This window comes from Bos javanicus, chromosome 12 (genome assembly GCF_032452875.1).
Source record: "Bos javanicus breed banteng chromosome 12, ARS-OSU_banteng_1.0, whole genome shotgun sequence".
In the NCBI taxonomy this organism is placed as follows: Eukaryota; Metazoa; Chordata; class Mammalia; order Artiodactyla; family Bovidae; genus Bos; species Bos javanicus.
Window position 1 is genome coordinate 47,070,568 of NC_083879.1, and position 144,179 is coordinate 47,214,746.

The following is a 144,179-nucleotide window of genomic DNA, read 5'->3' on the forward strand; positions in this document are numbered from 1 at the left end:
TTTTTTTTTTTTTTTCCTTCTTCCATGATTTGGCAAGTATTCTAGGCAAGGTTGTAATATGATCTGCAGGGCCCACAGCAGAATAAAAATGCAGAGCCTTTTTTCAAATAGCAGGAAAAACTACTGTTAAAGGTACTAAAATTGAAAGTTTCCCCTTTTTCTGTAGTTTCTCAATTTGTCATAGTATGTTTTATTTGCTATTTAATTTCATTCTAAGTAACAAAAGAATCAAATTTAGCATTCTTAGCATGAATTATTACCGTTCTCCCTTGTACTGTACAATGTCATTTTAAAATGCAAATATAAGAATTTATAAAAAAGGCTGAGCACTGAAGAATTGAGGCCTTTAAACTATGGTGCTGGAGAAGACTCTTGAGAGTCCTTTGGACAGCAAGGAAATCAAACCAGTCAATCCTGAAGGAAATCAACTTTGAATATTCATTGGAAGGACTGATGCTGAAACTGAAGTTCCAATACTTTGCACACCTGATCCAAAGAGCCGACTCATTAGAAAAGACCTTGATGCTGGGAAAGATTGAAGGCAGGAGGGGAAGGGAATGACAGAAGATGAGATGGTTGGATGGCATCATCAACTCAATGGACATGAGTTTGAGCAATCTCTGGGAGATGATGAAGGATGGGGAAGTCTGGTGTACTGCAGTCCATGGGGTCACAAAGAGTCAGACACTACTGAGCGACTGAACACAACCATTGCGCAAAAGCACTATGAAGTCAGCAGAAACTCTATTTTGAATTTTTATCTTTTCCTGGCTAGTAATATGCAGTCTGATACTCTCTTATGATGCCAGGCAGGTCAATCAGCCACTGTTCCTGGCCAGCTGGGTAAGGCTGAGGATAAATAAGTAATACACTTTTAACTATTCTGTACTCATACAGCCATTCTGTTCTTCACTTTCAATACAGTAATTAATAAACCACATCAGATATTCAACATTTTATTATAAATAAGGCTGTATGTTATATCATTTTGCTCAACTGTAGGTGAATGTGAGAGTTTGAGCACATTTAAGGTAAGCTATGCTAAGTCACACTGTTTGGTAGCTTAGGGGAATTAAATGCATTTTCAATATAGGATATTCTCAATTTACCATGGGTTTTTTAGGACACAATCTTGTCATAAGTAGAGGAAGATCTTACTGATACATGCATCAACAAGCCTGAATCTCAAAAATATTATGTTGAGCAAATGAAGATAGAAACAAAAGAACAGGTACTATATGATTCCATTTTAATGAGATTTCTAGAACAGACAAAGCTAGTCTATGATAATAGATATTGCAATACTCCTTCCTCAGGAGAAGTTGAGGAATGTCTGGAAAATGTCTTGAGAATACTTTCTGGGGGTGCTGGAAATTTCTATGTGTTGATTGGAGTGTGGGTTATATATGTACATCCTTTTGTCAAAACTGGTCGAACTCTAAATCTCTGAATTTCACTCTATATAAATAATACCTCAGTAAAAATTAAATTACTTTCTGTTTCCTTCCTCCAAATTTGGTTTTCTTTGCAGGTTTTTCTTCTAAGAAAATTTTAAGATCAGATTTGTCAAATGCCACAAGGGTTATGTTGGGATTGAAGTGGAAAAGCATTCACCTCGTGCCTTCATAAAGGGGAAGAGTCATTCTTATTATATTAAGTGATTCCAATGATTATTTTCTAACCATTAAGATTTTTCTTAGCTTAAATTCTTTAAAGTTATCTCTAAGAGAATTTTCACATTGCTATTACATTTATTTGTAAGTTATTTAGATCGGCTTCAGTTCAGTTCAGTTCAGTCGCTCAGTCGTGTCCGACTTTTTGTGACCCCATGAATTGCAGCACACCAGGCCTCCCTGTCCATCCCCAACTCCCAGAGTTCACTCAAACTCACGTCCATAGAGTTGGTGGTGCCATCCAGCCATCTCATCCTCTGTTGTCTCCTTCTCCTCCTGCCCCCAATCTCTCCCGGCATCAGGGTCTTTCCCAATGAGTCAACTCTTATCTTAATGTATAAATTGATTCCCACCATCTGATTTTCTTATTATTACTAGAAAGCAAAAAAAATAAAAATATTTTAAAATATCTGAGCACCTTATTGAATTCTAGTATTAGTTTTGATAGCTTTTTAACTGGTTCTGTACATAGTAAATTTTGATATCCACAAATAATTTTTCTAGTATAGTATTTTCTTTTTCATTTTATTGTATTTACTAGACTATAACATTAAATAGTCCAATATTATTTAATAAATAGCAGTGGTATGAGATGACACTCCTGTTTATGAGAATATTTTTATTATTTCACTATTAAGACATTTGATCTGAGAACATAATAAACATATGTTGGGTTTAAGAAATTTACTTCAATATCTGGGAAGATTTGGAGGGTTTTTCATCAGTTTAATTTAAAAGGATGATAAATTTTATCAAGACTTTTGGGTAACTATTAGGATGCTCATATTTTTGTTTGCTTCTTTAAATATTAGTGAAGTTATCTACATTCGCAAATATATCAATATTTAAACATTTTGAATACTAAATCTGTACTTGGTAATATATTAGTCTTTTCATATGTCAGCAACTTCTCTTTGTTAATATTTTATTTAGGAATTTTCCATTGATTTTCATAGTTTAGATTGCTGTTTGATTTCCAAATTTTATCTCAAACCATGTCTGGCTTTGACATCAGGGCTATGTATGTCCTCAACTGATTATGGGATGCTGCCAATTTTTATCTATTTTTGAAAGAGTCAAAATATTGGAAGAAGATCTGGCATATCTTGTCTGTAAAATTATCTGAATATTATATTTTTCTTAGAATTTACCTCCTTCATCAATTCCCCCATGATCATTAATCTGTATAGTTTATTTTACTCTTCTTATCTATATATTTCTAGGGAATACTTCATTTCATCTACTTTTTCAAATCTGTTGGAATATAGCTGCAAGTATGACTGTGCCTTTTTTTTTTTTAATTTATAATAGTACTATTATTTTTCCCTTTTGTTCCAGAAAATCTTACAAAGATTAACACAATTTATTTGTCTTTCTGCAGAGCTTTTCAGTTTTATTGATCAGACCTATGTTTATTTTGTTCTTATCTTATAAAATTCTATTTTTAACCCAATTACATGTTTCCTTCTAACTTTTCTTTTTACTTTCATTTGTTTTAAATGAAAGGCTCAGTCATACATTTTCAGTCTATTTTAATCGAAAAAATAATTATTTAAAGATTACAAATATCATCTTAAATACTGCTTTGGTTATATTCCATGGGTTTTATTAAAAATCACCCTTTTTTAACTTGATATCTTGACTTCTTGATATCAAGAGTTCTTGAGAAGATTATTTTTAAGAGACTGGATGAAGAAGTCTTTAATCACTTTATTATTAAAATATATTTTTATTATACTATGGTCACAAAATGTGAATTTTATGATTCAGAACTGCAGGATTTAGATTGTCTTTTTGATGTAGAGTATGTGAAGAGTTTCTCTGACTGTCTCACCATGTTTGAAAAGATGTATATTACCTATTTTTGAGAACTATATAAATCTATATGTTTGCTACTTAAGTTATTCAAATACTTTATATTTTATATCATTTCTTTTTTTTGTTTTTTTTTTAAATCCTAAAAATTAATGCTGTCAGAGTGCTGCACTCGATAGGTCAGCAAATATAGAGAACTCAGGAGTGGCCACAAGACTGGAAAAGGTGAGACTTCATTCCAATCCCAAAGAAGGGCAATGCCAAAGAATGTTGAAACTGCTATACAATTGTGCTCATTTTGCAAGCTAATATTAAAAATCATTCAAGCTAGGCTTCAGCAGTACGTGAACCAAGAACCTCCAGATGTACAAGTTGGGTTTAGAAAATGCAGAGGAACCAGAGATCGAATTGCCAACATTAGTTGAAGTATAGAGGAAGCAAAGGAATCCTAGAAAATCATCTACTTCTGCTCCATTGACTACTGTGGATCACAACAAACTGTGGAAAATTCCTAAAGAGAAGAGACTACCAGACCACCTTACCTATCTTCTCAGGAACCTGTATGCAGGTGAAAAAGCAACAGTTAGAATTGGATATGGAACAATGGACTAGTTGAAAACTGGAAAAAGAATACATACAGACTGTGTATTGTCACCCTGCTTATTTAACTTATATGCAGAGTACATCATGCAGAATTCTGGGCTGGATTAATCACAAGATGAAATCAAGATTACTGGGAGAAACAGTAACAACCTCAGATATGTGATGATATCACTTTAATGGCCAAAAGCAAAGAGGAACTAAAGAGTCTCTTGATGAAGGTGAAAAAGGAGAGTAAAAAAGCTGGCTTGAAACTCAAAATTTAAAAAAAAAAAAAAAGTAAGACCATGTCATCTGGTCCCATTACCTCATGGCAAATATATGGAGAAAAAGTGGAAACAGTGATAGATTTTATTTTCTTGGGTTCCAAAATCACTGCAGATGGTGACTGCAGCCACAAAATGAAAAGATTCTTGTTCTTTGGAAAAAAATGTTATGACAAACCTAAACAGGATATTAAAAAGCAGAGACATCACTTTGCCAACAAAGACACACACAGGCAAAGCCATGGTTTTTCCAGTAGCCACGGACTGATGTAAGCGTTGGGCCATAAAGAAGGCTGAGCACGGAAAAATTAATGCTTTTGAAGTGTCATGCTAGAAAATACTCTGGAGAGTCACTTGGGCAGAAGGAAGATCAAACTAGTCAATCCTCAAGGAAATCAACCCTGAATATTTTTTGGAAGGACTGATGCTGAAGCTGAAGCTCCAATACTTGGGCCATCTAATGAGCCAATTCATTGGAAAAGACCCTGATGCTGGGAAAAATTGAGGCAGGAGGAGAAGGGGATAACAGGATAAGACGGTTGGATGGCATCATTGGCTGAATGGACACGAGTTTGAGCAAACTCCAGGAGATAGTGAAGGACAGAGAAGCCTGGCATGCTGCAGTCTATGGGGTCTCAAGAGTTGGACACAACTTTGCAACTGAACAACAAACAACAGCAAGTTAAGAGATAAGTGCTAAAGTCTCTTGCAATGATTTTGAATTTAGGAAGTTCTTCTTAAGTTTCTAGTAGTTTTGAATTCTTATATTTCAAAGCTGTTAACAAAGCTTTGGCTATGTATTCTTGATTGATTTTTAACTCCTATTAATACAAAATATGGTTTTCATTTGAATTTTTCTGGTGTTCCAGTTCTTCTTTCTTCATTTTGTATTTCCCTAACACAATTTTTGCAACTGTTTTCAAATATTCCACATTATTGGATTTTAGAAATATCTCTTTAAATTATCACATATTGTATTTATTCTGTTACCTAATTACTGTAAAAAGAGCAATCAACATGAGAAGGGCAGGCTGGGTCTTTTCTCCATGTAGAAATGAGGCAGATAAGAGCTGAAGAACAGAAATATAAGTTAAATTTAAGTGAGACAAAAGGCAAGGCCAAAATTATCAGTGAACAGTCAGCCCCACAACTATCTATGTGGCACAGACCAAGGGCTCCTAAGAAGACATCTCCTGGGCCAGAAAAGCCCAGTCTCACTTCCTTTCCCCAAGAATAGGGGGTCCATCGTGCTAACAGTAGGGCCAAGCCTGAGGATCTACAACAGAGGCAAAGTATTGGGGAGTCGCCTGGCAGCTGTTTCCTGCTGATGCTATGGAAGGCCCTCTTTGCTTGGAGCTCCTGAGAAAGCAATGCCAAGAAAGGGCTCCTTCCAGCACTGAATGGGCTGACCACTGTACCAGTCAGAGTCACTGCAGGTCTCCATAGTGATGGGTCCTGAGGCTCTGAAACATACATCCTGCCCAGTGTGATCCTCTCCATCCAATCCCTTTTGTGTTTCCCCCATGCTTATACTACTACCTGTGCAAGAACCAAATACCACTTTGGGTTTTCAAGCCTTTTTGCAGGAAAAAAACCCCTGAGGGATAACAAGGGTTGTAGCAATTGACCAGATTGCTGGCCCAAATTACTAGGAATGAGATGAAACTCTGTCTTGCTACCTCTGGAGGCAAACATCTGAAGCTCTCTTCGCTGCACTTGCCATTGGCACTGAGATGTGTGAACACAAGTAACTGAAATCTTTGGCTTTGCAACAGTTGTTTCTGGCCACTTTAGGCTTTACACTAAGTGCCAGACAAAGTGCTGAATGCTAATTGTGGAAACGACAGTCGTGCAAATGAAGAAACAGATTAGGACAGTATATACGCTGTAATTACCATTTCTTCTCTTCATTTCTATAGCCCTCACTGTTGGATCTGTAGGGCTGGACCCCATTGCCCAATGGTAGACATTCGACAGGATGCAATAACATCCCCAAATTTTGAAGTTATCTTTCCACAAGGTTTAAAGAAACCTCTCTTATTTTAGTCTTGCTACAATAGAGGTCAAAGCAGAAATGATAAGATGGAGGTGACGATTGGTCCAAATTTTGGTGGCCAGGAGAAGGCACTTGTAATGCCAACCTTATTAATATTATGTCAGGAGTCTCCTAGCACTGTTCAAAATTACCATTACTTGCATTCTTGTATCTATAAACAATTTTTAAGTTTGGATTTATTTCACCATATAAAGGAGACATTTATCAAAAGGAGCTTGTAATTATGACCAGAAATGAACTCCCAAAAATTGGTTAAGAAATTAATCACAAATCACAGGTACAAACTTCTTCATTTTTTTTTTCCTAGTTGTGTTTAGTTGTTTGGGTTTGATTTGCAGGAGAATGGGATTGCTTCTGCTTCAAATTGAGTTATTTTCCATATTTTTCTCATTTGATATGATCTTGGGAAAAAACATAGATATCCCTTAAGAGAGACAAACAATTCACGTCATGAAAATGGGCTGCATAAAACTGTAATAAATACATATTCAAGGGCATAAATATGTAGTAACACATTGCAACTCAAAATCAAATATGTGGTAGGATTTCCCCTAGGCAGAGAATCAGGCTGCATCAAAAGCAATTTACCCTTTTCCTGAAAGCCCCAAACGTCCCACATTCTCAATTCACACATCCTGCCGTCTGGACCACTTTTGACATTAAGAATTGGTAATATTTTCATGTGTTCTTGCTTTCTGATCATGGTGTCGCTCTTAGGCAGATGAGGTACAAATCTGTATCTCTTAGAGTAACAGCTATTGCCTCGCTTTCTCTAAATGCCCAAGAGAGTAATTTTCATTTTCCTTCTCAATATGTACAGAATAGATTTTCATCTCCCATGCCAAATGAAGTTTTATCTTTCTGTCCACAGTGACAATTGCAAGAAAGCTAACTTGTTTTTTTTGTGCTTTCCTCAAATATAAATCTTGTCACCACCTGTACTATAGTACACCACCTATACTATAACTCACACAACAACACAATTCTTTTGCCATAACTTCATGTTAAAAGCTCCAATCTTTCCATTAAACACCAACATCTAACCCATGGCAGTTTTTAGCTGAGAGCGGGTGAAGAGCTCAAGAGGCTTCCCAGGTGGCTCAAGTGGTAAAGAACCCACTTGCCTATGCAGGAGACATAAGAGAGGCAGGTCTGATCCCTAGATTGGGAAGATCCCCTGAAGGAGGGCATGGCAACCCACTCCAGTATTCTTGCCTGGAGAATCCCGTGGACAGAGGAGCCTGGCAGGCTACAGCCTATAGAGTCGCAAAGAGTTGGACACGATTGAAATGACTTAGCACGCATGAAGAGAGCAAAGCACAGAAACGAGGCAGAGAGTTGTGGTCTCCATCCCAGGAGCATCTTGCTGAGTGTGCAGTCTTAAGTTGAACCTGCATTGTTTGGTATTCCAGCTTCTACCATAATCACAACTTCCCGGATTCCAACTAAGTTAAGTGAGATGTGTTTTCTTTTCCCACCTGGCAAGTGAAGGTAAAGTGAATGGCTGATTCAAAAGCCCCATCTCTCTTGCTGAGTCATAGAGTTGTTCTGATGATGGAAAAGGAAATGTAAGCTAGACTCTTAACACCTTATTAACAAGGGAATTTTTGCAGAAACTAATGCCTGTGGCTGGCAATTTATGTAAAGGAATATTGAAGTGTCTCTGGTCAATAATGTTTGGGTAACAAAATATATATTAATAGGTATTAGATATATTAATATGTCTCTGATACAGTGAACAGAGTACCATATAACCATTAGCACTGTTATTATTACCATTATTGCTATTGTTATTGTTGTTATTATTATTCCATAGCTGTCTTGAGTTAATAGATTTTATTCAATTATTTAACTCCTTTTTGTTTCATTCTGTTGCATTCTAACCTTTAAAAGTTTGGGCTAATTTTCCTTTTCCTTTAAACTTCTGAGGGGAGTGGGGAGAAGGATCCTTTAAAAAGTTAGCTGGATGTCCTGTTTCATCAGATCCAACAAAATCATGTCATAATTTCAGTTTCTCTACATCTCATCATTCCTTATGAAATCAGCCTTATCTCTTCACTTGGAAAGTATTCATCAGTGTGTTCAAATAATGACAGATGGATGGATGCTGCAAATAGCTTTAATTTGATCTTAAATATTTTCTCAAGGAAATGAAGCAGAGAAAAAAGCAGTAAAACTAATCAGTAAGTGGAATAATACCCCCTAAAAATTTTCTGTTGTTTAAGTAACAAAAAGAGCTAACCTTCCAATTTGTTGAGAAGAGATGGTTGTTGAAGAAATGGTTAACAAACTGATAGAAGAGTAATCTGGTGGTGGCCAGAATAAAGTTTACTACTCAAAGATAGGATTCATCACACTTTTACCTTTTTGAACAAAGTAATAACCATGCAGCAAACTGAAGTACAGTCTATCTGATCTTTGTATTATTTAACATAGACACTGAATAGTTATGGTAGTCAATTACCAGTCTTGTACAGCTTAATAGCATCATCTTTGAATTCAGAAAGCTTTAGATTCTATAACTTCATCTAACTATTGTCTTCATCATTTACTAGCAAATCTTGTACAAGATACTTAACCTCTCTATGCCTTAGTTTCCTTATCTGTAAAACAAAGATAATACAATTTATCTTATAAGGCTGACTTGAGAATAAAATAGAATAATGAATATAAATTAGTCCACTGTAAAAAATAAATATTATCCATTATTCGACTAAGGTTCTTTTTCAGTTTTATGAAAATAGTTATATATATTATGGTATAAAATCACTAGTTCTCAGGCTAAAATTTTCTTCTGTTCAGTTCAGTGCAGTCACTGAGTCATGTCCGACTCTTTGCAACCCCATGCACTGCAGCACGCCAGGCTTCCCTCTCCTTCACCAACTTCTGGAGCTTATTCAAACTCATGTCCATCGAGTAGGTGATGCCATCCAACCATCTCATCCTCTGTCGTCCCCTTCTCCTCCTGCCTTCAATCTTTCTGAGCATGAGGATCTTTTCAAATGAGTCAGTTCTTCACATCAAGTGGCCAAAGTATTGGAGTTTCAGCTTCAGCATCATGGACTGGTTGGATCTCCTTGCTGGCCAAGGAACTCTCAAGAGTCTCTCTAAAATTTTCTTAAATCTACAAAAATAAAGAACTGTGTGAACATAAAATGATATAAACCTGTAAGAAAAAGTCCATCAAAGAGATTTGAACATGGTCTTCTCTATTTTTTAAATTAGATTTCATTTGGTGATGAGTTCATCATGCTCCTCAAATCATGATCCCCTGAGACCTTAGAAGATCCTCTCTTGTCTCATTTCATTATTTCTCCACCCGTGTCTCCAACTGATTTCCAAGACCCTCCATTAATTTCTTGGGTACATCAACGTACATCAAGCTGCTTTCTATTTTTCTTAATCTTCGTAATAAAATAGATTGGTCATTTAAATTTTTTTAAGGTTAACTTTAACTTAGTAATTTATGAAAACCTCTGCTCCAATGTCAATCTGAAGAGATTTTAAAAAGGAAAGAAAAAAGAAAAGAAAATAGTTTGCACTGTTATTGATTCAGAACAAATGCAGGGCAACTATAATATAACATGAAAATTACAACAATGAGAGGCAAGTGTTCTTTCACATCTCTGTCCATTCTTTTACTTTTTTTTTCATAGTTCCTCCTTTTATCCCTTTTTAAATGTCAAGTTTCACTCTTTTTACTTTATATTCTATCCCAAAATGGATTCAGTCATCACTTACTTATACTTACTTTCAAGAATCTTTTGACTTCTGTGGTTTTTTTTTTTTTTTCTTTTTTTGGCTCACAGCAGTCATCTAAACTCATATATAAAACCACCTACTTAATTAAGATCTTGTTTGAAGATCTCAGGACCCGTTTTTCAGGCATTACTTAGAACAGGCATTACCTGTAACCTGTGCAGTCACAATGATCTTATGCTTGTTTGATTCTGCTGTCTTTGTCTTGAAATTTAAACAAGAGCCCCACAGATGATATAGCCAGTCCTGTTCTTAATGTTAAATATGACATGCGCACATCAACTTTATCCCCCAAACTTCTCCATTTCCAGTGTTCCTTGGATCAGTAAAAAGTAGCTTTTCACACAGCTGTTCTTGCCAGAGACAAATACTTCAAGAACCCTGTCTGTCCCTCATACCCTCAAAGACTATGTTCAAGGATTATGAATTTCACTTCCTAGGCATCCTCAGACATCTATTTCTTTCTAATCTATTTCCGACCACCTACATCAAATGACCATTTTCTCCCATCTGCCCTACTGCAGAACTCCAGTTTTCCTCCTTTATTTCCTCTGCCCTGTGCCTCTCCACAGGTGTAGTGGTAACTGGTCCTCTACTACCAAGAGACTTATAATCTACATGGAATGTAGAAGGGAAAAGAACCTAAAATGAGTTAGACTGAAAAAGCACTTTAGAACCACAATTAAATAATATTTTCTAGGGTTTTTCCAGTGGTCATGTGTGGATGTGAGTGAGAGTTGGACTGTGAAGAAAGCTGAGCACAAAAGAATTAATGCTTTTGAACTGTGGTGTTGGAGAAGACTCTTGCAAGTCCCTTGGACTGCAAGGAGATCCAACCAGTCCATCCTAAAGGAGATCAGTCCTGGGTGTTCTTTGGAAGGAATGATGCTAAAGCTGAAACTCCAGTACTTCGGCTACCTCATGTGAAGAGTTGACTCATTGGAAAAGACTGATGCTGGGAGGGATTGGGGGCAGGAGGAAAAGGGGACGACAGAGGATGAGATGGCTGGATGGCATCACTGACTCGATGGACGTGAGTTTGAGTGAACTCTGGGAGATGGTGATAGACAGGGAGGCCTGGCGTACTGCGATTCATGGGGTCACAAAGAGTTGGACATGACTGAGCAACTGACTGAGGACCTGAAAGAAAGACATCTCTAATAATGAGAGGTTAGGTTAGGGAGGATATTCATTTTGACATAATTATGTTGGAGACATAGGATCGATCCCTGAATGGGGAAGATCCCCTGGATAAGGGAATGGCTACCCACTCTAGTACTCTTTCCTAGAGAATTCCAAGGACAGAGGAGCCTGGCAGGCTATAGTCTGGGGTCGCAAAGAGTCAGATATGACCGAGCAACTCACTCACACACACACAGACACACACACGTATTAATTATGAGAGATATCGTAGGGACTTCCCTGGTGATCCAGTGGTTAAGACTTCACCTTTCAATTCAGAGGTTCAGGTTCAATCCCTTTTTAGGGAACTAAGATCCTACATGACTCACAGCCAAAAAAACAAAAAGATAAAACAGAAGCAATATTGTAACAAATTTAATAAAGACTTTGAAAATGGTCCACATTAAAAAATATTTTTTTCCTCAAGGAAAAAAAGCTACGTCTAAAATTTTCTTTTGGTAATTAATTTTGCAGACCCAATACCATTTGGTAATATTGCTCCTTTCTCTAGTTTTTTCCCTATAATGCACCCTTAGGTCATTGTAAGACTTTTCTAAAACATAGATTATGCCTCTCTCCTGCTTAAATGCTCCCCAGTGAATACATATCTTAAGTCCATTCCGTTTAGAGCATTGTTTGTGGCTTTTGACCAACTAATTCTAGCCTCCTTTCTAGCCTCATTCCTAACTCCTTGTCTGTCCCTCCTTGCATACTCCTGACTATCCACTACAATGACCGAAGAATGTCCTGGCCCTTTTCATGGGCCCACACTTCGGGGGCTATTCTTCAGCCTGGAATGTCCTTCATACTTTTCACCATCTGGCAAGCACCTATTGTCATTTAAATTCTTATTCTTATGCCCTATTATCCCTGTGCTTTACTCCTAGCCACCCCTCAACTGTTCAATTTCCTACCCCAGGAAATAAATTTCTCCATTAATTATTTAACTAAGGCTATTACAGTATTTACTATACTATATATACAAAGGTCTGTCTAGTCAAGGCTATGGTTTTTCCAGTGGTCATGTATGGATGTGAGAGTTGGACTGTGAAGAAAGCTGAGTGCTGAAGAATTGATGCTTTTGAACTGTGGTGTTGGAGAAGACTCTTGAGGGTCCCTTGGACTGCAAGGAGATCCAACCAGTCCATTCTGAAGGAGATCAGCCCTGGGATTTCTTTGGAGGGAATGATGCTGAATCTGAAACTCCAGTACTTTGGCCACCTCATGCGAAGAGTTTACTCATTGGAAAAGACTCTGATGCTGGGAGGGATTGGGGGCAGGAGGAGAAGGGGACAACAGAGGATGAGATGGCTGGATGGCATCACTGACTCGATGGACGTGAGTCTGGGTGAACTCCGGGAGTTGGTGATGGACAGGGAGGCCTGGCGTGCTGCGATTCATGGGGTCGCAGAATCGGACACGACTGAGCAACTGAACTGAACTGAACTGAACTGATATTGTCAATTTCAAAATGCACTTTTTCTACATTTACTCTCTCTGAAATCAGTATTATTTTATAATGACAAAAATGTTATTATTTGACATAATTTACTTCTCTCTTTTTGGTGGGGGTGGGGGAGCAGTGAGGGCTACTCTGTACAGTCTGTGGGATCTTAGTTCCTGAACCAGGAATTGAATCTTCGCCCTCAGCTGGAATCCTAACCATTGGACCACTAGGGGATTCTCCATGATTTATTTCTTAGCATCATATAAAATAATGGTATATCTTACAACTGATGAAATCTTAAATTAGATGAAATAGGATAGTTCTTTATGAATATGACTGTCCTTCCCTTGTAGCTCAGTCGGTAAAGAATCTGCCTGCAATGCAGGAGACCCGGGTTTGATTTCTGGGTCAAAAAGATCCCCTGGAGAAGGAAATGGCAACCCACTCCAGTATACTTGCCTGGAGAATCCCATGGACAGAGGAGCCTGACAGGCTACATACAGTCCATGGGCTCACAAGAGTCAGACACGACTTAGGGACTAAACCACCACCACCACCTCCTTCTAGACTGTGAATGGCCTTTGTACTCTAATTTCAAAAAGCTACAGTAGATATGCAGCCCATAAATTAAAAAAGTGTTTACTTGAGTAGATGGTGTATATACCAAAGCACAGAAGATATGAGAAACATTAAAAGACAAATAAGTTTGACAAATTCTAAGTAAGTTCTATAGATTGTACCAACGTCACTTGCCCAGCTTTGATATTATTGTTTAGTCACTAAGTCGTGTCTGACTCTTTTTAACCCCATGGACTGTAGCCCATGAGGCTTTTCTGTCCATGGGATTTCCCAGGCAAGAATATTGCAGTGGGTTGCCAGCTCCTTCTTCAGGGAATCTTTCTGACCCAGGGATCAAACCTATGTCTCCTGCATCGTCAGGCAGATTCTTTACCACTGAGCCACGAGGGAAGTCCCAGCTTTGATATTACACTATAGTTTTGTAAGATGTTATCATTAGGAGAAATATGAATAACGGTACATGGGATCTAGCCATACTACATTTTATAACTTCCTATGAATCCAGAATTATTTATAATCTAAAGCCTTTTGTTAAGAATTAATTCACAGAAATCCATTGAAAGACAATATAGATTTGACATCATTGTAGACTGAAATCAGAATGGCACGTAAGTGCGCAATAATTAGCTGCTATTGCAATTTTACTTATTTTGACTTGCTCTTGGTCTGTCAAAATTACCTTATTCGTATAACTATTGAATATCCAATATGCACAGTCTGTGTAACCATTAAAACACCAAACCTCACCTAAAGTCCAAACCTCCCCCGGTCTTAAGCCTGCAGCAAAGACGGTGGATGACTTCTTTTTTATTTACTAAGCTTCTACTCACATCCCTTGTGTTCCTTTCTCCCCACAATGCGTCTAGATTTTCTAGGCTGGTGAAAAGCAGAAAAGGGAAAGGCAAAGCACAAAAGGCAGGAGCAAAGCTTTTACTTGACTGGGGACCTGGTAAACAGACAACGGATCCTTCTGGGATTGGAGACTGTTAAAGCCAATGCTCACTAGACTCTACAAATGGACTGCTGCTGCTGCTGCTGCTGCTGCTAAGTCACTTCAGTCGTGTCCGACTCTGTGCGACCCCATAGACGGCAGCCCACCAGGCTCCCCAGTCCCTGGGATTCTCCAGGCAAGAACACTGGAGTGGGCTGCCATTTCCTTCTCCAATGCATGAAAGTGAAAAGTGAAAGTGAAGTCGCTGAGTCGTGTCCGACTCTTAGCGACCCCATGGACTGCAGCCTTCCAGGCTCCTCCGTCCATGGGATTTTCCAGGCTAGAGTACTGGAGTGGGGTGCCATTGCCTTCTCCAACAAATGGACTAACTCTTTTCTTGATGGGAATCTTTGTGTATTTCCCATGTGTGGAAGCTTCCTGGTGGCTCTCTTGGCAAAATGTCTGCTGAAATTAGCCCTCAGTCCAGCCCAGTCTCTCTCTCTACTTAGCAGCCTCAGCTTTCCACGACAGCCTCTTGCCTTTGAGGTTTTAGTAGGGTCAACACCAGCATCCAACATCAGCATCATTATCAACCTCTCTGAATATCTTCTCAAAGCCCTGCTTACCACAAGACTGGGGATAAGGGAGAAGAGACCCTTCCTTGTTCATAATGGAGATAAGAAAATGGAGAAAATGCCACACCAGTTCAACATTTTCAAAAGTTAGCAAACTCTCTACTTTCCAGCCTTGAGGCTTTCATATGTTTGAAGTGGCTGCTGGCTGAAAGAAAAAAGAAAAAGAAAGAAAATGAAAGTTGCTCAGTCCTGTCCAACTCTTTGAGACCCCGTGAACTAAAAGACCATGGAATTCTCCAGGCCAGAATACTGGAGTGGGTAGCCTTTCCCTTCTCCAGGGGATATTCCCAACCCAGGTCTCCCACATTGTGGGCGGATTCTTTACCAGTGAGCCATCAGGGAAGTCCAAGAATATTGGAGTGGGTAGCCTATCCCCTCTCCAGGATATCTTCCTGACCCTGAGATCTAACTGGGGTCTCCTGCATTGCAGGCAGACTCTTTCCCAGGGCTTTGGCTGCTGGCTGAGGCTTATGAAACTAGTGATCCCCCTGCTCCTTTGCAAGTTCTGTGCTCTTCCACTCTACCTGACAACCATGGTATTGGGGCTTTTGCCAAATGGAGGTAGAAACACTGCCACATTTAACAAACATCTCATCAGTCCATCCAATGAAAAATTCATCCAATGAGAAAAGAGGTTAAAGCTTTGGATATAAAGAAATCCTACTGCTAATAGCAATATCTTTTCCAAACAAGTGATTTTTTTCTAAGTAATCAGGAACTTTTAAAAATCAAAATCTTTAAGTTTGTCTCCAAACCATGTCATGTATTTAGGACACAATTATTTTAATATGTATTCAACAACATCTATATCCTATGTTCAAACAGAATATAAGGAGTGAGGAAATTTCTTTTGAAAATTAAATAAAATTGCATCAAATAGTATTAACAATAAATATGCACATGCTAATATAACTGATTTCTATGCTTTAGCTGATATTCCACCTTTTAAACATTTTTATTAAAGACAATATGGCCTCAATTATAATACTTCTATCAGTATTTTAAAGCTTGAGATATAAACATTAAACCTACTTTGAAAACATGTAAAACAAAATCTATGCGTTATTTGTGGACAAATTTCATATCTAATTCTGCAAAGCTACTAGAGAGTATGTGTATGAGTGTGTGTGTATATAACCATATTTATATACATATACACATTCATATACACCTATACATGTGTGAGTAGACCCTGCTCCCAATGTATATTGAATTTTAAGATGTCTTTCTGAAGTGGCTTTGTGTACTTTTGATGGTCTTGCTTAATAAGGCATTTAAAAACAAAACAACAAATCTGAATAAAATATCCACACTTTAAAGTCTAAGTCAAAGGCTATACACATGGAAGGCTGAAAAATAACCAGCTTTTAAATTCTGTCCTTTCAACAATACAACTGCACTTTCAAATGTGCTTTGTTGTTTTCTTTTAATTCACTAAAATTAATCTTATAGATGTGGATGCCAGATTTGCATTAATTAAAACTCTACTGTAGAAGCCAGGCTTAATTGCAATCAAATTTGCTTAATTATGCATGGAGAGAGATTCCCAAACGAGAAAGGTTTTAGTAAGGATTTTGGTTTTTTGCATTGACAAAATAAATTGAAATTGTCATTTTTTGTGTTTTATGTAACACTTGTAAATAATTTGTGGAGCACCTTAAGTCTTCTATGTAAAGCAATGTTATTGCTTAAGTAATTATAACAATCTGCATTTTTCATTGTTAATTGTGGGTGTCAGACTCATTAATTTTAATTTACAGACTGTAATGAAATTAAGAAAATTTTATGCTGATCTGCTGAAACTTGTCTTACAGGAAGTTGTTTAATACAACTAAACTTTGAAAAAGTCAAGGCTCATTTTTGTAATACAAATACAACAAATACAATAATCCCACAACAATTTTTCAGTAAAATCTGGCTGAGGACAAAAACAGGTCAACTTTATGAATAATTTTGGCTTTTAAAAAATCACTTGATCTTTGAAGCACAGCAATAATTAAAGAAATTTAACTTTAACCTATATTTTTGGTTTAAAAAAATCTGAAAAAAACTAAGAATATAGTTTCAATTGTATTTCATTTTTTTCTCCCCCATGGGGGATTACATTATTGAGGAGAATAAGGGATAAGCATAACCAAAAATAAATTTAATCATTCTTAGATCAAAGGATTATTAGCATACTATTTAACTCACATTCAATGTGGATCATCCATGGTTATTTTATCTCAAATATCCATAGCCATATATCCATAATTTTAAACATTACACTTGTAATCTCATTTGATTTTTAAATGTGAATTCAAAACAAAGTAATTCATTTAGAGATTAGTAAGGCACACATTTAAAATAAAGTTAATGACAAGGAAAAATGCTCTTTTTGACTTTCATGTTAAGATGTTATGTTTAGCTCTTGAAGCCTATTTAAACTTTAAGTGCTATAATTATTCATATAAAAATATAATGGAAACAGAAAGTATCTTTCATGCTTATTTAGTAGCAAGTGAACTCTTAGGGAAATTAGCTAAAGAGCCTTCACCTCTATTATTATTCATTCAATTAAAAATTCCCAAACAATTACTATAATTCTGCCTAAAACCAAGCATGAAAGTTTAGTAGTCAAACACACTTAGAAATGTTGAATGTCTCAAGAAGAAAATGACAAAGCAAGATTATTAGATTATTCCATAATTAAGGCTAAACTTTAATTATAGCTCTTTTAAAATCAAGTTATTCTTAAGAGATAAAATAAACCATCATAGAGCTCTTGGCAGTGTATCACTGCATAGCATGCGCTACAACAAGATATTGGTCGGAGGGGTGGGCGATCAAAATCTTTTCTCATTATTAACTCAATAGGAGACATACTAGAGATAAGGAATGCTTAGGGAGGATACCAAATACACAGAGAAGTGGGTACCACATACGTAAAATTTTCCCATCTCTTACAAATAGTGAGAAAAGAAGACAGTATGGTCCAACGTTTAACAAATTGGTAGTGAAAATTCAGAAAAGCTCTTTTTTATCCAAGACTTCATTTTGAGACCTGCATTTTATTTGTCCCAATTAAAGCTTCAAAATCTGTTCAATTTTGTATTTCTTCACCAGGACATTTGATCACTATTTTATTTACTACATTTTTAATTCTAACCAATTTTTACCAGCTCCTGGGGAACTAAAAGACTCTGCTGCTAAGTCACTTCAGTCGTGTCCGACTCTGTGCGACCCCATAGACGGCAGCCCACCAGGCTCCCCCGTCCCTGGGATTCTCCAGGCATGAATACTGGGGTGGGTTGCCATTTCCTTCTCCAATGCATCCATGGGATTTTCCAGGCAAGAGTACTGGAGTGGGGTGCCATTGCTGGCTCCTTTAAAAGACTCTGCTGCTACTGCTGCTAAGTCGCTTCAGTCATGTCTGACTCTGTGCGACCCCATAGATGGCAGCCCATGAGGCTCCCCCGTCCCTGGGATTTTCCAGGCAAGAACACTGGAGTGGGTTGCCATTTCCTTCTCCAATGCATGAAAGTGAAAAGTGAAAGTGAAGTCGCTCAGTCGTGTCCAACTCTTAGCGACCCCATAGACGGCAGCCCACTAGGCTCCCCTGTCCCTGGGATTTTCCAGGCAAGAGTACTGGAGTGGGGTGCCATTGCCTCAAATAAAGTTTTCTATGATTGTTGGTGCCTGTCTTTAGGATAACAATAAAGAATTTGTTTATTGAGATGCATTTCTATTATCCTGTGGATAAGCAAGATTTAATATTCTATTATTATCTTGAAGCCCAGGTACAGTTATTTACCAATGCACTTACTGAGTTTATTTTCTGAATCTCCTTTGCTCTTTAGGATAATTTGCTCTCTTAATTTTGCTTTTGTCTCTGCCGCTGCTGCTAAGTCGCTTCAGTCCTGTCCGACTCTGTGCGACCCCATAGACAGCAGCCCACCAGGCTCCCCCGTCCCTGGGATTCTCCAGGCAAGAACACTGGAGTGGGTTGCCATTTCCTCCTCCAATGCGTGAAAGTGAAAAGTGAAAGTGCCTTCTCCATCTTTTGTCTCTAGTCATGCTTAAATCTTCATCTTTAGTTGGCTCTCTCATTTCTTCACTCTCTTGTCTCCCTTAACACTCACTGTTCCTAATTCCTAAGTACTTTTTCCAGCCATATTCCTCCCTCCCCCTTTCCTGTCACTCTTTGCTGCCCACTTCCTCTATTCCATTCTCTGTCCCATTTCTTCGTGTCCTCTCTGCCCCTAGTTTTACCCAGAGATGCTATTACGGTGATTGATTTATACAGTGCGGAACATTCCATAAGTATCATGTTGCTATACAACATACACATCCCATACAACAATAAATCTAAAAATAACTAGCAAAAGGAGACGTTTAAGTTGAGAGGTAAAAGCGTTAACAGGGTCAAACGGGTACAGTTATTGTGAGGATGGTGGTTTCACTACCTTGGAGACAAATGGGCAAGAGCCAATGGAGCTGGGCACTCATGATGAAATTGGTAATAAATCAGACCCAGAGTATAAGCACGAATCAGATGACTGTTCTCAAATAAGAGCAAGGCACAGACTTGAAAGAAAAATATGTCATTTCCTTCCCTTTCCCACCATCTCACTTCCATCCGTCTTTTGTCTTTCTTGCTTGATGCCTGTCTTTCTCATTCCTACCCTTATTAAGTTTCCTTTATTATGTAATTTTCTAAGGAAGTAAGATGCATACCCTAACCTTGAAATACTTACGCTTCTTATTAAATGCAGTTTGATGTGTGAAGTACGGATTTCAGTTCTCTAAAGAGTCAGGTGGGTAATGATGAATAACATCTGTATATCTTAAGAAGTGAAAGGCCATTCACAATTCTGAAGTGAACAGACATAACATCCAAAGATAATTTGTAATCTTCATATAGCCTCTAATAAGAGCACTCTATCACTTGCAGGGAGATGTCGCTTTTTTGTTCTCTTCTGTTCCTTGACTCACGTTTATTTCAATTGTTCTTTCAATCATTCAGTAACCACCCTCCACTCGGGTTGCCGCAAGTGCCTCTGTGTTAAACCACTTGTGAGACATATTAAGCCTCACAATGGAGGAGAAATATTGATCCGTGAGAAACAATAGCACCAGACAGAATAAACTAGCTGTTCTCTTTAATGGGCTTCTCAACTAAGCCCAAAATTCAGGTAAGTTTCTGAGAAGAAGAGGCACAACAGTAAGTAGAGTTTGCCAACATCTGAGCTTTTCTGTAAGTGCTTAAGATGTTTCTTTTTATCATGGAAAAATTCAAGTAAATGAAAAAGATAATAGTAAAAATGAATTCTATGGACCTATCACACAACTTTACCAATACCAATGTTTCCTCTGTTCCCCAATCTTTCCCATCGTTAGATCTCAGACATCGAATGTAATAAACCCCAGTGAACCTTTAACCAAATGTCATTTTGTCTTTGGTTAAAAAAAGGGTTCTTCCAAATGTTTGTGAAAATTAACTAAAATGCTGTGTCATTTCAATTAATGAACAATATTTGTCCACTCTACTTTGTACAAAAATCGCAGCTAACCACTCTAGTGAGGAGAGTTTAACTACTCCTTAAAGACTTGAACCAACATTCTTTCTCAGTGTTATCCATGCCCTCCAGCTCCAGACTTATCTGGCGCCTCTCATTTAAAATCTATTCAGAGTTCTTTAGTGGAAATTAATTTGCATTTGTTGGTTTTCTCTGATTTAAAAACAGTTATTATCTAGAACTCTCATCTACTTTTCTCATTTGCAATTTCTTTGTTCTTATAGACTTATATCTCTTTTTTCTTTATTTTTATTTTAGTCAATTTTAGGAATAAATAGGTAATCTTGTATGCCCCTACTTTAATGTCTAAACCATTTTTACTTGAGAATCAGTACTTAAAGTTGATAGCACATTCCTTGTGATAACAGAATTCCGATTAGCAAAGAGAAAAAGACAAAATTATATTAGAAAACAGGGATAAGAAAACACTGCTTATATTAGTTTCTCTGTTCTATATCTGGTTTTTTTCTTTATATTAACAAAGCCATATTCACAGTACTATCTCTGTATTTTGATTAATAACACAGCTGCAGTTGGTGGAGAGATGGGACAGAGAGGAGTGGTGACTATTATAGGTCCCCTCTGTAGATTTTTTCCTTTCCCAGGAAAATGTCATTGACAAAACATACTGCCCTTTTACTCTATTTATAATGAACAAATGTCTGTCTCAGGAAGATATTAAGTAGAAATCATGTGTTGGTAATATGAAACTATCAGCAGCATGATGTTGGAGGAAAAGATTTCAACAGAACAAGCTGAGGGTGACCTGTGACTGTATTCATTTGGGACAGTTGAGTGATCTGTAGAAATAATCTCTTGTCAACGCTCTGATCTGGTTGTATCATGGTTGAATTGTTTGCATGTAACTTCAGATTTTAAAAGAGGAGAATTTAATGGAAGCCTATTGGGCAGCTCATAAAAACAGGGTAAGAATGGAGAACTAGTCTTAGAAGCTACAGGAGCAAGAAATTCTTCTCTGGGAGTCTGGGATGCAGGATCCACTCACCTTCTCTGGTACAGGTCTTGGGAACAGGGGAACCCCAGACGTGTCTTCTTGCTGGCATCCCTCTCGGCAAGGTTCTAGGCCTAAGAGTCCCGGTTCCGTTTTCATCAGGTGCCTGCCTGTGCCCATACCAGCCTGAAAAGAAGAAGCATTTGGGTAAAGGCACCTGCATCTCAGAACCTGCCCATCCTACTTGCTTGCCCTGTGGGTTGTCATGGTACTCTGATTACAATGCCACCAAGACTTCACCCCAGAGAGTGGCAGTAATTCCCAAAAGGAAACCTGATTGCTGTAAATAAGGAAAAATGGCTGCTGAAAAGGTAAAATTTACTCCACACAATTATCTTCTTTTTCCATACAAATCTATTCATAATCTCTACAAAGATGAGAAAATAGCAGACTTTTATGTATAGAGTAAGCCATCAGTAGGGTTATTTTCTGTTTTCTTTAAGCCTCTTGAACAACTCAATTCTTAATATCTTGCTAAAATATTACTGTCTTGCTCTCCACAATAGTGAACCCTCCTTTGGGTCATCTTTCTCAAAGTTTCTGATCCTCCTCAGTCCTCCTTGAAGCACCCTTCACCCTAGATTGTTCTTCACATTTACCATCAAAAATATGTGATTGTGAACACATGATGCTGTCGAAGCAGTCTATACAAAGTTATATCCTTCTTCACTGTGTTCACTTTTGTAACAAAAAGCACAGCATTCAAAATTCCACAGAAAAAAATCCAGCTTAGGATATGTGCTCAAAACTAAGCATTCTCAAGGGTGAATTGAGATTCCTAGTAGCAATAGTACCCCATATTATTCGGGACTTCCCTGGTGACTCAGACGTCTGCTTTACCCTGCAACGCAGGAGACCCAGGTTCGATGCCTGGGTCAGGAAGACCTCCCTGGAGAAGGAAATGGCAACCCACTCCAGTACTCTTGCCAGGAAAATTCTATGGATGGAGGAACCTGGTAGGCTACAGTCCATGGGGTCACAAAGAGTCGAACACGACTGAGCGACTTCAATTTCTTTCTTTTCTTATTTGCTTGTCAAAACAGCCCAGTCAACTTGGCATTATATTCTCTAATAAATGAATGAAGTAAAATAGGCAGGAAGATGAAACAACTTGCTTAAGAATATGCTAAGAATAAATAAAAGGGCAGGATTCAACTCATTTTTTGAAAATGGGGTTAGCGTATTTTCATCACAAGAGTGAGGAGATGGGTGGGGGCGGAAGAAGTTGGACAAGGTGTGTGGTTTATTCCAGAATCACCACTTGAAGTCTTTATTCCAAACTATGTATTATATTCATTCAGTCAGTCAATACTTACTGAGCCCTAACTATGTTCCAGGTACCATTCTAAGTAGCAGTGGTGTATCAGTAAAAAAAAAAAAAAAAAATTAACAAAAATCTTCCCTGGTGGGACCTACCATTCAGTGAGAGAAGATGAATTGAAAAATATGTTTTGGTAGATGGTGATGAGGGTTACTTAAAAAAAAGAGAGAGAGGCACAAGGAATTGTTCAGCTGGTGGTTTGTGTCAGGGCAGCGTTTTAAATAAAGCAGCCCACAGTTACAAAGAGGCAGAACTTGAATCCAGGCCTTTTACCCTGACTATTGCATTTCCTCTGCTCTACCGTGAATCCTGAATTTCTCACACTGCAGCTCTGTTACCTCCAGCGAATTACTCAACCTAACCTGCGTCTCAGTGCTCTGATTTGTAAAATGGAGATAATAATGATATTGATTCACAGGGTTAGTGTGATGATTAGATGAGTTAGTATATGTAATGTGCTTTGGGACAGTTCCTGCTAGCACATAGTAAAAGCCATACAGGTATTAGCCATATGATTGTAAGTAAATAAATAAGGAAAGCAGTCCAAGAAGGCCCCACAGAGAAAGTTGTTATTGTTCAGTCGGTAAGTCGTGTCCAACTTTTTACAGAGAAAATAGCATTGGCTTAATGGCCTGAGATAGTGACATGAGCACTATCTGGGAAGCAGTGCTCTAGACAGTGAAAACAGCAGGTGCAAAGCCCTGAGCAGGTATGTGGTGACATGTTTGAGTAACAGCAAAATGCTTGTGTGGCAGAATCAAAGTGAGTAATGTGGATGAAACATGTCACCTGCCATATCAGTAAACAAAGGATGCTGCAACCATCAAACCATCAGCCACTACAGCCCTGAAGGAACTCAGGATGGAGACAAACAGGCTGTCCACCTCCAAGCCAACAGCCACTGCAGCTGTCCCTAGCCATGTACCCTGAAGGGACTCAGGATGGGGAAAAGCAGGATACTGGCCCTAGAAAGACAAGGTGCAGATCAAAGGAGTGATTTCAATGAGCCCAGACTCTTGCATCTTCCCATACTTAGAAAAATGTTAAATTTATTAACTTGAGCTGTCTGGTTTTCCTTCATTAAAAGTAACCTTTTGATGTTCTGACTACTTGGTTTTGTTGCAAAAACTCATATGTGTCCTGGCCTCTCCCTTACCTCTTCAGAGCAGTCCCTCGGAGATATATGAGAGGCTCTCTTCGAGGCTCAAGTCCTCAGCAAGTCTGCCAAATAGAACATAACTCTCAACTTTTAAGCTGTGCATTTTTTTTTTTCCGTCAACAGTAAGTAGAGAGAAAGTATGTGGAGATGGGGTTTGAAATGCAATTCAAACCCCTGGAGGCCCAGTGCGGAAGACTCCACAGTCCCAATGCAGGGGGCCTGGGTTCAATCCCTGATCAAGGAACTAGATCCCACATGCAACAACTAAGATTTCAAACACCTCAACCAGACATCCTACATGCCACAGCTAAGACCTGGTGAAATGTAACTAGGAACTAGAATATGAAGACTTAGATGCAACATTATAACCATTTTGGCCTTGACACTGGGCAAAATGGAAAATCTTGGAGGAACTTCTCCAACAGTAATGTGACTTGACTTTTTTTAAGGGGTCACTGGTTGGAGCAATGGGGCAAGGACAGAGTCAGTGATAAAGGTAAGAGCCTACTGAAATCATCCAGCAGGAAGACGATGGCAGCTCAGGTCAGGACAAGAACATAGAAGATGCTGAGAATTGGTCAGATCTGAAAACATACTTTGAAAGCAATGTGGTAGGATTTGCCATTACATGGAATGTGGGATGGAAGAAGAAAGGAGAGGTCAAGCATGACTTCATTGAGATGTCGGTGGAGGAGGCTGCAGGGAAAAGAGAAATTTAATCATGAAAAATTAACTCTGAGAATCTTATTACATGTTCCAAAGTCCGTTGGACTTCAGTGACAAAACTACATTAAAATGTATTTAGAAGTTGTTTACATATTGATGGTACTTGAAGCCATGTGCTTAAATGAAATATTAAGAGAAAAGATGGAGTCCAGAGTCTAGTTCTTGGGCAAACTCAGAGCTAAAAGACTAATGTCAGGGAGAAGAGAGGAAACCAGGACCATGTGAAGTCTTGGAAGCCCAGTGAAGAAGTATCCCAATGAAGAAAAGTAATAGTCTTTTTCAGATGCTCCTGATAAGTCAAAGAAGAGTAGAACTAAAAAACTGTCTGTTCAGATTGAGCAGCATTGGCTTCCAGAAGTAAAGTTGGTGTCTGTGTGTTTGGGGTGGGATGTGGCCAGCTCCATTGTTCAAGGGAGGATAAGAAAAGAGAGGCTGGAGAGAGACAATATAGACCATACTTTGGTAAAGGTATTCAGAGAAGTATCTTCAAAGGAAATGGGCTCAAAAGAATGTATATTCTTTTTCAGATTCATTTCCCTTATAGGTTATTACAAAATTTTAGGTATAATTGTGCTATACAGTATGTCCTTGTTGCTTATGTATTTTATATAGTAATGTACACATATTAATTCCAAACTCCTAATTTATCCCTTCTCCCCTTTCCTCTCTGGTAACTGTAAATTTGTTTTCTGTATCTGTGGAATTGAGTTCATTTGTATCATATATTCAAACGATAATCTCTGGGTCCATCCATTTTACTGCAAATGGCATTTTTCCACTTTTTATGGCTGAGTAGTATTCCATTGTGTATGTGGTACCACATCTTCTTTATCCATTCATCTGTCAATGGACATTTAGGTTGCTTCCATGTCTTAACTACTGTAAATAATGCTACCATGAACCTTGGGGCTCATGTGTCTTTCCAAATTATAGGTACAAGAAACTATTTTAATATAGGAGAAATCACAGCACTTTTTGATGCTGAAGGAAGCAGACAGGAGCAAAGCAAGAGCACTTGCTACAGAAGAGAGATAGGGGAGAATTACTGTGTCAGTGTTTGGGGTGGAAGAGAGCAAACAAGTGGAGGGGGAGGTGTTTTTTAAGAGAAAAGGGAGTCCATCCATGGTAACAAGAAAGAGGGCAGAGTACAGAGACCCAGATCCAGAGGCAGCTTTGGTGGTGGGCTTTACAGAACTCTCATTAGGATGGATTCTATTAACTCAAGTGGAACAGGAAGTAGTGTCATTACTACTGATGGACAGATTAGTGGACAGATAGGAGTGCTTCATGGGAGGGATACATTTCAGTGTGAGATCTCCAGGCTGTTTTTTTTGCTGTGATAGGGGAATCTAGGGTATCTGGGGGGTGGCCAAGGGCGGGTAGAAAGGAAACTCAGGAGGAGAGTCCAAGCAGTGAGGGTGAAGCTGGCCTCCTCTGCCTTCACTGCCAATTCCCCCTGGATGATTTGTCCCCCGACCCCAGTGCAGCCCCATACCTGCACCTCAGGAAGACCCTCACAATACAAATGCCCCTCTTTGCTTTGCAAGGGTCTGAGTAATTAGCATCAGGTTCGGTCCCTTTTCAAGGTATTAAATGTGTTTCTCTTGTCAGTGGTGCTCTCCTTTAAGATGTTTGTGTGGATTGTTCGTAACTCAGATTTCTCTCCTCAGAGACCATCCCAGATCACCTGCTCAGGTCTGAATGTTTCTGTCCCCACAAAATTTGGTTGTTGAAATCCAAACTTCCAAAGTTGAGGCTTTTGGAAGGTGCTTAGGTCATGAGGGTGGAACCTTCATGAATGAATTAGCACTTTTATCAAAGACCCCCCTACCCACCAGAGAGCTTTTGAGCCCCTTTACCCTCTGTGAGGAAAAGCAAGAAAGCACTCACTGTGAGCCAGAAAGATGGTCCTCATCCGATCATGCTAGCTTGGAACAGGATGATCTTGGACTTCCAGCCTTCAAAACTGTAAGATAGATTTCTGTAGTGCATAAGCCACCCAGCCTATGGAATTTTTTAGTTGGAGGAAAATTGTTTTACAATATTGTGTTAGTTTCTGCTATACAACACGAATTAGCTATAAGTATACATATATCCCCACCCTCTTGAGCCTCCCTTCCACCCCAACCCCACCTCTCTAGAACACTGAGCTGAGCTCCCTGCATTATTCAGCAGCTTCCCACTAGCTAGCTATTTTACACGTGGTAGTGTGTACACGTCAATGCTTCTCTCTCAATTCAACTCACCCTGTCCTTCCCTCCCGTGCCCACAAGTCCATTCTCTACGTCTGTGCCTTTATTCCTGCCCTCCAAATAGGTTCATCGGTACCATTTTTCTAGATTCTACACACATGAATTAATATAGGATAATTGTTTTTCTCTTTCTCACTTACTTCACTCTGTTGGACAGCTTCTAGGCTCATCCACATCACTACAAATGACCCAATTCCTTTCCTTTTTATCAACCTGGGTATTTTGTGATAGCAGATCAAGTGGACTAAGATATCACTTTGGCTGAAGAGCTCATTCCCCTTATCCACTTGCCACTAACATGCACATCTTTATTTTCTTCATAAAACTTACTGTCAGAAATTACAATGTGCATTTCCTTATCAAGTGTCCCTTGTCTGTCTCCTTCCATTATAATATAAACTCCGTCTCAGCAGGAACTGAGTCTTTCTTATTGACTGCTACTCATCCAGCACCTAAAGCAGTCCCTGGCCAACGTGGATGTTCAATAAATCCTTGCTGAAAAAGACTAATGTACAAATCAGCATTTTTTGTGAAATATTTTTGACAGATGATAGTGTCCAAAAATGGATATTTATCAAGTGATCACAACTTTAGAAGTTCTCTTGCTCCGTTTTAAACAGATACAAGTGGCAGAACATCCCTGATTATATTAAACTTAGGTGTTCTTCCCCAGCACATCTTCTCACTGGTCTGAGTTCTATCCTTTGACGACATGAAGAATGCATTTAATACCTTGCCCACATCCTTCAGAGACATCACAGCTCCTGTTCACTGGGAGGCAGACTCTGCAGTGGAAACTAGGCTACAGAGAGTCTGTGAGGCAGTTCTCTCAAGAACCAACCACCTGCAGAGGAGTGAAGAAAGCAGGGAGGGAACAGGAAGGAAATATGGACTCTGATATGGTCACAAGAAAGCCTGGGGGAATCTCACGGAGTGCCCTGAAGCTGGGATGGTCCAGACTTGTCCTACCTTGAGGCAAGGGAAGGAGGACTTTGTATATCACACAGCCAGTCAGATACACAGAAGGCATATGGGCCTGTGAGGTGCCTGTTGCCAATACTCAGTCCCCAAGGAGTGAATACTTCAATTCAGAAGGAGAGAACGTGATGTCTCATCTTAGTAACCAATGCACACACACATACACACAGACATACATACACATACCTAGCCTTGTTTTTTGCAGTTTTAATACCCTTGAGGATTGGGAGATAGGAAAAATTATGTTCTAGGACTAATTCCATGATTAAGCTGTTTTATTGGGAACAAGTCTCATAATATCTCCAGATCTCAAGTTACTTTTTATGTGCAGACTTAGGACTCCAGTGTTCTTGCCTGGAGAATCCCAGGGATGGGGGAGCCTGGTGGACTGCCGTCTGTGGGGTCGCACAGAGTCGGACACGACTGAAGTGACTTAGCAATAGCAGCAGGATGCTAGAGCTTTTCCACAAGGTAATTGCTGATCTTTATTCTTGTTCTCAAACTTCAGGATGGTTTACAATGTTATGAATTCAGTTTATCAACTGCGTGACTTCTGAGTCATTAAAGTTTTGTACCCACCACCTCCCTGATTGCTCTTCTTTGGACGCACCTTTGTTGAAGCTGAGCACTGGCACTTGATTTCTGTCATTTCTTAATCTTGGTGCTCGTATCAGTTTCCAGTGGTTGTTACAACATATTACCCCAAATGTGGCAGTTTACAACAGTAGAAACTTATTCTCACATTTCTGGAAGCCAGGAGTCCTAAGTCAGCATCACTGAGCTGGAGTCAAGGTATTTGCAGAGCTGTGTTCCTTCCAGAAGCTTGGGGAAAAACCCATAGCTTGTCTCTTCCAGCTTCTAGTGAGGCTGGCACGCCATGGCTTGTGGCCACACCCCTCCAATCTATGCCTCTGTCTTCATAGCACCTTCTCCTCTTCTGTCTGTGTTCATATCTCCCTCTTCTTATGAGGATATGCATGATTGCACTTAGGGCTCACTCTAATAACAAGGATAATCACTCTATAGCAACATCCTTAACTTAATCACCTCTGCATTGACACCATTTCTTCCTCTTTCTTTAGGTCCTATTCTACATAGGATGAAGAACTATGGACAGAGGTTCATGACATTGTACAGGAGGTAGAGATCAAGACCATCCCCAAGGGAAAAAAAATGCAAAAAGGCAAAATGATTGTCTGCGGAGACCTTACAAATAACTGTGAAAAGAAAAGAAGTGAAAGGCAAAGGAGAAAAGGAAAGGTATATCTATTTGGGAGCAGGCAATGGCACCCCACTCCAGTACTCTTGCCTGGAAAATCCCATGGACGGAGGAGCCTGGTAGGCTGCAGTCCATGGGATCGCTAAGAGTCGGACACGACTGAGCGACTTCACTTTCACTTTTCACTTTCATGCATTGGAGGAGGAAATGGCAACCCACTCCAGTGTTCTTGCCTAGAGAATTCCAGGGACGGCGGGGTCTAGTGGGCTGCCGTCTATGGGGTGGCACAGGGTTGGACACAACTGAAGCGATTTAGCAGCAGTAGCAGCATACCTATTTGAATGCAGAATTCCAAAGAATAGCAAGGAGAGATAGGAAAGCCTTCTTCAGTGACCAATGCAAAGAAATAGAGGAAAACAATAGAATGGGAGAGACTAGAGGTCTCTTTGGAGAAGGCAACGGCACCCCACTCCAGTACTCTTGCCTGGAAAATCCCATGGACGGAGGAGCCTGGTAGGCTGCAGTCCATGGGATCACTAAGAGTCTGAGCGACTTCCCTTTCAATTTCACTTTCATGCATTGGAGAAGGAAATGGCAACCCACTCCAATGTTCTTGCCTGGAGAATCCCAGGGACGGGGGAGCCTAGTGGGCTTCCGTCTATGGGGTTGCACAGAGTCGGACATGACTGGAGCGACTTAGCAGCAGCAGCAGTAGCAGAGGTCTCTTCAATAAAATTAGAGATACCAAGGGAATATTTCATGCAAAGATGGGCACAATAAAGGACAGAAATGGTATGGACCTAACAGAACCAGAAGATATTAAGAAGAGGTGGCAAGAATATACAGAAGAACTATACAAAAAAGATCTTCACGATCCAGATAATCGTGATGATATGATCACTCACCTAGAGTCAGACATCCTGGAATGTGAAGTCAAGTGGGCCTTAGGAAGCATCACTACGAACAAAGACAGTGGAGGTGATGAAATTCCAGTTGAGCTACTTCAAATCCTGAAAGATGATGCTGTGAAAGTGCTGCACTCAATATGCCAGCAAACTTGGAAAACTCAGCAGTGGCCAAAGGACTGGAAGAGGTCAGTTTTTATTCCAATCCCAAAGAAAGGCAATGCCAAATAATGTTCAAACTATCACACAAGTACACTCATCTCACACGCTAGCAAACTAATGCTCAAAATTCTCCAAGCCAGGCTTCAACAGTATGTGAACCGTGAACTTCCAGATGTTCAAACTGGATTTAGAAAAGGCAGAGGAACCAGAGATCAAATTGCTAATACCTGTTGGATAATCAAAAAAGCAAGAGAGTTCCAGAAAAACATCTATTTCGGCTTTATTGACTATGCTAAAGCCTTTGACTGTGTAGATCACAATAAACTGTGGAAAATTCTGAAAGAGATGAGAATACCAGAGTACCTAACATGCTTCTTGAGAAATCTGTATGTAGGTCAGGAAGCAACAGTTAGAACTGGACATGGAACAACAGACTGGTTGCAAATAGGAAAAGGAGTACGTCAAGGCTGTATGTTGTCACCCTGCTTATTTAACTTATATGCAGACTACATCATGAGAAATGCTGGGCTGGATGAAGCACAAGCTGGAATCAAGATTGCCAGGAGAAATATCAATAACCTCAGATAGGCAGATGACACCATCCTTATGGTGGAAAGCGAAGAAGAATTAAAGAGCCTCTTGATGAAAGTGAAAGTGGAGAGTGAAAAAGTTGGCTTAAAACTCAACATTCAGAAAACTAAGATCATGGCATCTGGTCTCATCACTTCATGGCAAATAGATGGGGAAACAGTGGAAACAGTGACAAACTTTATTTTTAGAGGCTCCAAAATCACTGCAGATGGTGACTGCAGCCATGAAATTAAAAGACACTTGCTCCTTGGAAGCAAAGTTATGACAACCTAGACAGCATATTAAAAAGCAGAGACATTACTTTGCCAACATAGGTCCATCTAGTCAAAGGTATGGTTTTTCCAGTAGTCACATATGGATATGAGAGTTGGACTGTGAAGAAAGCTGAGTGCCAAAGAATTGATGCTTTTGAACTGTGGTGTTGGAGAAGACTCTTGAGAGTCCTGTGGACTGCAAGGAGATCCAACCAGTCCATCCTAAAGGAGATCAGTCCTGAATATTCATTGGAAGGACTGATCCTGAAGCTGAAGCTCCAATATTTTGGCCACCTGATGCAAAGAACTGACTCATTTGAAAAGAGCCTGATGCTGGGAAAGATTGAAGGTGGGAGGAGAAGGAGATGACAGAGGATGAGATAGTTGGATGGCTTCACCAACTCAGTGGACATGAGTTTGGGTAAACTCTGGGAGTTGGTGATGGACAGGGAGGCCTGGCGTCCTGCAGTCCATGGGGTCACAAAGAGTAGGACACGACTGAATGACTGAACTGAATATTCACTGACTTCAGAAACTAGGACATATATGTCTAGGGCAGCATAATTTTCATCCTACCACAGTGCTCAAAATATTTTTTCTATGGACTGACATCATATATATTAACTTATGATATCTAGTGTTAGTCACTCAGTCATGTTCATCTTTTTGCAACCCCATGGACTATATAGCCTGCCAGGCTCCTCTATCCATGGAATTCTCCAAGCAAGAATATTGGATTGGGTACACATTCCCTTCTCCAGTGAATGTTTGGGATCCAGGGATTGAACATGGGTCTCCTGCATTGCAGGCAGATTCTTTACTGTCTCAGCCATGGTAACCTGTGTTTATCAAGATAAATTAGGTTATTCTGTAGCAATAATGACAAAACCACCTGACACTTTGGTGGCTTCAAATATAAGAGTTTATCCCCATTCATGTCTCAGCTCAGTGTGGAGGGGAGGACCTGTTCCACTCCATCCTTCAAGGTCTCAGGTACTTCTATCTTGGGGATTTACTCTACTTGATCCTTGGCAGTCTTTCCAGTTAGTTGGCATATGAGAAAGAGAGAGGGGATCACTAACACACCAGCAGCCCCTGCCACCGAGTCTTTTAGCACTTTTTTCATTTTTCACGTGGTAGACTGTAGTATTATCCAAAACATTCATTGCCCTACCCTGGGATGCTCCACCCTTTGGCATTCCTCCTTAGAAAACTATTCTGTATTTTCACCCTGTTGAACTCAAGCATGGTCATGGACTTGATCTGACTCATAAAAGTAAGCGGTAGTGACAACACTGGTTAAACAACTCTGGCTTTGGAAAGACTGTCAAGTGTCCACTCTACTTCTAAGGGAGGCCAAAAAATGTCTAGCTGTACTATCCAGAAAACAAGAGAACTCGATGGTGAACCCGTCATTCTCTGCTACAACAGTTAGCTACCCTTTTGATCCTCTCTCTCTAAGTGGGGGATCATACTGTGTTCAAAGTATTTGCTGTTCCTCCCTGAAACTCTCTTCCTTTGGCCTTTCTCCTTGAGGGAAGATTTTGTGATCTTGCCCTGTTGACTCAGGCATGGCTGGGTACATTGCTTTGGACAATGAAATATAAGCAGTTGTTACAAGTGTCATTATAGGAACTAGCGTATGTTCTGCCATCTCTCTTCCCTCCACCATGAGACAATGTCCCAGATAGAGGTTTCTCCACCTGCCTAGATCCTGGAATACAGGGGGACTACAGTAGAGCTACAGCCAGTCCACCATGGACATGCTGTATGAGTTAAAAATTAACCTTTGAAGCTGTAAGCCACTCAAACTGGGGGACCTTCTGTTCACACAACATCAACTGAGAAATACATCCAGCACTTCTCAGAGTTTATTAATAAACAGCCCATGAGGTAGAGATGAGCTAAAGGGGAAAAAAGTTAGCTAGAGATTCTCTTACAATCTTCTCACCTCATTCACACATTTTAGATTTCTGGTGTGCCTTACCTTCCCAGATGTCTTCCATTTTTCTTAATTTAAATTGTTGCCTTAATCTATTTCTTCTCTTTCTTCATCCACGTCACTGAAAGTGTACACTGAGCATTTAAACAGAACTAGAAACTGAAATTTACAAATCTGTCCTTTCTATATCTGGAGTCATTCAAATATGTTAACACCTTGATTCAATGGTATGCTGAAGCAGGCTTACATCAGCTCACAGAATTGTTCATTTTCCAGGATTTTTGTGAACAGTTGTTAAACATAGCCATTATGAAAAATTAAAGTACATACATTCACAATTAGATAAATTCTATTTAAAACAAGGGTAATAAGTGATCAACACTTATCATTCTAATAATTTCACTGGAGTTTACTATTATTAATTCTCTGGATGTTATTTCTCTCTTTTATCTGTATGATTGAAATAGTTTATAATGATGTACTACCTTGAATTCCTTTCAAATTCTCCATTTAGTGATTTCACATTGGTAGCTTGAAATCAGGTAAGATTGGAGTACTTATGTCACAGAAATAAGCATTCTTTACAAATCAGAGCTTGGGATATTTTTTTAATTTTTACCAGCACCCCACTGTATACATTCCATCTAAAATCACCATAGAAGTTATATAAATTTTAAATCTAAAATGAAGTAAGGCTTGAAGGGATTCTTTTTAGAGAAATACATTGAGTTGACACTTTCTACATCTTCAGTAAAGACGTTTGTGGAATATCATTTTCTCCTTTAAAAACATGTCTGACTTTATGGGAATACTCTGATGTGTGAATTAGACCACGTGAACTAAATGCAAGTCTGTTAGAACTCATTCACTACTCAAGAATAGAGATCAGCAGAAAATAAGAGGTAAAATTTAGTAGGCTAATGAGATATGATGGAATTTTCTGAGAGTTAATTCATTTGTAATAAGGAGGAAGGTCTGGACTACTGAATGGGGAAACAAGCTTTTACTATATAGGAAGGTGTTTACATTACATATATCTATTGCTACAATTTTGATCTTTGTCTGAAAAAAAAACTAAACCTTTCACAAGCTAATCATCTTCCTTATCTTCTTATTCTGACTAATTAGTAATTATAAATCCCCTATTTTAAAATAGGATCTAGGACACAAGAATTGTTAAAAGGTTAAATCAGGCTGGGCTGAATGCCTAAAAAAACTAAAAATTTAGTTTAACACTCCTGGGATTTTTATGTATGTCTCTGTATCTATGATTGAGTTTATTAGACATAACTAATTGAAAAGAAAAGATAAAATATCTGGAAATTAAACCTCACATAATGTTAGTCAGAGATAAGGAAATATTTTTTTAAATGAAAGTCCAATGTACAGAAAAAAAGTCTATCAAGGTAAGTTAATTAGAGGGTTTTTTTGTTTTGTTTTGTTTTTTGAAACAAATTTAAGGGGTTCAAACTTACCTGCACTTAAAATTAATACATAGAGACAGAAAACTTACTCCCTGAACCCAAAACTCAAGTACTTTGGCCACCTCATGTGAAGAGTTGACTCATTGGAAAAGACCCTCATGCTGCGAGGGATTGGGGGCAGGAGGAAAAGGGGACGACAGAGGATGAGATGGCTGGATGGCATCAATCGATGGACTTGAGTTTGAGTGAACTCCAGGAGTTGGTGATGGACAGGGAGGCCTGGCGTGCTGCAATTCACAGGGTCGCAAAGAGTCGGACACAACTGAGCAACTGAACTGAACTGAACTGAATGGAGTTCAGTTCGTTGCTCAGTCATGTCTGACTCTTTGTGACCCCATGAACTACAGTACACCAGGCTTCCTGGTCCTTCACTATCTCTCAGATTTTACTCAAATTTATGTCCATTGAGTCAGTGATGCTATCAAACCATCTTATCCTTTGTTGCCCCCTTCTCCTCCTGCCCTCAATCCTTCCCATCATCGGGGTCTTTTCCAATGAGTTGGCTCTCAGCATCAGGTGCCCAAGTATTGGACCTTCAGCTTCAGCATCAGTTCTTCCATTGCATATTTAGGGTTGATTTCCTTCAGGATTGACTGGTTTGATCTCCTTGCTGTCCAAGGAACTCTCAAGGTCTTCTCCAGCACCATAGTTCGAAAGTATCAATTCTTCAGGGCTCAGCCTTCTTTATGATCCAACTCTCATACCCCTAACGTGACCACTGGAAAAACCATAGTTTTGAATATATGGACCTTTGTCAGCAAAGTGTTGTCTCTGCTTTTTAATACACTGTCTAGATTTGTCATAGCTGTTCTTCCAAGGAGGAAACATCTTTTAATTTCATGGCTACAGTCACCATCTGCAGTTATTTTGGAATCCAAGAAAATAAAGTCTGTCACTGTTTCCATTTTTTCCCCATTGATTTGCTATAAAGTGATGGGACCAGATGCCATGATCTTAGTTTTTTGAATGTTGAGTTTTAAGACAGCTTTTTCACTCTTTTTTCTCACCTTTATCACGAGGCTCTTTAGCTCCTATTCGCTTTCTGCCATTAGGATGGTATCATCTACATATCTGAGATTACTGATACTTCTCCCAGTAATCTTGATTTCAGCCTGTAATTCAGCCAGCCCTGCATTTTGCATGATATACTCTGTGTATAAGTTAAATAAGCAGGGTGACAATATATAGCCTTGATGTACTTCTTTCCCAAATTGGAACCAATCCATTGTTCCAAGCCCAGTTATAACTGTTGCTTCTTGACCTGCATACAGATTTTTCATGAGGCAGGTAAGGTGGTCTGGTATTTCCATCTCTTTAAGAATTTGCCACAATTTGTTGTGATCCACTCAGCCAAAGGCTTTTAGCCAAGTAATGGAGTTAGGGGTAGAAAAAAATGGTGAGGGAGAGAAAATGAGAGTTAAATAACAAAAGTGAGGAGACAGATGGGGACAGACATCAAACAGGAAGAAGACATTTGCTGTGGACATTTGCCAAAAGAAATTCTACCCAAAAGAGAATCAGTTGAAAGGCAGGAGAGTTCTCACCTTTGCCTGGGGGTGAAAAGGGTTATAAAATGTCATGATACCTACACTGTATAGTGGGATAGTTATAACATTGCCTTGTTTTAATGCCAGCTTGACCCAGTCTTGAGGCGTTGGCTGGAGGCTGGTCAGTCTCCCTTTTGAGCAGCTGATTTGAATCCACACCCCAATCACTTCCAGCATGGGACTCATATTCCTGGATGATCAATTGCTTGACTCATCAGGTACCAAACAACTGGGCAGAGCTCCTCTGCTCCGGGGCCTGCAAAATTATTCAAATTAGCCAGTCCACACAGGCTGTGCTCTGCAGTCCCTGCTCACTCTTGCCCTGTTTCCCCTCCCCAAAGAAGCCCCTGGGTGCCCCTCCCAGCCTTCTCTTACTTGGAGCTGCAAGCAACAAAAAGTTCTGTCTTCATCTAGCCAAGTGTCAAGGTATTGTATTTTGCCATCAAAAGAATCTTTAAATCTTATAAAACAGTTGTTACATTTAGATAGAGAAAGATTAAGATAAAGGAGGCAACCTAACCCATGGCAGCTATGTAAGATATGTTTATATTAATATTTTTACCGATATGAAATAATTTAAACCTGGACAACAAAAGTAATTAAGAAAAGGCTCAACAAGCCATATCCATTGACATGACTTGCCAGTGGTGTTCTCTCCTCATGGTCAGCAGTCAGAGGAGAAGAGCTCCAGAAGGAAAAACTGACCAGTCACCAGAGGGAGGAGGGTATCATGAAACTGCCCAGCCCTCCTAGGGCTGTGGCTGTGACCTCTGCATCCTATGTTTAATCTCCCCAATTCCACCTGAATCTTCTAAGATTTTGAGGGTCAAAGAAGCACTTTGGTCTATTCTAAGAGCTAGTGATAGGTAGCCATTTGCAATGAAGAAGAAATTCCACTATTATAAAAAGCCCAAAAGACTGTTCTATACATCTGTGTCTCTTTTGCTGTCTTGCATACAGGGTTATCGTTACCATCTTTATAAATTCCATATATATGCATTAGTATACTGTATTGGTGTTTTTCTTTCTGGCTTACTCAACTCTGTATAATCAGCTCCAGTTTCATCCACCTCATTAGAACTGATTCAAATGCATTCTTTTTAATGGCTGAGTAATATTCCATTGTGTATATGGAGGGGGGATGATTTGGGAGGATGGCATTGAAACATGTATAATATCATATAAGAAATGAATCACAAGTCCAGGTTCGATGCAGGATACAGGAAGCTTGGAGCTGGTGCACTGGGATGACCCAGAGGGATAGTATGGGGAGGGAAGTGGGAGGGGGATTCAGGATTGGGAACACGTGTACACATGTGGCGGATTCATGTTAATGCATGGCAAAACCAATACAATATTGTAAAGTAATTAGCCTCTAATTAAAATAAATAAATTTAAATTTAAAAAAAAAAAGCCCCAAATTCCTTCCTAATCTTAAATTCCTCATCTGTAAAACCCAAATAATGGTCTCTAGGTCATTAGATGAGTAGTGATGACAAATGTATAGCAGTTAGTCTAGTTCTGGAAACAATAACTTGTAATTCACGATAGCTGTGTGTCAAAATAAAAATCTTGCTCCTTAAGGTTACTTAATCCTTAAAGTTATGTTCCCATTTTAGACCCATGGCTCTTATCTTACCATATCCTTTACCTCATAAACAGTATACAGTGTACTTGAACACCTTTTTCCTTCTAATTTCTCTACCTCTGACAACCTCACTTTCAAGGTTTCAGCTTACTAACTCCTTTCACCATCAAGTCCCTTAGCTACATGTTCCCATTCATGACAGCACACTTCTACTAGTCAAAACAACCTAGCTCCTGCTCCCATAGTGCCCTGAACGGGCCACTGTTAGTCTCATGCTGTGCTTTCTCCTGTTCTGCAGTGCCTTCCTGGAAGGTCCTGTAGAGAAAAACTCTTACTCAACTTTTAAGACCAGTTCTTTTAAGACCAGACATATCTTCCACAATGTCGTGTTGTGTGTTAGTTGCTCAGTCGTGGCCAACTCTTTGGAACCCCATGAACTGCAGCCTCTGTCCGTAGAATTCTCCAGGCAAGAGAATGGATTGCCATTTCCTTCTCTAGAGGGTCTTCCCGACCCAGGAATTGAACCCAGGTCTCCTGCATTGCAGGCAGATTCTTTCCCATCTGAGCCACCAGGGAAGCCCCATCTGCGTAATAGTGGTCTCCAATTAGTTCCCTCCATATCATCCTTTTAAATCTTCTTCATAACACTAAATGAAAACTCCAAATTATCTGTTATTGCTTATTAGTTCCAAATAAAACAAAATCCTTGCCATCACAGAGTTCCATATGTTACACTTAAACTACCCAGACAAAGGTCTGCTCTCTGTCTTCAAGGCATGTTTCTTAAAATTATGAGCCTAAATCATAGAAGTAGTTAATATCTATTTTTAATTGAAAAAAATCTGCTCCTAACTGTTTTTATTCTATTTGCCTTCTAATAATATTTTTCTAATTTCAGTCAAAATAATTAAATTCTTTTATAGTATAAAAATTATCATGAGCCATATGAATTCACTGCCTCTTTATGTTCAGCCAAATAGACTAATTTTAGTAAGCAGTAATCTCTAGATCCAAGTTGCCATTTTCTAGATCCTAGATTGCTGTCCCTGAGTCATCAGACTTGGGAAAAAATTGTCCTCTACAATAATTTACTTTCTGAACAGACTAAAGGTGCTTTCTGCATTACTCAAAATAAAAGCTATGTGGTAAGGAGAAATTTGGCTTACCTTTGCTGCTTTTTATGAAAGCCTATGTTGTGAAACAGTTAAACATTAGCTTGATTGTGTAGATAAAAAGGGGAAAACACTTTGAAATAGGCATGGTTAATGGTTCCTTTTTAAAAGCAAAATCTAACTATAGGCACATGCACACTGAGACAGTGCATCCATCAACCTTAGAGAAAGGTTTCAGGGCTGAGTATTGACATGCAAGACAGTGGCAGAGCTCAAGATAATGGAGCAGCTTTATACCTAGAGTGATGTTTTCAACTGAGACTTCATTGATGTTTTCGAGGTTTCCTGAGAGAAAATAATAGATCAAAAATGGTTGGATTTCTGGAGTTCACAGGACATTTTTTTTCCCAGACAAATCATATGGAATTTTCCTATAGGTCTCTAGATTTCATTAACTGTAAGTTCAGACAACTCTAAATTATTTATACAGATTATTCAATTTGTGGGTTATTTGCGGCAGTCTTCTTAAATCTTGCCTAATACTTACCTAACAACTGATCCACTTCCTAACCAACCAGATTTTCTGGCTGTCTACCAGCATGAACTCAGAGACTAGCAGTTTAAGGGAAATCCAAATTAAGAAGACAAATCTTCCCGATGTGAAATTTATACAACATACTCCAAAGCATTTTGAAATTTTATATTGTATTAGATCATTTGTGACTCTATATTCCTTGACTAGAGTGTAATTTATCATCTTTATTCTGAAATTTTGGATTCAACACTCGAAATGTTCATCACCTTCAAAGACCAGTGGACTTGAGATACAGTTTGGAAAAGTAGGTATCATAGGATAAGTTTTATATTGACTGGTTTAAATTATAATTGTGATTTGCTGTAATAGAATAATAAACTTCTCAACTCATCATTTTTCTAAAATTCAGAACTAAAGTCCTTAATAAATAAATCCAGCTGAACATGAATAACATTGCCAAGAACTATATTTAAAAAGTAAAATAAAATCTAAAGAAATAAAAAAGAAACTTAATACTGATTAAACCATAGTTCATTGAAATCTATTGATTACACTGCAGTTCCTAACAAGTGAGAAGGATTCCTTCCAATTCACAGACTACTTTCAGATTTAGGCATTTCTTGAACTTGTCCTCAATCTATGTTTCCATATATTTGAATTTTAAAAGTCTGGCACTGGCTGGCAGATTTTTCTTCTTCAGTTTAGTTCAGTTCAGTTGCTCAGTCGTGTCCGACTCTTCGCGACCCCATGAATCGCAGCACGCCAGGCCTCCCTGTCCATCACCAACTCCCGGAGTTCACTCAGACTCACGTCCATCGAGTCAGTGATGCCATCCAGCCATCTCATCCTTTGTCGTCTCCTTCTCCTCCTGCCCCCAATCCCTCCCAACATCAGAGTCTTTTCCAATGAGTCAACTCTTCGCATGAGGTGGCCAAAGTACTGGAGTTTTAGCTAATATGAAAATCTTCACAAAGGAGATCATTATTAGGTAATATCTTGAAACCCCAATTAGACACAGGGCCTAGCACCTGGGAATCAGGGCACAAGAAGAGAAATGCATTTGTAATGGACCTTGGTTTTCATGGGAAGGAATGTGGCAAGGCTAGAAAGACCTGGGGGAAATACATAAGCTTTGTGAAGCTATGTGCTGTGAAACATGCTGTTATGGATTGAATTATGCCTCCCCCTCTGCTCCCCCCAAAATTCATTTGTTGAAGTCCTAAAGCCCAGTACATTAAAAGGTGACCTTGTTTGGAGATAAGATCTTGATAGGAGGAATCAAGTTAAAATGAGGTCATTAGCCTGGGCCCTAATCCAATATTACTAAAAAAGGAGAAATTTGGACACAAATGTATACAGGGAGAATATCAATTGTACATGAAGGTGACCATCTACAGATTCTCCCCTCACAACTTTCAGGAGGAACCAACCCACCAATACCTTGATCTTAGACTTCTAGCCTCCAGACTGTGAGACAAAATATTTCTCTGATTAAAGACATCCAGATAGTAGTACTTTGTCATGGCAAACCTAGCAAGGCTTTTGAACTGTGGTGTTGGAGACTCTTGAGAGTCCCTTGGACTGCAAGGAGATCCAACCAGTCCATCCTAAAGGAAATCAGTCCTGAATATTCATTGGAAGGACTGATGCTGAAGCTGAAACTCCAATACTTTGGCCACCTGATTCAAAGAACTGACTCATTAGAAAAGACCCTGATGCTGAGAAAAATTGAAGGCAGGAGGAGAAGGGGATGACAGAGGATTAGATGATTGGATGGCATCACTGACTTAATGGACATGAGTTTGAGTGGGCTCCGGGAGCTGATTATGGACAGGAAGGCCTGGCGTGCAGCAGTCCATGGGGTCCCAAAGAGTCGGACATGACTGAGTGACTGAACTGAACTGAACTGAGCGTAACATGGGGATGTTAAACATTTTTCCATCTTCATGTTTATTTAGTAAAATTTGCATTGAAAATCAATCCTTTTGTGTAAAGCAATTACTTCCAGGGAAGGTAAAGAGCTTCTGAAATCTGAATATTTGTATGTGAATTTAAAAAAAAAAAAAAAAAAAAAACAAGCTGATAGCTAACACCTGAGGCATTCTACTTTCTCTTTAGCTCAAATTGTACCAAGACAGAAAAAAAATTTCCCAATGGAAAGTAAAAAGGGCAGCTTCTCCTCACTTCTTCCTCCTTTTCACATCTTTGAACCCTCTTACACTGTTGGTGGGAATGTAAACTAGTACAGCCACTATGGAGAACAGTGTGGAGATTCCTTAAAACTGGAAATAGAACTGCCATACGACCCAGCAATCCTACTTCTGGGCATACACACTGAGGAAACCAGAATTGAAAGACACATGTACCCCAGTGTTCATCGAAGCACTGTTTATAACAGCCAGGATATGGAAGCAACCTAGATGTCCATCAGCAGATGAATGGATAAGAAAGCTGTGGTACGTATACACAATGGAGTATTCAGTTCAGTTCAGTTCAGTCGCTCAATCGTGTCTGACTCTTTGCAATCCCATGAATCGCAGCACGCCAGGCCTCCCTATCCATCACCAACTCCTGGAGTTCACTCAGACTCACGTCCATCGAGTCAGTGATGCCATCCAGCCATCTCATCCTCTGTCGTCCCCTTCTTCTCCTGCCCCCAATCCCTCCCAGCATCAGAGTCTTTTCCAATGAGTCAACTCTTCGCATGAGGTGGCCAAAGTACTGGAGTTTCAGATTCAGCATCATTCCCTCCAAAGAAATCCCAGGGCTGATCTCCTTCAGAATGGACTGGTTGGATCTCCTTGCAGTCCAAGGGACTCTCAAGAGTCTTCTCCAACACCACAGTTCAAAAGCATCAATTCTTTGGCGCTCAGCTTTCTTCACAGTCCAACTCTCGCATCCATACATGACCACAGGAAAAACCATAGCCTTGACTAGACGAACCTTTATTGGCAAAGTAATGTTTCTGCTCTTGAATATGCTGTCTAGGTTGGTCATAACTTTCCTTCCAAGTAGTAAGCATCTTTTTATTTCATGGCTTCAGTCAACATCTGCAGTGATTTTGGAGCCAAAAAAATAAAGTCTGACACCGTTTCCACTGTTTCCCCATCTATTTCCCATGAAGTGATGGGACCAGAGGCCATGATCTTCATTTTCTGAATGTTGAGTTTTAAGCCGACTTTTTCACTCTCCTCTTTCACCTTCATCAAGAGGCTTTTTAGTTCCTCTTCGCTTTCTCCCATAAGGGTGATGTCATCTGCATATCTGAGGTTATTGATATTTCTCCCGACAATCTTAATTCCAGCTTGTGCTTCTTCCAGCCCAGCGTTTATCATGATGTACTCTGCATATAAGCTAAATAAGCAGGGCGACAATATACAGCCTTGACGTACTCCTTTTCCTATTTGGAACCAGTCTGTTGTTCCATGTCCAGTTCTAACTGTTGCTTCCTGACCTGCATACAGATTTCTCAAGAGGAAGGTCAGGTGGTCTGGTATTCCCATCTCTTTCAGAATTTTCCACAGTTTATTGTGATCCACACAGTCAAAGGCTTTGGCATAGTCAATAAAGCAGGAATACATTTGAATCAGTTCTAATGAGGTGGATGAAACTGGAGCCTATTATACAGAGTGAAGTAAGCCAGAAAGAAAAACACCAATACAGTATACTAACGTATATATATATGGAATTTAGAAAGATGGTAACGATAACCCTGTATGCGAGGCAGCAAAAGAGACACAGATGTATAGAACTCTGTGGGACTCTGTGGGAGAGGGAGGTGGGTGATGATTTGGGAGAATGGCATTGAAACATGTATAATATCATATAAGAAACGAATCGCCAGTCCAGGTTTGATGCAGGATACAGGAAGCTTGGAGCTGGTGCACTGGGATGACCCAGAGGGATGGTATGGGGAGGGAGGTGGGACAGGGGTTCAGAATGGGGTACACATGTACACCCATGGTGAATTCATGTTGATGTATGACAAAACCAATACAATATTGTAAAGTAAAAAAAAAATAATAAAATAAATAATAATAATAAATAAAAAAAATTATGGCCCTTTCTAAATCTATTTGCAGAGCACTGTGGAGTAGCAAGAGTCTGAACTTTAAAATTAATCAAATGAGTATTTAAACTGCAATTCTGTCACTTATAAGTGAATTACTCTGAGTAATTTACGTCTCAGTAATTCTCTGAGTCACAGTCTTACAACATGTGACATGGTGGTAAAATTTGCTTTAAAAGTTTCTTTCACTAATTAATGGGAATAGGAAAACTGGCTAAACAAAACTACAAAGAAACCAACCAAATATAGACTGTAGAATACAAAGTAAATGGCCAGGTTTTCTTAACAAATAAATGGCATAAGAAAGGGCAGAGTGACACTTAAAGAAAAACCTGAGGGACATATAACCAGATGCTGTGTGTACTAGATAGTTGGGAGACAATGAATACAAATGGATATTAAGTAATATTAGCAACCTATTATTTGGGAAGCTTGGTATGTAATTGCTATGGTCTGAATGTGTCTTCAAAAATTCATACACTGAAATTCCAATTCCCAGTGTGATAGTATTAGGAGGTAGGACCTTTGGAGGTGATTAGGTCATGGGGGTAGAACCTTCATAAGTACGATTAGTGCTCTTAAAAAAAATGGCTCCAGAAAGATCTCTCACCCTCCTTCCACCATGTGAGGACAGAATAAGAAGTTTATGGTAATTAAGAAACATATTTTAAAGAATTCTCAGAGAAAAAGCAAAGTTAAAAATAATTAGAAATTAATTGCAATAATAATATGACATATAAAAACATGGATATGACTAACATAGTACTCATCAAAGAGAAATTCATAATCTTAAACGTTTCTATTATTAGGAAATAATGAAAATAGATAAACTGAGCAATATACTCAGAAAACTAGAAACTAAAAGCAAAGGATGAAAAACGAAGGACATGTGACTTCAAAAATAAAAGCATGAGGACTTCCCTGGCAGTCTGTGGTTTAGACTCCACACTTCTACTGCAGGGGGCATGGGTTCAATCCCTGGTCAGGGAACTAGGATTCTGCAACCTGTGTGGCAGAGCTGAAAAAGAAAGAAAGGATGGATATAAAATCAGAAGAACAGAACAAATGAAAATTTTCTTTTAAAAAAAAAGCATAAAATTTTAATTAATTTGAAACTTTTGACTAATTTGAAAATAGAAAACCATTTAAATTTAAATAAACTTAAATTTATTTAAATTTATTTTAAATACATTTTAAATAAAATCAAGAATTTTAAATGAAATCAAGATTTGGTTCTTTGAAAAGATAAACTAATTAGACAAACCTCTGCTAGGGCTGATAATAATGACATATATGGAATATGAAGCATAACACTGGAAATACAGTCACTTATACAAATATTTCAAAGATCATAAAATTTTCAGGTAATTCTTCACTAAGATATGAAAACTTTGATGAAAATGAACGATTAAGACTGACTCAAAATGTTATCTGCTCCATGGGATACAAAAAATTAGAATAACTATCAAAAAACTACTCATCAAAATGGCATTAGTCCCTTAAATTTTCAACAAATCAATTCTATTGGATTATCCATTCAAGGGACAAATCATTTCAATCTGTGTGTTTAAAAGTACTTTTAAAAAACATACAAAAGCATGAAAAATATCACAATCCTTTTCGCATCAGTTTACCCAATGAAGAAAATCTCAGGGAAAGAAAACTGTAGAGCAAGCTCATTTAGGAATAAAAACATAAAGCAACATTAAAAAAAAATTAACAAATTGAATCCAGGAATATTTTCAAAGCTTAGCATATTGTGACCAAGTAAAGATTATTAGAGTCCCTTGGACTGCAAGGAGATCCAACCAATCCATCCTAAAAGAGATCAGTCCTGGGTGTTCTTTGGAAGGAATGTCGCTAAAGCTGAAACTCCAGTACTTTGGCCACCTCATGCAAAGAGCTGACTCATTGGAAAAGACTCTGATGCTGGGAGGGATTGGGGGCAAGAGGAGAAGGGGACGACAGAGGATGAGATGGCTGGATGGCATCACCGACTTGATGGATGTGAGTTTGAGTGAACTCTGGGAGTTGGTAATGGACAGGGAGGCCTGGTGTGCTGCGATTTATGGGGTCGCAGAGTCGGACACGACCGAGCAACTGAACTGAACTGAACTGAAAGATTATTTCTAGAATGCAAAGATTCTAGAAATGAAAATGAAAGTCACTCAGCCATCCAAGTCTTTGCAACCCCACAGACTATACAGTCGATGGAGTTCTCCAAGTCCAGAATAATGGAGTGAGTAGCCTTTCCATTTTCCAGGAGATCTTCCCAACCCATGGATCAAACCCAGGTCTCCTGCATTGCAGGCGGATTCTTTACCAGCTGAGCCACAAGGGAAGCCCAAGAATACTAGAGTGGGTAGCCTATTCCTTCTCCAGCAGATCTTCCCACTCAGGAATTGAACCAGGGTCTCCTGCATTGCAGGTGGATTCTTTACCAACTGAGCTATCATAAAATGCAAAGATTCTAGAAATATAATTCATCATATTAAGATGTCAATGAATACAAATAATATGGTCATCCCCAATAGATACACGTAGAGATTTAATAAAATTCTATAAAAATTCAGAATTAAAGTCGTCATAAAATAAGACTAGGACAACAGTTTGTTACTATGCTTTGAGAAACTATCATAAACCAATACCTAGGATCCTGTTAAATAATAGGAAGTAGAATCTCCCTATTAGAACCAGAATAACGGAAGGATGCCTATTAACATCATTAGAGAAGCACAAAGTGATGAAATCATTAAGCAGGGGGGAAATTATAAATATTGGAGATGAGGTAGAAAAATTAACATCATAATTGTCTTAAACAATTATTATTATCATTATGTTGACATAAACAACATTAAAAAAAAAAAACAAGTGAAATTTGACTACAGCTATTAGGGAAGTTCAAAAATATGACTAGTTATAGGATTAACACACAACACAGTTTCTTTCCTAGATCATCACTTTTGAGAAAATGAAAATTGAAAATGATTTCATTCACAATACAACCAAAGTACAAAGTACCGTGGGAACACCTTTAAGATATATCTTTCTGGAAAAACAGAGAAGGCAATGGCACCCCACTCCAGTACTCTTGCCTGGAAAATCCCATGGATGGAGGAGCCTGGTGGGCTACAGTCCATGGGGTCGCTAAGAGTCGGACACAACTGAGCGACTTCACTTCACTTCACTTTCTGGAAAAAAACTATAAAGTTTACTGAGGAAATGAAAGAGATGTAAATAAATTGAGACATCATGTATCTCATATGAAACTCCACTACTGCAGAGTTTCTCAAAATTAATTTAATTATTAATTATTAATTATTTCAGGTTTCTCAAAATTAATGTGTAAGCTTAATAAACACGTGCAAATTAGCATAATAGTTGAATGCACAGACTTTGGAGACAGGTAAATTAGAATCCCAGATCTATCTCTTACTGTGAGAGATTGGATGTTACTTAACTTTCCCTAATGAACTTGTTCATTTAGCTTTAAAATAGTCATAAAGAGATATCTACCTCATAGGACCACTATGGAGATTAAATAAAATAGTACATGTAAAGATCTTTAACACCGTTCAGACTCTACTTAGACATTAATAATGTTGGATATTTTAATTATTATTATCATTATTGCATTCTGAGCCAGGGATCTTAACCATTATCTGTAAAGGCCTAAGTAGTAAATATTTCATGCTTTGTTACAATCTTTGTTGTTTGTTTGTTCACAACCCTTTAAAATGTAAAAACTCATTCTCAACAAAGTGATAGTCACTCAGTCATGTCCAACTCTGCAGCCCCAGGGACTACACAAAGTGAAGTGAAAGTCACGCAGTCATGTCTGACTCTTTTCAACCCCATGGACTAAATAGTCCAGGGAATTCTCCAGTCCAGAATAATGGAATGGGTAACCTTTCCCTTTTCCAGGGAATCTTCCCAACCCGGAGATCAAACCCAGGTCTCTCGCATTGCAGGCAGATTCTTTACCATCTGAGCCACAAGGGAAGCCCAAGAATACTAGAGTGGGTAGCCTCTCCCTTCTCCAGTGAATCTTCCCCACCCAGGAATTGAACTGGGGTCTACCGCATTGCAGGCAGATTCTTTATCAACTGAGCTATCAGGGAAGCATTCTCAACAAAGGCCTGTGCCAGAAAAAAAAAAAAAAAAAAGGCCATGGGCTGGATATGAGCTGTGGGCTTTTGTTTGTCCTAAACAAGTAAGACAAATTTAACCCCAGTAATACTAAGAGAAATACAAATTAAATCCAAGTTAAGTAGACAAAGGATTGTGCTTTCTTAATGCTTAGTATTCACACGGATATGAGGAAATGGGTACTCACGCTGCTGGTGAATTTATCACTGGTGGCAAATCAAATGCAGTAAAAGGCTAAAGGTATGCATTTTCATTCACCAAGAAATTCTCTATCTAGATATAGTTCCTAAAGAAGTAATTGGAGACACTCTCATATGTTTAAATAAAAATGTTTTATCACAGGGATAGTTAAAAATGTTACAAAAAATCAGTATCTAGTTAATGGTCTAACTATAGAAGATTGGTTAAATAAATGACAATGCCTCTATACAATGGAATACTATGCAAGTATTAAAAGTAATGATGGATTGTATGCTGTCTTTTTCAATTGAAAAACAGAAAACTAAAATAGAGTCATTAATAACTCATACAAGAGAGCTGGTGGAAAAGCCAAATAACTGAATTTAGAAAACATCATCATGGAATGACTCTGTCTCTCAGTAAAAGGCTAGGCATTATCTTCATTGGATACAAACACAAAGAAACAAAAAGCACACAAAGCAGAAAAGGGACAGTCTGCCAGGAAGAAATCCCTCCAGTTATAGACAGGCTTTTTCAAAATCTTTTTTAAATGTTGAGATCCAATGTAGTTTTTTTTTCAAGGCGTCTTAAAGACTTAGCAGCTTATTTAAGGTTAGTGAAGAAACCACATGAAATTCATAGAATAGCATTACCATTTTCTAAGAAGTTCTTTTAGTTGTCCAATTTAATACACAGTGTATGCTCAGAACTTTGAGTTAGGTGAGATTTCAAGCCTAGAAAAATTGTGAAGTAAGCAAAATTTATCACCACTTCTAATAATAACCTCATTGACTTTTGGCTCTGTTTCCTTGGACTACATCCATGTTCTAACCCCAAAATGCCCTAAAATCTTTATTTTGCAGTCTGTACTCAACTACTCTGAAGACCTCTCTTTACAACTAGCCTATATATTTTATTGTCTAACGAGCTCATGGCCCTGGAGACAAGTAGCATGTTGCCTGCAGTCCGTGCGAAATCGCTTCAATCGTGTCCTACTCTTTGCAGCCCTGTGGACTGTAGCCCGCCAGACTCCTCTGTCCGTGGGCTTCTCCAAGCAAGAACACTGGAGTGGGTTGCCATGCCCTTCTCCAGGGCATCTTCCCCACCCAGGGATCGAACCTATGTCTCTTACATCTCCTACATTAGCAGGTAGGTTCTTTACCACTGTTGCCACACTTCTCCAAATTAACTGATAAGGTTTTTAACAGTTGGCCTCAGGGGAAAAGCCCTTATCTGAAGTAATGTCTTTGTTCGCTAGTTGGATCTGAGACATCTTGGCAGATCGGTTGAGTAGGACAACTAAAAAGTCTTTAATATGAATGCCTCTGTGGAAGTGTTCATGAGAAATCTACATTCAGTTATTACTAGTGAAGTTAATAGCAGTACAAGATCTTATAAAAGTTTATGTCTTAATAGTCCCCTTTGCTACCTATGCTTTGCCCTGAATATCTCAGTGAAATTGTGGCTGAAGTTTCCGATCTAGACTGCCTTGGAAAACATACAGCTGTTCCATCATGTCCTTCATTAAGATCCTAGCATTTGCTGATTTTGTTTGTAGTTTTCTTTTTTGAGAGTTTCACACATCCTCGTTCCTCTTCCCTCAATTCCTGCTCCACACAGTGTAGCCAAGGAGGAAACAGAGATATGCAGGCACTTTGGAATATTTTTTTTTTAATACATCGCTCTAAAATAGCGAATGCACTAGAGATTAATTAGATGAACAAGTTTTATGATTCAAACGAGTACAAATTCCAAAGTAGCACAAGAAGGAGAGTAGAAAAAAAAAAAAAACAACAACAACAGGCAGGATGATGGTAAGAAGAAAAAGAATGCAAAATGAGCAAACAGAAGTGGTAAAGCTCCAAGACCTTTGGTATAATTCTTTGATGAGCAATTGTATGCATGACCTTCAGAGAAAACTTACCTATTTCATGATTTGTTGACAGGCTGGTGTGTGACATTTTGACTAAAGGACCTAGTTACATTGTGAAGAGAAGAAGGTACCCTTTAGGTGAGGAATATAAACAAATGTCTCCAACTCAGACATTTTTGAAAGAGCTCAAGAGACTCCCGCTAAAGTGCATGAGGATGACATCCTGTAGCAGCTTTTGAAAAAGAAGATATTTTAGAGCCCATGAGTTTGCTACTACATCATTCTTTTTCAGATTTAAGTAGAAAAAATATAGTGGACACAATTTGATCACTTAACACAAAAATCAGAAAAATGCAGCTACTCCGAGAGAAACTGGGAAATAAAAAGGTGAGAGGAGTATAGATGAAATGTTTAAAGTTCAACCTGCTTATCAAATATATAGACATAGCTTTGAAATTTCTAATCCAGAGTAAAGATAACAAAGGAAAATTGATATTTCTCCTCCTCTTTTCCAAAAAGGACATTTGGAATGCTCCTGCTTCAGAGGTACTGTTTAAGAAAATTAGAATATTTGATAGAGATGGAAATCTCTAAGAAGAAAGTTATGAAACATTTTGAGAAAATTCAGCCTTACTAGAACAGCAGAAGTGGATGACATTTAGCAATTAACTCCAAGGAAATAAAGAAATGTGCAATAGCTAAAATGTTGATAGGTTTTGCATAAAACAGAGTAATCTATTTTGGCCTTGAACAGCTGTTAAAAGTTCCTTCAAAGTCACTAACTAGCAATCAGCTGAAAAATCCTATCATCTGCATGCTTTCTCCAGAAAAAAAGGAAGAAAAAGGGGTGCAGTGTACACTCTACAGAGATTTGTTAGGGGAGGGAAATAGAGATATTTTTCTTAGTCCAATTTTAATAAAGGAGTCTAGAAAAGGCTTTGTACCCAAGAATTTGGGTCTTTCTTTTTCAAAAGTAAATGCACTGGCTGGATAATTCTATCCAGCACATAAACCTTTCCTTGAATCATCATGAACATCCTGAACATTTATGAATGAGATGCTCTAATGGGGCATCTCAAAATCTCTTGCTAAATATTTTATATAAAAGGAAATTCATTAAAAGTATGTTAGGCATTCTTTTATTAGAATAATGTTGGATAGTTGATATCAAAGGAGAGCTCTACTTTAAATGATTTAAATTCTTTTATTGCTCTTTACAAGCCAAAAGTCATTATCAACTAGCTGAGGGCTCCATTTAATCACAAGTAAATATAGTATGGCAATCACAAGCATCAAAGAAAGCTTCAAACAGAGGCCCACAGAAAGTTTCTGCTTGTGAAAACTTAATACACTCTAAAGAAGGTTTTTAAATTATTTTGGCGAAAACCATTCCAAATCTGAAATTAAAATTTTCAGCATGGGTCTTTGTCAATATTGCTGATATATTAATTTTGGATCTTAATAATCAAAGGTATGTTTGTTGCCTGTAAATATGAATAAAAATATATACTTACATTATAATCAATATAAATATTAAGCATTATTTTTTTTCTATGGTTAGACTAGTAACTGTGTGGAGTTATACCCAGATTGATTTTGTAAGGCATGAATAAAACTAAAAAAATCATTTTTATAAAACATCTGTATCAGATCATTTATTCCATGCTGGACCCACCTATTCAAAATGCCAACTCTCTGTTCTCTACCTAACTACCCTTCAAAAGTATCTCAAGTTCATCCTCCAATTCACAATGATCTCTCCTTTCTCTGAAGCCAGGGCACTTAAAATTTATAGCACTCATTTGGTAATTAATCATGTAATGACCTGTGATATTTCTTTAATTGATATTATTTAATATCTTTCTCATTCTCTGTCTCCCTTCCCCCCTTCCTCCACCCCCTGTCTTGTCCTCTCTCTCCAACTCTCTTTATCTTCCTTATTTTTTTAAACTATGTTTTACACTTTTATGGGAGCAAGTACTACATAAACTGCCACATATAACATTACTTCATGGCACACAACACTTTGTCTTGCAACCAGTAAGTGTTCAATAAGAGCTGTTTACTTGGAAAGTGAGTTTAAAACTTAATCTTATACTGGAGGCCTGGTAGATGTCTGCAAAGATTTTTTAAAAATTGATAATCTGTGATTTGAAGGATGGAGGTGATAGGCAGCTGGACAGTAGGGTGGAGAGAGGCTTAGCAATATTTCTAGAGAAATTGTGCCACATCTTGATTCACTGACTCCTTTTCAAGGTCACATGCATGGACGCTCCTTTGAGAGAAGGAAGCAGGACAGATTCTCACAGATCACTCACCCACCTGCCGCGACAGAGGGCTGGGAGCATGATGCAGTTCTGAGGGTCTTTCAGCAGAGGAATGACAAGAACATGAAGAACAAAAGCTTTACAAGACTTAGTCTTCTAGAATCTCCATGGAGGGACAAAAGGGAACATTAAGAGGCTTCTTCCTAATATGTCTCTGTTCCTTTCCACATTTGAGCATTCTAAGAGCCAAAATCATAATTATCAACTTAGAAAGCATAAAGTTTTCAATTTACATGCAAGTTGGAGAAGGCAATGGCAACCCACTCCAGTACTCTTGCCTGGAAAATCCCAGGGACAGAGGATCATGGTAGGCTGCAGTCCATGGGGTCGCTAAGAGTCAGACACGACTGAACGTCTTTTTTTCACTTTTCACTTTCATGCATTGGAGAAGGAAATGGCAACCCACTTCAGTGTTCTTGCCTGGAGAACCACAGGGATGGGGGAGCCTCGCGGGCTGCCATCTATGGGGTCGCACAGAGTCAGACACGACTGAAGCGACTTAACAGCAGTAGCAGCAGCAGCAGCATGAGAAAGATAGAGGGGATGAAGAAATTCTCCAAGGGAAATCTGGTCTCCAACAGAGTTACTTCTTTCTTCACCATTTGGTTTACCTGTGACATCAAAACCATCTCATTATTATCTTAGACATAAAAGGATATTTAGGAAAGTGTAAGAGTTTTACACAGAAACTATCAAATTGAATAAAGAGAAACAGAATTCACTGGCAGTGAAAAGGTAAAGCCTTCCCCTAAATCTTCAGTTCTCCTAACTTCCACTGTGGAATATTTTGTGCTTTGCAATATGTTCAAAGGTACAGAAATGAAAAACCTCATGGAAAGATTCACTGGCATTTTAGCCACCAGAGATACTTAGTGAAGTTTAAGAACACAGCAGAATATCAGAATCTCTATGTTCCCTTCCAGAATGCTAAGTAGATATTGGAATGCTAAGATATTCTATTGGAATAAGATATTCCAATAGAATGTCTTGATTCAAATGCTTATAAGTTTTAATATAAATTTAAAACCATTGGAAACCACTGTAGTTTTCTGAGGGGGGAAGTCAAGAGTATTGAATTTAGGAATATGTAGAATTATATATAATTATTTAATTTTGTCCATGACTTATTCAAAAATAGAAAATGGACTTACCAAAATGTTTAATACAAGATTTCAAAGGATTCAAAGGCTCATGTAAAACTCATAGGAGTCAATAAACTTCAGATTACAGATCTTTTTTCAGAAGGAAAGATGAGTTCCATAGAGGGTTACATAGAGTTACATAGTGGGAAAGCCATTGAACTCTGGACTTGTATCTTTCCTATATCAAAGACATGGCTATGATGGCATAGTGATGAATATCAGAAATGCTATAGATGCAGTAAGTTCACTTTGACTGAATACAAGTAGAGTAAGCAGAATAACAGCACACCCCCCAAGATTTCTATATCCTAATTCCTAGTACCTATGTATGTGTAACCTCACCTGGCAAAGGAGAATTAAGGTTGCAGATGGAATTGTTTGCTAATCAGCTAACCTTGGGATGGGGAGATCATGCGGGATGATCCAGGTGAAAGTGAAAGTCACTCAGTCCTGTCCAATTCTTTGTGACCCCATGGACTATACAGTCCATGGAATTCTCCAGGCCAGAATAATGGATAATAATCCCTTCTCCAGCACATCTTCCCGACCCAGGAATTGAATCAGGGTCTCCTGAATTGCAGGCAGATTCTTTACCAACTGAGCTATCTTATCCAGGTGAGCCCAAGGTAATCACAAGGGTCTTTATAAATGAAAGATGGAGGCAGCAGAGTCTGCATCAGAGTGATGTACTCTGAGAAAGACTCAACCAGCCATTGCTAGCTTTGAAGACAAAAGAACACAAGTTAAGGAATACAGGTGGCTTCTAGAAGCTGTAAGAAGTAAAGAAATAGCCCCCCCAGTAGATCCTCCAGAAAGAAGGCTGCCCTGCCAACATCTTCATTTCAGCCCGTTGAGACCCATTCCAGACCTCTGCCCTCCAGAACTATAAGATAATAAATTTGTGTTGTTTTAAGGCAATAAGTGTGTGTAAATTCTTTCAGCAGCACAATAGGAAATAATACAATACACAAGAAGAGAAGTAGAAAATTCTTCTTTGACTACTAGTCTGAAGAGCCAGAGTATGTCAGTCCTTTCTAAAGAGGTTTCCACTGTGGTGACCTAAATGGGAAATAAATCTAAAAAAGAGAGGATATATGTAAACATCTAGCTGATTCACTTTGCTGTACAGTAGAAACTAACACAATATTGTAAAGCAACTATACTCCAATAAAAATTTTAAAATAAAGAGGGTTCCAAGCAAGCAAAGCAGATAAACATTCCAGAACTCTAGGAGGATTTGGTTTGAAGCCTGCTCATTAGAAAGGAGAAGTTAAACACAGGTAAATAAATAAGTAAATCAACCCAAGATAAATCGATAGCACACTTCAATAAGCACTTATTAAACACCCATAGCCTGTGATTCAAGGTAAAGTGCACAGGATCAATGTAGGTGAGGAAGTTTCTCCCTGAACACCAGGGAGGAGACCTGGCCTAAAAGCTTCTTTTTGATGGTGGGGGGAAAAAAGCAATCATAGAAATCAGGACAGAAGGGTGACCAGTTCCCAATTTAAGCTACTGTCTTCCACAATTTCCTAATTGATCTGATTTTCTACCAAAAGTAAATTACCCTCCTATAGGTTTGGTTATGGTGAGGATCAGAGCACCTTCCTTTACAAAAGAATGTATTTTCCATAAACTTAGAAATCCTGGAAGTAGATTTCTATATTACTCTGTTTTTTTCTCAAAAATCATTCTCCTTTTTATCTCTCATTTATCTCTGCAAAACTCAACTTGACATTGGTACCTACATCAGTAGGTTCCAATAAGCAAACAAAAACATATTTTTTCCCAAAAATCTATAGAAAAACATTAAGTGTCAGGGACAGATTCTTTTCCCTATAAGTTTTGAGGACCACCTACAGCAGCCATGACAGCTGTGCTAATCGAAAAAGCAAACGAGACCACAAAGGACTGTTCTTTGACCATGTAATCAATTTTCCACTCAATGCATTGTTCATTCTTGGAGACTTTAATGCCAGAATTGATTTTAACAGCCATTATAGAAATACTTAAGTCAAAGGGCTCGCAACCTTTTTTAGCATGACCAATGGAATTTTTTAAATAGATATGTGAATAAATCATTGAGTATGATTCATATGCTTTTTTAAAAAGGTTCTTTGAGTCATTGTCCAGACACATTCTTTACAAGTAGTGAAGTGGACTGAGTAAAATCTCATGCTGAGAAATAGTGCATTAGCTCGGTTTATGTTTACAAAATTTTGTTTGAAATATTTGTATACCATCTTGGACAGCTCCCTGAAAAGCCAATAGCTAATCAGTTAGTAGATAATGGATGACCACTATTCAACAGGAAACCTGAGAAAGACATTGTGTAAGTGGTCCTGATGACAAAATGTGACCTTAATTTGTGTGCAAGACAGACATTTAAAACCTCAGGCTGAGGAGAGGTAATAAAGAAATAACTAATTACTGCTCAAAGTGACCAAATTAGGAGTTCTTCTATATAAAATAAAATGTTGCAAGAATTAATTAAATGACTGTAATTTTTCAAATATTCAAAGAGCAAGATTAACTAAAATCTTTTGTTTATTCATATATCCTCTCATAAGAGGTGGACTTCCCAGGTGGTTCAGTGGTAAAGAACCCACCTGCAATGCAGGAGCTGCAGGAGCCTCAGGTTCAAACTCTGGGTGGGCAAGATCCCCTGGAGAAGGCATGACAACCCACTCCAGTATTCTTGCCTAGAGAATCCCCATAGACAGAGGAGCCTGGCAGGCTACAGTCCATAGGGTCACAAAGAGTTGGACATGACTGAAGTGACTAAACACACACCCACATTAATAAGAGTTACTTAGGGCATTCCATGGGAGAAGGCAATGGCACCCCACTCCAGTACTCTTGCCTGGAAAATCCCAAGGACGGAGGAGCCTGGTAGGCTACACTCCATGAGGTCGCTGGAAGTCGGACACGACTGAGCGACTTCACTTTCATGCATTGGAGAAGGAAATGGCAACCCACTCCAGTGTTCTTGTTGGAATCCTAGGGACGGGGAAGCCTGGTGGGCTTCGGTCTATGGGGTCGCACTGGGTCAGACACGACTGAAGTGACTTGGCAGCAGCAGCAGCAGGGCATTCCATATCTAGAAACAGTTATGAAGATAAAATGAAATCTAAGCCATAATTAACATAAAGAACAAGCAATCTGTTGGAAAAGGATGCAGGTTTATAGATATTTTACATATGGAAGCTTTAATAATTGATAATAAGACTTTTGACTCTCTTTTTGACTCTTTGATAATAAGACTTTTTGACTCTTAAGACTTTTGGACTCTCATAGTAGACAAATTGCTGATGTTAGTGTGCTTTACCTCATCATAAAAATTAGATTGTCCAATAAATTGCTTCCTCCAGAATTTTACATTTTGAATTCATATTTGACTAAACTGGCACAGGATTTAAATAATGTGGTTGAAATATGCAGAGCTGAATCTCATGATTAGAACTCCTCTATCTTATCCAACCAACATTCACCAGTTCCAAAAAGACCTTTAATCCTCCACTCTGCAGTATTATCAGGGCTCAAATACTTTCAAAGGTGTACGTGTATTCATGGAGTTTGTTTAGCAGACAGTAATAGTTCATGGAAAGACAGTGTTGGTATAACCTCAGAGTTCTCAGCACCACACCCATTCTTAAGAAGTCTTTATGTGTGATAGGGTGCCTGTGGACACAAGCATAACATCCATGTTAGCAATCAGGATTCATCTGGAGCCCTGCATACACCATAAAATAGAGCTTTAACTCCATTTTTGGTTTCAGTCAGAAACAAAGATGGTGAGCAAAGAGTGGTATCTTTTCCTCTTTTTGTTCAATGTCATTGTATTCATCTCTCAATGGAATGTGCCTTCTTCCTAGGTTTCAATTCAATAAAAACAAGACAGAGAAGGTTAGCAGTTGTAAAATAATTTGTTTTATTTCAGGGAAATGTAGAGTTAAATTTCCTAAAAATGTTCATTGCTAGCATATGCATAATCCCATGTGGTGGGACAAGAGAACAATATATTTGTCAATTTAACAGTCAGTGAAAACTCACAAGGTGAATGAACTATGAACTTGCATCTGATATTGGTAAAGTTACTGATATTAGAAGTGTATTAAAAGTCATTTATAGAAGATATTGAAAGAAAATAATTTAAATTATTTCTCTTTGAAGATCAAGAGAATAATTATCAGAATTCCTGACTGATACTAGTTATGAACAATATCTATTAGAATATGGTTTAAAAATGGCATCACACCCTTTCGTGGGGCTCTGATTAACATGGGAAGCAATCTCAAACTAAAAATTTCCAGTATTTTCAAGAAGTATACTTGGCAATTTGTAGTCTTTTCCCTGACTCTGTAAACCAAAGACATTTAGAAACCACCTAATCTTCATTTTTGCTGAAGTGTAGCCTTCAAAAATCAAATACAAATCCTTCTTTTACATAATTTCCTTTGTTCTCTGATTGTTGTTTTCACTCTTAAAGGCAAAGCATAGTTTTGAGTTCACCTGTGCTGTGCTAAGTCGCTTCAGTCGGGTCCAGCTCTTTGTGACCGTATGGACTGTAGCCCACCAGTCTCCTCTGTCTGTGGGATTCTCCAGGCAAGAATACTGGAGTGGGTTGCCATGCACTCCTCCCAGGGAACTTCCTGACCCAGGGATGGAACCCGCATCTCTCACATTCCCTGCATTGGCAAGTGGTTTATTCACCACCAGGACCACCTGAGAAGCCCTGACTTCATCTACAGAACAGTAAATATAGGTTCTGCCATGTAAATATTAACAGCATTTCTAAAACTGTCTAGTAGATCACTAAAGTCTCTAAATGACAATAACACGTATTTCTGCATCTAGTAGTCATGTTTTGGATGGTACAGGTTATTGTTCTAGTTCTTGTATCATCTTGAAATGATTTGTATATGTCCAACCTATATTTTATGAGTTTGAATAAATACTAGAAAATTTAAGTTTATGGATATGGAGAATATTCAGGATGGGTGTCAGCAAGGTTTCCAAAGTGTCCTTGTCAGCCAGGTGATTAGGAATTGAATGCCTTATTTTTTTTAATTAATTAATTAATTTTTTCACAAATTCCTTATTTCTAAATGAGAAAATGCAAACATCAAATTTGCAAATTTAAGTTATCTCAGCCTTTTCCATAGGTACATAAATGCCCAACTTTGCTCTGACAAGTTTGCCTGTATCAGATGTTCTATGCATTGATAACAACCAATAATAGTATGGTACTTGAGCTACTGTTAGGAAATAAAGCTCAAATAGATAAAAGCAGTACACTGACCCTTGATGTATAACCTCATTTTGCCTCTGAACTTTCTGCCCTTTAGCATATAAATTCCTACAGATAAAATTATTCTATTACAAACCTAACCTCTTTTGATTAATAAAAACTCATGTTCCATAATAATTACTTTGTGATCCTTTCTACATTATATGCACTTTTCATATAGAATGATTTTAATTCTCACAACTCTGTGAAATATGCACTATTATTATCATCATCCCCATTATACAGCTGAAGAAACTGAAGCTCAGATAAGTTAAGCAACCTACCCACAATCACACAGCCAGTAAATGGTAAAAGTTGCAATTCGGACCTTGACCATTGACCTCCTGAATCCTCACTCTTACCTGCAGTGCCTTCTTTCTTTTATCGGTCAGTCTTTCTTCTGTTTTTGCTCTCAGGGTTATATAAAGCTGTTTAAATATTGATTAATTTCCAAAGAGACTGTGTTTATGAAGCACCTAGTTCACACTCTATCCCCTGATCTCAAAGTGCTGTCTACCACCACAAACAGACCAACTTCACCTCCCTCATTCCTTGCTTCATCAAGCACATCACTACCTTAAGTGTATCTTATGATTGCCGTCTATGAACTTGACTGAAAAAAACGATACTCTGTAGTATATAACCCAAGAAATATGAAGAGAGACAAAAATATGTGATTTCCACGCTTATAATTTGTATTTTAGTTTGACTCTAGAAAAACAAGAGATGTGTGTCTTTCTGTTTTCTATAACTCTCACTTTGAAAGGATCTTTTTTTGTTTTGTTTTGAATTGTCATCTGGACTTAAGGATTGCTATCCTCCAACTTGGAAGGAGCAGAGCAGGGTCAAAAGGGAGATATTCCCAAAGGCTGGCCAGCAGCTGTGTCACAGCAGAGTCAAAAAGGGCCTCTCCATTTCTCCCCTTTCTGACCAGCCTTGGCCCTTCCTGGCGAGGATGTCAGGAAAAGGAGAAATGGCAAACAGCGCAGTCTGTCACACCCCTAGGCAGAAGATGGTGTAGAGGGGCTCCCTGTTAGGTCAGCAATGAACCGCACTTAAAGGACAGGCATTAGTAATGCAGAAATGCCAAGTGCTTTAGAAAGCTGTTAAGGAAATTGAGTGGAGCAACTGTGGGAAGCAGCCGCCTTCGATCCCAGCCAACCAGGCCCAGTTTCCTCCATCCCTTCTCACAGTGAACTCTTCCTTTCCTATTCCTCAGCCACACTTTTCTCTTCTCATGCCTTTTCCTTCTGTCTGTGAGATACAGATTGCACACAAAAGGATGCTAATCACTGGAGCCAGAAATCAACATATATTTTGTTCAAAAAAGGTAGTCCTAGTACTCTTGCCTGGAAAATCCCATGGATGGAGGAGCCTGGTAGGCTGCAGTCCATGGGGTTGCTGAGGGTCAGACATGACTGAGCGACTTCACTTTCACTTTTCACTTTCATGAATTGGAGAAGGAAATGGCAACCCACTCCAGTGTTCTTGCCTGGAGAATCCCAGGGACGGGGGAGCCTGGTGGGCTGCCGTCTATGGGGTCGCATAGAGTCGGACACGACTGAAGCGACGCAGCAGCAGCAGCAGTCCTAGTTAATGTATTGTTGAAAATGCTCCTGCGAAGAGCAGTACACCTGTGGCTTCCTGCCCCACAAGGCCTGAGGTGGAGACTGCGGGTCCTCCCCCTGCTGGGCCAGAATCCAGCCTTCCCTAAGGGCAGGTCCAAGGGAGGCTGGCCAAGCAATGAATCCAGTTGTCCAAGCACATACATGGCACCTTGAACTGCACTGCTGGGCAGCCCAACCAGAGCATCAGACCAGGGCAATCAGATTGAGTGGTTTGGAATATAATATGATAGTTGTGAAAATTAGAAAGCATACAATATTTCCATCTGAATATATTCTCTTGAGTTTATAAAACAGTCACATTAAGAATTCATCTGATTGTATGATATTTATTTTCTTCTTTATGCTCTGCTTAAGTGCTCAACTTTTACAGAGCAAAAATGCTTTACTTCTTAATTTTAAAAAATTAATGTTATAAAAAATTAAACAAATCCTCGACAATATCCATGGCTGCCTTTGGAATCTTAGGAAAGAAAATAAAATTCACATTCAAGAAGGCCACCAGACTTCCATTTCTGATAGGATGTTGGACTGGGTTATATATATGCTTTTCCCATGTTTGAGATATTTAGTAATAATAGAAGCTTATCTCCCACCTTCATCACCTTTCTAAAGTGAAGTGAAGTGAAAGTGAAAGTTGCTCAGTCGTGTCGGACTCTTTGCAACCCCATGAACCATACAGTCCATGGAATCTTCCAGGCCAGAATACTGGAGTGGGTAGCCTTTCCCTTTTCCAGAGGATCTTCCCAACCCAAGGATCAAATCCGGGTCTCCCACATTGCAAGCAGACTCTTTACCAGCTGAGCCACAAAGAGTCTGCTTGCAGCGCCAGAGACCTGGGTTCGATCCCTGGGTTGCGAAGATCCCCTGGAAGAAGGAAATGGCAACCCATTCCAATATTCTTGCCTGGAAAATCCCATGGACGGAGGAGCCTGGCAGACTACAGTCCATGGGGTCCCAAAGAGTCGGACACGACTCAGTGACTTCACTTTCACCTTTCTAAACGTGGTGGTAAAATTTAACACACTTTTCCTGATCTTGCATCAGATTACACAAACATTCTTTTGCTATTATTCTGAATAACAAGCTCTCTTTAATATTCTCTGATCCTACTCTGTGAACAGGTGCTTTGATCATGATTACTACCTTACCACAGAATCCATATAAAATCTGAGTTGATGGGTAGCTTGCCTCCATTTCATGTGTCTGCATTTATCCTTCCAACATGAGATTTCTAAAGAAAATAAAATCAGAAGTCACCCCGAACTCAAAACTGTCTTACCATTTACTATTATTCAAATTACTATTATTCAAATAAATATTTAGCAAGAAATTTTGCTTGTAACAAGATGTAGAAAATACAGATGAGTAGCTATTTATTTTAAGTCTTCAATTTACCTTCTTTAATTCTTCTGTAGGGGCCTATTTCCAATTCCTACTCTAAAAAGTGAGCAGTAAAATATAGATATTATAAGTCCCTTTTTTCCAGTAGTCATGTATGGATGTGAGAGTTAAACTATAAAGAAAGCTGAGCACCAAAGAATTGATGCTTTTGAACTGTGGTGTTGGAGAAGACTCTTGAGAATCCCCTGGACTGCAAGAAGATCAAACCAGTCAATTCTAAAGGAAATCAGTCCTGAATATTCATTGGAAGGACTGATGTTGAAGCTGAAGCTCCAATACTTTGGCCACATCATGCGAAAAGCTGATTCATTTGAAAAGACCCTGATGCTGGGAAAGATTGAAGGCAGGACTATAGGGGATGACAGAGGATGAGATGGTTGGATGGCATCACCGACTCGATGGACATGAGTTTGAGTAAGCTCTTGGAGTTAGTGATTGACAGGGAGGCCAGGCATGCTGCAGTCCATGGGGTCGAAAAGAGTTGGACACGACTGAGCGACTGAACTGAACTGAACTAAGTCCCTTTTAAAAGAACAAATGACTTTTCTTCTCTTACTGTCAACTGTTTAAGTTCACCAATGGATTTGGAATTTCCTACTTTGTACAGTTATCAAAATGGCAGAGAATCTCATCTGACGCAGACTGTTATCACTCGTCACTATCACTGATGCAAGATTCTCTGCAAGTAGTTACCATCCAGAACAACTTTCCATATCTTTCCACTTCATCAAATCTCCATCGTTTTGTAATCACACATGAGAGCATCTTTTTTCTTTCTCAACTATTTGAGAAATAGTTTCTCTGTTCATATTTATTTCCAATATTATTTTAGCCCTGAACTGTTGGCAGTTGTAGCATGCATAGAAAAAGCTATGTAAATGAAGAATTATTGTGTTGATAATATATGTGAATGGCCATGCAGTGTCTACGCAGTCAAACCAGAAATGCATGTAGGGCACACTATCCAAAAAGAACTGGGAGTGTCCATTCCGCCAAACTCCTGATGGATGTCTCCAGTCTGAAATTTGCCTTTACCTGTATAATTAAACGTTGCTGGATGATGAAAAGTTATTTTGAAGACAAACACAAACATTCAAATTGGAAGTGCTTGCAATGTACCATTATCCAAACCAAAGCACTCCCCTCTGTGAATAAATGTATTTAGCAACCCTATCAACTGCTTTGTTATCATGCTAAACTACTTCTGCAACTTTCTAATGGGTCAGCTAAAGTTACTTTCATCTTTACCTAGCCAGCAAATTCTAGCTCTTCTTTGCAAATGAGACACTAGCTATTTAACCTCAAAAGCATAGTATTATGAGAGTTTAGGAACAGATAATTTTCTAATGTTAATTTAAGTCTAAACAGAGACCTAATTTCTGATTGATCCCAAATTTTACTTAGTGAGAATACACATTTATGTATAAATATGAAGCCCCTTCTTTCCCTTTTCTTTTCATGAGGACTTATGAGATGCTGAATTAAGTATTTCAACATTAATCTGTGTTTGCTGCCTAGTGTTAGAAATTCCTATCCCTTTACTTATAAGGGTGCCATAAATTTTATTTTGAAATGTACAGGTACTCTGTTTTTCATGCACGTGAGGTCATTATTGATTGGCTTAGGAAATGGACTCCAGAGTGTTCATTTAAACTCAATTCCCTTAGGAAATTAACATTTTCATAACAATAATAAAAATAAAAATAAGATATTTTAAATATAGAGTTGTTCATTTCCTCTCCTCTCTTCTGAAAGTCTTTTAAGCATAGCTTAATAGCTGGCTTTAGTTTTAAAAAAAAAATTAAGATGCCTTGGGTCAAAAAAATCAATTTTGGAAGTAGCAATATCAATTTCCTTGGCAGAGTTGCTGAATAGAGTTTTTGTTGACTGTGAACTTAAGTTACTAAGAAAAATTAGTGATATTAGCAAGTGGTTGTACTATGCAGATCCATAAGACACACTAACGATGGCTCACCTTTCAGAGGACAGACCTAAAATAATCTATGAATAGTATGTGCATCGTTCCTTAACTTGAGATTTTGACTTGAAAATCTTTAAGTGACTTTAAAATGTATTTAAATTCTTTACTACTCCCCTATGTATGTTCTTTTTTTTTTTTTTTAAAGAAAAAGACCCGAAATTTCTACATTAGAAACTAAAATAAAATATTTTCTTTCCTCTCCCCATTCCACCAACTGTATGTTGATATTGACTTCACCCAGTAAACTTCCCCTGAGGCTCTTAATTTAGACCTTTATATGTGAGAACCTAAGTTATGAGAAAACTTTGTTCTAATGGAACTGCTTCACTTACCATTATTTTACCTTCATTTACTTGACCCTGTCCGTGTTTATGCTGATGGCAAATCTTTCTATGTTAACAGTATCTACCAGAAGGACATTTTTTGGTTATCTTTTATCCTTTTTTGTTGCTTACTCTTCCAAAACTATTTTAATTTACTCTCTGAATTTCCAAATTTTGTTATCAAATCCTCCATGAAGACATTCCTCCAGGAATGCAAATGTTATCCGGTAAACATTTAAGGATATTCTCTTTAAATCATTTCCAAGATGCCTGCCATGCCATGATGGACCTTACTTAGTCAGTTACTCACAGTATGGCAAGAGTTCTGTATCATAGTAAGAACAGCCCTTCTGTTCCTTGGGCTAGGTTCCCTCAGTGACTCCCTGTTACACTTTGAATAGAGCACCGAGCTTGTTACTCTAAAAGGTAAGGCTGTTCAAATTATGACCTGTTATCACGCCTAACTTGCGCTGAACAGTCCTTTCTCTTTGCATCGTTATTTTCATAGTTTGCCATTTGTAGTCACTTCAAATTATGAGCACCCCAGGCCACAATTCCACTTGCTGTTACCTATGCGTAGAATGCCCTCCCTAAACTCCACTCTCACCAGTCATGATTTCATAATTAATTTATATAGACTAGCTTAATGGGTCTACTCAAAGGTCACTAGCTATTGGCTACCTTAATGATTCTTCCCTTTAAGGTTCGGTTTCTCCATTCTTTATAAACCTACAGCGATGTGTACATCTATTTTGCTGCTCATAATTTTGATTTCCCTAATTCAACATGCTGTTCTCATATTTTACTGGGATCTCTGTTAAGTCATTTTTAAAATATTCTTCAGCAGTGTGTGGCCCAGAATAGTGGAGGGTAGGCATCTGGTAGCCAGTGTCATGGGTAGACCAGATGTCCTCCTTCCAGGTCATTGTTTTTACTTCCTTTCTTCCTCCAGTCAATAAATAAGTATTGAAAGAAATTTTATGAAGAATATATATTTCTTCCATAATTGATGGATTAATTTAAACAGCCCATTTATACCACTTTACATCTCTTTCCCCATAGCACTGTTTAGTCTTTCTAGTGATTACATTTAGAACTTTAAATATTATGCAAATAGCTTTACTTTTTGATTTCTCAGTAGACCAAATTCTTAACTCCCTTCAATGAAAAATAAGGATGACCAACTCCCTTTCTTTACCTGTAGCTTTCTTTTTCTCCTTTCAACTCTCAAATTTTACCATATGTGCTTTCTTTTAAATTAAGGTAATGGCATTTATGTTTTGTACTGTAAAGCATAATTATGTCCCTCAGCATTTTTTGTATACAAAATATCAGTGGTTGTATTATATTATGACTATGCAAATATTACATGATATATAACCAATAATGTACTATAATTGCAATTTCTTTTTGCATACAGACTTACTCTTTTATTTTGTTGGATTTTGGTTATTTTGTCTTGTTCTGGAGTTTCTACTCTACATCTTTTTTCTTGTATTGATTGCCTTCATTGCTTCCTTAAATAATCCCAAATTCCCAAGGATGCTATTAAATCCTGGGAGTCTCCTTTTTTCCCAGAAACCCCTCCACAGTCCTGGCCCACCACTGATATCCTGAGTCAAGTGTTCAACAAGCTCCTATATTCTCCATCTTCCTCTTTCTTTGTTAAAATACCTGGAGTTATTCCCCAGTAGCTTCTTTAAAAAGGGAGATAAATTTGCATGCCTTCCAAATATGAAAATATATCTCTTCTAGCTTCAGGTTTGGTATTTGAAATTAGCTGGGTATGTAATTCTAAATTAATATCATTATTTCTCAAGCCTTCATAGATATTGCTATATTAATTTCTAGGAACCAATTATACAGATGTGCAGTTGATGCTAATCTGTTTTTGTTGCTTTAGAGATGAACTATTTGTTTCTTTTGAAGTCATTACATTATCCTTGGTGTTATGAAAACTGCACAGTTATGGGCCTAATTTTTTTCCCTCACACATTATGCTGGGCATTGATCCTTCTGTTTAAGGAAACTGTCTTTTATTGTATCTGTGATGGTGCTATTAGTTGGATGTTGGCCCACCTATATTGATTTTACATATATTTTAACTCTTATTTAATATATTCCCTCTCTTTGACCTTTTAATCTACTTCCTGAGCAATTTCCTTGCCTTTATTTGTCAAAGTTTGTATTAGAATTCTAATTTCTGCAATTATATTTTATTCTCAAGGTATCTTCATTTAGATTCACCAGTTTGACTAAATAATAAATAAAAAATGTTATACTCCCAAGATAAGTGTTACCATGGGAATATTATAAAACATGACATTTTATATTTCATAAGAAAATTTCTCAACTAAAAGTATAAGTAAAATGATCATCAACCATACTGACTACCCTTTAATTTGATATTACCAAATAGCAATAAATGAAGAAAGTAAAAATAAAATAAGAAGAGTCTAGCCTTATAACCAGAGTTTTAGTGCATAAAACATACTGGGAACGTGTTTCTACTCTCAGATTTATTTTCTTCACCAAAAAAAAATGAAAATTGATTATTACATAGCCCATAATTTATGGAGAAATTAATTTATTTATATTTATGAAGAATTAAAGATTAAAAAATTATTTTCTCATCACTTCATTTCAACTACATTATGATGCAATACCAGTCTTATGAAACTTCATAAATTTCAAATGCACCAAACCAGTGATATGATTGGATACTGAACTAATATGAAGTCAGAAAAGGTTTTAAAATTCTTTTTTTTTTTTTTTGTGACTCTGCAGCTAAAATTTCCATGATGTTTCATTATGTATCTATGTATATTCAATTTGCACTCTACAATAAGAAATGCATTTAAATATACCTCTATTGCATTGCTTACATTGTACCTGTTTACAAACTTATTCTTTCTGAAGAAGATTTTAAAAATGTGAAATCAGAGAAACAAAAGAACATTGATGAGAGTATGATTCTAGCCTGGTGCCCAAAAATTCAACACTGATTTTTTTTTTTAATTATATTCAGAGCAAAAGCAGATAATGTGATCCCTATTTACAGTGGTTCATCTTGCCCTTTAATCATTTGTTTATCTGCGAGACTATTGATTGCTGCTCCAGCCAGGAGAGCAGCCGTGACACAGAGGTAGGAAGAGAAGCAGTGTTATTCTGTGCCATGGGCTCTTCCAAGTGATGAAACTATAATTCACAAAGTGATAGATAACAGAAGGTAATTTTATGGTTACTAAGAATGAGTTTGCATTTGTTTGTGTAGTTACTATATAAATTTATAGATGCATTTTGTTTGTATCACATTTTAAATTTTAGGGGCTGAGCAGGAAGAGGATTGAAGGAGTGTGAGGAGTATGTTCATGAACTCTTTCTGTAGCAGCCACTTGTAAAGGTGGACTGTAATTCAACATGAAATAGGTTCAGAATGTTCCCACAAACTCATTATAAATCAAGCCGCTTCGAAGGTATGGTGTTATTAAGTTTGTTTTTTGATTTTCTCTTGCCCTTCCTCCATCATCTTATCTAGAGTAAGAGTTTAAAGGCAGGAGAAGTAATTCAGCAAGGACTCACTTTTAGTGGTTGAAATAAAAAGTCTTGTTAGATACATTTCATTAAACCATAAATGTAGTTCCAAGAGCAAAGGTTTTTTTGTCCCCCCATATCATAGACTGACTTTGTCTGCTATCTGACCCAATTTCAACAATAAAACAGTTAATTTATGCAAGCAAAATTAGGCATGCATTTTGGAAGTTGTAGATGCCCGTCACAGGAATCCCACTATGGTAATGAACCTCAGCTGATTCCAATAATGATATCAATGGCTGCTTCTTATGCATTATCCCAACTAAGATGAGTTACAGAAGTTTACTTTTTGTCCTTGAAAAGAAAAGTGCATTAATATACACCATTATGGCATTTATGACCTGGGAAGTTTCAGGTTTTATTTATAAGAAGAAGTAGAAATGAGCCTGTTAAAAAGTAGTCACAAATCTATATTGAGAAAATTATACCCACATTATTCCATTGGTCCTTTCAAGACTGTGAATTGCTTGAGATCAAAGAGTCATGTCTCATGCTTTAAAATGGTTGACTCCTAGTTGATTTTGAAAGTATGTATATGGGACACGACTGGACTAAACTTTGAGAGACCTATTTTAGATAATAAGTGATTTTCCCTTATGCTTCTTAAGTTCCAACTGCATGGTCAACATTCTGAATTGTTCTCTGCCATTAGTCATATGGAAATGGTTCTCCCTGAAACTGCCAATCTCTATGCCAGAACTCAGCATAAAATAGGCACTAGATAATTGTCTACTAAACAAATAAGAATAAACACGAAACGCTTTATAATGATAAAGTATCAGAAGTCTGAAAAATTAGAGTATCAGAGAATTATGCAATGTAAAAGCTGGCTTCATTTGAAGCATGGAATTTTAATCGTTGCCTATTCAGCTAATTATTTAAATACTCTGTAAAAGTAGATCTAAAAAGATTCCTAACTTCAGCAAGCAAGCTCTGTGAAAGATCAAATAGGCAAGTGACTTTGCATAAAGATCTGAAGAATAAAAGTGACACATAAAGGCAAAAAAAATTATTAGGAAAAGCTTCGTGCTTAATAAAATTGAACTAATTAAATATACATTTATTGAGTGAATATTATAGCCTTAGCTTGTGCTACCTTCTTTAGGACATTGTTAAAAAGTGATGTAGCATTCCATGTTTCCAGAGGCTTTTAATGTAGCTGTAAGGAAACAGTCTAATGAAGCAATTAGAGATCAATGACCGATTAAACTCAGATATAGCCAAATGGGACTAATCACTCTTCTCTAAATATATTCAACATTTTTCTTAGTCTCTGCAATCACATAGGATATTCCGTATGCCTGGATTACCTTGTACTCATTTCTGCACATCTTAAAGTCCGCTCTCCCTCCTAGGCCCAGTTCGTGCCACCTTGTTCTTGAAACCATTTCTCATCACAGCACTCAGAGTCACTGAGCCCCTTCTCCATGATGTCACTACTATTTGACCTGAAACCTGCATTTAGCATAGTCTCTTTACTTCACAGATTTGCAATTGACTCCTCATGCGTGCTCAGTGGCCAAGTTGTGACCCCATGGATTGTGGCCCAATAGTCTTCTCTGTCAGTGGGATTTCCCAGGCAAGAATACTGGAGTGGGTTGCCATTTCCTCCTTCCCAACCCAGGGATCAAACCTGACTCTCCTGCATTTGCAGACGGATTCATTCATATCTGGGTTGAAAGCTGCATAAAGGTGAGTATTTAGATATTTAAAAATACTAAGCAGTGCCTAATGTGTAAATGGAGAAGGCAATGGCACCCCACTCCAGTACTCTTGCCTGGAAAATCCCATGGACGGAGGAGCCTGGTAGGCTGCAGTCCATGGGGTCGCTAAGAGTCAGACACACTGAGCGACTTCACTTTCACTTTTCACTTTCATGCATTGGAGAAGGAAATGGCAACCCACTCCAGTGTTCTTGCCTGGAGAATCCCAAGGACTGGGGAGCCTGGTGGGCTGCCGTCTATGGGGTCACACAGAGTCGGACACGACTGAAGTGACTTAGCAGCAATGTGTAAAAAAACACAGTAATGATATTTTTCCCTTCTCCCTTCCTTTTCTTTAGTACAAACAATGCTTTAAACTGAATATATATTTTTAAATAATTTGTATTGGATGACATAATATTTTACCATTGAGTATAATAGAAGTTTGAAAATTAGTATGGAAGGAAAGATGATAGTTGCAATGATTAAATATCATTTCATAGAGAAAGTCCAACTTCAGATGGAATTGGTGGAAGAGTAGAGGGTATGTAGGGGTGACTTGAAGAATAAACAAGATTTGGAAAAGCATGAAAACAGGATATTTTTGCAGAAGACTGGAAGGCTAGCATCATGTCATGTTGCATGAAAAGTTTCCAAAATATGTTTATGAATCAAATATCAGAGAAGCCTAAAAGCTGAATGCAGAGCTTTGAGCAGGAAGGAGATAGATATCATAATCTCAGGATCATAGGAGAAATAGAAAGAAATTAGGATTTTCTGGAAACTTAATCTGATAGAGTACTACATAGAACAGAAAAAGAATAGATTGGATGAAACTGGTTGGAAGGGTGTTATAGTAATTAAGAATGAAACAGTGACTATCTAAATTAAGGTTACAGTCACATAAATGGAGAGTTTGGAGAAGAGTCTGAAACAAATAAGATAAATGTAGTATGAGAAAAGGACTTTTTAACTGTTTCTGCAGAGCAATGATTTCCTGTGCTTCAAATTTATTATTATAATGTAAAAATTTTTACAGGACTGACACCATTTTATCAAATTTTATTTTGCCAAGTAGGAACATTAAAATAATAAAACACCTACCAGGCTATGCTTTCCTGAAAGAGGTATTTTAACACTGAAATATCATGAGAACTTCTGGTATCCTCACCTATACGAAGACCTACCACAAGTCTTTGCTTGTGTTTTTGATTGCCCAGCGTAACTTACCTGTTCTTAGAAATTCCGCTCATCCAAGACCATCTCCAGAATCACTCCACAAAGCTTTTCATGAGTATTGCAAGTAGAACCAATTGGATGTACTTATTTTTTCTACTATGCATATCACATTCTTCTTCAAATTTGCATAACTGTTTCTTTTATTACCATGTAAGTTCTTTACGGATATTCTCCTTAAATAATTCTTCACTGAGTAGCTAGTACAAAGTAGTTGCTTAATAGTTCAAAAATATAAAAGGGTAAACAATGACTGAAAAGCTTTTAACCTTAGGGACTGAAAGCCATGGTGGGAAGAGGAGCCACTTTGGACAGGAAAATAACAAGGGCCTATTTTTGATATGTTAGATTTCAAGGTAGAGAACAATAACTAGAATAATGAAAATAATAATAGGAAATATTGGTAATTTGGATTATGAGTGAAATTTTAGAAATTGAGCTATACGGAGGGGCCTGGTAGGCTGCAGTCCATGGGGTCGCTAAGAGTCAGACACGACTGAGCGACTTCACTTTCACTTTTCACTTTCATGCATTAGAGAAGGAAATGGCAACCCACTCCAGTGTTCTTGCCTGGAGAATCCCAGGGACAGGGGAGCCTGGTGGGCTGCCGTCTATGGGGTAGCATAGAGTCGGACACAACTGAAGCGACTTAGCAGCAGCAGCAGGGCGTTATCTGCATACAGAAGTATCATTGAAATAGAATCTTGGTGGAGTAGAACTTAACAGAGAAAAAAATAAAATATTGCAAGAATTTTGGAGACCACCCAAAGCCAATGGGGAGAAAGATTAAGAGAAATTGGTGAGCAAAATGGAGCAAGGGAAGGGAGAGGGAGACCAGTAAAAGTCACCTTCCTAGAAGCCAAGGTGGACTTCAAAGCCTGGGGATTAGTCTTCAAATGCTGAAGAGAGTTGCTCTTCACAATTTGTAATGCAATGCTGCTAAACAAAATTAACAGTTCTAAAAGTGACTGTAAAACCAACTTATTGCCACCATTGAGTTATGTCCTTGAGAGAAAAAAAAATCAAGTTAGAATACATTGCTTGTTGGAATGTTAAAGAAAAGAAACATCTACACAACAGATATAGGTTCGTTCTACAGCAGATGCTTCATAGCCATATGTCAGTGAAAATAGCTCAACAAGAAAGGTTATATATAATTCTGGTTCCATGTGTACTAATTTAGTTTTCATTCCATTTTTAATGAATTCACATTAGAGAGGATCTTTTGAAGTCATAATGTGTTATTTTTTAATAATTTATTTCTGAACTTTAAAAATTAATAATATTTGCACAGGGCCATTTTATAATCACAATATGGTACTTCAAGGTGTGAATTATGATGTAATAACTCATAACTTGTGCATTTAAACAAGCACTCATCCTATGGCCTCATTCTTAGCAAAGCAAAAAGGTATGAATTATTATGCAATAATTCATGCTTTGTCACATATTATTACTTAATTATGGAGGAGAGTTTCAACTCATTTCAGTCTTGAAAAAAAATTCTAACATTTTATCCTTAAAAAAAAAGCTCGGATGCTTTTTGACACAATAGAATCACTTTAAGCCTTTTCCCAATCAGACCGCTTTAGATTACCTTGTATTATATCTGTGTCCTTCTCATTCTAGAGGATCTTAGGAAATCTCCACCAGAGAAACTGAAAATTGCAACAGTTCTTTGGTCTGTATTTCACAGAATCATTCATTTATATCTCCAAAGGAAACACCTGTATTACTTCAAAAATGTTCAAAAAATAAATTGCTTCTCTTTCTAACACAAATGAACAAAAATAAGGTTAAAAAGTGAAAATGAAGTCGCTCAGTTGTGTCCGACTCTTTGCAACCCCACAGATTATAGCCTACCAGGCTCCTCCATCCATGGGATTTTCCAGGCAAGAATATCAGAATGGGTTGCCATTTCCTTCTCCAGGGGATCTTCCTGACCCAGGGATTGAATCCAGGTCTCCCGCATTGCAGGCAGACGCTTTACCCTCTGAGCCACCAGGAAAGCCTCCCCAAAAAATAAGGTAGGAAGGAAAAAGCAAAGAAGATTAAAGATTAAGATTTTAATTAAGATTAAAATATGAATTTCTATTAACTATGATGGTTTTCTGATAAAGTTGTTAAATCATAGAAAAATCCCTCAATGATAGTATAAAATATACTTGTCTATAATCACTAGAAAACAGCATACGTACTTTCCAGAAAAAGATACAAATATTATCTCAGAGCTATATCATGAATAGTCATTATTAAATGGTAGAGTTTATCTCAAAATCCAAAGCAATAAAATGATTTATTTAATGCTTCTTCTGGTGATAGAGGATTAAGCTTCCAGTGTAGAAAAGAAAAATGAAAAACAGAAGAAAGACTAGATATATTACAAGAGACAAATAGCAGTTCAATAAATAGTCAACATACCAAACAAATACTATAGACTAAAAAGGACTCTAACCTCTCAGATGCATCATTAAAGAATGATGTATTTAAAATTGGTCTGGTTGTATGTTAAATACGTGAATAAAAGTATGGAGAAGAAACAACCACCTTCATGTAGAGGAAACTACCGTGCCATTGTCCAGTGGGTACTGACTGATCTATCTCTATTACTACTAATCAACTAGTCAATGAATTAATGTTTCAATTTTGTTGCATAAATCTTTTTAGAAGCTGTTCTTTTCTTCTACTATACCTATTACCTCCAACTCTTATGTTACTCTTTTTTTAAGGAATTTTTTTTTCTTAGAGTTAGGAGTGAGGAAAATCAGTGACCTAAGGCTGGTAGATCTTATACATTCAAACTTTATGGAATCTTCTCAATTGATATAAATATATTTGGTAGCACCACTAAGAAAGCAGCAAGTTAACACACAGGGAGCAAAGTCATGCTTCAGAGCCATGCTTGTTTCACCATGAGATTTTATGCTAAATCATTAAAACCTTCCAACAGATCTTTGTCTCCTGAAGCGTATATTGCGCTTTCATAATTTGGTTTTATGTTCCAGTGGGCTTCCCAAGTGACTCAGTGGTAAAGAATCCACCTGCTAATGTAGGTGTGCTTAGTCCCTCAGTCATATCCGACTCTTTACGACCCCATGGACTGTAGTCCTTCAGGTTCCTTGTCAGTGGGGATTCTCCAGGCAAGAATACTGGAGTGGGTTGCCATGCCCTCCTCCAGGGAATCTTCCCAGCCCAGCGATCAAACCCAGATCTCTCACAATGCAAGCCACAGTCTGAGCCAAAAGGGAAGACCAATATAGGAAATGCAGGCAACTAAGTTTCGATCCCTGGGTGGGAAAGATCTGGACTAGGAAATGGCAATCCACTCCAGTATTCTTGCCGGGAAAATTCCATGAACAGTGGAGCCTGGAGGGTTACGATCCATGGGATTGCAAAGAGGCAGGCATGACTGAGCAACTGAGCATGATGGCTGTATAATCTGCAAGTATATCTCAAAGGTAGCAGGACAAGGTGAAAGTTTTCAGTTACTTTATAAAGATTTCTGATGGCATAACTGCACACTTTAGTATCAACCCTTGGTCTTGAAATCTTGTTTAAACTCTGTTCATCCTATTGTCTGGAGTTGTATATTTATATAATGCATGTCCATATGATCATGTATTGAACACAATAAGAACCAGGATATATATTCTTATATCATTTGTTACATAGTCAGTGATTACATAAATTGACATAATTAAGGCTGATTGGTTTATAATGAGTTCTTGTTATAAATCTTGTTTTATATTAACTACTGATTTAATGCTTTATGTAGGTCTTGTTCTACTCAGGTTATATTATACAAAATAGATTTTGTATGCTTTTTTTGGCAACACCCATAGCCAAGATAGGGCTTCCCTGGTGGCTCAGAGGTTAAAGCGTCTGCCTGCAATGTGGGAGACCTGGGTTTGATCCCCAGGTTGGAAAGATCCCCTGGAGAAGGAAATGGCAACCCACTCCAGGAGTCTTGCCTGGAGAATCCCATGGATGGAGAAGCCTGGTGGGCTACAGTCCACGGGGTGGGAAAGAGTCGGACACGACTGAGCGACTTCACTTTCATAGCCAAGATAAAGCAGTATATTCCCATAGTCATACATCTCTTCTTTATGTGATGTAATTGTTTTATCTAGACTATTTATAAAGTCATTTTGAATTTTAACTTAGAAATTTGAGAAACTTAAGCTAACCAATGTTGTCACTGCTCTGGTTAAAGTTCCACTATTTCTGTGTTTATTAATGCCTTAAAATGAAAGCTTCTGTAAAGAATAAAGTATTCATTTAATGAGAACGATAAAAATGAGATGTTTTTCTTCATAGAATTAGATAAATTCCTAATTAGTCTTCTGATTTGCTGAAGTCTGAATCTCATTTAATATTTCCTGGTTCTGAATGCAATATAGTTTTTTATACTCTGGTTAAAGAGCTATGACAAGGGGCTAAATACCACAGCAATAACCAATTAAGAAAATTAATCTTTTTTAAAAAATAAGGAGGAGAGCAGTAAGAGTTCACTTCAGAACAGCAAACATTGGATAAGGAAAGCAGACTTCTAAAATTGTATTAAAGTATGATTATTCATTGTATAATAATATTTATTATTGCCATATCTTTCTACCCAGGATACATCACAGATGTCCCTCCTAAATCTGCTTCAATCCACATACAAGATTTAAACTCAGGGCTGGGTCCACACTCCATTTGAGAATTTCCCTTCTCACAGATGTTGGAGAAAAGATCTTATTTTCAGTGCAAAACAAATTAACACCTGTGGGTCTAGAGGGACTACTGCCCTGGAGTCCAAAGCTGCTTAAACCCAGGGTCTCTCATTTCCATCTGGGACTATTCTGTCTCCAAACTCCTTGAAATTGAACTTGTAAACACTTTCAATGGTAGTTTATTGGAAAGGAATCAACCAGACAGCTAATCTACAGTATTGAAGGTAAATTGGAGGGGTGACAAATGTTCGCTAACTTATAGGTATTTCTTGAACATATCAAGAAAACCATGTTCTCAGTGAAAAACAAACCAGCGAAAATATAACTCACATTCTTTCACCTAAGGTTGTCCACTTTCTTATTTTAGGATATTTGGAAATTGGTGGTTATTTTTCTGTGTCTGTGTGTCTCACCTAATAGTTTTAAACTTTTATTTAATGCTTCTCCTAGAAGGAAAAACTAATTCTTTCCAGGATTCTATCTTCTGTTCTTCACTTGGAAAATAAAATTTGTAAAGACTAAAATCCTAAATATGACTCAATTCCCAATAGCCAACAGTTTTTGATATTTGCTCCATAAAATTTCTCCATAAAATTTGATATTTTCTCCATAACTATTTGACATTTTCTCCATTTACTTCATAAATGTATATGGCATTTATTTCTTGAAAAGAGCTATGAAGTCAATTATTTTACAATATAGTCATCTATATTCCTATATTCTAGCTAAAGCAGCAAGGTGGTTTGTTCTATCCTTATAAATGCCTGCCCTTTTGACATGCTGTAAATGCATTCTAAAATTTGTGCTATGTTCTGATTGTTACAGGGAAGAATTAATGCATTCTATTAAACTTAACTTTTGCTGAAACACTCTTACATCAGCTAAAGCTCAGAGCTTTAACTGGAGACTAGCTTCTGTAGCAATTAAGAAATAAATACCCAGCTTTTATAATCCATCTTTTGTTCTGGGAAATGCCTATCCTTAAATGAGTATGGTGTTAGACAAGAACTTGAGGCCACTAAATATTTAATTTCCTCTAAATCCATCCATATTCTGTGTTTTGACAAGCCCATCACTAGATAGGTATTATTTAAACAAGCAGGAATGTTTCAATTAAGTGTATACCCAAATTAGTCAAGTGATTATACCATACCTCGTCTCAAAAGCTCACCATACCTCTCATAGCATATAGAATAAAATACAAATGTCTCTAGTCCATCTACCATCCTAAATCCACCTTTATCCCTTTTCAAAAGCTGACTATTCCTAGAATGCCTTATTCACCTTATTTGTTTAAATCCAACCAGTTCTTCAAAGTCTATTTAAAATGCAAATTAGTCATGATATCCCCAACTGGAATTCATCTTTGTATTTTCAATGTAGCTCCTTTTCCAGTCTACCTTCTTTTGGTGCAATTGATGTGTGTGCGTACTTGTTACTTCACATCACTCCTAGGATGTTAAAAATCTATTCAATAGGTACATCATTTGAAATATGTTCTTTGGTTTTCTCTATAGCTCCATGTCTTGGATATAATAGGTACTCCATAAATATTTACATTTGAGATAAACAATAGACAATACTTGCAATAGATCCAAGTAAAAGGGCCCTCTGTCCCGGTTGAACCTCATGCCCTGCTGCTGCTGCTGCTGCTGCTAGGTCGCTTCAGTCATGTCCGACTCTGTGCGACCCCATAGAGGGCAGCCCACCAGGCACCCCCGTCCCTGGGATTCTCCAGGCAAGAATACTGGAGTTGCCATTTCCTTCTCCAAGGCATAAAAGTGAAAAGTGAAAGCGAAGTCGCTCAGTCGTGTCCGACTCTTAGCGACCCCATGGACTGCAGCCTACCAGGCTCCTCCGTCCATGGGATTTTCCAGGCAAGAGTACCGGAGTGGGTTGCCGTTGCCTTCTCCGATATACCACAAACACACATGCAAAATGAAATGTATTTTAAAAATACCTGGGCACCACTATCATGAGGATCTATCACTTAGCATTGGCCCAGCACTAACAGTCTTAAACATCTGCTCTGTCCCTAATACAGAAATACTTCATGTGTCTCTTTGTCCAGTGTCCTCCAAATAAAACAGCTATGTTACAATGCCCTAAGCTTTGTAGGTTGTGCTGCAAACTGCAGGAGAAACATTCAGGTTACAGAGAATGCATGCTAATTAATATAAATTCTTCCTCCCAGAGAGCATGAATATATTAGTAATAGATCCTTGCATGAGAAGTAGTGTTTCCTAGTAGGGCCCATCAGCCATTTTCTTGTTTCTCTTTATTTTAAAGTCAGTGACTTCCATGAATTAACACTGTATTTGCAATAGTTGGCATATGGCAGTTGAAATATTTTATTATATTAAGAAATTTATATTACCTTTAAATTTCTATAGATGAGGTCTAGATGGCACTTGCACTAAATACAAATTATTTACACTGGCTATTAGATAGTCGTGAACACTACAATTAGGAATTATTTTATTTCATCAAAAATGATGCAATTTAATCAATTTTTTAAAATACTAAATTGAAATTTTCAACATTATTTAGATACTATTGATCCCTTAATAATTTGTGTTCTTACTTTTAATTTTAATTAATAGCTAGAAGAAAATAAGTTTTTTAAAATATATTAAATACTTTGAATTTTTAAATTTTAACTTTTATGTAAGTATGTTTTCATAAAAATAAATTAACATTTTATACACTGAAGTGGTGGGTGCAGTAACAAGAACCAAAAACGTTTCTTTTTGTGTGGATTTTTTAGTTTACTTGTTATTTTATTTTTTATTTTATAATATTCACTTTATTTTCTGAAAACATTATAGAAAAAGACACATATGTAAAAAAAATACCATTAACCCAATCCTAAACTTATATATACATATATGTGAACCAAGATATACACATTTTTGAACAAAAAAAAATGAATCATGAAATATACATTCATTTGCAACCTAATAGCTCCAAATTTCCAGAAGTAAAGTGTAAAAGATTTGGGGGAAGAAAAAAACAGTTTTTTCTAATTGCTATAATATTCTGCAGCTGCATCATACTGTTAAATTTCTCTGGTTTCTTTTGTTTTTCTTCTTGCCTTCTGGACTTGCCCATGGTCTAGAATTGTGCCTAATACACTTCCATACTAGAACCAGTTCCAGATTGTTTAAGCTGTCTTTTGGAAAGCAGTTGACATTTAGAAATTTACCCCCATTTTTGGAGCCCAGTAAAGAGAATAGAGTGAAAATAAGGAAGAAAAAAATCAATGCCCCAGTAGCTATTGGCAATGCTGTGTGAAGCCAGTGATTCCCAAAAGAAAATCAGTAGACTTCTTTAAGAGGAAAAGAAGCATAATTTTCAGTTTTGAATGAAAAGAAATGGCCATTTTCTAGTCTAAAATTCTGTCTTAAGTCCCACGGATGACTAAATATGACCACAAAGCACAGCAGAGCAGGGGAAATGTGACACAAAGCCAATGTCTATGATCCCCCTGGAATCACATCTCACACCACCAAAAGAAAGGACTAGAAGGATCCTTGGACAGCTATTTCCGAAAAGAGGATTTCACCCTGAACTCCTGCATTTGATCAGCTGCATGTGTTGTTTATTGCTCCAGCGTCATGAACATTAGTACTTAATTAAATTGTTTCTCTTTGTCTATCATAAATGCCACGTCTATTTAAAGCCATTTTTTATTTAGTTAAATTTTGGTTTATCATCCACAGAAAGGATTATTAAATCAAATGGGTGACTATTTCAGCTCAAGTTAAAATCAATAATATTTAGCTGGACCTTAGGTGCTAAATTCTCAAACTCCATGTTTTTCCCTTTGCTGCAGTCCTGTATCTAAACATCACTGACGGGGCTTTCTCCCGTATTCATCTATGATTTATGGCTGTTCTAGCTTGTGGGACGAAAGCTTCAAGGGCTCTTGCAGTGTTTAAGCTTCTAAATAATCAGAAGAGTTTTCATTTCTTACTCTTTTTGAACTGAGACTGCTGTGTGCAATTTTAGAAAAATTAATCATAAAAAATAGGTCATAAAAAAATAGAATTTTTTTAAAAGTTCAGAACTTAATGTGTTTTCTACAATAGCTAATATCTGACTTTGGAAGGGGGGAAGTAGTTCTGTAAAACATGCCGTAACATTTCATATAAAATAAAGTCAGTTTAGGTCCTTGAATTTTTAGATCTTCCTTATGTTTTCATTCCTCTGAGAAAGTCTGATGAGAGATGAAGTCTTCAAATGCCTTTGAGTGGTTTCAAACAATAAAATCGTTCTGACAGCAAACTTCTCATTCATGAAACTATAACTCACTCTTTAAGAAATGGTGTTTCTATTCTATTGAATTTACATAATGAAAATGGTTATAAATAACATTACAGAATATCAAAGCACAAATGATTATTAATTACTTGAACACTCAGAAAGTTTATAATTCAATCACTATAAAAATTATTTTTTATTATGTTGGGCATGTTGTAAATTAATTACTTAAATAGGCATAGTTAAAATTTCATGAAAAGATATCCTCCTAAAATAATACCAACATTTTTAAAGAAAATAAATTTAGAGTCTTAGTTCCTGCTAACCTCACATCAACAATAACAAAATCACCTAATGGTTAATTCAAATTACTGAAGTGTATTTTGTCAGAAATCTTTTTTAGGAAGTAAGGCTTTCTAAAAAAAAAATTCAGTTTCCAAGCTGCATTGCAATGTAATTATTTCTTTTTGCTGCCTAATATCAATTTATTTTAAATTATATTGACTTACTTATTTACTGAAAATGCCAGCATGAAAGAAACATGAAAAATTATGTGATTCATTTTTAGTACTTTCTGTGTTAACTCATTCTATATATTCAAGTTCAATGTAAAAAGAAGTAAAAATGTTCCCAACACAATGCATTAAAACTAATAACAATTATACTGTGAAATTCGTATTTTAAGTCCATACTTTTGAAACTATTTTGAGATTTAAAAAATTATAAAATAAAGCATTTGCTTTTAACAAAATGTGAATCTTTTTATTCTTTTAGTCAACCAGCATAACATTCAAAAGAGTAACATCCAATTATTTTCACTTATCTATACAAACATTGTAGGAAATTCCTAAAAATAATTCCAACAGATATTCCAACTTGCATAGAATTAAAATTTGAGGTATATTGAAAATTTGGCTTCTCCACAACAGATTTACAAAAGAATAATGAGTGATTCCCCAGAAATCCTGAAACTAATACTGAGAGAAAAAAGAAAGAATTGACTACACCATTTTAATAGTCATTAATAAGGATTTACATCTAAAAAATCAGAAGCACTTTAAGATTATTGACTTATACCAACAGATGTTCAAAAGTCTCCCTTTATTTCCAAACTTCTATTTGTAGGGAAAGGAAATAACCTTTACTGTATAGTAGGTATAAAAGGAACCAGATGATTCATCTCTGTGAATCTGCTTGTTGAATTTGATGGATCATTCTTAAAAGCGACGTTGCTAATCTTCAGGTTTTCTTTTTTAGGTTATTCACAGATCAGTGGGTTTTCCAGCTAATACAGGTCTGATGCTCTTCTGTCTTCACACATGGTATTCATCATATCTTGACAAGAAAAGACCTTCAGTCTACAAATAACCTTCACTGAAGTAAGACATGTAAGTGGGTTTCTTTATGAAAGATAGATTTTATGGCTGAATAAAAAACAACTGTAGTTAAAAAATGTCATTGCATGGCCTTATTTGAAGATTTTTCCTTCAAGGAACTTTAATGTTTGTTGTTGAAACTACTAATAGACCAAAAAAAAAAAAAAAGTATTAAATTACTTTATCTTTATCATTAACCACAAATGCAACAGGAAGGGTTGATCAGCTCTGTATTTTATCATTCTGAAGCGTTCAGCCTTTAAAATATTTAAGCATCCACATTAGTTCTTGTCAAACTAGCACAAAGCAGTGCATAATATGACCCGGGTGTAGGAGCAGAACAAGATAAAAGGTTACAGCCAGGGTGAAATTTCCACAATGGGATTGCCCTGTGCTATAGATAATAGTTTGGCTTCCTGTTTCCAGACAATTGCTAAATGATGTTGAATGTTTTCTTTATGTTTTCACTTGGTCATGCCAAAGGAGAGAATCAAGTTTAGTTGCTATTGAACTGCAAGGATAAAACAATATATTTGAGGCATCCTACATGCACTGTATTATTTCACATGGCCAATTAGAAAAAAATAAAATGTTGATCAAATTTCATGTTGTTAGATAGCATGATAATTTGGGTTCTCATAGTATAAATGAAACTTCAAAGAAATATTAAAAACTTTCAAGCTGGGCAAAAATCAAAATAATTTCTCAGTGAAATGAGTGTCTGAAGAATTTCTCTCTACATACAGCCGACGGGGTGAAAAAATAGCTGAGAGATAATTTCTTAAAACACTTTTTAAGTTCTTTCACTGGCCTTAACTATATTAGCAAAACTTTCTATAAGCATGTCTAAATTAAACCATGTCAAAAAATGATTATCAGTGAATTAATAGCATTTAAAACCACAAATTCTAACCCTTCTATGTGGGATGAGGGATGATAGGGAAGAATATAGTTGCTAGTAGAGAATGAGACAGTACCAACAAAAAATCCTACCAAATCTTAGACCCTTATTTTCAATAGATACTTACTAAAAAGCGATCCTGCTGGTAAAGAATCCGCCTGCCTTGCGGGAGACCTGGGTTTGATCCCTGAGTTGAGACGATACCCTGGAGAAGGGGACTGCTACCCACTCTGGTATTCTGGTCTAGAGAATTCCACAGACTGTATATCCATGGGATAGCAAAGGGCTGGACACCACTGAGCAACTTTCACTTTCACTATCCTGCCCTTGTCTAGCTTTTAATCCAAACAGTGGTTCTAGAGGGACAAAATACTATTAAATGAGCAGTAAGGAAATTTCACAACAGTTGGTATACATTTATTAAATCTATTCCAACTTTTAATCCTGTTATTCCTTCATTTGGGACTTCCCAGGTGACACAGAGGTAAAGAATCCACCTGAGGTATAGGAGACACAAGAGATACAGGTTCAATCCCTGGGTCTGGAAGATCCCCTGGAGTAGGAAATGACACTCATTCCAGTATTCTTGCCTAGAAAATTTCATGGACAGAGGAGCCTGGTGGGCTACAGTCCGTGGGATCACAAAGTGTTGGACATGACTAAGTGTGCGTGCACACACACACACACACATGCACACACATACACATTCACTCATTTATTTATTTATTCATTCAACAAATACTGAATTCCTGGTATGTATGAGTTACTGAAGAAACAATGGTCAAAAAGACAGAAAAGGGCCCTACCTTCAAGGAGCTTACATTATGATGGGAGACAAAAACATGAACAAAAATTCAGTGTAAAACAATTATAGGCTGTAATGTGCAATGTGTAAACTAAATCAGGGGTTGTAATGAAACAGACTGGTGCGGGCAGAATTCTCTGAGGGGATGATGCTGCAATTAAGACTTAGAAGGAGAAGGAGTTGGCTGATTATCTGAAAACCAGAAAATAGGTGCATTTGCTTGGAGGGTTCTAGAAACTTAGAAATTTAGCAAAAAACATTGTAACTAAGGACTTAATGACTAAGACAGGGTGCACAAAATAAGATGAGAGAATCAGCCAAACCACATCAGAGCTGACATGCCTGGGAAGAGTCTGGATTTTACTCTAAAGTCAGTAAAAAATTTTAAGCAATCTTTAATGACATTTGATAAGATTAAATCCAATTTCAAAACACTAAAACAATGGACTAATCAAGAGAACCATAGAGAAGGCTGAGTGCCAAAGAATTGATGCTTTTGATTTGTGGCACTAGAGAAGACTCTTGAGAGTCCCTTGGACAGCAAGGAGATCAAACCAGTCAATCCTAAACAAAATCAACCCTGAATATTCATTGGGAGGACTGATGCTGAAGCTGAAGCTCCAATACTTTGGCTGCCTGATGCAAAGAGCCAACTCATTTGAAAAGACCCTGATGCTGGGAAAGACTGAGGGTAGGAGGAGAAGAGGGTGACAGAGAATGAGATGGTTGAATGGCATCACTGACTCAACAGACGTGAGTTTTAGTAAACTCCAGGAGATAGTGAAGGACATGGAAGTCTGGCATGCTGTAGTCCATAGGGTTGCAAAGCATCGGACATGACTTAGAGACAGAACAGCATCAATTAAGAGGAAATAACCCAAAAGTAAGAAAGGATTTTTTAAAAATAACATTGTGAGAATACCCTGGAAGTTCAATGGTTAGGACTCTGTGCTTTCACAGCCTAGGGCATGGGTTCAGTCCACGGTCAGGAAACTAAGACTCCGCAAGCCATGCGTGGAGCCAAAAATATATATATATACACACACACATTGTATAACCTAAAAAAAGTTAAAATCAGGCCTATATCTTGGAAACTTTGTGAATTATCCTTGCGGTAAGTATTACTGAATTGTTATGGAAGACAATAGTAATATTTTTTAAAAACCACTGAATATAGAACACTGATAGATAAAGTTGCAATTTCAATCATATTCATGTGTACTGCAGAATAAAAATGCACTGGCTCAAGCATCCGAGGACTGAGTTTTGTGAAGATCACAGCATTGATGAAACTGTTGAAATTCCTCACTTAAGAGGATGAAATTGGGTGCACATACAACATGTTGTTATTCAGTATCTTTTTTTTTTTTAATTGCTTACAGAGTTTTGCTGTTTTCTGTCAAACCTCAGCATGAATCAGCCATAGGTATACATATATCCCCTCCCTTTTGAACCTCCCTCCTATCTCCCTCCCCATCCCAACCCCTCTAGGTTAATACAGAGCCCCTGTTTGGGTTTCCTGAGCCATACAGCAAATTCCCATCGGCAATCTATTTTACATATGGTAATGTAAGTTTCCATGTGACTCTTTCCATAGGTCTTACCCTCTCCTCCCCTCTTTCCATGTCCATAAGTCTATTCTCTATGTCTGTTTCTCCATTGCTGCCCTGCAGATAAATTCTTCAGCACCATCTTTCTAGATTCTGTATATATGCGTTAGTATATATTTCTCTTTTTGACTTACTTCACTCTGTATAATAGGCTCTAGGTTCATCCACCTCATTAAAACTCACTCAAAATGCATTCCTTTGTATGGCTGAGTAATACTCCATTGTATATATGTACCACAATATATATAGTATCTTTAATTTGATTTGAACTATTGAATTAACTTTTTCAATCATTGCTTTTAAAAATAGTTACTTATTGTTAATATTTTATTCACACTGTAATCTAAAAATAAAATGGTCTTTAACCATTGGAAAAAGGTGGTATTTTCCAGACTGGCAGTTTAATAAATATTCAGGTGGCTAGACCCATCTTCAACATGTGAAGTGAGTAATATAATAGATTAATATTACTTGACAATGGATTAACATGCAATGGAATTATTATAAATTTACAGAATTGCTTATAATAATATTACAAATGAAAACATAAATTGATACACATGGGTAACATGTTTTTAATTATGTAGGAGAATCTGAGAAAATAACCAACATTCAGTAAAGTGAATAAAGCAATATATATTTAAACGAATCTAAAACAATATTACAGATATGATATTGGATATTTAAAAATATTTGGTGACAAGATTGGACCTCTTTCTGAAGAAAATTTACCAAAGGAAAGGCCACCTTCTAATACTGCTTGCAAGAGCTCTTTGTATTTTGAAGAAAGGAGCTGGAATTGTACTTACCTATTCCATATATTGTTTAGGACAAGCCTTGGTGGTGAAAAACCCAGCCTAGGTCCTACTTTGAAGTCTTGCTGCTGCTGCTGCTGCTAAGTCACTTCAGTCTGTCCGACTCTGTGCGACCCCATAGACAGCAGCCCACCAGGCTCCCCCGTCCCTGGGATTCTCCAGGCAAGAACACTGGAGTGGGTTGCCATTTCCTTCTCCAATGCATGAAAGTGAAAAGTGAAAGTGAAGTCGCTCAGTCTTGTCCTACTCTTAGCGACCCCATGGACTGCAGCCCACTAGGCTCCTCCGTCCATGGGATTTTCCAGGCAAGAGTACTGGAGTGGGGTGCCATTGTCTTAGGGATTGCCAAAAGCTCTGGGGCATCCTACTTCTACTTTGTTTATTCACTCTTTCATTCATTCAAAAGATTTTGGTTGAACAGTTACTACGTACCAAAGCATTGTCCTAGATACTTCAGTTTCACCAGTAGCTTAGATGATGATGAATGCCATGGAAGAAAGACAAAACACTGCAAGATAAGAGTGATCCAGGAGTAACCAGAGGGCGGTTTACAATTTTAAATAGAGGGATCAGCATTCATCTCCTCGAGAGAGTGACTTGTAAGCAAAGATTTGAAGTTGGTGAGAGGTTTGCCCAGCATCTGAGAAGAAGCATTACAGGCTAGGCCCTAAGGAAAGTAAGCCTTATGTTCTGGAAGAATAAGAAGGGACTTGAGTGAATATAGCAGCATGAACAAGGAGAAAGGAATTTTATAGCTTGGTGCCCATGGAGCAGAAACTCTGGAATTTTAACAGCCACTTTATAACAGACGTGGCTGATAGCAGCAACATGGAAGGAAGGAACAGTGGTTAGGAGACTTATTTTGTGTTTGCTTTTGACTCTAAGGTTGTTGTTTTCAGTCAGTGGTGGTTCAGTGGTAAAGAAACCTCTTCCCAAAGCAGGGGACATGGGTTTGATCCCTGGGTCAGGAAGATCTCTTGGATAAGGAAATAGCAACCCACTCCACTACTCTTGCCAAAGAAATCCCATGGACAGAAGAGCCTGGAGCCCATGGGGTTGCAAAGAGTCAAACATGACTCAGTGACAACAAACAAAAATGCTGTTTTGCTTAGAATTTTGTGACAAATCAATAAGAATAGAAAAATATTCTTAGGATCATTTATTCACACTTTATATTTTTTTACATTTTAAACTCTATCTTTAATAGTTGGATCTCTACCTCTTCTCTTTCCTTGAAGGGCTCAGGTAAAGTTTTCAGTTTTTCTAAAGACTGTGCACCTATCTGACAAACAAGTACTGGTTAAGAAGCAATGACAAAAATTTCTTCCTTGCCCAGACTCTAATCAGATACATCTGACCAATTTTTTCAACTAGTACTCAACTTTTGCACTTCTTTTTTTGACTCCTCATTGTCCAGTTTTAGCAAGAATCTTGCTAAGATGGTTTAACCGGAATTTCCCATCCTCCAAATCTGATTACCCTTGATATCCAGTCAGGTTCTTCATCCTCCACCATCCCCAGCCTGATATACTGTCTTGTCTTCAGCAAGAATCCTGAGTTAGCTGAAATCCCTGGCTTTACCCAGATGTTCCCTTTTTTAAAAAAAAATGTTATTGGACTATAGTTGATTTATAATGTTGTGTTAGTTTCAGGTACTACGGATGTTTCCTCTTAGTAAATTTCTATCCCCTGACTCCCACCCTACTCCTTGGTTAGAAATTCCCACCTTTCTTTATTGTATTCAGAGTTGAATGCAGTCCCTCCCCCACTGCAGTGGGTGTGCCACCCCCTGGAATAAAGTCCTCTCTGCCACTCTTAGAGTGTCTTCAGTAACTGTTTCTTTAACAACAGTCAGAAATGATAGGAAAGTCCAAGAAGCTGCCCGAATGCTAAAACAAAGATATTCATGGTAATCACTTACAAAATATAGTAAATCCATGAGAAAATATGATATTATTAAAAAATGTACATTCAGGTATGAGAGTCAAAATAACATCAATAACTAAAGAGAAACTGTGAAAATTAAATTCTACATGTAAAACAATCTGTCTCCTCTATCATGAGCTACACTCTATTTTTATTTTCTCATTAAATTTACCCATTACAGTCAAATTGGGGTGGGGGGAGTGTTACTATGTTTCAGTATTTTTAAACAAAGCAGAAATCTTTTCCATAAATTGTCGTCTCAAAATACACCAAAAAGAAGTAGATAGTTCCGTGAAGCAAAGTGCTTTTCTCAACAAACCAACAATATGTGTTTATTGCATTGGAGCCCAGGACCACCACATGCGATTACAGTAAAAGCTCTGCCTTATTTCCATCTGGCAATGAGAACACAAGATGTTGTGTAAACTACCAGAAGAGCTCTATTTCATTGTAATTAAAATTTAGTGTTACACTTAAGCAAGAAGGCAACTCCAGGAGATGTGATTATCATGAGATAATGACCTTGGGGTGTTGCAAGGCATGCAAGGAACCAAATGCCTCCTGTCCTCTAGGGGGCAAGATTATTTCTACATAACAACCTCCACCTCCTCTCACTCACCCTCCCCAGCTTCTGGAGCTATATGATCAGTGAAAGGGAAAAGCTTGGGATTAAGAGCACCAATATGATTTCTGCAAAAAGAGGACATTGGGGGACTGGTAGATGACAAAGTTGGCATTGTAGAATGCTGAAGCAGCAGTTTCAAATGAGTTGTGTTGTTTGTGCGATAATTATGCAATGGCTTTAGAATTCTCTGGACACAGATAGAACTGTCAATGATGTCATAGGCATGTAAGTAATCCCCAGCAAGGGCACAGATCTAACCTTTTCCCCCTGTTTTGGTTTCATGATTTCCATTTCATAATAGCAATAAGATATGACAGGTGGTGCAGTTCTTGAGGGTTTATTATACTTCTTGGGTGGTTGAAGCCACTCAGCCTTTGGCCTGAACCTCTCAAGACATCTGAGAAGTATAATAATTTCCCCCAAATGCAATGCCTGTCATGTCTTATTGCTTAATTGCTTTGCACTTACCAAGTAATTCTTAAAGTGAATACAGATAACAGTGTTCACATTACAGTAGCAACTACTTTCTATTGGAATATTCCTTTAATCCAATACAATCTAATGGATTAAAAATATTCCAATATGTTACCATTATAAACCCTAAGCTAAAAGGTCACTTAAAATCATGAAAAATGTTTATATTTTGTAACAGTGTGTTGGAGGAGAAAATGATCAACTGAGATTCAAGAAGTTAATTTGAAATAAGACAATCTTCAAGTGACAACCATGTTGATGAGTCAAGTACTTCAGTTTTTCAAGAATATCTCAAACTCTACCATCTGAAAGAGGTGAGAGAGCTTAATTTATAAATAATATGTTCAATAAGAAAAGAGAGAACAAAAACATAAGTATTATAAAAGGGAAGCAGTCCTAATGAGGTGGATGAAACTGGAGCCTATTATACAGAGTGAAGTAAGTCAGAAAGAAAAATACCAATACAGTATATTAACGCATGTATATGGAATTTGGAAAGATGGTAACAATGACCCTATGTGTGAGACAGAAAAAGAGACACAGATATAAAGAAAAGACTTTTGGACTTTGTGGCAGAAGGCAAGGGTGGAACGATTTGAAAGAATAGCATTGAAACATGTATATTACCATATGTGAAATAGATGACCAGTCCAAGTTCTATGCATGAAACAGGGCACTCAAATTTGGTACATTAGGACAACCCAGAGGGATGGGATGGGGAGGGAGGTAGGAAGGGAATTTGTGATGGGAGACACATGTACACCTGTGGCTGATTCATGTCAATGTATGGCAAAAACCACAGCAATATTGTAAAGTAATTGGCCTCCAATTAAAATAAATAAATTAATTTTTAAAAATTAGCATATAATAATTGAAGATAAATTCAGTTACATAAATCTCTGACTCACAAAGAATAAAATCAAACAACTTCTGTTTTAAAAATAAAGGGAAGCCTTAGACAACTGAGGAAAATATTTTAAAATAGTAATATAGAAAGAATGTCTACATGTAAATAAATATGTGTGTGTGTGAAATAAATGATGCATGGACAAACTGAAAATGAAAGAAGAGTAGAGATATAAGGTGTTAAGGAATTTTTTTTGATAGGGGAGAACCCACTAAATAGGAATGAACCTGACTAGTAGTCTACTCAGATGAAATTTCAATTTCATTATCCATTTAATTTTACTTGTATATAGTCATGTCCCTACAGAAGCAGAAAAGATTAAGAAGACTCACCCAGAGTCAGATATCCTGGAGTGTGAAGGCAAGTGAACCTTAGGAAGCATTACTATGAACAAAGCTAGTGGAGGTGATGGAATTCCAACTGAGTTATTTACAATTCTAATAGATGATGCTATTAAAGTGCTGCACTCAATATGCCAGCAAATGTAGAAAATTCAGCAGTGGCCGCAGAACTGGAAAATGTCAGTTTTCAATCCAATCCTAAAGGGCAATGACAAAGAATGTTCAAACTACCATAAAATTGTGCTCATATCACAGGCTAGCAAGGTGATGCTCAAAATCCTTCAAATTAGGTTTCAGCAATAAGTGAACCAAGAAACTCCAGATATACAAGTGGGGTCTAAAAAAAGCAGAGGAACCAGAGATCAAATTGCCAGCATTCATTGGATCCTGGCAAATAGAAAGAGGGAAAAAATGGAAGCAATGACAGATTTTATTTTCTTGGGCTCCAAAATCATGGCCCTGAACCTCCAAGCAAGTCAACCGTCATTTCAGTCAAGGACAGGTATGTGCACATCTCATGGGATGGTGGCAGGCCCAGCATTCACACCAGGTCTAGCCCACTCCAGGACCACCTCTGATTCACCCTTTCTTTGAAGAACTAATTAGGAACTTCAACTCCCACCTCCTATTAATCCTATGACCTTGGTGAAGGCCATTTGACTTTTCTCAATCTAGAGCCCATAGTTTAAAAAAGAAGTAGTAATACTTGCCCAACTTCACAGGGTTCGGTGAAAATAAGTGAAATAGATTCTAGAAGAACAGTTTAAAAGTTACGTGCTAGTCAAATCTGTTTCTGATATTGTGGTGATTGTTGGTTTTGTTATTATCACTTTTGCAGTTGATTGATCATGGAAAATGGATGATAAATACATTTAAGCACAACTTGAGGAAAAACACCAAACTGAAAGGGTTGTGGGGAGTGGCTAGGACAGGGATCTCCTGTTTATTTTCTAAAACTGTCAGGTAAGGCATTTATTACCTCCTGGTAGAAGATGTTGCTGATGTTGGTTTCTTGCATAAAGCCTGCCTTAATTGAAAAGGAGGTAACAAATCCCTCTTAGTAGTATCACTCTGTGTCAACAGGAAACCTTTCAGTGACTTACTAACCTGCTCTTTCTTTACCAATACACATTTTGCTATTTTCAGTATTTTATTGGTCTAATTTATAGAGTCTGTTGTGACTGTGTTCAAATCAATTTTATCTTGGGTTATTAACTACAGAGAAGAAAAAAAAACCTGACATAGAATTTTATATTGTTAAGTTTTAATACATTTTTTTATTATGAGGAAGAAATCTTTTTATTTAAAAATTCTTCTGTAAATATTGTTATTCAGGAAGCCTACACACCCGGGTTTGATCCCTGGGTTCAAAAGATCTCCTGGAGAAAGGAATGACTACCCACTCCAGTATTCTTGCCTGGACAATTCCATGGTCAGAGGAGCCTAGTGGTCTCCATGGGATCACAAAGGGTTGGACATGACTGACTAGCTAACTCCATTACTAACTCATACTGTACCACAAACTAAAACCCACGCTTATTTTTCCTTCTATGTGTGCAAGTGAGTCTTTCTTGATTTGTATTAAAATTTTATCCTTGCATTGAGTCTAATTACTTTCTCTTTCTATTGGACATAATTTTTGCCTACCACTAAAAATCTTTTTTGAAGGAACTTAAATTATAATTGGTGGTTTTATTTCAAATTCCTCTTTAAGCTGCATTCTGACCACTAAGCATAAGAAAACAAAGGAAGTTTTCCATTTTCTTTGACATAGATCAATTAGGTAATCATAATTTGGAAGCAGATTTTAGTGAAATGAAGTCTTTCTTTATTTCTCTCCCTTAACATTTTTTCACTGTTAATAAAAAGTTTAACTCTCAGATGATTTCTTAAAATTGTTTCCTTTGGTTTTCTTTTTTGGAACTGGATTATTAAATCAGGCTTGCCAAGAGAGAGTAAAATTAGAATTGTCTCATGAATGAAGACCATTTAGAAAACAAAATAAGTTAGCATAATTCTAACTTTCTCAAATCATTTTTCCTCAATGGTATTTTTAATCCACAGAGGGGAAAAATACAAAAGTGTTTCTAAATCAAGTACAACCTTGACAGGAATTATTTATTTACCTCTGTGGACTTCCCAGCTGGTGCTAGTGGTAAAGAACCCAACTGCCAATGCAGGAAACATAAGAGACCCAGGTTCTATCCCTGGGTTGGGAAGATCCCCTGGAGGAGGGCATGGCAAACCATTCCAGTATTCTTGCCTGGAGAATCCCATGGACAGGGAAGCCTGCTGGGCATGCATATATGCAGGGACTATTGAAACACAGTCTTTTCTGATATCCACCCAAGGGAAAAATCAGAACATTTTTCTACATAACAAAATTTTATTGTACAATGAAACTAAATGAACCTGACCTAGACAATTAATAGTCAACACATGTCTACTGTCTGTCTACTTATATATCTGCTTATATTTTTAAATGCCATTTGAATAGAATACTGTGTAGAAGATGACAATTCATTCAGCAAGAGAACCAGAATTCCAGCCTCCTTCCACCTTAATGAGGAACAATCTGCACACGTTTCAATACCTCATCACGTCCCTGAGGTGGTTCCGACTTTCCTTGGTGGGGATGCTGGTGTCACTGCATTATTGACATAGCTGCTTCTGTAGTTAACCATGACTGCTAGTTCCTGAAACAACTGTGCTTTCCAGATGCTCACTTCTTTCATGCACTTTCCAAACAGCTTAATATACACATTCTAACCTTTTATTTTTCATACCACTTGTTCCCAGTTTCTATTTCACATCTAACATAGTGACAAATAATACACAGTTATCATGGGATAAGATGTTTTCAAAGATTCTCCAAGAATGCTCATAATAGCTGCTTCAAACATTGTTATATTCCATAGCATCAGCTGGGGTTTGTAGTTCTTTTCTTAATAGTTCATTTGAATAATAGGCTCCAGTTTCATCCACCTCATTAGAACTGATTCAAATGTATTCTTTTTAATGGCTGAGTAATACTCCATCATGTATATGTACCACAGCTTTCTTATCCATTCATCTGCTGATGGACATCTAGGTTGCTTCCATGTCCTGGGTATTATAAACAGTGCTGCGATGAACATTGGGGTACACATGTCTCTTTCAGTTCTGGTTTCCTCAGAGTGCATGCCCAGCAGTGGGATTGCTGGGTCATAAGGCAGTTCTAATGAAGTAAGCCAAAAAGAAAAACACCAATACAGTATACTAACGCATATATATGGAATTTAGAAAGATGGTAACAATAACCCTGTATGCGAGACAGCAAAAGAGACACAGATGTATAGAACAGTCTTTTAGACTCTGTGGGAGAGGGAGAGGGTGGGATGATTTGGGAGAATGGCATTGAAACATGTATAATATCATATAAGAAATGAATTGCCAGTCCAGGTTCAATGCAGGATACAGGAAGCTTGGGGCTGGTGCACTGGGATGACCCAGAGGGATGGTACGAAGAGGGAGGTGGGAGGGGAGTTCGGGATGGGGAATACATGTACACCCGTGGTGGATTCATGTTGATGTATGGCAAACCCAATACAATATTGTAAAGTAATTAGCCTCCAATTAAATAAATTTAAATTAAAAAAAAAAAAAAGAGTTCATTTGCAAGTTACTCCTTACAGGCCAGAGATCACTCAAATACCTTTCCTTTATTTCTTTGAATCAAAGTGATAAAATATGGTAGCTTTTCAGAAAAAATCTTTATACTCTGCGGTTTTGTCCTATAGATGTTATGCAATTTATTTAAAATGGTAAATCATGATGTGCTATGTGCTCGGTTGCTCAGTCACGTCCGACTCTTTGTGATCCTTTGGATTGTAGCCCACCAGGCTCCTCTGTCCGTGGGATTTTCCATGCCAGAATACTGGAGTGAGTTGCCATTTCCTCCTCCAGAGGATCTTCCCACCCCAAGGATTGAACTTGGGTCTCCTGTGTCTCCTGCATTGTAGGTGAATTTCTTACCCACTGAGCCATCAGGGAAGCCCTGGCTACTATGAATGCTAACAATGAGAGACTTGGAAACTGGGATATTTAGGGGATTTAGGAAATCTTCATAGGATTCACTACATGAAAACAAATGTTACTGCATATTTACCTTTACACTGGAGTAGCACCTGCGTTTTAAAAAGCTAAGTGTTGGTGACCGTGTTCACTATGTAGAAAAACAGAGGTAGATCTGAGCCTCATTTCCTCTAACTCTAGTTTGCCTTTGTCATCCAGAATTAGATGAAAATCTTTCTTTGGCTCTGAGTGTGAGAATTAGTCCAAGTAAAAGATATCACCTTTCCACAGGACCAAATGTTTTCTTCCACCTTAAGGATATCTTCTATGGGGAAAAAAATGGAATAAGTTAATCAAGAGAGGACCCTACGAGTTGACATATACTAGTTCCTGTCATTTTCATGGTCCGTGGTTGGCACTTGCTAATTTACATATGTTTTCACTAACAACTGTGGGCTAAGAACCTAGAGGTGTTTTGGGGTTATAAAGAATATGAGATTCAATCGTAGATCTATAGAAATGTATTTTCTTTTTGCATAATTTCTTGTATCTCATGATAACATTATGAGATTGACTGATATTTCAGCCTCATTATGTAAAATATAAGATAAATAAATAATGAAAGCCCAGAAAAAAAAACTGTAAAAAATTTTAAAAATACTCAAAAATAATACCAGGACATAAAAATGACACAGATCCCAAAACATTTTAACAGAATTAAAGTAATAAAGTACCACAAGCAAAATATATGCTCTATTATCCAAGACACTGACAGAGCAGAGATTGCAAAAATCAATGCAGCCATAAACCTAAGACATCTTTCAAACAACTGCTTAAAACTCAGGTCCTGCTAAATCATGAATCCAGGTTGCTAACAAATGAAAAATTGGCAGACTGGGCCTTCATCTCCTTTGACGACTGCTCTGCAACTTCACAAAGTGTGAAAATGTAAAATAGATAAGCAGTCAGTGAGAGAAAAAATTAACATCTTACCAAATTCACAGATTTCATTTATCACCTCTAAAATAAAATGGAAACAAATTTAAAGGTGATTCAACATCAGAATATCATTTCAATGATTTTAACTTGAGTTCCTACTATGTGCCAGTCACTGTTTGACTGACATCTGATTCAGCAAGTCAAATTCAGTGGAAATTGCGTCTTCGAAGTCCTCCCTTTCATCTCAGAAAACTGAGTCAGTCTAAAATGAATCTCTGCTTACATAAATGACTTCCTCGTTTGCCTTGCTGAAGGGAATGAGCTTATCAGAATCAACCTATGACAAACCCAAAAGTTTCTTGATGAGATCAGATCATGTAGTTCCAGTAAATTAGCACATACCAAATACAGTATCTGCTGAATCTTCAGTATTCAGAATCCTATTCATTGTCAGCAGTGGAAAATGACCTTCAAGAAGGCTGCTTAACTAAGACTCCTGGAGTTAATTGAGGCTGTAACTGGACCCAAAAACTTTGACTCTTTGCTCTACTACTTCTCATTGAGACTCTGTCCCTCTGACTTCATGAATTTATTTATTAACTATGGAGAAGTTTTAATACACTAGAAAGTCCAAAATGACTTCTTTATGCTGCACTCTAATGTCCTCAAGTTTCCTCTGGCTGCAGACTCCAATTTAGAACCACAGTTGGCAGAGGTTGAATCACAAGACTGTTCTATAGCTTTACTATCCAACCTGAGCCCTGGGTTCCCATCAATGTTTTAAAGTTGCTCTCTTGCTTCAAAGAATTTCATGAAAGAAGAGGAAGAACATTGAAAATCATATGTAAAATATATTTTAATAAATGTGAGCAAATGCATTTAGAGGTCATGATGTACTTCTAATTTTTGCCTCACGTTGTTCTAGCACGTTTCATCTGACCTCTCCATTCAGCAAAAATTTCATATATAAAATTCTCTTTCATGAGCTATATTTCAAAATTAGTTTAAAAGTATAACAGTCATACTTAACATCTCATGTAAGTTTCATGTTATGCCAATTTACTATTATGAAAGATTAAAAATTTCCCCAAATGAATATATTCAGTTTTTATACCTTGTTTGTCATAGAATATGAATTTTTGTATGAAAAGCAAAAATGTTACATTTTTACATTTGATAATGTACTTCCAAAGTATATAATTTCTGTTATGACACCATATCTTAAGGCATTTTGTATTTACCCTCATCAAAATACTAAGCTTCTTTCAACATTCTTTTATTGGTAAAGGGAAAGGAAAAAGGAAGACTAATGCGTAATATTGTGTAAGAGTCTGTTTTATCTTCCAACTTACTTATCAAGAAACTCCCCTAGATTTGAGAGAAATCATATGAAGTTCAAGTATCATAGGGATAATATGAATAAGCAGCTTTTCAATGAAATATGACTCACACTGTGGAAGTACAATAGAGACAAAATGGAAATCTTTAAAGAATATGAGACCTAAGTCTTATGGCAACACTCTAGTGTTTTGTACTCAGAGATCCCACTGGTTTAATCTCTCTGATATTTTCCTCTCACCTAGTTCTGGGCCTACAAGGATGCTGATGGGTTAAGGGTGGAATCAGCCAGAATGATTTCTCCAATGAAGGCAAATGAATCACTACAAGAGAAAGCAATATTCATGTCAACAGCCAAGTTTTGCACACTGACACCAGTACTGCTAGAAATAAAGACATGGCTATAGCCTTCATTCTAAACACTTGGGTCTACAAAGAGATTTAAATAATGTTTGAAGTAGGGATGCTGAAAAGTGTCAGCCATTTTACTTTTGGGGATTCAAATGCTGGTACACTTTGACACCTTCTGCTGACAAACAAGATTAAATGTTCAGAATAACAGCCAATTGTGTCCTGAAGATCAGTGAAGTCCAGACAAACCAGTAAGAAGTTGTCTCACTAAGCCTTAATCCTGGAGTCTACTGAAAAAGAACTCTTCCCTGATCTTTCCAAGAATCCTCAAAAGGCGTATTTCTCACCAAGTTCCTTGAAAGCATATTTCTAGCCAATGCCAGGAGATTTACGTTTCACAAATGGAATCAATAGCCCAAGGAGGACATTGGCATCTGTACTGAGGAGCTGTGCTACCTGACACATTATACTATCCTAAATGTTGCTGTAGAATTGCCATGGTTGTGGAGTTTACATAAAGTGCTCCGTGGGTACTTCCTGACAGAAACCAAAATAAACGTGTGTAATAGACCAAGAAAGCTCCTTCAGCACTGAGATGGTATTTCCTGCATGCCCTAAAGTGGTGGTCTCAAATAAAATGCATGACCATAACATAGATGTTATATACTGTCACTTGTTATGTATTGTCCCATGACCACCTACTGAAAAGAAACCCTAGACTTATTTCTTTTTCGTCATGGTACTTATCACTCTCTAGAATTACATCATATGCTTGTTTTCATGTGTATTGCCTCCCTCCTCTACTAGATGCAAGCCCCATGAGGATGCAGGCTTGTCTTGTTCACCATGGCAACCAGAGCACAAGAGTGTGCCTGGACCACAGCTGATCCTCAGAAAGCACCTTTTGAACAAATGAATGATGTAACATTCTCACCAACGTGGCAGTTAAACACAGAACCTAAGTGCTCCAAAGAGATGGATAAGTAGGTTCACATATTCAAATATCTGCCTTGCATGTGAAGTTTATACCTTTGTTCCACTTACAACTCAGGGATGCGGAGCACAGAACATATGGAGAAAGGCTCAACTTAAAGTGAATTTCAGGACCATCTTCCCAGCCCACTTTCCCAAGATCTCTATCATTATTTTGCAATTCTAGCCCAGAGAGGAGGCTTCAAGCCTCTACTGAGGTTACAACAGAGCTCATCCAAATCGTAGGTCACTGGGGAAGGCACAGTTGATGCTAGTCAATAAATTGAGGAAAACGTCTTCCAAAATATTGCTTCACAGTGCCCTTTGCCAAAGTGTTAAAATCACTAGGAGGTCTTCAAAATTATAGTATAAATATTTCCTGGAAATCATGTACTAAGAATGTACAATATAGCTTTTCAAGGAACTTTAAAAATTTTCCATTAAAAGCATGTCTTCTACAAGGAAGTAGGAAGGGGGAAGTAAATGCCTTGTGGATAAGAATATTCTTTAGGTTTAACCTTTATGAAAATACAGATATAGGCCCTCAGGAAACTTTATATCAGTGAGACCCAATGTTTACAGAAAAATCCTAACATGGCATTTAAACCTGAGTAGTTCACCTCTATGAAATCACAGATATGGTCTGATAGAACCTAGGGAGTAAATAACTAGAAAAAGGGTTTTGATCCATGGTCCATTTTGGAGTATTCTGAACAGTAATGTTCTATTCCAAGGGTGTGATTTACAGTCCTCCCTAAATCTGGTCTCCAGAGCTGACTTAGGCTAATTTCTAGATCCTACTGCATCTACTTAGATCTTGTTCCCCATATATTTTGAATGCTAAATGCAAAACATGTACACTATTGGTGGCTATATTTTAGGTGGGGAATGCAATTCTTCCCCATAGTGGCAATATAGCATCCTCTCAGTTATAAATATCTTCACTTCAATGAGAAAAGATGATGAAATTCTTTTTGAAGACTCTCAAAGGGCTTGCAGATTTTTAAAAATATTACCGCCACTTTGTTTGGAAGAAATACAGTTTGGTCATAAAACCATCATTTGTGATTGGATTTATGGACATGACACGCATTTGCATGCTGTACGTGAAAACCTTGCACCAAAGAGTGGTTTCCAGCAAGGAAATTGTTGCTAGTCAGAATTTTCTGTGTTAACATGAACAAATTTCAGTTTTCCAAACCTGTTGAAAACAAATGTAATTCAAAGAATCTTCCTTTGCGTGGACAGGGGGTATCACTTTCAAAATTCCTCATATCTTCACCGAAATGTTTCCAATAACAAAGGCAAATTCTCTTTAAGAGATGTCTCAAAGTACTTTCTCTTTTAAAGTTAGATCAGGAGAAAAGCATCTTTCTTTTTTAGTTATTCTATTTGTGACATGCTAGGCACTTGCAATCTACCTGTATCATGCCTGGAACATTTTATTATCACTGAACACCATACTTAGGAGTATGGGAATTAAAATAAAATAATTACTTACAGAATCTAATTCATGTATTCGACAGTCTTGATTAAGCACAAGAAACTGTACATGTACTGGATTTTTTTAAGTAACACATAACTTTAAAGAAACTTACATGTAATATTACTATATTACAAAGCAAAAGGAAATAAAGCTAAAGGTGCATGTAATATTTTGTGCTTAAAAAAATGTAAAGTGGCAATTCATTAGGATGTTGGGTATATGGTAAAACTTCCTGAGAGACTGTCATTTGTGTTTGGTTTGAACAGTTGGTAGGATTTTGCTAAATAGAAGATGAGAGCAGTCTAGGGCTTCCCTGGTGGCTCATATGGTAAAGAATCTGCCTGCAATGCAGGAGATCCAGGTTCCATCCCTGGGTCAGGAAGATCCCTGGAGAAGGGAATGGCAACCCATTCCAGTATTCTTGGCTGGAGAATGCCATGGACAGAGGAACCTGGCGGGCTACAGTCCGTAGGGTTGCAAAGAATCAGACACAACTGAGCAACTAACACTACTGAGGGAATGGAAGCCTCTGACTCAGTGACTAGGGGGCTTCTCTCAAACTTAGTAGCAGGCTCCGATCAAACTGTCATGAAAGCAAGTGCCTTGGACCGACATTGGAAATATAAAATGAAGCCCAGGGTTTAATGTACACTTCTCAATAGCCACAGTAAGGCAACTATTAAGTAATTTGATGGTTGACTCATTTATTTACAGTGAAATAGTCTCCATAGATGAGATCCCTATTTTAATTATCTGATATTTATAAACAGAGAAATTGCAAATTAAGATTCTATATTTTGAACCTTTTTTACTGTACTCCTTAAGAGAAACAAGAATTCCTTTATGAACTAAAATGCAAATGAGAACGCATTTGGCAGAATCACTCCAAGCACAAGTAAAGCAGCAGCATCACACCAGCAGCTGCTTTGGTCCCAGTGTTTTATCCTGTCAATAGGAAAATCCTTGATGTGCCATTGAATACACAGTTATCTTGACAGCCATCTTCATGTAATATTCAAGATAGCTTTTACAAAGCCTCAGTTATAATATTAGCCTGAAATCAAATGCTTGCTCTTTATTTAAGGTATGATGAACTTGATTTGATGCCTTCTCCGCTATGAGTCAATTCAGACTCAGAATTCTCATGGACGGGTTTCATTATCCTTAACTGACGGTCAGCTTAAGATGTTACTAGCCAAAACCCTATTCTTATCAATTACAGTTCCACATCACCAGTTTTACCTAGATTTAACTCAAGAGCTATTTTCATCAGCTTTCCACCATGTATTGGGTCTGACCTTTGAAACAGGATAGCCACTAAATTTTTATCACCAAAGATAAGAAAGAACTGTCTTAAAAGCTTTATCTTGGTTCAGAAGAAAAAAAATTCTATGATATTAATTGTCTTAAAGTCCTTTTACTGTTGCCAGTCCACACAGAATTGTTGGGATGGAGTTTACTATATTGAAATTCATGATTGAGAAGGAAGTTGGTAAGAAGGAAAAAAAGAAAAAAGGGAGGAAAAAAGGAAGGAAGGAAGGAAGGGAATGAGAGAGGGAGAATGAGAAGGAAGGAAACTGAGGAAAGCTCCCAAACATGGTCTGAAAGGCTTCCTCCTTCACTGGTTTTAAGAAGCTGGAAAATCAAGCTCTAGATTCAAGAATCAAACAACACACTTAGCTGATAAATTGCTTTAGATTTTAAGTTCTAGATGTACCATCTGTAAGATAAGAGGGGCTTGAGAAAACTGAGCAAATGCACCTATATCAGTCACAGACCTGGTAGGAACAGATGGCTCACTAGGCTATGAGAGGATGTTCAATAAACTATTTATAAGCTGTGGGCAGAATGTAGGGATGACACAGGGAGAGTGCAGGACTCAGAGCTAGTACGAGTAGACGGCCATTATCATCCCCAGGCCTAAAGGACCAGGAACCAAGAAAGGCTGTGAGCAGAGGGTAAGCTGACAGAACTTGTGACCTCAGATTAAGGTCTGCAGCTAGCCCTTGGCAACTCTGTGAGCTCAGACCCAGAGAAATAAATACCACAATCTTACTTTCCTCTGTCCCTCTGATACTCAGCTAGTGCTCCCCAGTGGTGAAATTCAGTGGATGAGGAATCAGCGAGCAAGGAAAACCAATGCTCTGTTCCAAATAAATCCCCTCAGGAGCACAAAGGGGTAATCTGTGAACAGGTTGGGGAATGTGTCTGGAGGGATTAACACCAGAAAGCCAGTACATAACACAAGTCAGGCACACTATTGCAAACAGCAAATTTATAAAGAAAGAACAAAAATGCAGGGGGACAAACCCCGGATCCTAATTTTGTTGAAAAGAATGCTTTGGCCTTCAAGTCTTACAACACAGACTATTAAAAGGTTTTGACTAGAATGTAGTATTAAAACTTGGTGCACTGGGACGACCCAGAGGGATGGTATGGGGAGGGAGGAGAGAGGAGGGTTCAGGATGGGAAACACATGTATACCTGTGGCAGATTCATTTCGCTATTTGGCAAAACCAATACAATATTGTAAAGTTTAAAAATAAAATAAAATTAAAAAATAAAATAAATAAAATAAACTGAAAAAAAAACTATATCTGCACACATAAATAGAGCAAAGTAGTGTATTCTAGTTATTAGACACTCAAAAAGTTTAGCTGGGAGTTGACAGATCAGAAACTTCTGCAGGCTTTATATTCAGAAGAAAGTATGCATGAGAATCTTGTTTAAAAGGAGATGAGAAGTTTAGAACATAGAGACTCAGAGAGAAGCAAAAGTAACAGAGGAGGAGTACAGTGTCTTCTCTTAAAGGGCTTCTTGGATTGTTTTGAGTTGTGGTGGGGTTACTAATATAAGCATATTCACTCAAAAATGCAAAGAAATATAGTGTTTTTTGTTGTTTCTATGATTATCTGTGGGGCTTCCCAGGTGGCACTAGTGGTAAAGAAACTTCCTGCCAATTCAGGAGACATATGAGACGTGGGTTTGACCCCTGGGTTGGGAAGATCCCTGGAGGAAGGCATGGGAACCCATTCCAGTATCCTTGCCTGGAGAATCCCATGGAGAGAGGAGCCTGGAAGGCTACAGTTCATGGGGTCACAGAGAGTCGGACACGACTGAAATGACTTAGCAAGCATTCACACATGTCTATCTGAGCTCATTTATAAGATCCCAACATATTAAGGTAGCAGGGGAATTGAAAACAACTACATTTAGTAGTATAATCTACTAATTTCTGTCATTCTATTAATTTTAGTTTTTTAAAGATAACAACCTTTTTTTCATTTTTTATTGAAGTATGCTGCTGCTGCTGCTGCTGCTGCTGCTAAGTAGCTTCAGTCGTGTCCAACTCTGTGCAACCCCAGAGACAGCAGCCCACCAGGCTCCCCTGTCCCTGGGATTCTCCAGGCAAGAACAATGGAGTGGGTTGCCATTTCCTTCAATGCATGAAAGTGAAAAGTGAAAGTGAAGTCGCTCAGTCGTGTCTGACTCTTTGCGACCCCATGGACTGCAGCCCACCAGGCTCCTCTGTCCATGGGATTTTCCAGGCAAGAGTACTGGAGTGGGGTGCCATTGCCTTCTCTATATTGAAGTATAGTTGACTTACAAAATTTTATTAGTTTCCAATGTACAACACAGTGATTCAATATTTCTGCAGATTATGCATCAGAGTTATTATACTCTTATTGACTATATTCCTTGTGTTGTACATTACATCCTTGTGACTTATTTTATAACTGACGGTCTGTACCTCTCAGTCCCCTTCACTATTTCACCCCATCACCTCTGGGTATCATGCTTAGAAATGAAATACGTCAGACAACAACAACAACAACAAGACAAAAGCTGTTTGTATTCACTTGTATGTGGGATCTAAACAGGATGACAAAAGAACAATATAACAAAACAGAAACAGACTCACAAAGAAAAAATTTAACCTTTTTTTTTTAACATAAATGTCCAACTTGTCTGATTTTTTCCACCACATCCGGCTTCTCACCAAGATGGCAACCAGACAAACGGAGAAGTGGGTCCAAGGGGCCTCCTGAGGGAGGGAGGAAGGGGAACCACATTCTGCTGGAGACCAACAGGAAAGACTGTCTTTCCAACTGTGCTTTAGCTGCCAGTCTCAACAGGCTCACTGTTCTTGGTTAGTATCTGTGGTGGGTTCTCCTATCTCTTGGTGGGGTCTTCAGTCTCTGTTGATCAGATACCACTGGAGCCCTGGCATGGGGCCGTCTCCCCCTTGGTCCTGTCCAAGTGGTCTGCCCACCATGCTCTGCAATATGGCATGCACCCCCACTACCATGATTTCCTTGGCCAATCCCATTTAGACTCCATTTTTCAATCCACCCATCAGTTGCCTGCCACTCTGAGAGTGAAAGTGTTAGTGTCTCTGTCAGGTAGGACTCTTTGCCACCCCACGGACTATAAGCCCACCAGTCTCCTCTGTCCATGGAATTCTCCAGGCAAGAAGAGTGGAATGGGTAGCCATTCCCTTCTCCAGGAGATCTTCTCAACCCAGGGATGGAACCTGGGTCTCCCTTATTGCAGGCAGATTCTTTACTGTCTGAGCCACCAAGGAAGCCCACTCTACCTGGGCACAATGAACAACCTAAGAAAGCTGGAGTCACACCTCCTCCAACAAAGCATGCTTGCTGGTCCTCTGAGCTAGCCCCTAGAGCCACCACCAGATAGAAGTTGCTCCCAAAGTTACAAAGGCTGCACTTGGGCTCAGGCGGAGACCAGATATATCCCTGCCCTCCCTCTCCTAAGTCTTCTCCCCCTTTAATCTCCCCACAATCCCAAAGGCTGGCAAAGGCAATTTTTGTCTACCTTCTATTCTGAGATTTCCTGGTAGAGTAAAATACTGAACTTGAATAGAGAATTTCTCCAAGTGGGATCCAGGGAGTCCCTTTCATGATTGAAAGATCAAAACCATTCTGGTAATACTAGCATGGTTTGCCTTTTTCACTCTCACTCTTTCACTAGTGTATGGTGGGTTCTCCAGAGCTACAGCATGTGTCATATTACAAAAGACTGAATACAGAAGCATATATGAGACTTCAGCTGTCTCCTATGAAGCCAGACATTCACAAAAATATTAAGCAGTTCCATTCCTCTCACTGATTTTTTCTGGTTTCAGAAAATGTCATTTTTTAATGAAAATATGTAATTTATGTTAACATGTAGTGAGCTGCTTATTGACATACTAAAATGAATCTTAAATTACTTTTTAAAAAATTCCTCAGTTTTCAGTTCTAAAAGGTAAACAGCAAGAATTTATATAATCAAAAGCTTCTTCAATAATTCTTTAACAGAGAAAAGGCATCTTAAGAGCAAAACTTTGAGATCTGTTGCTCAGGCTCCCAGTCCACTTACTGACAAATTAAAAATAGAAGTGTAATCTGGAGAGCCCTCCACCAAGCTATAGCCTCACTAAGAACTCAAAAGAATCAACGGGGATGTAAATACTCCTGTTCCGGGAAGCATCAAGATTCTCCTTCCTGGGCAATAAGCCTGTGATTCACTCTTGAGCTGAAATGTTGAAATGTTGAAGGTGATGTGATTCAAAGAGCGGGGATTTAAAAAGTGTCTTTTTGGCGTCTGGGAGACAGTGCCCATGATACTCTCCTATGTGAGGGCTTCCCTGGTGGCCCAGTGGTAAAGAATCTGCCTGCCAAGCAAGAGACGCAGGTTCGATCCCTGGGTCAGGAAGATCCTCTGGAGAAGGAAATGGCACCCACTCCAGTATTCTTGCCTGGGAAATCTCCTGGACAGAGGAACTCAGCAGGCTATAATCCATGGGGTTGCAAAAGAGTCATACATGACTTAGCAACTAAACAACAACAACCCTACTATGTGAGAGCGTTAGGGAGACAATAAACTAAGACTCTGTGAGGGACACAGATGACAAAGGGTTACAAACCTGGGAGGCAGTACAACTCCGGACACTCCTGAGGTCTCCCTGAACAGAGCCCTGGGGGGCCTACTGATGAGGATGCTTATCTAGTAATAAGCGAAACTCTTCCAGACACTTGAGCCTCCCAGGAGAAATGTGAAAGGGTGGGAGCAGACACCCTGGGTCAGAGAAGCAGGATCCCCATGCTGTCAAAAGCCAGCTGTTATGGTTCCCAGGAGGGAGGGATAGTTGTGTACACACTGCTATATTTAAAATGGATAACTAGCAGTGACCTACTGTATAGCACATGAAATTTTGCTCAATGTTGTATGGCTAGTTCCTTTGCTGTCCACCTGAAACTATCACAACATTGTTAATCGACTATGCATGCGTGGGGGAGTGCTCGCTAAGGCGCTTCAGTTGTGTCCAACTCTGTGCGACTCTATGGACTGTAGCCCGCCAGGCTCCTCTGTCCATGGGATTCTCCAAGCTCTAAGAATACTGGAGTGTGTTACCATGCCCTCCTCAATCAGTTGTACTCCAATACAAAATAAAAAATTCAAATGGAAAAAAAAAATCAACTGTTAATCTTGATAACACTTTTACCTGTGGGTCAGTAAAGCCTGGGACATGCATATGTATTACATACTTATGATCAAGCACTGATGCTCCTAAGTTGTTATAGGAATACAATATAATCTATTATATTATAGTTTCAGATTAGCCAAGAAATTAAAAAATTTCTTATTCTTATGAACATAGAATGAACACTTTTATTTCAAAAATGTTAAAATTATAGTAATTAAAATTAATATTTTTGAATACTGGGTTTTGCTTTATTTTTTATTGGCATATGGTTGCTTCACAATGTTGTGTTAATTTCTGCTGTATAGCAGAGTGAATCAGTTATATGTATATATATATCCACTCCTTTTTAGATTTCCTCCCCATTTAGGTCAACACAGATCACTGAGTAGAATTTCCTGTCCTATACAGTAGGTTCTGAATACTGGATATTGTTTTAAATGTTACTTAGAGTGAATTCTTATCTAATTGATCAATCCTGAAATATAGGTATTATTATGGTTATAATAATGTAAATATAATATAAATATAATAATATAAATATAAAAAAGACTCTGATGCTGGGAGGGATTGGGGGCAGGAGGAGAAGGGGACGACAGAGGATGAGATGGCTGGATGGCATCACTGACTCGATGGACGTGAGTCTGGGTGAACTCCGGGAGTTGGTGATGGACAGGGAGGCCTGGCGTGCTACAATTCATGGGGTCGCAAAGAGTCAGACACGACTGAGCGACTGAACTGAACTGAACTGATGGTTATATATAGAAGTTATTGTCATTAGTATTATCCTCATTTTAGAGTTGGGAGACTGAGGGATTTGTTCACACAACTAGGAAGCATTAATAAAATATTCTTTGGAATATTTTCTCCTCAAGTCTACTTAAACAGTAAAAATCAGCCACTCTGTAATAATACATATTTACATTATGTTTCAGTATATTTCTAATATAAAACAGTTACTCTTCAATTCTCCATCATCCTCTCCCCGCTTGTCACAGATATCCATCTGAAAGAGTCCTGAGAAAAGCAATCTGATTCAATTTGCTAAGGGGGCAAAAATTCCCAGTAAGGTTTAGTGATTGCTACAGTTGGAATGTTCTGAAACCAGAACCATGTTCCTGTCATGGCAAATTAGGTCACCATGGCAAGACGTGGAATCACGGGATGACGGAAAGTAAGAGTACATTATTAACTGATGTCCTCTCCATTTTATTTTTTCTTGGTGACATTTAACAAATTGAATGTAAATGTTCAGAAACACAAAATGCTCTGTTAGATGGTTAAAAAGAGGTGGGGGAGTGGGTAGCACATAAACGGGCAGGCAGGCAATATGATAATAGGACATCAACTTTCATGAAAATTTCAGGAAATGTCTTTTTCTAAGGATGTCTTTTACACGTTGTCCTTTAAGTAATTCAATAACATTTTTAAGTTACTGTTTTTTAAAGTTTTATTCAAGTAATATTGATTTACAATGCTGTGTTAATTTCTTGTCAGTTTGAGCAGAGTAACTCAGTTATACATACATATACACTCTTTTTCATGTTCTTTTCCATTATGGTTTATCACAGAATACCAAATGTAGTTCCCTGTGTTATTGGAGAAGGAAATAGCAACCCACTCCAGTGTTCTTGCCTGGAAAATTCCATGAACAGAGGAACCTAGTGGGCTATAGTCCATAGAGTTGCAAGACTCAAACACGACTTAGCAACTAAACCACTACCACCACCCTTGAGCTATACAGTAGGACCTTGGTGGCAAAATTGATTTTGGAAATTTCTGGGTGGTAAAAAGAGAGATTTTTTTAATATACAACCTTCTTATTGTATTATATAATAATATTGTATAAGAATTACAGCATGAACAGTGTTAAACTACCCTAAACCACACTGAATACTAGAATATGGCTTTTCTAGTATTTAAAACTTTTTATTTTAAATCTCATACATTTCAGATTGTAAGCAAAAAATAAAGACAATATACCTTAGTGGCTACACTTGTGAGCTTGGGAACTAGACTCCTTGGTTAGAACCTAGGCTATATCAACTATGGGACCATGGCTAAGTTACTTAACTTTTTGGTGACTCTATTGCATAAGGTGAAAATGAGTTCAATAATAACCATGTTCACCTCATCAGAAATTTTGTTATCAGAAATAGATGAGTTAGCACGTGGAAAGTACTGAGAAAACTTCTTGGTACACAGTCGCACTCAATAAAATAAGCTACTATTACATCTGAGAGCTGCTTGACTTTACTGCTGTTTTAATCTAAATGTCTTGCAGTAAAAACCCAAAAGAAGCATGATCTTCTTCACCAACTTTAAAACAAAACACAGATATGTATTGAAAAGAAATATAAATCCAAACTCAAAGGAGCTGAAAAAAATTTAGCTTTAACTGTTGTTGTTTTTATTTATTTTTTTGCAGATGCAGGTTATCCACAGCGAAAATTCTAGCAAGTGTGGCTTTTGAAAAAATGTTTTCATTTACTTCACATATTTTTAGAGATAACTGTCATTATTTTTCAGTTGCTCAGTCGTGTTCAACTCTTTGTGACCCCTGTACTGCAGCATGCCAGGCTTCCCTGTCCTTCACCATCTCCTAGAGCTTGCTCAAACTCATGTCCATTGAGTCTGTGATGCCATCCAACCATCTCATCCTCTGTCGTCCCCTTTTCTTCCCGCCTTCAATCTTTCCCAGGATCAGGGTTTTTTCTAATGAACCAGCTCTTTGCATCAGGTGGCCAAAGTATTTGAGTTTCAGCTTTAGCATCAGTCCTTCCAATAAATATTCAGGACTGATTTCCTTCAGGATTGACTGATTTGATCTCCTTGCAGTTTAAGGGACTCTCAAGAGTCTTCTCCAACACCACAGTTCAAAGGCATCAATTTTTCAGCACTTAGCCTTCTTTATGGTCCAACTTTCACATCCATACATGATTAGTAGAAAAAGCATAAGTTTGACTGTATGGACCCTGGTTGGCAAAGTAATGTCTCTGCTTTTTAATATGCTGTCTAGGTTTGTCATAGCTTTTCTTCCAAACAGCAAGTGTCTTTTAATTTCATGGCTGCAGTCATCATCTGCAGTGATTTTGGAGCCCAAGAAAATAAAGTCTGTCACTGTTTCCATTGTTTCCCCATCTGTTTGCCATGAAGTGATAGAATTAGATGCCATGATCTTAGTGTTTTGAATGTTGAGTTTTAAGCCAGCTTCTTCACTCTCCTCTTTCACTTTCATCAAGAGGCTTTTTAGTTCCTCTTCACTTTCTCCCATAAGGGTAGTCATCTGCATATCTGAGGTTATTGATATTTCACCCAGCAATCGTGATTCCAGCTTGTGCTTTATCTAGCCCAGCGTTTCGCATGATGTACTCTGCATATGAGTTAAATAAGCATCATGACAATATACAGTCCTGATGTACTCCTTTCCCAATTTGGAAATATTCTGTTGTTCTAGATCCAGTTCTAATTGTCATTTCTTGACCTGCATACGGATTTCATAGGAGGCAGGTAAGGTGGTCTAGTATTCCCATCTCTTTAAGAATTTTTCACAATTTATTGTAATCCACAGAGTCAAGGGTTTTAGCATAGCCAGCAAAGCAGAAGTAGATGTTCTGCTGGAATTCTCTTGCTTTTTCTATGACCCAACGGTTGTTGGCAATTTGATCTCAGGTTCTTCTGCCTTTTCTAAATTCAGCTTGAACATCTGGAAGTTCTCAATTCACCTATTATTGAAGTCTTGCTTAGAGAATTTTGAGCATTACTTTGCTAGCATCTGAAATGAGTACGAGTGTGCAGTAGCTTGAACATCTTTGACATTGCCCTTCTTTGGGGTTGGAATGAAAACTGACCTTTTCCTGTCCTATGACCACTGCTGAGTTTCCAAATTTGCTGGCATATTGAATGCAGCACTTTCACAGCGTCACCTTTTAGGATTTGAAATAGCTCAACTGGAACTCCATCACCTCCCCTAGCTTTGTTCATAGTGATGCTTCCTAAGGCCCACTTGACTTCCCATTCCAGGATGTCTGGCTCTAGGTAAGTGATCACACCATTGTGGTTATCTGGGTCACGAAGATCTTTTTTGTATAGTTCTGTGTATTCTTGCCACCTCTTCTTAATATCTCCTGTTTCTGTTAGGTCCATACCATTTCTGTCCTTTATTGTGCTCATCTTTGCATGAAATATTCCCTTGGTGTTGCTAATTTTCTTCAGGAGATCTCTAGTCTTTCCCATTCTATTGTTTTCTTATATTTCTTTGCATCATTCACATAGGAAGGTTTTCTTAATTTTAATCACCACCTCCTGTACAATGTTACAAATTCCCATCCATAGTTCTTCAGGAACTCTATCAGATCTAATCCCTTGAATCTGTTTGTTACTTCCGCTGTATAATCATAAGGGATTGATTTAGGTCATACCTGGATGGTCTAGTGGTTTTCCCTCCTTTCATCAATTTAAGTCTGAATTTGGCAATAAGGAGTTCATGATCCTTATGAACTGTGGCTCAGCTGACTGAGCCACAGTCAACTCCCAGTCTTGTTTTTGCTGACTGTGTGGAGCTTCTCCATCTTTGACTGCAAAGAATATAGTCAGTCTGATTTTGGTATTGACCATTTGGTGATGTCTATGTGTAGAGCCTTCTCTTATGTTGTTGGAAGAGGGGGTTTGCTATGACCAGTGTGTTATCTTGGTAAAACTGTTAGCCTTTGATCTGCTTCATTTTGTAGTCCAAGGCCAAACTTGCCTGTTACTCCAGGTAGCTCTTGACTTCCTACTTTTGCATTCCAGGTCCCCTATGATGAAAAGGACATCTTTTCTTGGTGTTAGTTCTAGAAGGTCTTGTAGGTCTTCATGGAATGTTCAATTTCAGCTTCTTTGGTTTAGTGGTTGGAGCATAGGCTTGGATTATTGTGATAATGAATGTTTTCCCTTGGAGACAAACAGAGATTATTGTATCATTTTTGAGATTGCACCCAAGTACTGCATTTTGGACTCTTTTGTTGACTATGAGGCTACTCCATTTCTTCTAAGGGATTCTTGCCCACAGTAGTGTACATAATGGTCATCTGAGTTAAATTCACCTATTCTGGCCCACTGTAGTTCGCTGATTCCTAAAATGTCAATGTTCACCTTTGCTATCTCCTATTTGCCCACTTCCAATTTACCTTGATTCATGGACCTAACACTACAGGTTCTTATGCAATATTATTCTTTACAGCATTGGACTTTACTGTCACCACCAGACACATCCACAACTGGGTGTTGTTTCTGCTTTGGCTCAGCTTCTTCATTCTTTCTGGAGCTATTCCCCTGCTCTTCACCAGTAGTAGATGGAGAAAGATCATTGTAACTGTATAGAAAGGAAGGATGCATTGGAAGCAAATAAGAGATGGCTGTATTTATTCAAGGCAGAGATGAAGTTGAAACAGACTAGAGTCATGGGAATAGGAAAGGGTAAAAGCAGAACTTCTTTATGAAATATCTAGTAAATAGAATGTAGGACTGCTCCACTACAGGTACAAACAATATAGATAAACAGTAACAAGTATTGGCTAAAACAGAGAGAAATTTGAAAACTCACTTACTGCTGGTGGGGTTGTAGAATAGTACATTCACTTTGGAAATCAGTTTGCAATTCCTCAAATTGTTAAACATAAAGCTACCATATGATCAAGAAAATCTACCCTTAAGGCTATATCCAAAAGAACTGAAAACCTATGTCCACAAAAAAAAACCTGTATGCAAATGTTAAAAGTATCATATTTACACTAACCAAAAAGTAGAAATAGCCAAGTGTCCATCAACTGGCGAATGAATAAAGAAGATGTGGTCTATCCATTCCATGAAATAATATTCACCATAAAAAGAAATGAAATACTGATAAATGCTACAGCATGGATGAAACTTGAAATTATGCTAGGTGAAAGAAACACAAAAGACTACAAGGTCTCTGATTCTATTTATATAAAATGTCCAGAGTGAGCATATCCATAGAGACAGAAAGTAGATTAGTGATTGTCAGCACTCAGGAGAGAGAAGGATTGAGAGTGGGTACTGTGGGTGTGGGGTTTCTTCTTGTGCTGTGCTTAGTTGCTCCATCATGTCCAACTCTTTGTGACCCCATGGACTGTACCCTGCCAGGCTCCTGTATCCATGGGGATTCTCCAGGCAAGAATACTGGAATGGGTTGCTATGCCCTCCCCCAGGGGATCTTCCCAACCCAGGGATAGAATCCAGGTCTCCCGCATTGCAGGTAAATTCTTTACCAACTGAACCGCAAGGGAAGCCCAAGAATACTGGAGTAGGTAACCTATCTCGTCTCCAGAGGATCTTGCCAACCCAGGAATTGAACTGGGGTCTCCTGCATTGCAGGCAGATTCTTTACCAGATGAGATTCCAGGGAAGCCCAAGGTTTTTCTCGGTGTAATTAAAATGTTCTGGAATTAGATAGTGGTTATAATTGTGCACTATTCTGAAGAATTGATGCTTTTAAATTATGGTGATGGAGAAGACTCTTGAGACTATCTTGGACTGCAAGGAGATCAAACCAGTCAATCCTAAAGGAAATTAACCCTGCATATTCATTCAAAGGACTGATGCCGAAGCTGAAGCTCCAATACTTTGGTCACCTAAAGCGAAAAGCTGACTCAGTGGAGAAGACCCTGATGCTGGGAATGATTGAGGACAGGAAGAGAAGGGGGTGACAGAAGATAAGATGGTTGGATCGCATCATCAACTCAATGGACATGAGTCTGAGCAAACTCCAGGAGAAGGCAGTTCATGGGGTTGCAAAGAGTTGGAACTGACTTAGCAACTGAACAACAACAAAAAGTCATGCGACTGTGAATACCCTAAAAAACCCTAAATTGCATACTTTAAAAGGTAAATTATATGACATTTCAATTATATCTCATCAAAATTATTACTAAAAATTAGAGGAAACTTTTATTTAAATCTGAATTTAAGTAAAAAAATATGTCAGCCTACTTCTTTACCTCTTCAATTCAGACTATATGGTGTTTAGATATATACTCAGTGAGTTTCCTTAGTAAAATTTTGTTTGGAGATAAGAAATGTAAGCATCTGGCAACATAGACTAGCAGTGTTGTATACTTTTTAGTACATGTAACCTATAGACAAAAAAAATTTATTAATATTAAGTGATGTTTTATGTAAAAGCAAACAGTTCTCAGATCAGTCATAGAAAGAAAGAGAGAAAGGTTAACCAGCATAGCATACAAAGCAGAGGGGGACTAATTAGGCCTGAAAATGAAATGCATTATTACACCTTTAGGATGATCAACCAAGAAATTATTGGCACACTGTCTGGTAGAGTAAAGAGAATGGGGATGTTCTAAGATTTCTAAGTCATCTTTTTTACAAACTCAATTGGGAAAGTTGGCAAATGTACTCTTAACACCCCCAAGTTGTTTCTTTCACAATCACGGAAGCTTGTGTGCCTTTTGTTTTATACAAGGGGAAAATGCACCCAAATACTTGGAAGTTGAAGAATAAGAAGACTTTTAGCTTTACAAATTACAGTATTATGAGAATGGTTTGGGGTAATCTATTACTTGCTATTTTACCAGATATTTTACTTAATTTATTTACCTTAACTAATTAACTCTGGAGCCATTGCTATAAAAGGAGACTAGAATGTTGCCTGCTTTTAGTCTTAGGGTTAAATACCCACGAATGCACCAAAGCTCTTGATAGTTTCCATATGGATCAGTGGAGGAGAGCTATAGAGGAGTCGAAAAACTAGTTCTCTCGTGTCCATGTCTTTATTTTTAGGCTTTTTCTCGCTTTGTTGTGGTCCACAGCCTTCTCTATAACAATTCTGAATCTGATCAAGATAGTCTTTCCTTTTCTAATTGTGAGGAGAAGATAGGTGAACAAGAGAGAGAGAAAAAAAAATTACATTTTGCTATTAGAGTCATGTCTACTTAGGAAATATAAAGATGTTTTAGTTAAATGTGCCAGATTATCAAGGTAGTAATTTCATATTTGTTCTGAAATGTTGAACATTTTTAAATGTAGGTGTTTGGCTGAGAGAATGAGCTGGAATCAGTCTTAAAAACTTTTTGGCAGGAAGAATAGGAACTAGATTCTTCAAATCTTGTAATGATGCCAAATAATCTTTCTCCACTGACTTCTCATTTAAAATGTTCACCTTCCAAGCGCAAGTGTGTGTGCGTGTGTGTGTGTGTGTGTGCATGTGTGTGTGCATGTGTGTGTGCATGTGTGTGTGTATGTGTATATATATATATATATATATATATATATATATATATAAATGTAGTGCAGCAAATACTGTATTTTTTTTCTGAAATTTTAGCAACAATGATTTCCATGCCAAGTTGTCTTGACCATCTTTATGCTATAAAAACCAAGCTATAATTTCTATAATCAGTTAAATGAATACAAGCTAAGCTGATCATCCTCCTTGGCCTAAATAGATTTTTGAGGGATTTCTTTTTGTAAGTGAAAAATGCTTTCCTTTTCTTTACCCTTCTTCTTTTTTTTCTTTATTCAGATGCACCTGTTACATTTTTGCCACAATGTATCAGGCCCAGTTTTATATCCAAACATCTTCTTCTAAACATTTGAACATCTGCTATCATATTTGATCCCCTGCTAGAAGAATTCATGGGTCTGAAGATCACAAGTCTATAGCTTCAGAAACAGAAAATAGGACCCAAGTGATTTGCCAGGTAAATTCTCTTGTATAGCTCCCAGTGGTAGTGGCACCATCTTTGTATTTTGAAAAACCTGGGGTCAAATTCACACACACACACACATGCAGACACTACCATCTCACCAGTTTTCAGATCCTGATATTTTCACTTATCAGAAGTTACTTTTCTCTGTAAATAAAACAGAAAAAATAGTATTTCCATCGAAAAATATTATCTAATTTTGGAGAAAGAGAAAATTCAACACAATAGGCAGATAAGAAGAAACTGCCCAGCCAGCTCTACTTGCTCCCTCGTGGAGAGCTCTCTCAGCTTGTTTACATTGTCACTTGCTGTGTTTTGGCCTCTCAGGCTGCAATCATTCGAGCATTTGGCCCTCTGTGATCAAATTTGATTCTCAATTAAAAATGATTATTTGAATATTTATGTATTTCTCTTTTTACAATATCACTTCCCTTTTAGAGAAATAATGGCATTCTTTTCCCAATTGTAAAACAATAGTGTAGAAAAAGTGTATTTTTTATTTGGTTGGTTGGTGTTTGTTAATTTTGCTTTCTTCCTATACTGTGGCACCTTTCATCTTACATGACACTTTATGCCAAGTGTATTTTTCAATTATAAGTTAAGCTTTGGTAACAATTGACTATGGACATAATTCTATGATGATTAAAAAACAAAGTTATGTAAAGAAATCTGTATCAATGAAGAGAGAGCTTTCTGAGAAGTGCCAGTTTTAAAGATGCATATTCAACAGAATAGGTTATTGACACATATCAATAACCTCAAATATGCAGATGACATCACCCTTATGGCAGAAAGTAAAGAGGAACTAAAGAGCCTCTTGATGAAGGTGAAAGAGGAGAGTGAAGAAGCTGGCTTAAAACTCAACATTCAGAAAACTAAGATCATGGCATCTGGTCTCATCACTTCATGGCATATAGACGAAAACAATGGAAACAGTCAAAGCTTTGTTTTCTTGTGCTCCAAAATCACTGTGGATGGTGAAAGCAGCCATGAAATTAAAATACACTTGCTCCTTGGAAGAAAAGTTATGACAAAGCTAGACAGCATATTAGAAAGCAGAGACATTACTTTGCCAACAAAGGTCCATACAGTCAAAGCTATGTTTTTTTCCAGCAATCACATATGGATGTGAGAGTTGAACCACAAAGAAGACTGAGCAGTGAAGAATTGATGCTTTTGGATTTCAGTGCTGGAGAAGACTCTTGAGAGTCCCTTGAACTGCAAGGAAATCAAACCAGTCAGTCCTAAAGGAAATCAATCCTGAATATTCGTGAAAGGACTGATGCTGAACTGAAGCTCCAATATTTTGACTACCTGATGCAAAGAGCAGACTCATTAGAAAAGACTCTGATGCTGGGAGAGATTGAAGGCAAGAGGAGAAGGAGGTGACAGAGGATGAGATGGTTGGATGGTATCACTGACTCAATGGACGTGAGCTTTAGCAAACTTTGGGAGAAGGTGAAGAACAGGGAAGCCTGGTATGCTACTGTCTATGGTGTCGTAAAGAGTCAAACATGATTGATCAACTACACAACAATTCAACAGAAAAGGCAAGGTTTAAAGAGATAGTTGGCAAAGCCTTGTTCAGAGGGCTTACCAAGCATTCATAGGCTCAAGAAGGTCCAGGAGGAAGAAACCCACTACTTAAGAGCCGTGGTAACTGCAGAGCTTCAACTTTGCATGTATCATCATTGTAAAGGGAAGACTTTCAACACTGAAAATGGTCCCTCCTGATCAAAGTTCTATGATTCTATGATTTATATCCTGAGTCCTGACAGGGCCTGTCACATAGTAGACGCTCAGAAGAATGTAGAATGAATGAAAGAATGACCAGGCTTAGCATTGTCAGAATTGTTGTTGCTGTTATTCAGTCACATACATTTGAATCAGTTCTAATGAGGTGGATGAAACTGGAGGCTATTCCACAGAGTGAAGTAAGCCAGAAAGAAAAACGCCAATACTAACGCATATATATGGAATTTAGAAAGATGGTAACAATAACCCAGTATGCGAGACAGCAAAAGAGACACAGATATATAGAACAGTCTTTTGGACTCTGTGGGAGAGGGTTAGGGTGGGATGATTTGGGAGAATAGCATTGAAACATGTATAATATCATATATGAAATGAATCACCAGTCCAGGTTCAATAAAGGATACAGGATGCTTAGGGCTGGTGCACTGGGATGACCCAGAAGGATGGTATGGGGAGGGAGGTGGGAGGGGGGTTCAGGATGGAGAACATGTGTACACCTGTGGCAGATTCATGTTGATGTATGGCAAAACCAATGCAATATTGTAATTAGCCTCCAATTAAAATAAATAAATTTATATTTAAAAAAAAAGAAGAACCCTGACCTAAGCCTTTAGGAACTTGTAGAACAAGTGTTTACTCTTCAGGTCATCTATGTTTCCTTAACTCTCTTTTACATTATTTGTATTTCTTTCGAAAACACGTCACTTCAGTTTAACATTTTTAACATACTCCTTCCCTTTTTGCCTTACTTCATTATTCATGGGACATTCTCCTGTGCCTGGAAATCAGTTCTCTTCACCCCCTTTTCCATATATGGATAATAAGATATTAGGAGTTAGTCAACAGCTTCACACATCTGCCCTCCACATTGCCACCTAACATACTATACTGCAACCTGAAAACTCTATAACTTCAGTGTTAATATGAAATGAAATAGTTCCTATGTTGGAAGCCTATAAATTCACACTCTCCCCAATTTGGTTTATTTATAATAAGAACTCATTAAAACAGAAAATCAACAAAGTCTTAGCAGGTGGATATGCATTTCTCTTTGCAACAAAGTGACCTAAGAGATTCGGTTCTAACAGTCAGTGTTTCAGAAGCTGTTACCATGTGTCAGGCATGGTAACCAGTGTCAGGAGGAGGAATAATAAAAGAGAAAGATGTGGTCTCTGCCCCATAAAATATAAAATCTAATTGAAGAAATAAAACTATGGAGAAGTTTATAAATTGCATAAAATAGTAGAGCTATATTCTTAGAAGTAGAGAACTATTTAATGAATGGAATGGAGAGAAAATATAGTAATTAAGAAGAATAAAAGATCAATTGGGCTGGAGTGAATTTGGAAGGCTTCACAGAGAAAAAGGAACTTGCACGATGACTTGGATGATGGATGGGGTTGAGAGAAGAGAGAGAAAAGAGTGCATCCCAGGCCAGCAGGGTTGGTTTCAGCAAAAGCATCAAATCAAAGAAGTTCAAGGCTGCTTAGAGCAGAGTAGAGCTGGGGTATGGAGCCAATGACATGAATACTTAGAGCTGTCTGCAAAGGTTGAGCTCAGTGGTCAAGGTTTTAAACTGTCAGAATAAGCCCTTTGGACTTCATCTGGTAGGCTGTGAAGAGTCGCTGAAGTCTTTGAGCAGGGGAATGACAAGATTGAAAGAGTGTTTTATGACCAACTTGTCAGCTATGTGAATGATGAATTGGCAAGAAGAGAGATTGGAAGTAGGGAGAATAATTAAAATTAAAAAGCTTCTATAATAGGAGAAATGGGGACAGATGATAAAAATCTCAGAAAGGGGATTAGGAGTGGGAGGAATGGGCAAAGAAAGGGAATAAGAGATATTTTGAAGAAAGAGCTGACAAAAGTTGGTGACTGCTTAGATTTGGTAAGAAGAGCATCTGTGGCATCAAATACTGAAGCCTGGGTGACTACGACAGTGCCATCTTTATGCCACACACTATATGTGTTAACATGCAAGATATGTTCATACTGGAAATAAAGAAATGGAGCCTCTTGCAGCAAACATTGTCCCTTGGAAGGACAGCATAAAATGTTCTTTTGATGACATAGTATTAATAGATATTAGAAGGGTGGCTCATGTTTGCCTGTCTAAAACGTCCCTTCCCAGCAATAGAGCCTAGCTATTTATAGGACATCACACTTAGATTGCATTACCCATCCTTCTTTTGACCAAGCATGGATAGAATTGGGCTGCACACTGAAGACTTCATGAGGCCACATGGGCCATCCAAACCCAGAAATTTGGAAATGAAATCAGGGAAGATTATGGCCACAGGTACTGCTGCTGCTGCTGCTGCTAAGTCACTTCAGTCATGTCCAACTCTGTGTGACCCCATAGACGGCAGCCCACCAGGCTCCCCCATCCCTGGGATTCTCCAGGCAAGAACACTGGAGTGGGTTGCCATTTCCTTCTCCAATGCATGAAAGTGAAAAGTGAAAGTGAAGTCCCTCAGTCATGTCTGACTCTTAGCGACCCCATGGACTGCAGCCTACCAGGCTCCTCCATCCATGGGATTTTCCAGGCAAGAGTACTGGAGTGGGGTGCCATTTCCTTCTCCAGCCACATGTACTAGGTGATATAAATTCAGGCTTGAAAGAGCCATTTGAGGGAATCTATGTGTTATTGAGAGGCTTCCCATGTGGCACTAGTGGTAAAGAACCCACCTGCCAATGCAGGAGACATAAGAGACATGGGTTCGATTCCTGGGTTGGGAAGATCCCTTGGAGGAGGGCATGATAACCCACTTCAGTATTCTTGCCTGGAGAATCCCTGTGGACAGAGGAGCCTGGAGGGCTACAGTCCATAGGGTCACACAAAGTCGGACATGACCGAGCGACCTGACATGCACCCGTGTGTTACTGAACCAAGCCTGGTCCTCTCACCAGCATGCAGTAAAGTTAACACTGACACCAGCTTGTGGTGAAGTGCAGTATTTACTGCAGGGTGCCAAGCAAGAAGTCCAAGCAGCTCGGGTGCCAAAGATCCTAACTCCTCGATAGCTTTCAGAGAAAGACAGGATGAGGAAGGAGCTTTGTGGAGTGTGTGATCACCTCATGCATGTTCTTCTGATTGATGGGGGCTGAGGTAATCAGGAGACAGCATCATCAACCTTCTATTTCCAACCAGTCTGGGATCTATGTGCTTGCGGGCAGCATATAGTTAACTTCTTCCACCTGATAGGGGTTTCAGTATCTGTAAAATAGCTCAAAGGACGTGGCTCGGGATATTATCTATAGTCCTTGAAGAGGAACTAGAAGTCCTTGACTTTGTTTGGTGGCTAAACTATTATTATTTTGTCTTACTTGACTTTTTTCCTTTCTTTCTGCATTCTGTCACCACTCTGATTAAATTAACTCTTTGGAACTCAGGGAAAGTCTAGAAAGCTAAATTTTTTTCTACGTATAAGAGGCTGATAGAGGACAGACAAGGAAGGAGAAGGGGAAGTCTGTTACAGGAAGGCATTAGAGAGCCCTGCTCGGTTACACTATGAAGGAGCCATGTGAAAGTATGTAAATAAGAATAGCACAGAGACAGAAAAGGAGAATGAGAAATTGGCAGATAAACAAAGAAAAGCAATGAGGAGACATGTTAAACCCAGAGGGGAGAGGGAGTACCTGCCTCGGTCTGCCTTACTCAATGGGTGCTGTTTCCCTCATGAAACCCAGAAGCGCTTCCTGTCTGTGGGTCGGACAGGTACTGTGCATCTTTCCTCAAATGGCTCCTTTGGCTTAAAAGCTAATTGGAAAGGCTGTCTGTCCCTTGCAATAAAATCATCCCTAGCAAGGAAAATTTTATCCTACAACCTCCAGGTATCATGAACTGAAGTAGGACAGGCAAGAGGAATATTTATGCATGGAACACATGACTGGAATTAAAGGAGGGAAGCCAGGGCAGGGGCTGGAGATGGCGATATAGTCAGTTAACTGAAGATGATCACTGAAATTTTACCACCAGTGAGCTTGTGCAAAAGAACACAGAGAGTTTGGGCAGGAAGAAGAGAATTTGGTAGAAGTGGTCTAAGAGGTCACCAGGATTTCCAGCCAGGGCCCTTCAAAAGCCAGCTGAAAAGGGGAGGTGGGGAAGGAAATACTTATCCTGAGATATTTCCTTTACCCTTTGTTAAAAGATGCAAGGCATGTTTATTTTGAAATAAAGGAGACTTACAAAACAAATTTCATTGATGTGAATAGCTCTTCCTAATGAGGTCAGAAAAAAGTACATGCTCAGGTTAAATTTCAGTTTCTAAAAGCTAAAATTAAAAATTTTATTTTGGCTATAATCTATTTCCATAAAGACCTTCAAACCTAGAATGGACAAGTCTCTTTTCTCATGTAAGCTGAAGTGCTCCCTTCTCCATGAAATCTCCCCAGGAAATAAGAGGAAAGTAGTAAAATCTACAGTCTTGCACATGAGAAAAAAATTTCAAAACTACCCCAAACAAGCATATTTTTAAATTGAATACTAATATCTTAATTATACTTTTTAATGCAGTATTTAGAGTGTAAAGTATAGGAACAGGTTTGGCATATCTGTGGGCAGGAATCTGACTTCATCGATAGTGTTCAGAGTTTGCCTGCTATGTGGGGGCAAGGAAAAATGAATTAGTTCTAAGTGCAAGAAATAGGATTGTTTGAGTAGCAATGGTTAGGTGCTGGTATGCTCAGTCATGTCTGACACGTGTTCCCAAGGACTGCAGCCCACCAGGCTCTAATGTTCTTGGAATTTTCCAGGCAAGAATACTAGAGTGGGTTGTCATGCCCTCCTCCAGAGGATCTTCCCAACCCAGGGATCAAACCCAGGTCTCTTGTGCCTCCTACACTGACAGGCGATTCTTTACCACTAGCACCACCTAGGAAGGCCCGCAATGGTCAGAACCTAGCACAATGCCAGAAGTGCATTTGTACCTTTTGATCCTGAAAGAATACATGCGAGAACTCTCCAGAACCATTGTTGCACTCAACCTGAAATCCTGGGTCTATCTTTTAAAACTACTTTGTTTTCAGCGAGTCTCTAAGAACTAAGTGGAGCTCAACTAAATCAGGTGTCCTTCTGGTCTGTTACACGCACTTTGGTGAAACTATTTCTTCTTTTAAATACAAATATCTTGCACTTTAGCTCAGAGACACAGCTGAAATTTTGTAAACAGAATCAATGAAATTCCCTTATTACAGAGGTAAAAGAGGCTGTTTACACCATACAATAATCAAAGAGTTAATCTTGTTTTACTCTTATAGGAGTAAAACCCACTGGCAAGCTTTAACTATGTTAATTTTCAAACTTTCAAGTCTGTACTCAAACCACAAAGCCAGCAAACTAAAGGTAACCAAAGGAGCTCTTTAGTAAAGACAGAAATGAACTATGCCTTTTGAAGTGTTTCCAGGGAAATGTGTTTGGAATATTTAAGTCCCAAGTGAGTTACAAAGGTTATTCATTCACAAGTGAGATAAATTCATAGCTGTCAAATTGTCTGGATTCTCTGTGTGATCACTAGGGCTTCAAATCATTTATTTTTTTCTAGCAAAAGTTCAATATTTTCACAGCTTCAAATTTGATCGTACTTTATAATTTGGAAATAAAAAATTGCTTCTCTTCCTCACCTGCTCACTGAAGCAATAAAGTCCATGAGTATATTAAAGCAATTTTTCTCTTCTGTTGTAGTTACATTTTGTTTCTTTTAATAAAGCCAAATGTTTCTAAATTGGATGTTTTTTCCAGTAAAATAGCTGGATATAATTAACAAGGTGTCTGGTTTCACCAAACAGATGGGGGGATGGGGAATAGATTATTGCAAATATAAACTTTACGGTGTTTTATATTCAGCTATGTTTTCTTGAATAGTTATGAATGAAATTGTTCAAAAGTCCCCCAAAATAAGTTTTGCTGTTTTTGGCTCTTTTAGGAGCTGTCATAGGTGATTCAGAAAGAAAGAAAAGAACTTTATTTTAATTGCTTACTTAAGTAAGTGTGTTAGTTGCTCAGTCGTGTCTGATTCTTTGCCCCCATGGACTGTAGCCTGTGAAAATCCTCTGTCCATGGAATTCTCCAGGCAAGAATACTGGAGTGGGTTGCCATTCCTTTCCCCAGGGGATCTTTCTGACCCAGGGATCAAACCCAGGTCTACTGCATTGCAAGCAAATTCTTTACCATCTGAGCCACCGAAGGAGCCCATAAAACTTAAGTTAGGTGCTAAGAGGAGAGTTAGAATCCTTAACAAAGATGGGTAGGTAAAAAGCAGTTCTTGACAGAATGTTCACAGGAGACAGAAATGAGCAGTGACCACTGGCCTGGTGAACTTGGAGTTTATTTCAGATTGAAAAATAAAGGTAAGGAGATGGCTCTAGGGAGCAGGATCCAGACTTGATCTTCTCTGGGAGGGGAGCAAGGACTTCTGGGGGCTCTGACCCAACGTGATCAAATCAAGGAGCTTGAGGGCAAATCTAGATGGAAAAGCAAGACAAAGAGAGAAGTTGATACATAACTGCCTCAGTAAGTCCACAGAGTTCTGGCTCTAGTGAGGAGAATCATCGCAACTCTTACTGATAACCTACCGTGTAGAAGGAAGGCAAAGTCAGAGACATCATCTCTCTGGAGAGACAGGACATATATGATAAAGGTTAGTTATGATGTGAAGGAAGTGAATACCTACCTAATAATTGCTGAAGGGATTTGATTGTGGAGCCTGGAGGAAAGAGAGTGCTAAGGTACATGGAAAGAAGAGGAGGGAACTAAAGACTAAGGGAAAGATTCCATGAAGTGTGGTTTGGATTTGGGAAACTAATATGAGTAGATTAATTATGTTTCAGCAGAGGATTCATGTAGGTGAAGAGTGGAAAAGAAGGTAGGGAGGTAGGTAAGAGCTAAATTGAAAAGGAGTTGGAGTTTGAAGGCAAGAGTCCTTGAAAGCCTTTTTTAGAGGGATAGCACATGTAAAGTCGTATAAACTATTATTCTGGTACGAGCCTGTGGGATACAGTGGGAAGAGACTGTAGCAAGGAAGACATAGCAGAAGGTTACAGTAGACATGAAGAAATGATGGCTTAGATTTGAGGTGTGCAACGAGGATTAGAAGGACAAGAATGGATAGTGTTTGCTAAGTACCAGACACATCACTTAGTGCTGTGAAACATATGGATGTAAAACAAAGGACTTAAGACCAACAAAAGGTAACAGATAGGTTAAGTCTAGGGTAGCTCTGTGAACAATAACACGTTCCACATACAAGAACATCTTCTTTGAAAGGCAATGAAAAATTTATCCAGATGAATCTAGATACAACATTCAGTTAGAGATTCAGGTCATATTTCATTTTCTATCAATTATATAAATATATAGATGAAAAATGAAACTATACAGAGAAATTTATATAAATCTCATATATCTATGAAAGATATATGCATATCATATATAGATGGATAGGAGAGATATATACATATATGATTCTATCCTATAAAACAAAATAATTTATACAAGTTTTTAAAAAGATCAAACATTGTCTTTTGACATAATCTCAACACTGGCCAACTTTAGGCCAGGTGTCTCAGACTTCACAAATGCACATGTCATTTAGTTGTTTATAAAATAAGTGATGTTTTACCAAGGTAAGGAAGGATGGCTTTCTAAGAAATTGTGTCGTGAATCTGTAAATTATAACACCTCTGTAAACTAAAAGAATTTTCATGGTGTGATTTTACTTATTTTCAGAAATTGAAGCTTTATAATAAGGAAGGAACACCTGTACAGTCTCATAAGTTCTTTACTCAAAAAGCTGAATGAATTTAAGTTCAAAGAAAAAAGAAAAAAAAAGAAATATTATGGGCAATTTGAGTCTGGTTAAACAGTGCAGGGTGACTAGAAGTAGGACTTTCATCTAAGGCAAGACCACATTGGAGGCTGCTTTCAATTTTTAGCTCAAGAATATCACGAGATATTAAAAAATCACAGTTGACTGTTTAAAATTTAAGGAAATGGAATAATCACTAGACTCAGTTGAAAATATGTTAATGAAAAATAATACAACTATGAACAAAGGACTAAAGCAGTCACACTGATCATAGTATAAGAAACAGCAGCCTTGAGTGAAAATTGACAGTAAAGGACTTGTTAGTAAAGATATAAGAATTCATAGACTGGACCATTTTTGAGAGAATATCAAGGAAAAAAATCCTGGAAAAAAAATTAGTCATTCCAGTAAAACATTCAAAATAATAATTTTTCTCCAGCCTTTTGCATTTGCTGTAAACCTAATGTATTCTGAAATCTACCTGAATGTTTTGCAGGGTAGGAGACAAGCACATGGGCTTAGCAATGGGTGAGAATTTCAGTTCAGCTATTGAAAAGCTATATGAGTTCTTCAACCTCCTTAAACACCAGTTTCTTCTCCTCTTCAAGATATGCAGATAGTGGTATCTATCCCACAGGTTAGTTGTATTTTAAAAGAAAATGCATTTAAGCACTTAGCACAGAATTGGGCCCAGAATAAGAACTCAGTAATGTAAATTAAAGAGATGGGAATACCAGACCACCTTACCTGCCTCCTGAGAAATCTGTATGCAGGTCAAGAAGCAATAGTTAGAACTGGACATGATCAACAGACTGGTTCCAAATTGGGAAAGGAGTACGTCAAGGTTGTATATTGTCACCCTGTTTATTTAACTTATATGCAGAGTACATCATTTGAAATGCCAGGCTAGATGAAGCATAAGCTGGAATCAAGATTGCTGGGAGAAATATCAGTAACCTCAGATATGCAGATGACACTACCTTTATGGCAGAAAGCGAAGAACTGAAGAACCTCTTGATGAAAGTGAAAGAGGAGAGTGAAAATGTTGGCTTAAAACTCAACATTCAGAAACCAAGATCATAGCATCTGGTCCCATCACTTCATGGCAGATAAATGGAGAAACAGTGGAAACAGTGGCAGACTTTGTTTTGGGGGGCTGCAAAATCACTGCAGATGGTGACTGCAGCCATGAAATTAAAAGATGCTTACTCCTTGGAAGAAAAGCTATGACCAACCTAGCTGCTGCTGCTAAGTCACTTCAGTCATGTCTGATTCTGTGCGACCCCATAGACAGCAGCCCACCAGGCTCCCCCATCCCTGGGATTCTCCAGGCAAGAATACTGGAGTGGGTTGCCATTTCCTTCTCCAATGCATGAAAGTGAAAAGTGAAAGTGAAGTCACTCAGTCATATCTGACTCTTAGCTACCCCATGGACTGCAGCCCACCAGGCTCCTCCATCCATGGGATTTTCCAGGCAAGAGTACTGGCATGGGATGCCATTGCCTTCTCCATGACCAACCTAGACAGCATATTAAAAAGCAGAGACATTACTTTGCCAACATAGGTCCATCTAGTCAAAGCTACGGTTTTTCCAGTAGTCATGTATGGTTGTGAGAGTTGGACTATAAAAGAAAATTGAGCACTGAAGAATTGATGCTTTTGAACTGCAGTTTTGGAGAAGACCCTTGAGAGTCTCTTGGACAGCAAAGAGATCCAACCAGTCCATCCTAAAGGAAATCAGTCCTGAATATTCATTGGAAAGACTGATGCTGAAGCTGAAACTCCAATACTTTGACCACCTGATGTGAAGAACCAACTCATTGGAAAAGACCCTGATGCTGGGAAAGATTGAAGGCAGAGGAAGGGGACGACAGAGGACAAGATGGTTGGATGGCAACACAGACTTGATGGACACGAATTTGAGTAAGCTCTGGGAGTTAGTGATGGACAGGGAAGCCTGACTGAGGTGCTGCAGTCCATGGGGTCGCAAAGAGTCGGACACAACTGAGCGACTAAATTGAACTGAATATAAGTTATTATCACTTATTAAAAAATTTAACAAATCTCACTAGTTTCTCATGAAATCACCTTTCAGGAGCAAATTAGCTCCTTCTGGTTGATGTTTTGTTTGATTTAACATACCCCATTTCCATAAAAGAATTTGAGGAAGTTGACAATTAAGGCTATGTGTTCAATACCATTATAAAAAATATAAATAAGAAAAGTTAACCTACAGTGTAGGAAACGGAAATGAATATATTTACTATTTTTGAGTCCTCTCTGTGTTTCCTGTAAGGGAAGGAACTAAAAATATTATATTGCACTGTCATATTTTTAAGATATCAGTTCTTCAAGAAGAACAAATAAAAATGATCATTGTATTGTGATAGCCCTTTCTAAAATATTTCTCCCTACAAATTTTCATTTGATTGTCACAAAAATCTTCTGAGTCTTTTGACCAGCTATGACAACCCAATTTTATATATGAGGAAGTTAAGACCTAGTAAGAATAAACAGAGTTTAGACTTGAATCTAAGAGTGTTGAAAAGCACATACACAAGCTAAGTAAGTCTGAGCTCCTTGCAAGTAAAGGCGGAATTGGTGGGACAGGGGGCGCATGGAGCGTACCTTCTGTTATCTGATAAAATATCTAATAAGAAGCATGCCTTGGGCCACTAGATACAGGCATTTACCTTCCATTAAAACTCAGAGAAATTAGTAATATGGATATTTATACAAGGGTCTTTAAACCACAAGGGGAACTGTGATTTTAGTAGAAGTCTTAAACAAAATGCAGACCTGTTCTTTATATGTTTCTTTATTATACAGCCTGAGGGAGTAATTTTAAATTGGTTCTGCAAAGGAATTATCTTTAAACAGCAGATGGCAGGAGTAATATTTTCTAGGTAAATGGTATTCTTTTAAGAAAGATTTATCGAGAGCCTACTATGTGTCAATATCTATGCCAGATCATGAGTGTACAGAGATGAATGTTTTGATTCCTGCCCTCGAAGTTCTAATAGTCCAGTGGAGAAATGCATTTGTCATGAAACGTTCTCCTGGTGATGGAGGTTTGTACAGAGGCAGTCAGGAACACAGGATAGCCCAGCAAAAATATCTAAACAGCCTGGGGAAAGTTAGCACTTGTAACTACAGAAGACAAGTGATTAAGAGCAGAGAGAGTATTGCAAACAAAAGAAAAGTGTGTGTCAGGGATCAGACATTGAAGTGAGATGTTTAAAGAAACTAATTCCTTCCATGTCATAGAACTTCAATAAGGTACAAAGAGGCATGATAGGAAAAGATGTAGAGGTGGCACACAGTGGTCAGATGAGGCTATTTGTGCCCTGCAAGTGAGACAAACTTGGGACCTTGCACCCCCTGATGCAGTGCTGAAGTGCTTGCACCTGGACACACCTCACCTGAAGAAACAAAATACTAAGAAACAGTATGGACTAAAAATTACTGTGCGTGCACAGTTGGGGCAAATTTTGGACCCCAAAGTTACAGAAACCAAAACATCCAACTGCTACTTTTGAGAAGCCTGGAGCAAAAATGGTGTGTCGGGAGCAAAGGCAGGGTACTACTGCATCTGCCCCTTGCACACAACACCACCTAAAGGATGGGTAAAACCACCTCAACCACCCCTCTGGCCTGATCCCTGAACCCACCTGTACTCTCACTCTGTATAAGGAACAAGCTTGCCCCTCTTTGGGGAGAAAGCAAGCAAGGAAATCTCCTATTTGTTCTGTTCCCCAAAGCTGCAGCAAGGGCCACAATAAAGCTTTGCTTGAATTTCTTATCTGAACTATAGACAATTTCTATTGATTAGTAAAGCCATGCACCCTGGTCAATAACACCAGGAATGTAGAGTTTGCCTTTCCTGTAAAGAGATTGTTTATCCAGTAAGAAATGGACATGATCTGCTGGAAACAGGAACAAGGATCCCATACATTATGTCATTGACTGGACAACTAGTTTGCCAAGTAACCAGTTTGCTACATTTTCTGATTCTAACTAGTTGCCAAAATAATTTTCCTTATAAAGTTTACAGAGGTTTGTGAATTGCTAATTGGCTTGTTTTAATTTTGAATTTATAGCAACATTTTAAAGAATGTGAGTTTGCATCTGGTTCTGGGAAGCTAACAAATTAGAGGTTGGGATGGAAAGAATAGGCCTTTGCAAGGAAAAGAGAGAAGGGAAGTGGGCACACAGCTCAGTCCAGACTGCTGATCTGGGAAAGAGTATTTCCTGAAGAGTAAAAGTGGGGGAGAAAGATGTAAGGGAATCACAGGGAGCGACTAAGGGGCAAAGAGAAAAGATTAGTCAATGAAAATAGCACATTAAGGAGAAGAAATTGGCAAAAAACAAAGGATTAGAGAACAAGGCCAGAATCAGCAAAGAAAAGAAAGAGTATAGGAGAGAGGGCAGGGACAAGGAAAAGTCTCAGTACCCTGATACCCCACAGCCTTGATGGGACCCACATAAACACTAGACAATTGATGTAAAAAACTTTGCTGTAAATGGAATATTTGGCAAACCAGACATTCATAAATTTTATTTCCAGTAAATTGACCTTTGGCTATTATTTTTTCTCATATGTCTAGCTTCCAGTTTAGAATAGTTAAAAATAGGAAATATTTAAGACTATACCTGGAAGGAGGGCATAAAGGGGAAAATTGGACTTTTTAAAACAAGAAACTTGAATCAATTTATAGGTGAGGAGGTATGGAATTGAACACACCACAAAGAAATGGAGTATTTTTTGCATTAAAGTATTCCACTTATTGTTTGTTGTTCAGTCGCTCAGTCATGTCTGACTCTTTGCAATCCCATGCACTATAGCACACCAGGCTTCCCTGTCCTTCACTGTCTCTGAGAGTTTGCTCAACCTCATGTCCATTGAGTCAATGATGCCATCCAACCATCCTATGTCATCCCCTTCTTCTCCTGCTCTCAATCTTTCCCAGAATTGGGATCTTTTCCATTGAGTCAATTCTTCACATCAGGTGGCCAAAGGATTGAAGCTTCAGCTTCAGTGATGCTGGCAGTAAACATTCCTTTGGCAGCCCACCCACACCAAAGAAAAAGGCCTTTTTCTGTACATTTTATTCTTCTTAAATTAAGCTGAATATCCCATGAATATTCAGGGTTGATTTCCTTTAGGATTGACTGGTTGATCTCCTTGCTGTCCAAGGAACTCTAAAGGTCTTCTCCAACATGACACTTCAAAAGCATCAGTTCTTCAGTGCTCAGCTTCCTTTATGGTCCAACTCTCACATCCATACATGATTACTGGAAAAACCATAGATTTGACTATATGGACCTGTGTCAGTAAAGTGTCTCTGCTTTTTAATATGCTGTCTAGGTTTGTCACAGCTTTTCTTCCAAGAAGCAAGCATCTTTTAATTTCATGGTTGTAGTCACCATCTGTAGTGATTTTGAAGCCCAAGAAAAATCAATTCTATCACTATTTCCATTTTTTCCCCAACTATTTGCCATAAAGTGATGGGACCAGATACTATGGTCTTAGTTTTTTGAATGTTGATTTTAAGTCAGTTTTTCACTCTCCTCTGTCACCTTCATCAAGGGGTTCTTTAGTTCCACTTCATTGTTTAGCCCAAAGGGTGGTGCCATCTGTATATCTGAGGTTATTATATTTCTCCAGGAAATCTTGATTCCAGCTTGTGATTCATCCAGGCTGGCATTTTGCATGATGTACTTGGCATATAAGTTAAATAAGCAAGGTGACAATATATAACCTTGACATACTTCTTTCCCAACTTTGAACCAGTTCATTGTTCCATGTCCAGTTCTAGGTGTAGCTTTTTGGCCTGCAGACAGGTTTCTCAGGAGGCAGGTAAGTTGGTCTGATATTCCCATGTCTTTAAGAATTTTCCCAATTTTTTGTGATCCACCGAGTCAAAGGCTTTAGTGTAGTCAATGAAGTAGATGTTTTTCTAGAATTCCTTTGCTTTTTCAATGATTCAATGGATATTGGCAATGTGATCTCTGGCTCCTCTCTCTTTTCTAAATCCAGCTTATACATCTGAAAGTTAATGGTTCATGAACTGCTTGAAGCCAAGCTTGAAGGATTTTGAGCATTACCTTGCTAGCATGTGAAGTGAGTGCAATTGTGTAGTAGTTTGAACATTCTTTGGCATTGCACTTCTTTGGGATTGGAATGAAAGCCGATCTTTCCCAGTCTTGTGGCCACTACTGAGATTTCCAAATTTGCTGCATATTGAGTATAGTACTTTAATAGCATCATCTTTTAGGATTTAAAATAGCTCAGCTGGAATTCCAACGTAATACTGCCTGAGGCCCATTTGACTTCACACTCCAGGATGTCTGGCTCTAGATGAGTGATCACACCATTATGTCTATCTGGGTCATTAATATCTTTTTTGCACAGTTCTTCTGTGTATTTTGCCACCTCTTCTTAATGCTTCTGTTTCTGTTACGTCCATACCATTTCTGCTTTTTATTGTGTCCATCTTTGCATGAAGTGTTCCCTTTGTATTTCTAATTTTCTTGAAAAGGTCTCTAGTCTTTCCCGTTATACTGTTTTCCTCTATTTGTCTGCATTGTTCACTTAGGAAGGCTTTCTTATTTCTGCTTGCTATTCTTTGGAACTCTGTATTCAGATGAGTATACTTTTCATTTTCTCCTTTGCTTTTCACTTCTCTTCTTAGCTATTTCAGTTATTACTGCTATGTAACAAACTTTCCCAAAACCAAGTGGATTATCTTGGTTCACAAATCTGCATTTGTGCAGGGGTTGGCAGGGTCACCTCATCCATGCTCCACCAATGGTCAACTGGAATGACTCAAAGGCTAGGAGCTGAAATAAGCTGAAGGCCCACTCACTCACTCACACATCTGGCATTTGATGCTGGCTTTTGTCTGGGCATTTCAGTTTTCCTCCACATGTTCCTTTCAATGTGACCTCTGCATGGTCTACTCTGGGCCTCCTCAGAGAATTGAACTGAAGGCAAACACCTCAAGGGAAAAAAAAATAAGCAAGAATCATCTTGTCTTTTCTAAACTAGACTCAGAAGTCACATAATGTCACTTTTACTGTATTTATAGAACCACCTTAATCAAGAAGAAAGGGCACAGAACCCAGAAAAGCATCAGTATCATATTTTAAGAAGAATACAGTGATTTAGAATATATATATATGTCCATCTTTTGAAAATATCAATATAATCTACCACCCAAGCTCCCTTGAGCTGGCAGGAAAAAAACTAGCTCCAGAGCACAATAAAATAGCCTTGGATAGGTGAATACATTTCCTGTTACCAAGAAGCCAGGAATTCAATGATTGTGAATTGTTTCAAGAACAAGGATCACTATAAACTTCCCTTTTAGAACTGTTTTTGCTGTATCCCATGCATTTTGAAAAGTTGTGCTTACATTTTCATTTGTCTCCAGGTATTTTTTTATTTCCTTTCTGATTCTTCATTGACTCATAGTGGGGTTTTTTGGGGTTTTTTTGTTTGTTTGTTTGTCTGTTTTGGTTTTAGTAGAATGTTTTTAGACTCCATGTGATTATTTTTCCCCGTTTTTTTTTTTTCCTGTAATTGATTTCTAGTTTCACACTGTGTGGTCAGAGAAAAATACTTGATATAATTTCTATCCTCTTAAAGTTGTTGGGAGCAGGAGGAGAAGGGGACGACAGAGGATGAGATGGCTGGATGGCATCACCGACTCGATGGATAGGAGTTTGAGTGAACTCCAGGGGTTGGTGATGGACAGGGAGGCTTGGCATGCTGTGATTCATGGGGTCACAAAGAGTCGGACACAACTGAGCGACTGAACTGAACTGAACTGAACTGAAAGTTGTTGAAACTTGTTCTGGGACCTAACATGTGGTCTATCCTGGAGAATGTTTCATGTACACTTGAAGAGAATGTGTGTTTTGCCTTTTGGGGGTGAAATGTCTTATAGATATCTGTTATGTCCAACTGGTCTATGTGTTATTTAAGACCACTGTTTCCTCATTGATTTTCTATATGGGTGATCTGTCCATTGATATATATGGTGATTAATATTATAGTGTTACTAACAATTTCTTCTCTTATATCTGTTAATATTTGCTTTATATTTAGGTGCTCCAGTATTAGGTGCATATATGTTAATGAGAGCTATATCCTCTTCCTGTATTGACCCCTTTTATCATCATATAATGCCCTTCTTTGTTTTTGCTTATAGACTTTGTTTTAAAGTCTTCTTTTATGTGAGTATTGCTACCTCCCACTTTCATATATTTATGATAAATTAATCTACAATGAAGGAGGAAAGAATATAGAATACAAGTAACACAGTATCTTCAATAAGTGATGCTGGGAAAACTGGACAGCTTCATGTAAAAGAATGAAATTAGAACATTTTCTCACACAACATACAAAAATAAACTCAAAATGAACTAAAGACTTAAATGCAAGACTAGAAACCATAAAACTCCTGAAAGAAAACAGGCAGAATATTCTTTGACATAAATTGTAGCAATACTTTTTTAGATCTTTCTCCTAAAGCAAAAGAAACAAAAGCAAAAATAAGCAAAAGTACCAAATTAAACTTAAAAGATTTGAACAGCAAAGGAAATCACTGACAAAATGAAAAGATAACCTACTGAATGGGAGAAAATATTTGCAAATAACATGACCAATAAGGGGTTACTATTCAAAATATATAAACATCATACAACTCACTATCAAAATCAAACAACCCAATCAAAAAATGGACAGAATACCTGAAAAGACATTTTCCCAAAGAAGACATATGGATAATCAATAGGCACATGAAAAGATTTTCAACATCACTGATAATCAGAGAAATATGAATAAAAATCACAATGAGCTATCACCTCAACTACCAGAAAGGCTATCATCAAAAAGACCACTAATAACAAATGTTGGCAAAGATGTAGAGAAAGAAAAAAAAAAAACCCTTGTCTACTGTTGATGGTAATATAAACTGGTACAGCCACTGTGGGAAACATGAAATCTTCCTCAAAAAACTAGAAATGCAACTACCATATGACCCTGCAATTCAGCCCCTAGGTGTATATCCAAAGAAAATGAAAACACTAATTTGAAAAGATATGTGTACTGTGGATTTCCCTTGTGGTACAGTGGATAAGAATCTGCCTGCCAATGCAGAAGTCATGGGTTTCATCCCTGTTCTGGAAAAGATTCCACATGCCATGGAGCAACTAACCCCATGTACCTCAACTACTGAGCCTATGCTCTAGAGCCCACACGCTGCAACACTGAGCTTGTGTGCCACAAATACTACAGCCTGTGCACTCTAGGGCCTGTGAGCCACAACGACTGAGCCCACTTGCAGCAACTACTGAAGCCCACATCACCTAGGGCCCACACGCCACATCTCCTGAGCCTGCATGCGCAACCACTGAAGCCCATGTGCTTAGAGCCTGTGGTCTGCAACAAGAGAATTCACCACAGTGAGAAGCCCCTGCACCACAATCAAGGGTAACCCCTGCTTGCCACAACCAGAGAAAACCCATGCGTAGCAACACAGACCCAGCACAACCAAAAATAAATAAATAAATAGCTATAGCCATTAACACTAAAGCAGAAAAGATACGCGTACCCCCGATGTTCATTGTAGCATTATTTACATTTGCCAAGAGACAGGAGCAGCCTAAGTCTCCATCAATAAATGGACGTGGCACATATATACAATGGAGGATGTGGTAAATATATGCAATGAAACACTACCCCGGCCATAAAAAAGAATGAAATTCTGCCATCTGCAGCAGCATGGATGGACCTAGAGGGTATTATGCAAAGTGAAATAAATCAGACAGAGAAAGACATATACTATATTTTATCACTTGTGTGTAGAATTTGAAAATGAAACAAACAAGTGAATACAACAAAACAGAAACAGATCCCAGATATACAGAACAAACTCGAGGTTACCAGTGGGAAGTGGGAAAGGGGAGGGGCAAGATAGGGTTAGGGGATTAAAAGATATAAACTACTATGTATAAAATAAATAAACAATGAGGATATATTGTATAGCACAGAGCGCAATAGTCATTATTTTGTAATAACTTGAAATGGGGTATAATCTGTAAAAGTGTTGCATCACTAAGTTTTACATCTGAAACTAATGTAATACTATAAATCACCTATACTTCAAGAAAAGAAGAGAATGAAGCAACTATGCAAGCAACTTTTTTTTTTCCATCCAAATTTCAGATGGTATCTTAGTCTTGCAATTTCCTCCTTTACCTTAAATTCAAGTACCGGGAGTGATAATTTGCTGTATTTTGATTAAGGTTTTAACTGTACTTTAGAACACTTGACCCTGCATTTCTCCCTTTTTATACTACAATTATTAACAGGCATAAAAGAAAGCCTAGCATAGGTATTTGGGAGATCTAATTTTCATCATATACACATTCTTCTTAAGAAAGAATCAGGAAAAAGTAAAAAAAAAAAAAATGGGAGCCAAGAGGAGATAACACAATGACTTATTGTGTCAATTCCAGTCTGCCCTAATCTTTCTCCAAGATCAGTTATCACTATGGGCTGTATTCCATGAAGTGTGATGAATCTGCCACATCTTTCCAGTGATTAAGAAAAAATATTCTTAAATAATTGTGTATATAATAATACCTAATGCTTACCACTGAAGTATTGTCGGAATTTAAAAATTCCTCACACATAATAACACTGATTTAATTTTTCCTTGAATGTCATGCTTCTTACCTTAGAAATTACAAAGAATATTTTCTAGACTTAATGATTTCTGGAATATCTTATCTATTGTAAAGATGTTAGTTAGCATTATTTATTTCTTTACTCCCTAAGGGCCAAAGGAAGTGAAATGTTGGAAAACTATGTAGATAAAGTAAGGAGAAATATTATTTTCCATATTAAATAAGCTTCAGTTAGTCATGTCTGACTCTTTGTGACCCCATGGACTATAGCACACCAGGCTTCCCTGTCCATCACCAACTCCCGGAGCTTGCTCACATTCATGTCCATAGAGTAGGTGATGGCATCCAACCATCTCATACTCTGTCCCATCCTCCAAATAAGCTCGGAAATAAATAAAAACAACCTTATCTTAACCTGTTGTGGAAGGTTGAGGCAAGTGGCTATTGATGGGTTTTAAAAGCTCAGAGGATGAGTGGTTTGAATTTCCCAAAGCCACCAATTTCTGCTGGCAGAGTTTCTGAGGATAATGTGAATATTAAAAGGGAAATTATGAATGGTGACAAACAGAGCATTTGGAGGGAGTTCCAAGGTTTGAGGCAATATTTGGGTACTAGAACACTTAGGAAAATTCTGTACATGGCTCTTTCCCAACCTAAGAGGAAAGTTTATTCCACATGAACAAAATTTAAAAATCTTTATATAGTCCATAAATCTTCCACAGCTCTGTCCACTCCTTTCTTTCCTTGTTACATCATAAAAAATGTCTTTTATACTATCAAAGATAAATCCTTCCATGTAAGTAAGCTTCAGGTCCTTTTCTTTCTCTTCTCTGCAGACTTTATTTTTCAATTATTCTCCATTTCTTGTATATTCAACTTCTCCATCTAGACCAAATCACTCTTAGTCAGCACTAATGCCTTCAAGTATCCTCACATCTTTCAAAAACAATATTCATTTCCTTTCAAATATCACTCCTTTGCTCTGTTCTCAAGCATAGTTAAACTTCTTTAAAACCTTGATTCCAAACTCTGAATCAAAATTCTCACCCCCCATTCATTCTTCAGCCACTCTGATGGTATCTCCATCCCTACAATCACACTGAAATTAATTTTGTCAAAGACAGTACAACTTCCATGTTGCAAATCAGATTGGCACCCTTCTAGCCTCATCCTTTTTCAACTCCCTCTAGCAGTTCTCAGCATGGCCAGCACTTGATCTTCTTTGAAACATGGCCACCAGTTCTTCTTCGTGTCTTTGGCCAGTTTCTTCTACTCTTCTGACTTCCAATCATTGAAGTTATTCTGGGCACTGTGTGAGGCATCTTTTTATCTATGCTGTCTTAGATGATTAACAGTACCATCTTTATATAAACAACTTCTAAAACTGTTATCTCAAGCTTAGATCATCCTACTGAGCCCAAAACTCCTTTAGCCGATGGATTTTTTGAATTTTCAGTTCTCCACTTAGATGTCTCATAAGTATCTAAATTTAATGTGCCCCAAACTAAAATTCTACACATTGCCCTGCTTCCAAATACTCCACTTTTAGTCTTTCCTGTTTCAGGAAATAGTATTATGATCCATCCAGTTTCCATAAATAAATATTTGACAGTTTTATCTCTTTCAAACCCATATCTAATCCATAAATGAGTGCTGTTTTTCCTTCTGAAAAACATACCTTGAATTATTCTTCTCTCAATTCTCTTTTCTAATAAAAAGAATGTCACAGAAAAGTTGATTACCTTTTCTTTTTTTCCCAACTTTGAATTTATTGAGAAGAAGTAAAGTCTATTTTAAACAAATGATTTAAATAAATAAATTGGATACAACATATTGTCCTTGAAGTTTTGATTATTAGTTTTTTCTATGTGGGGAACTGGTTCGTTTTGCTCTTGAGACCTCAAAACTAATTCTTTAAAGGAAGACATATTTTCTCACAGAACTCCAAGAAATTTGTCCTGGAAATGAAGGAATGACTTAAGTTCCTTGCATGCTATTGCCAAAGGATGACTTTAGTTTTAAGTTCAAAAACTGTCTGAATATTTCTTCATTCTGTGCAGCATGAAAATTACAGATTACTGTTCACCTCCAGAAATTTTCTGTTGGATAGAACTAAAGGTCATCCATTTGGCCCAAAGTAAAAGTGAGCCTTACAGGTCAAATTCAGCTCACCCCTTACCCCCACCCCACCCCCATCCCAGAGTGGCCAGGAGATTTCAATCAAAGATTTTAACAAGGGAGGAAGGAAGGAAGGGAAATAAGTAAGGGTACAAAGGAAATAAAAGGAAAGGAAAGAGAAGAAAGGAAAAGGAAATTTTTATCTGATTGTCTAGCACTCAAATACTAATAAAATCTAATGACTTGGAATCCAGGAAATTTGAGGAACAGGATTAAACAGGAAAAGTTAAGTTGAGATGCTACCATTAGACACCTGAAGTGAAAAGAAAAAGAAAGATGCCAGCAATTTACTGAAGTTAAAAAATAAGGATGACTTATTCTGTTTCCAAAGTACCATTGTGCTATGAACTGTACAGTTCAGTTCATTGCACGATATAGAAGCGATCAAAATGGGATTTTCTCTCTTGTATGCCCTAAATCATAAAGAGTTTATATACTTTTGAAAGAAGAAGAATTTGGAATAACAAGAGCATGGAGACTTCTTTTATTTTAAAGCATTCAGTTGACTGAGTCAAAGAAATTTGTTGAAGATATTAATTGAGCTGCTACCTCAGATGAAGGACTTTTTAGAATTAATAGGCTCTGAGAGACCCAACCTGTCAGACCCCCCAGTGCCTCAGAAGTTTGTAAATCCTTGTGAAAATGACAAGATGTTTAAACACCCTGAACCCAAGACTGCAGGGGAACAAAAGGGCATTGCTGATTTGTTCAAAGTACAAGTATGCAGATTCCACGAGGACATGTGGACCGAGCAGATGGCAACTGGGGATGGTACTCACTTCCCATGACTGAGCATTCAGAGCACAAAATATTCAAAACTTTTGAAGAATTGCAGAATTAATTGATGGAAATAACACCGTAATTTTAAGAGAGATTCATAGAGTTTACTGAATACAAATCATGCTAATGTCTGTGGCTGTCTTTAGAGGTAATATCCAGATGTGTCTAAACTAACAAATGTCTGCACGATCAGCATCATTCAATTTCATGAGAAAAGGATTGTATAAATTGAATCGACCTGGAAGATAAAGTATCCCTGAAAATTTAGCTTAACTGATGTTTCAATCCATTTAGTCAAATTCTCTATCTTGCTCTCAAAGTGTATTTCCTGCTGTAGTAAATGCTGTTGGTGTCTTGGCCAGAGCCCTTTGACCAGGACTGATGTAGCCATTCCCTAATTGGTCATTTTGGGTATTAATGGTATGAAAGTAAAACCTTCTCCAGATAATTGCCCTCAACCAAGCAAGAGTTGACTAATCTGGGAGGTAATGTCTCACCCCAACTCCTGGGAACAGATCACAGTCAGTGACTCCCTGGAGGCAAGGATAAGGTTGCATTAAGACCAATTTGATGTTGCAGTGCATGTTCTGAAGCTCCTATGGATCGGCTAAAGCTAGACTCCATCAGCTAGACTCCAACAGGCATTCTAGCCTAAGTACCTGTTTCTCTCCTTTTCTCCTGAGAAAATAAGTAATAGCCAACTGAATCCCTGTCTCAGACCCTGCTTCTAGGAAACATGATGTAAAACAGTTGGTACTAGAAGTGATCCTTTTGCTAGATGCTAGAAGATAAACATAAAAATCTATATAAGCAATATGTAAAGTGACAAGTAAAAGTGTTAGTCGGTTTGGTTGTGTTCAATTCTTCACAACCCCATAGACTGTGGCCTGTTGAGATCCTATGTCCATGGACTTCTCTTGGCAACAATACTGGAGTGTGTAGCCATTCCCTTCTCCAGAGGATCTTCCTGACCCAAGATTGAACCCAGATCTCCTGCATTGCAGGTGGATTCTTTACCATCTGAGACACAAGGGCAGACCTATAATAAATATGTTGATTGTTGCTGTTGTTGTTGCTGTTCAGTCACCCAGTCATGTCTGACTCTTTGCGACCCCATGGACTGTAGCATGCCAGGCCACCCTGTCCCTCACCAGCTCCTGGCTGCTGCTGCTGCTGCTGCTGCGTCTCTTCAGTCGTGTCCGACTCTGTGCGACCCCATAGATGGCAGCCCACCAGGCTCCCCCGTCCCTGGGATTCTCCAGGCAAGAACACTGGAGTGGGTTGCCATTGCCTTCTCCAATGCAGGAAAGTGAAAAGTGAAAGTGAAGTCGCTGAGTCTTGTCCAACTCTTAGCGACCCCATGGACTGCGGCCCACCAGGCTCCTCCATCCATGGGATTTTCCAGGCAAGATTGCTGGAGTGGAGTTTGCCCAAATTCATGTTCATTGCATCAGTGATGCTGTCCAGCCATCTCATCCTCTGATGCCCTCTTCTCCTTCTGCCCTCAATCTTTCCCATGGACTTTTCCAATGAGTTGGCTGTTTGCATCAGGTGACCAAAATACTGGAACTTCAGCTTCAGCATCAGTCCTTCCAGTGAATATTCAGGGCTGATCTCCTTTAAAATTGACTGGTTTGATCTCCTTGCTGTCCATGGGACTTTCGGGAGTCTTCTCCAGTACCACAGTTCAAAGGCATCTATTCTTTGGTGTTCTGCCTTCTTTACGGTCCAGCTCTCACAACCATATGTGACCACTGGGAACACCATAGCCTTGACTATATGGACCTTTGTCAGCAGAATAATGTCTCTGCTTTTCAACACACTGTCTAGTTTTGTCATCGCTTTCCTGCCAAGAAGCAATTGTCTTCTGATTTCATGGCTGTAGTCACAGTCCGCAGTGATTTTTGAGCCTAAGAAGAGGAAATCTGTCACTACTTTCCCCTTTTCCCATTCTATTTGCCCTGCAGTAATGGAGCCGAATGATATTAGTTTTTTTAATATGTAGATAGGTCTTTTAAATTCATTCTTTGAGCTTGCCTTGACTCCACTGCACCCATTTCTCACTCCTAGATATCTTAAGTGTTAAACCTATATACTCATTTTTCTATTAGTCTAAATAAAAGGGAGACTCATTCATTCATCCACTTACTAATTAGCAAATACTTATTGAGCTCCTACTAATTGTCAGGGACTGTTCTTAGGAGCAGGGATACAGAAGAGAATAGAATCAAGAGTGAGCCTGTTTTTTGACCATGTTTTAGCCAAGATTCCTCTGTGAGCAGAGTTTAAAACAAAGGTTTGCATGCAGATAGTTTGGGAAGTTATTCTAGGAAGTAGAAAAAAGATGTAAGGGGAATGAATACAAAAGGAGATAAAATCAGATAAGGATGCATTATCAAGTAAGTCATCAAAAAGGATTACCAGAGTTTAACGCTTTAGGGCCATCTGAGGAGACCTAGGAAATGCTTCTTGAAGTAATCTACCTAAACATTGAAAAAGAAAGACTTTCTCCTTTGCCTATCACCTTTTGGTCAAAGGTGACCACAGGCATTAATGCCCCTGCAATTCCAGGTTGTATGTGCATGAATACAGAACAAGTTTCTACTAAAAGTGAGAAGTACACACGTGAGCACAAGGCGAAATACTGTCAGATCACACCTACACAAAGCTTGTCAAATCTGCACAAAGATGCTCAGAATACACACCAAATTGGTCATCTCAGAAGTGACTAATGTAAAATGTGGGAACATGGGGATTCCCCTATGCCTGATTAAAGCAAATTCTTCACAGGCTCTCTCTTATGGTGGTGGCCTGCTGTGTTCTCTGCAAAGATTTAATATAGGAAGTTTTATTGAACAAATTATATACCTCATTGCTGCAGCTGGTCTTGAATCTGTAACTTTTTTTAATTGCCCTAAACTCTAAATTTTCCTCACCCCTTGCAGCATTTTGGCTGCTTCATTTTGCGTGCTCAAGACCAGACCACCATCCCTATGAGGTCTGCAACCTTAGTTAACTTGCTCTTACTGGGTTTGCTTCAACTGCTTCTTCAACACTGTCGTTATCGTCACTAGGCTTTGATACTCCAACAGACACCCTAGTCATTCTTTCAGGCACATCCCTCTCTGCCTTACTTACAGCAAATTTCATTATATCTTCAGTACAAAAAGATTCAATTTCCCCCCATCAACATAATTTTTTTTTTTTTTTTTTTTACTGCTGACCTTTGGCATGAAAAGTCCAAAACACTCAGATAATAGTAATATCTTCAAATTCACTACTGTGGACATATTTTCCCATCTCCATCATAAATTAGAACTTTTAATCCAGCACAACCAGTTTATGAGGATAAGTACGGATTTGACAAATGGGTCCCTGGAAGTTATTAGGAGAAGGACCAGTCTTACTTGTACCCATTGTCTTCATTCAATACAATATAATTCAATACAATTTGCTGCTGCTGCTGCTGCGAAGTCGCTTCAGTCGTGTCCAACTCTGTACTGGAGTGGGTTCCGATTGCCTTTTCCGTCAATACAATTTGATATATAAGTAATTGTATATCAAATTAGAATCATAGTCACAAAGGGACTAATTGCATCAAGTGCTTTTAAAATACAGCACTAGGACTGTACGTTCTTAGTAGGCTACACATAAAGACAAAAAACAGCACAGAAAAATCTTAAGCAGTGTTCAGTAGTCTCATTGTACTGGTAATGTTGTTATTTAAACTATTACATAGATGGAAGAATCAAGCAAATATTTTACATTAATGTTATTAGTAAACAAGATTTTTTTTCTTGCTGTTACACAAGAAAGTTCCAGGAAAAAAAAATGTGATCTAAGTAGCATAGATTATCTCTATTGCTATCACTTATACTTTGGTCTCCGTATACCATTTCCTATTGAAACAAGTCAGAGTTCCTTGGAGAAATGGCTGTTTGCATTCTGAGGCAGGAAAGGTGCTAAGCTGTGTTTGGAATATGGGATTGTGCCTTAAAGCAAAGAAATTATCAAAGACCAGTGAGGTTACATTTGTAAACACAGAAGCCAACTTGAAGGTGCTCCCACTAGCTAATGATGGAAAAATTTGACGGAACATCAATCAGAAAATAACTACAATGAAATAAAATGTTAAAATAAATCTTTTTTTTTTAATCCCTAAGTTCACAATAATGTTTTTTCAAAACCTCATTGGTCAATTTTGCAGGTTGATAGAATACCAAATTATTATTCTACAACTTGGTAAGTAAAAGGAAAAAATCAAACACTCATCTTGCATTCCTTGATTGCATTTTAGGGAAACCAAATAGTAAGGTCATATTGGGAGGTGAAATATAAAATCTTCATTTTACAGAAGACATTGAAAAACAGTGAGGTTGAGTAACTTGACCAAGATCCTTGGCTAATAAGATCTCAAATGCACACTGAGGATCATGCACATAGTTATACATAGTTACCCGGAGTTAACATATAGTTTTGCATCTTGTTTGCTTTTTTTTTTTACTTAACATATGACATTTTCTATGTCATTAAATATGTTTTCATAATGTAGATTTTAGTAGCAGTATAATATTTTATCTGCTGGATGTATTTTAATTTGTTAACTCAATATTATTGGCTAGGTTGTGTTCGTTTTCTATTGCTATATAATGAATTGCCACCAGCTCAGTAGCTTAAAAACAATAGCCATTAATCAGCTCTCCAACTACAGGTTACAAGTCTGGCATGGCATGGGTGAGTTTTGGGTGCTTCGATTATCTTAAGGTTTGAAATCAAAGTGTTGACTAAGCTGTTACCTTCTGTAAGCTCTGGGAAAAAGTATACTTCCAAGCTCATTCTTGTCAGAATTCAGTTCCTTGCAACTTTAGGACTGAGGTACCTATTTCCAAGCTTGCAATCTGCCAGAGGTCTGTCTCAGTTCTAAGTGACCACCTGCATACCTTGCTGTGCGATATACCCCATCTAAACACAAGCAACAAGGCATTGATTCTGTTTTGAATCTCTGACTTCCTATTCTGTGACCAACTGGAGAAAACTCTGCCTGTAAAGGGTTGGTGGAGTTAGCTCAGATTATCTAAGTACAATCTCTCTATTTTAAAAGTAACTGTGCCATAAAATATAGCCTAATCATGAGAGTTAAATCCATTATATTCCCAGGACCCAGGACTAGGCAGTCTGTACATATAGGGGGTGGGGGTGGAATTAATATGAGAAATATCTTCCTCTCTACCCTTTTTCTCCTGCCTAGAGCATAGTTGTATGAGACTATGATTCTTGATTGCTATCTTCTTGCTACCCTGAAATAGCAAGGCAAAGAACAGAGACTTAGCTTCCTGAGCATAGCAGAGAAGGATGCAAACAGATCAGGTCTTTGATGGTACCCATGAACTACTATGCTTCACCTGGAATCACCTGCCTCCAGAATTCTCCATCTGTACAATTACTGGTTTACTCACTAAGCTGTGTCCAACTCTTGTTACCCCCAGAGACCTCCAGGCTCCTCTGTCCACGGCATTTCCCAGGCAAGAATACTGGGGCAGGTTGCCATTTTCTTCTGTAGGGGATCTTCCCAAGCCAGGGATCAAACCCACATCTTCTGCATTGCAGGCAGTCTCCCTATTACAGGTGGATTCTTTACCCCTGAGCCACTAGGGAAGCCCCCATCATGTTCTTAATGCTGAAGTCATGTGGCATCATTTTTTTAAATTGGAGTATAGCTGATTTACGTGGTTCAGTTAGTTTTAGGTGTACAAAAAAGCAATTCAGTTATATATACTATGTATACATATATAATATAATATATATTCTTCAAATTCTTTTCCATAGGTTATTACAGAATTTAAGTATAGTTCCATGTGCTATACAGCAGTCCTTGTTTATCTATTTTATATATAGTAGTGTGTGTGTGTGTGTGTGTATGTGTGTGTGTGTGTGTATGTGTGTGTGTGTGTGTGTGTATAGCATGCAGCTTAATTTTGATACTTAGGTATTTCCTAACTTGCTCCTGAATAAACCCTTTCAAATTCATGAGTATAGCATATAATTTACTTGAAAATTTAAAACATGTGAAAATTTGTATTTATTTCAAAAAACATATACATTTTGTAAAAGTATAAAAGTACACAAAATACTGATACAAACCTACTTCAACATGGTGGCTCCTCTAGATTAAGGAAAAATAGATTAGAGAATGGTGCAAAAAGGGGCTTCCTTGTACCTGAAATAGACCATTTTTTTTCATTCTTATAAATCCTGAAGTAAATAGAAATAATATTAAAATCTGTTAGAGCTCATAATGAAGGAGACAGTTACTTTCTTTCCCCTTATTTTTCTCTATGTTTGAAATATTTCAAAATAATAAAATTGGAATATCTCAATATTATAAAATCGGGGGAAAATTGAGGCAAGAGATGACAAGAAACTTCCTCAAAGTCAGGAACTTTCTATACTCTCCTGGCAGGAAGGTGTTTACTCACCCAGCCCCTACCCCCTCATCCCTGCTTCTTCCTCTGTGCCCCCACTTGGGGAGAAGGATAAGGATAAAGCGTAAGTAGAATCAATCATATTATGATCTTACTGGAAGGCCACCTACCTAAGGACCACCTCAAGGAGGGAATTTTGAAACAATCAACAATCTTTCCCTTTAGCAGAAGTGCTAGGAGCCACATATGCGCATTCTCCCTGGACCACCATTTGCCTAACAGGCTCCTAAATGCTTGATTTAACTATGCAAAAACACTACTAATTATATTCATTTATGTGACTGACTTACCATTTGAATCTAATTGCCATGCAGCAAAATAACTGTTAAAGCATATCATTAAACAACTTGAATAATTAGAGAGAGATTTGCTTGTTCTCCTAACTCAACACTAAATTTTAGGGCAGGGACTTCACCCTCTACCTTTCTATCTTAAATTAACTAGGGAAGAACGCTGTGGAAACACTGCCACACTCGCTGTTTGTCAGAAACCCCAGGTCTGCTGAAGAGCCAGGGACTCCGAGCTGCAGCTCCATAGCCCTGCTTGGGTGTACTCATCACAGTGAGCATTTTTCCTCTCCTTCACTCCACGTCTTCTCTCAGGGACTCCCTGATTCTCAATATCCACATCTAGGCGCAGTTTCCCACTCACCCAACTTCCTCTGAAAATGCGCTGATGTCCCTCTCATCTTTATTTTTTCTACCCTACCCTGGCTCTCCTTCAGCACCTTCCTCTTTTCCTTCGAGACTATAGCAGCTTTGTGGGTTCATTGCCTTTTACCTGACCTCACTTCTCGCATTTTTGTCTCTTTGAGAACTTGACTACATGACTCACAACGTCTTCCAGTGGTTTCTCTCACGGAGATTATCTTGTCTCAACATCTGCCTGCTCAGAAAATGGGGATATGGATGAAGAGGAAGCATTTGTTTATTTATTTATGATTTATCCAAATCGTTTATTTGGAAAGGGCATTTCCAAAACTATATCATAGAGCCACCTCTTCTCTTAATTCTAATGATTTGGTCAGTCTGTCTCTTCCCAGTTCTTCAAGTCACGCTGGTTGTTGGTTGCCTCTTTGCCCACAGTACCAGATCTGTTTCTTCTGCTCTCCTTGGCCTCTGATTCATATTATTCCTCTCCTCTGTAGCATCCAGCTCTATACTCAACAAATCACCATTGTCACTGCTTAA